The sequence below is a fragment of the Nelusetta ayraudi genome, unplaced genomic scaffold (genome assembly GCF_046127955.1).
Source record: "Nelusetta ayraudi isolate G7.1 ecotype Tasmania unplaced genomic scaffold, CSIRO-AGI_Nayr_v1 ptg000142l, whole genome shotgun sequence".
Classification (NCBI taxonomy): domain Eukaryota; kingdom Metazoa; phylum Chordata; class Actinopteri; order Tetraodontiformes; family Monacanthidae; genus Nelusetta; species Nelusetta ayraudi.
The window spans coordinates 231,654-371,840 of NW_027466192.1; the positions used below are offsets into that span (position 1 = coordinate 231,654).

A 140,187-nucleotide genomic window follows, 5' to 3' on the forward strand; every position below is an offset into this window, starting at 1 on the left:
GTATCGGCTTCGGCACTATTCAGATCAAATAAAGACCAGACAGGGACAGGAAAAAGAGTTTCGCTGTTGTTTTACACGCAAAACTACCGGGGTTGTCGCGTGAGCTTGCAATCCTGGCGTAAACTGATGGAGACGCCTCGCTCGGAAAATGCGCTTCAAAGTGCACACGCACTACAGACGCGCCGAAGATGCTGGGAGATGCTGCTGGCAAAACGTCTGCATCACACACACACACACACACACACACACACACACACACACACACACACCAATTATCCCTAACCTATGCGCTGGAAAACACAAAACTATACAGCAAAACATCTTAACTTAAACACACTTTTATTGATAAAATCAAACATAGGCAGATATAACCTAAACAATTTTAAACCATGAGTTTTCTGTGCAATGATGAGCATAAATGCACATGGGAACATGTTGACCCATTTAATCCTCTTTCTTTCTTTATCATTGGACTACAAATATATTTCTGAATGAATATGTTTTCCTGTTTTATCGGAAGTGGATCTTTTTGACTTGCTCATTTTAAAAGTAGCTTGCATGTTGAAAAAGTGTGAGCACCCCTGATCTATGCCCTTTTCCAAGTCCCACAATCACTTTCACTGTCATCTGCCTGATTACACCCATGCCATTTTCAGAAAAAAATTGCACAAACAGAATACATTCAAAAAATGTATCATACACATAGTTATCAAGTCAAGTTATTTATTTATTGTCATTGTTGAACAAAGTTTACAACAAAATTTGTTTGGAGCATCCCCATAACCACTGGCATCAGTACCGATAAAACAATCATAAATAAGTGAGAAAAAAAAACAAAAAATATAATTTATGTACAGAAATTATTTGGTCATTCATTTTTTGCAATTCATAGTCATTCCCAACAGACATAACAGACACAAAAATTCAATGCATCACACGTGGTTCAGACACAGCTTGCCTGTGATTGTACATTTGGCCAGTAGGTGGTTTCGTGTGCACATGAAGCTTCGAGAAATGAACCGTTTCTCGAACCAGTTGGCTCAAGTGGTTCAATGCCTCATGAGGCTTCACCTCACCATCACTACAGTCACTGCATCCTGAATCAGTCACACTCAAAGTCGCACACCACCTCTGCTTTGTTCTGGACTGTGGAATGGGCAATATTAATTTAATCTAATTAAATTCTGTTTTATTACTTTATGTCTATTTTAATGCTCTTTATTGGTGCTGAATGGAAGTGTGGTTGTTGTTTTATGAGCTAATGGATAGACAAGTGGCCTATAACATAAGACGCTTAAATGAAGTGAATAGGATATGTCCACAATGTCAAGAAAGGAAGCAGGGTGTCTTTAAAAATCGATAACATTTGAATAAGTATTAAAAGTTGAGTTGATGTTATACTTGTATTGACATTATGAGTAATTTATACAACTTTTCCCAGGAACTTTTCCCAATGATGAGGTTGAGGGCCCATCATCTGCAATTCAGCATTCTGCAGGTAGTCAACACCAAAACAAGCGTATTCAGCTGTCATAATCCTGTTTGTGAATAATACATATAAACTGTGTACTTGTAATATAAGTCAAACTTTGGTAACTTGAATATAATTCTCACAAAGGGATTTTTCATGTTTATGCACTTTGTACCTGTTACATTCTTAACTAAACTCAGTTGTTGGTTTCCATCTCTATAAGTTAACAAAGATACATAGATACCTATGAAACACTTGTTTATCTTGCTGAAACTAATACTAGGTTACTAGTACTAGATACACCAGTATACTCTCCCGGAGCACAGATCAACCCACTCAAACAAACAAAAAGCATTTTACTCAGTCAGATAAGATTACTAAATGCTGGATGATACACTGTTTTGTGCATTATTTGGGTAAATAAAATAGTTCTATTATTCATACCTCCGCCTACCATTTATTATTACCTAAGGCATAGGGCATTTAAAAAAACTAAACAAATGTCATTCCGGTGTGCCACCCGTCTGCTCGGTTGTTTATTGCAGCAGACAGATAAACAATTGAACGGCTAAAGCCATCTATTCCACCGTGAATAACAAATCTCCAGCTTTTGGTAAAAAAGGGAGAGAAGATGGAAAGAGAAATCTAAAATATATAAGGCATCAGATAGCTAATTGAAAAAGGTTCATGCACAGCTTATTTGACACAAAAAAGGTATGGTACAAAGATGAAATGATTTGGAGTGGGTAGAAAATCTCAATGTTTCATTTGTTCAAGTATTTAAAAACAGTTTTGAAAAATACCGTATTAATTTGTGGTTTCCATCTATGTGCCACATTGCATTTGGTGCAGGAACAGAATACTGCCTCCGTCTTAGTGTGCGATTGGCCAAGGCTCGCACTTCAGTCCCAATTGGGTCCACTCTTCTTAAGGAATCACGTACTCTTTGAACTACAACAACAGCAAAAAAAAAAGAAAGACAAACTACATAAAATATTAAAGGCACAAATCCGTGTTAACACAGATAATGCTGACAAAAGGTATGATTTCATTTATTAAATACCCCCCCTTTCTTTTTTTAAATATACCGCCATTCTTTTTTTAATCATCCATGTAAGCACTTTTAGCTACATTTTGTACGGAAAGCGTTATACAAATAAAGCTAATTATATTTGTTTGTTTCGGTTAAACTGATGCACAATACAGATTACTGAATACATTCATGTGGGGATCAACTTCATATCAAACTTACTTTGCACTCGTAATCCCCTGGCATGAAGGAATGCTCTCATCATTCTGTACCCTGTGTTTGGGTGACTGAGTTGGATTTCTGCAATGAGGGCATCCAGCTCTTCATCACAAAGCGCTGAATACATGTCCGACATTCTAAACAAACAAAGAATAATTCCTGAAATTTTACTTGGCAAGAGCCAAAACATATATGATTAAAAGCGTCCATTTTCACTGCAACCATTTTGACGTGTATTTGTTGTATCATTAGTGTTATTAGGTACAAGTGTTGCTGCGTTCATTGCAAGGTTAACGTCATTTGCGTCAATAGATATGGAAAACAACTACACTTAAGTTTAAAAGAAATGTGCACGTTTTGTAAATGGCAATTTCTTAATATTATTATTATTATTATTATTATTATTATTATTATTATTATTATTATTATTATTATTATTATTATTATTAGTGTTCTGTTAAGGTGAAACAACAAAGAAGCCTTTAAGTCTAAATTGTTTAATAAATAGGTTAAGAGCAGTTGGTGTAAGTATGAAAGTCATTTCATTTATTTGTTGCGTTAAGAGAAGCATTTATAGAGCGTCGTTGCCACCTACTGGCATCTTTCGGTAGTATTTCTGTTGTAATTTTGAAGCGAACTTTATACCGGAAGTAAGACACGGGAAACACACTGCCAGCGTTTCCTGATACGCACCCGTTCCTGTAAACCAGTGTTTGTGTGCCGCGAGATATTGTCAGGTGTGCCGTGGGAAATTATCCCATTTGTGTGCCTGTGCAGTCTAGCGCCTGGCAGCGTAATCATGTAGTACTCTTCCATACCAGTAGGTGGCAGCAGCAGGTAGCTAATTGCCTTGCGCTTGGAGACAAGCGAATGAACGCATGGATGCAGCGACAGGTGTGTGGATTGTGGATAGCGGGACGACGGTTGAAAGTGATGGATAAGTTTTTGAAGAGGAAAAATGCTGACTCTGAACTGGACCCTGGACAAAATCCGGACCCAGATGAAGGCCCTAGTATGAGTGGAGGCAAAGACGGTGACGTCGAGCAAAGTTTCTGGCGTGAGGCAATACAATGAAAGCTATCTTTCATTTGGATTTACTTTTACCGGAGATGCAACGGCACCGACTCCGTTGTGCTTGGTATGTGGTGAAAAGCTCTCCAACAGTGCTATGGTCCCAAGTAAGCTTAAACGCCATCTCCAAACGAAACAGCCCTCAGTTCAAAAGAAAAATGTGGAGTATTTTGTTCGCCTGCGTGAACACACGGAGAAACAGGCAACTTTCATGAGAAAAACCGCAAAAGTAAACGAGAGAGCCCTTAAAGCTAGCTACCACGTCGCTGAACTAGGGTTGCCACCTACCAGAGTTACAAATCCGGGACCTCTGGGGGGTGGGGGGGTGTCTCAAGTCTGTCGACGGAGGGGGGGGGTCACCGAAATATACGGGACACAAAGTGAAGTGCGTCCTGTATCAGTTCATTACGGGACAGGTTTTTTAGTTGCCAAGTACGGGACAATCGCATATTTTACGGGAGTAGACCACAGGCAGAAATCAAATGAGGTTTTGTCATTTTCCCTTAAAAACGGGACAAATTGTGTCCCGGGAGAGATTTTATTTTTCCTGGGACAGGTGGTGAAAAAAGAGAACAATTCTGGGAAAAACGGGACGGGTGGCAACACTACGCTGAACTTGTGGCTAAATCAAAAAAGTCCCACACTGTGGCAGAGCAATTAATACTTCCCGCCTGCAAAGCCATTGTAAATGAGACGCTCGGACCCGAAGCAGCTAAAGAAACAGCCAAAGTCCCTCTCTCAGATAACACAATCTCCAGACGTATTAATGAGATGTCTGCAGACATCGAAAGTGTGGTTTTGGACAAGATCCCTATCAGTAAGAAATTTGCCTTGCAACTTGATGAGTCTACTGATATAAGTGTTGTTGCAGATTCTGAAGTCGACATTTCACTTTGATTTTCAGAGTGATGACACCTGGAAAAACTCTCCATCATGATAAACTCTCCATCATTTATGCTCTATTCAGGTTGGAGTATTGCAGGTTGTCAAAGCTCAGCTGTGATTGGCTGCTCTCAGCTCCGAAGTCCAACCCCTCCCACCTCAGACACCTGAACCTGAGTGAGAACCTGCTGCAGGATTCATCAGTGAAGGAGCTGAGTGGTTTTCTGCAGAGTCCAGACTGTAAACTGGAGAGTGTGAGGTCAGTTCACCCTCTTCACTCTACAACTTCTATCACTCTTGTTGTTGTCGTCATGATTTGCACTTGACTGTTGTTGGAAATTCAATTTGCAGACACTGGTTTGTGTTTGAAATGAGTGAAACTGGGTTTGAAGCAGGGGTGCCCATTAGGTCGAGGGGGTGGGGGGGTGGGGTAGAGAGACGAACCGCTCTCTCAGTCATTAGAAAACATGGTGGTTGTGGTTGATCTTGGTCATAATGTACGATGTGCTGGAGTTTGTTTCTATATGTGCTGTGTTTTACAGTCAAAGGTAAATGAGACGAATCGGCTTCTGCACTGCTCAGATCAAATAAAGGAGACATAAAGCAGGTTTCATTTTAAATCTGCAACTATAATGAACAAAATCAAGGTATACTTCAGATACCTGCATTCTGTTTGAGAGCAGACAGGGACAGCAAAAAGAGTTTGGCTGTTGTTTTCTTTAACTACACGCCAAACTACCGGGGTTGTTGCGTGAGCTTGCAATCCTGGCGTAAACTGACGGAGACGCCTCGCTCGCAAAATACGCTTCAAAGTCACGCACAGCAGAAGCACCGGACATCCTGGGAGATGCTGCTAGCAAAACATCTGCGTTCCCCACACACACACACACACACACACACACACACACACACACACACACACACACACACACACCGATTGTATAGTAGGTAGATCTTTTTGACTTGGTCATTTTAAAAGTAGCTTGCATGTTGAAAAAGTGTGAGCACCCCTGGTTTAAAGGTACAGAGTGTAAAATCCTGCCATCTAGTGGTCAGATTGCAGATTGCAGCGCTCATTCACTCACCCTCTCTCCTTTGTTGAGTGTCAGATTCTAAAGTCGACATTTGACTTTGATTCTAAACTCTCCATCATTTCTTCTCTATTCAGGTTGGAGGGCTGCAGGATGTCAGAGCTCAGCTGTGATTGGCTGCTCTCAGCTCTGAAGTCCAACCCCTCCCAACTCAGACACCTGGAGCTGAGTTGGAACTGCCTTCTGGATTCAACAGTGAAGGTGCTGAGTGGTTTTCTGCAGAGTCCAGACTGTAAACTGGAGACTCTGAGGTCAGTTCACCCTCTTCACTCTACAACTTCTATCACTCTTGTTATTGTTGTCATGATTTTCACTTGACTGCTGTTGGAAATTCAATTTGCAGTCACTGGTTTGTGTTTGAAATGAATGAAACTGGGTTTAAAGGTACAGTGTGTAAAATCCTCCCATCTAGTGGTCAGCTTGCAGATTGCAGATTCTGAAGTGGACATTTCACTTTGATGTTCAGAGTGATGACACCCTGGAAAAACTCTCCATCATTATAAAATTATAAACTCTCCATCATTTATTCTCTATTCAGGTTGTGGTGCTGCAGTTTGTCAGAGCTCAGCTGTGATTGGCTGCTCTCAGCTCTGAAGTCCAACCCCTCCCACCTCAGACACCTGGACCTGGATGGGAACCAGCTGCAGGATTCAGGAGTGAAGCCACTAATGGATCTTGTCCACAGCAGAGACTATCAACTGGAGAGTGTGAGGTCAGTACAGGTGGAGGTGAGGGAGGATGAGGAGGAGAGTGAAGAGGAGCGCTCCATCTAGTGGTGGCTGACAGAACTACAACAAGTGGAGCCAAACAGCAAGCTGTGTGTCATGACTAGTGATGGTGAGGTGAAGCCTCATGAGGCATTGAACCACTTGAGCCAACTGGTTCTAGAAACGGTTCATTTCTCGAAGCTTCATGTGCACACGAAACCACCTACTGGCCAAATGTACAATCACAGGCAAGCTGTGTCTCAACCACGTGTGATGCATTGAATTTTTGTGTCTGTTATGTCTGTTGGGAATGACTATGAATTGCAAGAAATGAATGACCAAATAATTTCTGTACATAAATTATATATATATTTTTGGGGTTTTTTTCTCACTTATTTATGATTATTTTTATGGGTACTGATGCCAGTGGTTATGGGGATGCTCCAAACAAATTTTGTTGTTAACTTTGTTCAACAATGACAATAAATAAATAACTTGACTTGATAACTATGTGTATGATACATTTTTTTGAATGTATTCTGTTTGTGCAATTTTTTTCTGAAAATGGCATGGGTGTAATCAGGCAGATGATAGTGAAAGTGATTGTGGGACTTGGAAAAGGGCATAGATCAGGGGTGCTCACACTTTTTCAACATGCAAGCTACTTTTAAAATGAGCAAGTCAAAAAGATCCACCTCCTATAAAACAGGAAAACATATTCAGAAATATATTTGTAGTCCAATGATAAAGAAAGAAAGGATTAAATGGGTCAACATGTTCCCATGTGCATTTATGCTCATCATTGCACAGAAAACTCATGGTTTAAAATTGTTTAGGTTATATCTGCCTATGTTTGATTTTATCAATAAAAGTGTGTTTACGTTAAGATGTTTTGCTGTATATTTTTGTGTTTTCCAGCGCATAGGTTAGGGATAATTGGTGTGTGTGTGTGTGTGTGTGTGTGTGTGTGTGTGTGTGTGTGTGTGTGTGTGATGCAGACGTTTTGCCAGCAGCATCTCCCAGCATCTTCGGCGCGTCTGTAGTGCGTGTGCACTTTGAAGCGCATTTTCCGAGCGAGGCGTCTCCATCAGTTTACGCCAGGATTGCAAGCTCACGCGACAACCCCGGTAGTTTTGCGTGTAAAACAACAGCGAAACTCTTTTTCCTGTCCCTGTCTGGTCTTTATTTGATCTGAATAGTGCCGAAGCCGATACGTCACATTTACGTTTCACTGTAAAGCACAGCACATTTAAGAACAAAATCCAGCACATCGTACATTATGACCAAAATCAACCAGATCCACCGTGTTTTCTAATCCTGCCTGAACGATTCTACCTGCTGTAATTGACGCGGATCTCTCTCTCTCTCTCTCTCTCTCTCTCTCTCTCTCTCTCTCTCTCTCTCTCTCACTCACTCCCTCTCTCCCTCTCTCTCTCCATGCGATCACCCAAACTCCCTTCGCAATTGACCAGTAGATCGCGATGGACGTAATGGGCACCCCTGGCATAGATGCTTGTGTAACATGGACATTGATGGACAGGACAGGGGGCTCCATCCTATCACCTCTCCTCTCCTCACTCTCTCCCTAAGCTCTCAAAACTATCTCCAAACTAAACGCTATCTAGTCTCAAACACTCCAAACTATAAACACTATCCAAAATCTAGTAATCCAAACTCTCTCCAAATCTCAGTTGACTGCAACTCTCCTACAATAACCCCCATTTTGAATGGAGCCTGAGGGGTCTATATAAACCGTTAAAATATGAATTGCAGATATATACATATATACATATATATATATATATATACATATATATATATATATATATATATACATATATATATATATATGTATATATATATATATATATATATACACACACACATATATATATATATGGGTCCACTTTTCTGCTGCAGCTGGCCATTTTCATTTTACACCGTCCAAATTTACAGCTCAGGGCGCTGGGACGAATTGCAAATTGTGTGCAGATACAGGCCTACACTTCAAATAATTATGAGAAAAATCCAACGTAAAGAGAGCACTTCCATTAGGAAATAGTCAACATGAAATTTCGTCTTCTACTGACACCTGCTGGTCAAATTGAATAGTTGCAAATATTGTGAAGAAGTTGTCATCTAATTCTAATCCTAAACAATATGGCCATTCGAAGTGAAGTATTAAGACAATTAATCAGGTTTGTACTGCTTGATTGAACACATTCATCCCGTTCCAGTGCACTAAAACCCACTTCCCTTCAGGACCGTGTCAGCGAAGCCAAAACTTCCTTGAGTGACGCTTTTTCCCAGCATGCAATGCGAGCTAGCGATTCACAATACTATTCCATCACAAACATGGATGTAAAAAAAATAAAAAGGGACGAAAAATGAAACTTCAGGAACACCAACCAATACATTGCAATACAAGCAGAACTGGGCCGAAGTTTTATATTATGTACACCATAATACAGCCTTCTGGTGGACAAGCCATACTATTTAATCCGTGTCCTCCTATGGCACGTCCGTGGGAGGAAGCTCATCGTAGAGGTCACGTGCTGGTTGCTCGTCACTCCACCAATCACCTCGGGGAAGGTCTAAGCCAATCGGTTGAGTGAGTGAGTTAGTGGACGAAAAACGGGAAGGTTGCTGCCGGAAATAATGTGCTACAAGTGGATGTGACCTTCACTGAACCCAATTCAGACTCCTCACCCTCCACTTTTCTTGTTTTGGATGAGCATTTAAAAAAAACAACAACATAATAATAATATGGATTTTGACCATGTATGTTTTGGAGTTCATTGAAAGACATTAATAAAAAAAAATATATAATGCATATATATATACATATGTACATATATGTGCATGTGTGTGTGTGTTTTTGTGTGTGTAACTTTAACTAACTTATCTATTTCTATCCATCTATCAAACTTACTATCTAGGGATCTTGATATTGTGTTGGCAGATGCATTATCACGTGTACATGTGGACTAGCTGCGAAATTCTTATTTCGGGGGAACTGAGGGTTTTCTTGTTTAGTTTTGTTTGTCGGTATGTTAATCGGGTTTGGTTCTTAAGGGAGGGGGTGTTATGACCCACGGGTGGGTCTAGGTGCCTCTATGTTTGTGTCTGTGTGTGTGTGTGTGTGAGAGAGTGGATGACGCCTTGCAGGTGCGGTCCTGGATGTCGGCTGCTGATTGGACGCGCCACGGCTGAGAAGGAGAAGCAGTCGAGCCAGCCTGACGGTCATCCCTCCTCCGCTCCCAAGTCTGCAGTTAGTCACTTCTGAAATGGTGTTAGAGCACGCAGCCGTAGGGGTGGGCTGCCATTTTCTTTGTCCCCTCTTTTCTCCTGTTTATTAAGTATGTAGGGAGGTTAGCCTTTCTGTATTTGGCTTCTCTTTCTTTCTTTAGTTAGTTCTTAAGGCGAGCTAGTTGGAGTTTGGTTTATTATTTTGGCCTGGGCCCACCCTGAAGCCTTTGCTGCCCACCGGTTAAGTTGTTTTGTTTATTTTATTTACTGATCAATAAATGTTTTTGTTAAAAACCGCCAACTGCCGTGAGAAATTAATGAGCCTTGGGAGTGGGGGAAGGTGTCCCACACGTTGCGTCTCGGTCCCCCGAGACGGGACGTAACACGGAGTTTTCACCGTGACAGCAGGTTGAGCTCCTACCGTTTTACAAGTGACGTCGTCACGTTTAAATTATAATACACTCTACACTAATTGTAATTTCCTGCCCGTGGTTCTATATTGCAACAGTTGACGGCTCATATCAGCAGATAAGCAGCAACAATCTGGGCATTGCGGGTGATTCATAAATATGTCATTTCTTATTAATTAGCCCATAAGTGTTGTACACCAGTGTGACACCAAATGCTTGTTGCTGACAGCAGTGAAGAAATGACACTCTAGTGGTTCTGCACATTATTATAAATAGAGTGATTCTCTATCATTACATCACAGGACGACGGCACTCTGACAGATTCCATGAACCTGGACACTGATGATCCAGACTCCGGTCCAGATGACACAACAGGCCACAGTGGAAACGGGTCAGAGCATGGACTGGCTGCTGAAAGGATCCAGGTAGGTGGCGCTGTCATCCCAAGTTGTGTGGTGTGGAGGATCAGGGCCAAAGTTCCAGATGCTCACAGATGTGACTGTGGATTCAGGAGGAGTGTTTGAAGGCTGGACTCCCAACAGTGATTGGCTGCTGAGGACCTCTCAATCACAATCAGGTTTTTTAGTGGCTGTGAGATTGAAAGTGAGATTGCATTGTCCAGGTAGGAGGACAGCAGTCAGTCATGTTTCACCTCCAGTCAACACGCAGTGGTTCACATGAAGGTCCAAGAGGCCTACAGACCTACACTGAGTCTGGACGTGGTAGTACAGTTGGATCATTGTCTTTGTTGTGTTGTTTGGTCATTGTGATCCAATGTAATGTGAGAGAAGGACGAGTGCAGTTATATTGGAGTGAGTTATTTCGAGTGTAATAGAAGTTATAATGCAGAGTCTGTTTTTATGAAATGTTCTATCACCTGGCATCCATCCATCCATCCATCCATCCATCCATCCATCTTCTACTGCCGTATCTGGAGTCAGGTCTCGGGGGCAGCAGCCTCAGCAGAGACCCCTAGACTTCCCTGGACCCAGTCACCTCCTCCAGCTCCTCCAGTGGGACCCCAAGGCTTCCCAGTCCAGCCCAGAGACCTGGTCCCTCCAGCAGGGTCTCCTCCTGGTGGGACATGCCTGGAACACCTCCCCAGGGAGGCGTCCTAAACAAGACCCCGAGATGCTGGAACTCCTCCCCCTGAGGCAGGGCCTCCCCACCGACCCAGAGAGGGCAAACCACCTCATATCCAGCATTGATTTATCTGTTGGTGATTAATTATAATGTAACATTTATTTTATTTAAATTATATTTGAACTGAATTGGATTTGTTTGTAAAAGTGAGATTTATTTTCATTGATTCATGTGGTTTATGTTGAGACCTAGTGGAGAAGTGGGTATGGCCTACAGAAGGTTTGAGTACACAAGTTATTCAGATATGGAGAATCCCCATGGCAGGACTTCAGGAGATATATAATCAAAGTGTTAAAGCAGCAGAAATGAAACGTCAGTTGAGGTCAAGGTTACACAGGTCAGAGGTTGTGATGGCTTTTATTGTCAGAATATTGAATCATTGAAATATAATTATAGTTTGAGCTTGTAACAAAGTTTGGATGATATAACATAATCACATAAAATAAATGATCTGGTTTCCTTCTGATTCATTGACGTCCTTCTGAAATCTCCACACAAACATCTGGCAAGCATGAAAACCATGAATTATTTTGAGGGAAACTTCTTTTGTCTTACTTATAATTCAATAATGATTTGAGTTCCCATCACAGGTGTTGTGAATCACTTTATCTTTTCCACATGATTTCCTTATTTAAGATCATGAAGCAGAAATAAAGTCTCTTGAAAAGTATTTTTCACCTCCAAAATGAAGATGTTATAGAACTCTGAAGTGAGAGCAGAGCAGTGTGTTGTTGATGTGTGGAACCTTCATGCTGAGATGTTCCAGCCGTGGATGATGAGAGCAGAAGCAGTGGTTGTGTTGTGTGTGCTGCCTTCACTGAGCAGCTGCTCCAAGTCCTGCTTCTTCCACTGAGGATTCAGCTCCACCAGTGGCTTCTGGGACGTCTCTCCCAGTAACCACAGCAGCTTGTAGGGAGAAGCAGTCCGCCAGCCACCAGGCTGCACTGGGGTCAAAGGTCGTGACACACCCACACAGTGTTGGTGCATGCAGCTTGCTGTTTGGCTCCACTGGTTGTAGTTCTGTCAGCCACCAGTAGATGGAGCGCTCCTCTTCACTCTCCTCATCCTCACCACCACCTGCAAAGATAAGAAGAGACAGCAGGAGTCAGGACTCACGGTCCTTGAACGCATCATCACAGAGACGTTGACTGTTGATGAAGATGATGGAGTGACTGGTGAGAAGAAGCAGACTCTCAGTCACATGTCAAGTGTGGAACATATGAAGGTCATGTGACCATGGAGTGTTGGACTGATACTGAGGCCTGATGAAGATGAACTGATCAATAATTGAGTGGTGAACTGAGAGAAGAAGCAGTTTGGCAGCAGATGTTGGATGAATGAGGAGCAGCTGGACGTCACCATCCTCCTCTCACACTGTGACTGGGAACACTGGACCTCTGCTGTGGGATCAACTGGCTTTGGTGCTGGAACCATCATCCAATGGTTCCAAACCAGTACTAACCTCACACTCTCCAGTTGATGGTCACTGCTGTAGACAAGATCCATCAGTGGCTTCACTGATGACTCCTTCAGGGGGTTCATATTCAGGTCCAGCTCTCTGAGGTGGGAGGGGTTGGACTTCAGAGCTGAGAGCAGCCAATCACAGCTGAGCTCTGACAAACTGCAGTCAATCAACCTGAATAGAGAATAAATGATGGAGAGTTTATAATGATGGAGAGTTTTTCCAGGGTGTCATCACTCTGAAAATCAAAGTGAAACGTCGACTTCAGAATCTGACACTACAGAATAAAATGGGAGAGGGAGGGCGAGCGAACGAGTGCTGCACTGTGTAGTCCATTACTGGCTCTTGATGATGTTGCTGTCTGGGCCCCCTTGCACCTAAGTAGGATTGCGTCATCCAAGATGAGTCACTAAGCCTTCAGCGTTCAACCAATCCACAACACGTGTGTCCAGGCTTCATGGGTCGCACTAAAAGCCATCCAGGATGAGAAGACACGGATCCATCAAGCCAGGTGAAAGCTCTCCTGGATCAGTGCGCAATGCTCGCGGCTTCCTTCCATAGACCCCCGTTATGGAGCTGGGATTGACGGATTGGCCATCTTTGACCTCCTCAGAAGCCTCCATGAGGATTTGCGCCTGGGACGGGGATTCAGACTCTCTACCGTCCAGTGTCACAACAACAACCTCATGTTACTCTTTGATGTGTCTTCATGTTTCTATAATAATAATAATAACAATAAACTTTATTTATATAGCACTGCTCATACACAACATGTGCAACCCACAGTGCTTAACAAAATAAAACAAAACAAAACAAAGAAAGGTAATAATAATAATAATAAGAACAACAATCATAATAATAACAATGAGAAAAAATAAAAAGCTCCACTGCCCCTCCCCCCACCCCATACGGACCCACCCCTCCCCACCAACGCACACAGACAAACGCCCACCCCCATATTCACACAGACATTAGATAACACGGCTTGGCACTGAAGAATCTGATGAGGAAAGGCCACTATGGGGAGCCGTCCACACAAGGGGGCACCATGGCCTGCAGCGCCCCTATGGGCAGACCAGGCGTAGCTCCCACCGTGAAGGGCCCCCCATGAGGAAACACTGGCACTAAAAGTATAAAAGGGAGAATAATCATAATGAGAAATAAACCAAATACATAAGAATAAAGTGTGAAACAGTGGCATAAAAATGGGTAACCATTATAAAAGTATAAAAATCAATTGAAGGTAATAAAAGGCATAAAAATAGTAAAACGGCATAAAATTAGTGGAGTAAGAGAGAGAAGAGTAAAAGAAGTCAGTTAAACGGCAGGTTAAAAAGGTACGTCTTGAGCCTCCCCTTAAAAATATCAACAGTCTCTGCGGCCCTGAGGCTCTCTGGCAGGCTGTTCCACCGAGTAGGGCCGTAATGGCTGAAAGCAGCCTCACCATGGGTTTTTTTTTTGACTCGGGGAACAGTTAACAGGCCAGTGCCAGAAGACCTAGGATATGATGAAAGCAGGTCAGTTAGATAAGATGGGCCAAGACCGTTGAGACATTTAAAAACTAATAAGAGAACCTTAAAATCAATCCTGAAGCGGACGGGGAGCCAAAGCAGCGACTTTAAAAGCGGTGTAATGTGTTCCCTTCCTCTGGTCCTAGTCAGCACACGTGCGACTGAGTTTTGTAGTATTTGTAGACTGTAAACACTCTTTTTGGGAAGACCAGAGAGCAGGGCATTGCAATAATCTAGTCTACAAGAAATAAAAGCATGCATTAGCACCTCCGTGTTGGCCTGAGAGAGGAACGGGCGGATTCTGGCTATTTTCTTTAGATGATAAAAACCTATCTTTGTAATATTTTTTATATGTGGAACAAAGGTGAGCTCAGAATCAAAAACAACGCCCAGATTCTTTACAAATTGCGAGGGTTTAAAATCCCAACGTTTTGGTAAAAGTTCCTCTCTCCGGCCTTCAGGACCAATAACTAAAACCTCAGTTTTGTCCTGGTTAAGCTGTAGGAAATTCTCTGCCATCCATGATTTGATATCTAAAATACAGTTTAAAAGGGCATCAACTGGCGCTGTGTCATCAGGAGACACGGCAATGTACATTTGTGTATCATCAGCATAGCTGTGGAAGCTGATGCCGTGTTTCCTTATGACGTCCCCCAAGGGAAGCATGTACAGATTAAAAAGAACTGGACCTAAAATTGACCCTTGGGGCACCCCACATCTAATTTCATGCATTCTGGAGGAGCACGTATCCATACTTACAAAGAAACATTGATCTGTGAGATAAGAACGAAACCAGTTAAAAACAGTACCTGACAGGCCCACCAGGTTTCTGAGTCTATTTAATAAAATATGGTGATCTACTGTATCAAAAGCAGCGCTTTGATCCAGTAGCACCAAGACTGTCAGCTTCTGAGAGTCTGCGTTACACCTGAAATCATTGACGATCTTTAAAGGGCTGTCTCAGGACTGTGGTTCTTTCTAAAACCAGATTGATAATTCTCTAAAATATTGTTTGTATTTAAAAAGTAATTTACTTGGTTAAAAAACAGTTTTTCTAAAATCTTACTTAAAAATGGTAAGTTGGATACAGGTCGGTAGTTATTAAAAATGTTTGGATCCAAGTTGCTCCTCTTCAAAAGGGGCCTCACCACCGCCGTTCTAGAGGCAGCAGGGAAAACACCCGTCTGAAGAGAGCAAATGACAATATATAAAATCTGCTCCTCAAAGAACCCATAAAGTGACTTTAAGAGTGACGTGGGAATTGGGTCTAAAAGGCAGGCTGTGGGCTTTACTTGGGAGAAAACTCGACCAAGTGTCCTTGCATCAACTAGAGCAAAACTCTCCAGTGTTTCCTCAGATAAAAGTGGTTGTCCAGATGTGTAGAAAAATTGATTTTGATTAATTAAAATACTGGACCTAATGACATCAATTTTACTTACAAAGTGGTCTGCAAAATCCTCACAGAGGGCATCTGTTGGTGTCTGTACGTCCTGATTAAAATTTGTATTGGTTAAAAGATTGAAGGTAGAGAAAAGAAATCAAGGGTTTTTGCTATTGTTTGTGATGAGGTTGGAGAAATGGGTTATTCTTGCCTGTTTGACAGTTTTATTGTAAGATTTGAGTAGATGACGAAATGTTTCATAATGGACAGTGTTACGAGAGTTAACCACTAGATGGCAGCCAAGTTCCATGCAATATGCAGAGACATCGAGTGCGAGTTGATGACGTTGGCTTCCGGGTGTTTTACCTGATGAGCACTGTTCTAACCATAGATATATACAGAAGGCGAGATGTCTTATCCGCGCTGCTGGCCAATGGAATGGAACGTCCGCACTGGCGGCCATCTTGCCACAGTCACCTCGCTCCGCCCCTCTCACTCATAACTATGTATTCTTATTGTGCATGTTCTTTTAAATAGCCCTAAATTGCTCTATTTTCAACCGAATTTCGAGCGGTTTGGTTTGTTACAAAGGTTATAAGCATAGTTATGATACTGCATACTTATTAATGATTTATAACCATAGGCTTTCATGTGAAAATAGCAAAAACACGCACACACCCCATTAATCAAACAGCTCCAACAATAGCTTACAGATGAAATGTGATCCTACAAGCTTTTGTTTGTGGACAGCGACGATTGCTGCAACCATAAGCGGCACAGAAGTTCGGCATTTTTTCAGTCACCGATTTCCTGTAGAAACCATAATGCATGATGCTGTAGCAAAGCAATCCAATTGTAAATCATTTGCGAATTAAGTTAAATGATATAGAAAAAAAGCTATTCTGTCTCTCCATATGTCAAATTGCTTGTTTTATTTACACTTACCAATCCTAATCCCTTTTATCACAACAAGAAAAAAGACGGCCTGTAATCTCAGGTTGTCACCGTTCGACTCTGAATCAAACAGGTGGGGGATGAGATATCAGCAGCTCTAGTTCATTGATCACCGTGTCTCTGCTGCATGAACTGATGAGACTGCGTTCATGCAGCAGAAACGTTATCGGAAACGCACCTCAGCGAATAACTACAACCGACACCACAAATATTGTATGTGAACAAAATACTAGTTTGTCCTGAAATAGCTGTTGGCTAAACTTAACTTAAGAAATGAAAATCGTAGTGGTCTCAGTCGTATTAACTTGTGCAGATAGGCTGCCATAGCACCATTGTGTTTTTTTTCTAATAGAAAGCTGCACTCTCAACATGTTCAACCATCCAGAATTATTGCTACGTTATGAACGTTTGTAAGAAAGCAAACCGTGTGCAAAGCCGTCAAGTTTTCAGCGAGATCAGAGTGTTAATGTTTGTTCAGATCACTCACGTTCCCTCACATTCACTACATCAGACAGTGACTGCCTGACTGTGGAAAGATGGCGGCCAGTGCGGACGTTGGATTCTGCGCCGTGAGACATCTAGCCTTCTGTATATATCTATGGTTATAACTAGCGGCCATACAATAAAAGTAGCGTATCTACAAAGATTGCGTGACTGTATAAAAGAAAGAACGAAACATGGTGTCAGAAGCGGAAACTTGCAATGGAGCTAAACTGCTAAGCTAATACCTGACGAACCATGGCTTTTTCGATTCCTGTACCAGACGCAATGGACATGAAGGGCGACGTATATAACAACTGGACATTCTTTAGAGCACAATGGGAAAACTATGAGATAACAACGGAACTGGACAAAAAAGAAGCAAACGTAAGAGTAGCCACCCTGCTTACAGTAATGGGCAAAGAATGTCACATAATACAAAGACATCTTCACATGTCAGCGGAGGACAGAGACAATCCACAGAAGAATCTGGATGCACTACAAAAACACTTTGAACCTTCCAGAAATGTAATCTACGAGTGCTACGTATTTAACACTGCACAGCAGAGTCAACATGAGTCAACAGAGCAATATGTTGCAAACCTGAGAAAGCTAGCAGACAAATGTGAATTTGGTCCCCTGCGAGATGAATTGATCCGTGACAGATTAGTGCTTGTGACTAAAAATGCAAGTACACAAGCACTCATGTTACGTGAATCAGAACTCACACTTGCCAAAGCAATAGACATGTTTAGAGTCAGCGAACTAGCACAAATTCAAAATAAGATAATAACTGGTGTGGAACAGGATTTCAGATTTCAGATTTCAGATTTCTTTATTTGCCATTGTGTAAACACGCAGGAATTTGTTTTGGCAATGCATGTGTGCATTTCAGTTCTTTTCACATATATATCAACTAACAAACATACAACACAGTGCAATGCGGAAGTAAACAAAGACCATATATATATATATATATATATATATATATATATATATATATATATATATATATATATATATAGATAAAGTGCATGTTGGGATTAGTTAGTGCAAGGTATTTATGTACTGCTGGTGGTGAGTGCTGGTGTCACTGGTGTCACTGGAGGGGCAGAGGGAGGGAAGCCAGAGTCATTGAGCAGCCTGACGGCTGAGGGGAAGAAGCTCAGTTTATGGCGAGTTGTAGTGGCCTTCAGCAGCCGCATCCTTCTCCCACAGGGGAGCAAGGTGAGGAGTCCGTGACCAGGGTGGGAGGGGTCGGCCATGATCTTCCTCGCCCTCCTTAGTGCCCTGGAGTCGTGCAGGGACTTTCGGGAGGGCAGGGGACGGCCAATCACCCTCTCTGTAGAGCGAATCACCCGCTGCAGCTTGACAAGATCCTTAGCAGCTGCAGCGGGGAACCAGGTGATGATGGAGTGGGTGATGATGGACTCGATGATGGCCGTGTAGAACTGGGTCATCATATCCCTAGACAGTCTGAATTTCCTCAGCTGCCGAAGGAAGAACAGCCTCTGCTGGGCCTTTTTCAGGAGGGCCGTGATGTTACGTTCCCACTTTAGGTCCTGGGAGATGGTTATACCCAGGAACCTGTAGGACTCTACGGCCTTCACCTGGATGCCTTCCAGCATGATGGGAGGGGGTGGGGCTGCGCTCCTTCGGAAGTCCACCACCATCTCCACTGTCTTTCGTGTATTTAGCTCCAAGTTGTTGTGGTTGCACCACCTCCGCAGCCGCTCGATCTCCCTCCTGTAGTCTGACTCGTCCCCCTTGGAGATGAGGCCGACCAGGGTGGTGTCGTCAGCAAACTTCAGGAGCTTGACCGAGGGGTGGATGGAAACACAGGTGTTGGTATACAGGGAGAACAGGAGGGGGGACAGGACGCAGCCCTGTGGGGAACCGGTGCTGGTGGACCTGGAGCTGGAGATGCTCTTCCCTAGCTTCACACGCTGAGACCTGTTGGTCAGAAAGTCCGTAATCCACCTGCAGGTGGAGGCAGGTACTTGCAGCAGGGACAGCTGGTGCTCCAGGGTGGATGGTAGGATGGTGTTGAAGGCCGAACTGAAGTCGACAAACAAGATCCTGGCATAGTTGCCGGCAGTGTCCAGATGGTATAGGGTGTGGTGCAGAGCCATGTTCACGGCGTCCTCCGTGGATCTATTTGCTCTGTACGCAAACTGCAACGGGTCCAGCTCAGGATCAGTGATGCGCTTCAGGTGAGCCAGGACAAGGCGCTCCAGGACCTTCATGACCACCGAGGTCAGGGCAACGGGTCTGTAGTCATTCAGGCCTGTGACCTTGGCCTTCTTGGGGACGGGGATGATGGTTGAAGCCTTGAAGCATGCTGGGACACGACACAGCTCCAGTGAGGTGTTGAAGATGTTGGTAAACACCGGGGCGAGCTGTTCAGCGCAGTGCTTCAAGACAGAGGGGGAGACAGAATCCAGGCCAGACGCCTTCCGGGGGTTCTGACTCCTGAGCAGCAGTTTCACCTCTCTCTCCGTAACAGAGAGGGAGGATGTGGGGTGGGAGGAGAGGGACAGGGAGAATGTACACTTTGCACATGACAAACGGTCAGAGATGCGCCCCTCATTTGCACCTCAGCATAATTACAAAGAGCATATGGGACATGCAAACAAAGATAAACGCCCAAATAATAACCTCTGTCGTTACTGTGGAGCAGTGCATGACAGAATGAAATGCCCTGCATTTGGCGTCATCTGCAAAGCCTGTGGAAAGAAAAACCACTTGCCACTGCAAGAGTGTGCAAACAAGCCCAGCGCAAGACACGGGTGAACTTTCTTGGAGAAGACAGAGTAGAGGAGGAAGAAGAAATGGAAGAGGTGTGGTTCCTATCAAACATAAACGCTATGGAACAGGGAAACGAGAAATGGCTTGTCAACCTCAAAGTAACACCGTACATGACTGAACCAGTATCATCTGACCCTAGCCATACAATCACATGTCAATTGGACACAGGAGCCACAACCAACGCCATAAGCTTCAGAGATCTCCAGCTCATCACACAAGATGGTAATCCAGACATACCAGCCAGCAAAGCCACCATTAAACTGTATGATGGGTCACAAGTGAAACTAGCTGGGTTGTGTCACCTCAAAGCTGACCATGATGGACAAACACACGACCTGAAGTTTCAAGTTATACACACGTCACAAATGCCTCTGCTTTCTGCAAAAACATGCAAAAGACTCAACTTGCTATTTCATACACCACACAGATATGTCATCTACAGCGGTCTCACGCAGCACAACAGGGACAGATATGCATTTCACAACCACCACAGAGGACATCATCTCAAAATACAACAACGTGTTTGAAGGCCTTGGCTGTCTTCCTGGTGAACTACACCTCGAGGTGGACCCCGACATTAGGCCTGTGCATCAGGTGCCACGACAAATTCCCATTCCGCTCAAACACAAAGTCACTGAAGCCATGCGATCCATGGAGAAGAATGGCATCATCAAAAGAGTCACAGAGCCAACACAATGGATCAGCAACATGGTTGTCATAGAAAAGCCAGGAAAGCTGCGCACCTGCATTGATCCCAGCGCACTCAATAAAGCTCTACGGCGGTCACACTACCAGATGCCAACAATAGAGGAGATACTCCCAGACATTGCAAAAGCAAAAGTATTCTCCGTGCTTGATGCCAAAGATGGCTACTGGCAAGTCAAACTTGAAGAAGAGAGCAGTTATCTGACCACCTTTTGGACCCCGCTTGGCAGATTCGGGTGGCTAAGGATGCCTTTCGGCATAAAACCAGCTGCAGAAGAATATCAACGCAGGCAACATGAGGTGTTGCAAGGCCTGACCGGTGTAAGTGTCATTGCAGACGACATTCTTCTCTACGGCTGTGGAGACACTTCAGAAGAGGCACTAACTGACCATGACAGAAACCTGACTGCCTTGCTGCAGAGGGCCAGGGAGGTCAATCTAAAGCTCAATAAAAAGAAGCTGAAACTAAAACTATCCAGTGTCCAATACATGGGACATCTTCTCACCACAGAGGGCCTTCGCCCTGACCCAGAGAAGGTGGCAGCGTTTCAACACATGCAAACACCCACTGATGTTAAATCGCTACAGAGATTCCTGGGGTTTGTAAATTATCTTGCCAAATTTCTTCCTCATCTCTCAGATGTGTGCGAGCCTCTCCAACGCCTGACAGATAAGGACGTGGAGTGGACATGGCTATCACAACATGAATCTGCCGTTGACACTGTGAAGCAATTAATCACATGACACCCAGTACTCAAGTACTACAACCTGCAGGAAGAAGTCACACTACAGTGTGACGCCAGCGAGACAGGCCTAGGTGCAGCTCTTCTTCAGAATGGGCAACCTGTTGCATTCACCTACTGAACAGAGATATGCGCAAAGGTGGTGTACAAGCAAGGGAAGGATCTTCATGTGGCAGATTTTCTGTCGAGGACTTAACAGCCAAACACACAGCATGCCCACATGCAAACACCTGCCACCATCTATGCCATGGGCCTCACCACCGAAGACCTACAACAAGTCGACCACCTCGCAGACACGAATATTTCAACAGCTACACTGGAGTCCATTAGAACTGCCACAATCAAAGATCCACTATGTTGTGCACTCCAGACTTACATATTGAAAGGGTGGCCCACAGCTACACAAGCAGTAGCTCCAGAACTGCGACCTTTCTACTACTCTGACTACTGGGAACTAGATGAACTTTCAGACACAACTAGTGATGTTCTCTCTGACACGGGGCTTCGAACCACGCCCCACAACTCGGTAGGGTTTTTTTCTGAAGCACTGCTCCGGAGCTTGCTTCAAATCACGTGACTGATGACGTTTGAACCACTTCACTGCTTCATTCAGACTGAATCAGCTGGCTGGTTTGGTTCAGTGGGCGAGGCTTTGAAAGACTGGCAGGTCTCAGTTGAGTTTAAAATGGATGAAACGGCGCAATGCGTTGCCTATCTGGTCGTTACCTTTTGGATTGATTTGATCAGCTTTCGTATTGCTTTCGGTTTGCTTTCTTATTGCTCTGCAACGGAACCAACCAGGAAGAGATCTCAAGTCTGGGAGCATTTTGAAATCGTGCCGCCGAACAAGGTCATTTGTTACAAGCGTATTACTCAACTTATTCATACAATAACAAATAAAAGCCCTGAAAATGCTGAGTCAGCTGTGCGCCGGTTAAAATCTGAGTGTGCGGCATTGTTGCGGAATGTACCGCATGAAGAGGAGCCGCCATCTACTTCGAGAGCAAAGCCAGAACCAGCTGCATCTTCCCAAGGTACAAAAATGATAGAATTTGGATCAATAGACTTTATTTGTATTTTTTCATGTACAGACTAAACTTTATCTAATGTTTCATTTTCAGCCATTGACCTGTGGAAGCTGTTGGACCGGGACGCTGAAGAAGCGAGGGCATCCAGCAATGCTACTGCTGATGCCATAGTGGAGGTGCAGTGTTATCACAGGACCCTCTGGTGTACTGGATGACACACAAAGCTGTATACCCAAACCTATACAAGCTAGCAAATGAGTACCTGCCTGGCAACACCAGCATCCTCTGTGCCGTGCGAGAGGGTGTTTTCGAAAGCTGGGGAAATAGTTTCCGAAAAGAGAAACACCCAAGCACCTTAAGCCCATACACCCCATCTGTACATAAAATATATAGAAAAAAGAAAAAGGAAAAAATGTATGTATATATATATATATATACATATATATATATATATGTATATATATATATATATACATATATATATATGTATATATATACATATATATATACAAGGACTCCTGTCCTTGTTTCGTTCTTTCTTTTATACAGTCAGGCAATCTTTGTAGATACGCTACTTTTATTGTATGGCCGCAAGTTATAACAGTGCTCATCAGGTAAAACACCCGGAAGCCAACGTCATCAACTCGCACCAGATGTCTCTGCATATTGCATGGAACTTGGCTGCCATCTAGTGGTTAACTTTCGTAACATCTCCTTTAACATATGGAAAGAAAGCAGTTGAAAATGGACAATAGTGACCGGATGAGAGTTACGTGGCCAGCAACAACAATAGCTGGCTACAGGTTAAACAGAAATGACTAGTTCACTCTCCTAAACATTAGAAAAAAAATGAACAGTCCACATGAACAAAGTGGCACAGAAATAAACAAGAGATGACATTCCTTCTTCAGAAAGTTTAAACAACAAAGTCTTTGCGGTACCTCTCAGGAGGTTTTATGTTGGATCTGGTTCTGGTCTGCTTGAGGCCTAAATGTCCAGATTGGGGGACACTTGGCACATCAGTCAACACTGGAGCCCGTTCTAGTTCTGAAGCCCCTTCCCTCCTGTCACCAACTATGTGCTCGAGTCTGCTGTCTGTTTGACTGTTGTCCCAGTCATCTTCCACCAGGGAATACATATATATATATATATATATATATATATAGATATAGATATAGATATAGATATAGATATATATATATAGATATATATATATAGATATATATATATATTCCCTGGTGGAAGATGACTGGGACAACAGTCAAACAGACAGCAGACTCGAGCACATAGTTGGTGACAGGAGGGAAGGGGCTTCAGAACTAGAACGGGCTCCAGTGTTGACTGATGTGCCAACTTGACTGTTGTCTGTTGACTGTTGTCCCAGTCATCTTCCACCAGGGAATACATATATATATATATATATATATATATATATATATATATATATATATATATATATATATATATATATATACATATATATATATATATATATATATACATATATATATATATATATATATATATATACATATATATATATATGTATATATATACATATATCTATATATATATATATATCTATATATATATAGATATATATATACATATATATATATATCTATATATATACATATATCTATATATATATATATATATATATATATATATATATATATATATATATATATATATATATATATATGTATATATGTATATATATATATATATATATATATATATATATATATATATATATATACATATATATATATATATATATATGTATCGTGTGCAGAGTGTTCCTGTATTGGAGCAGGAAGGCATCAAGACGTTTTTGCACAGTTGAGGTCCCCTTCGATGATTTAAGGGAATGTTTGAAAGTCTGCACAAAACGTTCCGCTAAGCCGTTTGTAGCTGGGTGGAAAGGAGCTGAGCGCACATGTTTCACGCCATTTGATGTTAAAAAGTTCGCAAATTCCACCGATGTGAACTGTGGTCCATTGTCACTCACGAGCACTTCAGGCACACCATAGTGACTAAACAGACCCCTAAGTACCTGAATAGTTTTCTCAGATGTGGTTGAGTTCAACACCATGACTTCTGGCCACTTTGAGTGCGCATCCACCACGACCAGGAACATGCGTCCCTCAAAAGGGCCAGCGAAATCAATGTGGATTCGCTGCCACGGAGCTGTGGGCCAGGGCCACGGATGTAATGGTGTTAAACTAGGTGTTTTCTGGATGCGTTGACAGGACACACACATTTTGCACTTTTCGTCAATTTGAGCATCAAGACCCGGCCACCATACATAGCTTTGTGCCATGGCTTTCATCTTGACCATTCCCAGGTGTCCTGTGTGCAGCTCCTCCAGCACCTGGTGACGCAGCTTTGGTGGGACAATCACTCTGTTACCCCACATTATACAGCCTTGCATCAGAGTCAGTTCATTTCTCCGTACTAAATACGGCGAAAGACTCTGGTCAGACGTCTTGGTGGTAGGAAAACGGCCAGTGGAAACCATCTCCATAACTTGAGACAGTATATAGTCAGATCGGGTTTCTCGCCTCACATCCGCACAGCATATTGGCAAACAGTCCAGGTGGTTGATAAGAAACATGTCAATTGTCCCCTGTTTGTCCTTATGTTGTTCAGGTAAAGGCAAACGGGACAAACCATCAGCATTGCCATGGTCAGCAGCAGGCCGGTACTTGATGGTGTAGTTGTGTGCTGCAAGCAGTAGTGCCCATCGCTGTAGCCTCGCAGCTGCCATGGAGGGAATCGCCTTGCTGGGACTGAGTATGGTTGTTAGGGGGCGATGATCAGTCAACAAAGTGAAGTGGCGACCATACAGGTAAGAGTGGAAGCGCCTAACTCCAAAGATGATTCCCAGTGCTTCTCGCTCTATCTGAGCATAGTTTTGCAATGGGTTTCTCTTCACCACTTGGCAGTTTGTAGGAAATAACAGCTCCCACCCCATATGGTGAAGCGTCGCAGGCAAGGATAACTGGCAATGTGGAATCATAATGGGTTAGAACACTTTTGCTTGCAAGTTGTTCTTTTGCTTTACAAAAGGCATTGTTGCATTCTTTTGACCACTCCCACTTCACCTCCTTATGCAGCAAGGCATTCAATGGATGGAGAACGGTAGACATGTTTGGGACAAAACGTGCGTAGTAGTTAATGAGTCCCAAAAAGGAGCGCAACTGACTTGTGTCGGCTGGCTCAGGAGCGTCCAGTATGGCGCGAATCTTGTCAGGTGACTTATGAAGTCCTTTCGAGTCAATCACGTGTCCAAGATACTCCAGGGAACTCTTGAAAAACTCACACTTTTCTCTTTTTACTCTCAGACCAAACTGGTCCAATCGCTTGAGAACTGCTTTCAGGTTCTCTAAATGGTGAGCGTCATCTCTGCCGGTCACAAGGCTGTCGTCCAAAAAGCAATGGACATTGGGGAGTCCCTGCAACACTTGGTCCATGATTTTCTGAAAAATTGCAGGTGCAGACGTTATTCCGAAAGGTAATCGGTTAAAACGTTGTGATGGTGAGATATTTACGCGACTCCTCGCATACGGGCACCTGGAGATAAGCCTGTGAAAGATCCAGCTTGCTGAACCGATGTCCTCCGGAGAGAGAAGCAAAAAGATCCTCAATCCGGGGTATTGGGTAGTGTTCAACACATAGAGCCGGATTGATGGTAACCTTGAAATCTCCGCACATTCTCACACTACCACTCTTTTTAATTACTGGAACAATTGGGGTCGCCCAGTCGCTAAATTGCACTGGAGAGATCACTTCCTGTTGAAGGAATCGATCAATTTCAGCTTCCACCTTGGGCCTCAATGCGTATGGGACCACATGCGCCTGACAGAACTTCGGGTGTTGGCCTGGTTTTAATGTCAGGGACGTTTCAAACCCCTTCAATGTTCCAAGTGTTTCACTGAAAACTTGTACATGACACTTCAAGACATTTTCAAGTGTCTCGTCTGGTTTTGATCCTGTTCTTATTGTTTTTATTTCACGCCAGTTCAATTTAATTTTTCTTAGCCACTCACGGCCAAGGAGTGAGGGTGAATTTCCTTTCACAACATATAATGGCAATCTGATATTCTGCTTATTTAACTCCATCCAAACTTTCAACATGCCTTCAGGTAACAACACTTCTCCTGTGTATGTTTTCAACACCACGTCAGTTTTTTGCAATTGAACATGGGCAAATTTGGTTTTGTACAGTTCCATTGATATCAGGGATACAGCTGCACCAGTGTCGAGTTCCATATCTATGAGATGATCTTCAATTCTGGGTCTGACCATCATCAAAGATGATGCTGCATTTTGCTTTTTAACAGCCATCCCTTTTTCCGTTTCTTCAACCATGGCTGTCACCATATGCAACGTCAATTCAGTGTCTGAATCAGATGTAGAATCCCTTTCACTTTCAGTAGTCTTGGCATCAACTTTATGAATTTTCCCTCTTTTAGATTTGTCAAACTGTTTCCTCAGTTTCATTTTAGCTTCATGTTTCTCTTTTGAGTACTTTTGGTCTTTTGTTTTATTTCTGCACATACGAGCGATGTGCCCTTTTCTTTTGCAGCTATGGCAGGGCTGCTCTCTGTAGTAACAGTCACTTTCTTTATGATTGACTTGCCACAGCGAAAGCATTTATCTCCCCCTTGTGGTGAAGAGGCGAACATTGCGTGCACTTTTAGGGAGGTTTTAAGATGTTCAGCTTCTCTAGCCACCGTTTCCATTGACATCGAAATGTCCACAGCACGTTGAAAAGTTAATGTTTCCTCAGTTAACATTTTCCTCTGAATACTTTCATTGCTGAGGCCACACACGAATCTATCACGCAAGGCGTCATGCAAATGGATGCCAAAATCGCAATGTTCAGACAGTTTCTTTAAGACCGCCACGTACTGCGCAACGCTCTCTCCCTCTTCCTGATTCCTCTTGTGGAAACGGAATCTCTCGGCGATTATAATCGGCTTCGGTGAGAAGTGGTCATGTAGAACTTTTACGGGGTCCGTGTACTGCTTACTTCCGGGTTTATCCGGAGCCAGTAAACTACGGAGTAGTCCATAGGTTGTAGCTCCGATTACACTTAAAAACACGGCAACCTTCTTCTCTGCTGGGACATCATTTGCTTGGGCAAAATGTTCAAACCTCTCGACGTAGGATGACCATTGCTCCGCGGACTCGTCAAAGGCGTCAATACGTCCGATGATCGCCGCCATTCTCGTAGTCTCTCTCCCGCGCCGATAACAGCTTGGTCACCAATAGCAGCTTCCGCGACGTGGTTCTCCTCCGACTCAAACAGCACCAGTAGGTTCTTTAGACTCGTCGCCAGTTTGTAATGTCTTCCTATTACTCAAGTTAGTATCAATATACTAAATCACATTAAATGAAAAGACAGCCGACCAACACCGATGTAGTTACGTACTCCATGCTTTATTCTTGTTGTAGAGAGAGAGGGTGTACCTGAACCCTGCACGTAGTTGTGCGTTTACCGCGCCCCCCCCGCCCCCCTGGTGGTATGGCTGACTAATTACACCAATACATCACACTGTGTGTGCGTGATGGTTGTGCGTTCACCGCTTGGCTGTTAAAGCCTGGAAACTTTCTCTGCCTTTTGGACTCATACGGTGCAGCTGGAAGAAAAAAAAAAATCATCATTCTGAAGGCGTAGCGGTGCGCCGCCTAATAAAAGCTCTAAAATTATTAATTAATACGTTTCTGTTGAATTTTATTTTATGTGCTACATAGATTTCCTTGTGCGCTGAGAATGTGCAAGTAGTGCGCGATTGCGCAAGCAAGCAGCTTAGAGGGAACATTGGTTATGATGCAATAAAGTAAATACACTATGAGTCAGTAAAGTACCCGTTCTCTACTTGTTCTGTAAAATAGTGGTGTGTGTGCGTGTGTGTGTGTGTGTGTGTGTGCCAGATAAATATCAGCTGTTTCCCACATTGACTGATGTGCTTTTGAAACTTTGATCTTGTCTTCATGGTGTTGACTTTCTAAATGTCTGTGGTGAATACATGGAGAACAAGCAGAGACTTTATCTGGATTGTCTTGTTGCTTTATTGCTTCAATTCAACAGTTGATCATTGACTTGACATTGTTATGCAGTATAGACTGATGGTATATTTCATGACTTATTGATTGACTGTTGTCACATTGAGCCAACAAGCAGAATCAAAAGACAAAATTCTCTCACAATATTTACATGCATTCATCTGATTGTTGACAAACGGATCAACAGTCAGAAGGTTGATCAGATGGATGAGTTGTTGAAAGGTCAAAGGTCAGGGCGGAAAGGTCCAGAGTGGAAACAGACCTCAGCTGTGTTTCCACAGTAATAAAGTTGTCATGTGGACTAATGACACATTATTAATCTGCGGGATGAATGGGCTGCAGAGGAAGAGAAACAACATGGCACAAACATCCAGCAGGTGGACAACAGTCACCAGGAGCACCAACAGGAAGTGGCGTCCAGGCCACGCCCACCCTGTGATTGACAGCCGGAGACACTGGGCAACAAACGTGAAGACAGAAGAAGAATCAAAGGTGAGAATTCAGCTCAGAGTCTCTCTGACGACTTCAGTCACACTTTCATCAACTCAGCTGAAGAACCTGAAGGAACATAAAGTCCAACATGTAGCGGCTGAGTGAAGGAGGTCTGGACTCTGTGGAGGAGCTCCATGGTTCCAGAGACGCTGTAGAAGGACAGAAGACCTGCTCTGTGGTCCAGGTGCACTCGCACTCTGGAGGACCGAGGACCTGAGACACGAGTACTCATGTTGTTGTGACGAAACCAATATTCACCTGGGTAACAATATAAACTCCAGGATTTGTCATTTGCTGTGTCTCAATTCAGGTTCTGCACCCTTGAGGCCGAGTGTCCTCCGTCTGAAGGAAGCGTTCTTAGAGTTCCCAGCCTAGAAGGACGGACCAAACCCCGCCTCCCCGGTAACCACTCGGGACGGTCTAGCCTTCGGCGTATTTCCTCGTTTCGTCACCGCCGTTCCCTCTGGCTGGCCAACCCCGGAAGTGACGTTTCTATAGTATCACGCTAACCATTGGTTTGCCATCTAACGATGCCGTTGAATGTTCAAATAAATAAAATCCTACCTTAAAAACTGGATACTTTATGTGAAACGTCAATATTTAGATTTATATGTCGTGTCTTAACCAGTACATGCCGCTAATTTCAGCTGACTTCCCAGGATCCCACGATGCTTTGCAGCAGCACGCAAAGCATCATGGGATACCCAAGTACGCAAAGGATAGTAGCGGTGTATTCTTGGAATCGGCTAAAACGAGTGCGTATTTACGAGTGCGCATTTTGAGCGTCCTAAACACCCTCGGGAATTGGGACAAACCTTCGCGCAGTGCGATGACGCAACTTCCTTTCAAAATGCGCACTTCAAGGATGCCGAGGAACCTGAATTGAGACACAGCAATTGAATCCAAATCTACTTTCCTCTGACCTTCCTGCTCTGCCAATGTTCCTGTAGGCCACTGCTACACCAACCCCCTAAAATAAACCACAGAAGTCCCTCCCCCTTCTCCACTCAACCTCCCAGTAACATCGTCCAGTCAGACCTTCTCTACTCAGGACCTGCTTCTTGTCAGTGAATCTGTCTGGATGATCACAATAAGACTGAACTTCCTCCATGAATGTCACTTTTCTGTTCTCCTCAGATAATAACAGACGTTTGTGCACTGTGCAGAACTTGCTGTATTTCATCTCTCAGCTTGGTCCAGCTGCTGCCACGTCCTCAAAGTATCTCAGAGGACGGATCTCCAGGCTGGAGGAGTCTGGAGACGCACTGAGTGCTGGCAGTGAGGAGAACCTGTGGAGAAACTGGCTGTGGTCCATTGTGTGTGAGATCTTCTCCAGCTCAGCGTCTCTCCTCTTCAGCTCCATCATCTCCTGCTCCAGCTTCTTCTCAAGCTCTTTGACTCCACTCACTGCTGCCCCCTGTGTGGATCTGACCTGCTGCTGCACCTCAGAGCGTCTTTTCTCCAGCAGACGGATCATCTGGGTGAGGATCTTCTCGCTGTCCTTCACTGCTTTATCAGCAGAGCCGTTGATGGACTCCACCCCCTTCAGGTCTTCCTCTGTGTGCTGGATCTTCTGCTGGATCTTCTGCCTGGTCTCCTCCAGCTCTCTCTGCCTCCCAGGCCTCTGTACTGCTGCTGACACTGTCTGATGACCTTTATGTTCATCCATACAGCATAAAGCACAGATGATCTTCTGATCAGTGCGGCAGAACATCTTCATCACCTCATCATGACGAGGGCAGATGTTCTCCTGGAGCTGCTGGCTGGGTTCCACCAGCTTGTGTCTCTGTAGGGGAGCAGCATCACGATGAGGCTGGAGGTGAGAGTCACAGTAGGAGGCCCGACAGACCAGACAGGACTTGAGGGCCTTCAGTTTCCTCCCAGTGCAGACATCACAGGCCACATCTCCAGCTCCAGCATAGCAGTGATCAGTAGGAGCATCTTGGAGTCCAGTCCCCCCACCCCCTGCAACGAAACTTGGCACGTTAACTTTACCGACACGTTAGCGTAGCGCGACAGCGATAGCGTGCTTCCCCCCCCGTCAACGTTAGCGCAATTTCCAACCAGCACTGCAGAGAGAAAGGCAATATCCAGGTGGAGTGAAAATACATCCCAGTGCCCACCATCACAGGCATATAGACGTAGATAAGATACATTTACATAAAATACCAGAATGTTTGTCAATTTTTCATTAAAACATATTTTATTTATTTAGTTAGATAAAAATGTTTCCTCCCAGCACAATATGTATTTGTTAATTTAACTCACATTCCTGCCATCATCTTAACACAATTCAGTGTCACTTTTAAGTTGGAAAAGCTTAATAATTAAATTACTTAAATGGCACATTTCAAGTAAAACTGTTGCTATTTAGTCTATTTGTGGTGGTATGTGAGTTATACTTCCCATAAAAAGACTTCCTTTTACATCAAGAATATTTAAATTTTTCATCGATGACTCCCAAAGAGACAGACATATTCTGTCAAGTTCTAACCTGAAGACCACTCTGTCTGGTCCAAAAAGAATTATATTGAATTGAGAGCAGCTGTTCTTATTTTCTCTTTTTTGAGAGAGATTTGCTCAGATTTTCAGTTGACCTGTTGATTTGATTTCTCTGATTAAAATTAAAACAAAGTCTGATATTTGGCAGCTTGTTTAATTCTTATACATTGGTATAAAATACATTTTTTATAATAACATTCACGAGTTTTCGTTGTAAAAGTCATCATTTTCATATACACAAGTTGGACATCTAAAAGTATCGGTATCTGTATTGGTATCGGGATACTAGCCTTGGTATCACCTGGTATCGTATCGAAAGGAAAAATAGTGGTATCGCACATCCCTACTTCCACACACACACACACACACACACACTATACTGTAAATGGCTGCAGTGTCCTTTACAAAAGTGCTACAGACGTCATTCAAACATCCATGTGTTTGTCTCATCAAGACCTATATTTTACATTTGACAGCCACTTAAAAAAAAATGCAGGTCAAAAATATGCATCATTTGCATACACAGGCATATGATGATTAGACCTCTTCTCCCTCTTTGTCAACACACAAATGCCTGCAGTTTCCTTTAGAAAAGTGCTACAGACGTCATTCAAATACCTACGTGTTTGTCTCATCAAGGCCAATATTTTACATTTGACAGCATCCTCCAAAAAAAAAAAATGGAGGTGAGAAATCTGCATCATTTGCATAGACTTCTTTCAGCAGATGTCGCCGGGCGTCGGCAGAGGACGGGGGTCAATTGCGGGCGTCGACAGGGGTCAGGCGTCATCGGGGGTCATCGGGCATCGCGTCGGCCACGGCGGCTCAGTCCCGCAAACGCTGCTTGCAGCTTTAATTTATGAGTTTATGATTATTTTTTTTACCCTGTGCATCTTTTGTTTTGTTCGTAGTACTTGTCATTGCTCCAACACGAGTAAACATGTTGCGTCCCACTAGATGGCGCATTTGCCTTATTTACAAGCACCACGGTCATCGGAGCTGATCGCTGCCACTCTCAGCAGCGTGCGTCTACTAAGGTCTACTAAGATTCCACAATCTATTACACCTCGTGAGCAAAACAGGCTACAGGTAAAATTAAACATCTTCAGTTGAGCAACTCAGGCAAGTTAAACTGATTTAAAAACAAACAAACACTATAATACTAGGAAAAGAATCGTCTATATGTCAATAAATACAACAGATTGAGTATTCATAAAAAAAAAAAAAAATGCTTACTTTAAATAAGAAAATCCAACAAACCAACAAGTGCAACACTAAAAAGCAAACCAACAATTAAAATAATGCTTAATTGCCTTAGCTTCGTCCCACACTTATCAGCTTAGCTACTAAGAATAACACACATTATTCACCTGGACAGAAGGAGGTTCTGAGGAACGTGTTGGTCCTGGAGCTTCCTGGTCAGGATGTTCGGGAGATCCCTCGGGCTCAATGTCTGCAGCGCCAACATATTTTAGAATTGCTCCTGCAGAGACAAAGCTCACTAGATCATCAAGCAAAACAGATCAGAAGCACATTTCCCTATTTTATTATTACAGTGATGTTGCAGTAATATAGGAAAATTAAAAATTTATTTGTTTTTAAATTAAACATTATGATTGCAGTGTCCCTTTAAAGCTTTTACCCAATTACAAAACTGTCACTTTTAAGAGTTTTTGGCATTACTTTACACACTGTACTAGTTAAAGTAATAAAACTAAGATAAATTACCCACTACCACAATAGTCTAAAATAGTCAACACCATGCCAAAAAAAGTATTTCCATAAAATATTTCTTTGAATTATAAAACAGTAGCACATTTCTAATGAAGGGCCTACAAAATACAAACTAAGCTTAGTAAATTCATCCTAAGTTAAGGCTAAAATAACATTAAGAGTCAAATATGTGAGAGACAACTTCCACTGAACAATAACAGGGGACTGACTACAACAACAACTACAACATGCCCTCCCTCCCTCCCTCCCTGTTAGAATGTGAATGAACGGGTGTGGAGTCAATCAGTCATTCCCATGGCAGGATAGGCCAACTTGACAGGATATGGTCAACTTTCATAAAACAAACAAAAACGCTGATTCATGACAAACAAATATTAGCCAGCCAGCTAACATTTATCCGACGCTAGCTAGCTGGCTAGCAGGACAAATAAACAAACTTGGGGGGGGGGACAACAGCGTTTCACCTCCACCTCTCCAGCCCACATCACAAACAAATAACTTACCTTTCCCCTTTGCAAGTTTTTCTTGATCAGTTTTCTTTTCCTTCCGGATAAGTCCTTTTTGATGCCATTATGGTGTCTGTTTGTTTTTAATCCTCTCGCTAACGGGAACGAATGGTAGCTATCAATCATTCACATCATACCTGTGCGTTGCCGGCCCGCTACGTCACAACCTGCGTGACAGTGCGGCAAGCCCCCAGAGTCCAAGATGGCGTCCCATTCCTTTCAATGAAGTTGCTCACCCAGCGCATGGCTCCCAAAAACCTTTTGACTTTCGCATTGATGGGATAATAGAGCATGCGCAGTTGTGTCAGTGTGGAGATCGTCACTGACAGACGTGCGCGCTCACGAACCATATAAAATTCAACATGGAAATCAATGTATTTTTTACGGAACAACTGACGATTGTTGTTTGGAAATTTTATAAATAATAATGATTATTATTATTATTATTATTATTATTATTATTATTATTATATTAATAAAATAGTATTATTATAATAATATACTATTATTTGTGTATTAAACAAGTGAGCAATGTGCCACTGAATAATAAATGATAATTCTTTGAAGCAACTCTCTATGGACCATAACAGCACTGCCACACATATTTTTTTAATTAATAACCTCTTTGGAAAGCAGACAAAGTAATAAAATGATTGGTCTATTTATTTCATCAGAACTAAAAAAATAAAAAATAAAAACTCAACGATCTTGAAAGTTCCTCCCTTTCTCTTGCACCTGTCGATGTGTGTAGCTAACACAAATTTGCAAATATTTTGTCGTCCTCATGGAATTAAACAGTATACCATGTTAATTTATCAGTGAGTGCTCTCTCTTTTCATGCAATTCATCACTCTTAACATGTAATGCTGAATCATGAAAGCTATGGAGCAAAACATAATAATTACATAAACGACGAGTGAAATAAAACGTGTCATTCATTCAATAAAGATTTCATTCATTCATTCATTCATCTTCTATACCCGCTTATTCCTATTCAGGGTCACGGGGGTCTGCTGGAGCCTATCCCAGCTGTCTTAGGGCGAAGGCAGGGTGACACCCTGGACAAGTCGCCAGTTCATCGCAGGGCCACATAGAGACAAACAACCATTCACACTCACATGCACACCTACGGACAATTTAGAACGTTCAATTGACCTCACATGCATGTTTTTGGAGTGTGGGAGGAAGCCGGAGAACCCAGAGAGAACCCACGCAGACACAGGGAGAACATGCAAACTCCACACAGAAAGGTCCCAGGTCCGGGCCCCGGAATCGAACCCACGACCTTCTTGCTGTGAGGCGGCAGCGCTTTTATTTCATTTAACAAAGCATATCATTATTTCATCATGCATTTAATTGTTTTGTGGTCCTGTGTTTTAGTGCTTCATAATTGTATTCTGTTGTCAAATTTGCCCATCAAAGTCAGATTAGTAATCCTGTACATCAGTTTAAGGAAAACCAATTCTAGGTAATGGATTGCAGATCTGGTAGTGACCTGTTACAATGCAAAGAAATGTATACATAATAAGTACGTCTGTGTGCCCGATATTTTAGCTAACACTAAACTTTCTGCACAACTGTCTGCATTGTGTTTAAGTTTAAATTAGTTAAATATGTTTGCATACCCAATTTTAAGTAAAATTACACAAAAAAAAATATTGTACATTTATTTTTGGAATGTTTTGCTTTTTACAGCTTTCCTTTTGGGGACAGAAAAAGGTTGCACAAATGGGTGGAAAATGTGAGAAGAAAAAACTGGACACCCAATGACAACTCCAGGCTGTGTGCTCTTCACTTTGAGGAGAAATCTTTCATTTTGCGTGGTGAGAGAAAGTGCCTAACTTCAACAGCTGTCCCAACCATTTTTAGTTTCTTCAAATCAGGTAAGAGCATGGCTACCAAACAAAAGGTAAGTGAGTCACACACACACCCACACACACACCCGTGATTTTGATCAAATCTTTGACCACACATATTCTAAAAAATGTAAAGAGGTGTCAGAGATCTTGGAAGAAGACAGTTTTCTCGTGATTCAGGAACCATGTGACAGCCATACTGTGTCTGATGTAGATGTAGAGGTCACAAATGATGTACAGATCACCAATGATGAAGAGGTCACAAATGATGAAGAGGTCAGAGCAACAATGAAGGGATTTTACATTGACTGTTCAGTTAACATGTTCAATGTTAAAATATTCACATGAAAAAAACTTGAAAATCATTACGGCAGACGTAAAAAAAAATTTGTAAGAAAGTGTTGAAAGTTATCTTGAAATCATTTATGAGGATACTCATTATAATATTGATGAAGTGTTATTTCATGTTTTGTTGGCTGTTTCAAGGGTTTATTTAGTTTGTTGTGACACAATCTAAGGTTCAATTTGTAAAGAAATAAAAGTTCTTGTGAAAAAAGATAGTGGTCAAAGTGATATTAGTGTTATTTGTGTTTGTGTTTTTTGTAGTCTTGTCTGGATTTGTCCTGTTTGTTTCTGGTCTGTGTTTGTGTTCCCACTCTTGGCCTGCACCTTGTCGTGGTGAGTGGGCTTTTAACTAAGACAGGCCAATTATATATATTGTGTGAAGCCAGCAAAACAGTCATTATTATGAGAATTATAACTGAAGCACACTAAATAATACACCATCAGTCACATTTAGCTTTTCTGTTAGTAATCTAATGTGTGTTATGTCAAGCCTCCACAGTGGCGTGCTGCAGTCAGGATGAGACGACCAAGGTGAATGGATGGACGGATTGATGAGCCCAGCGAGCCTCCACCATCCACAGACAAGCCAGTCCCATTTTCCACCCAGAAGGATGTCTCTTCCATCTGTCTTTGCCTGCCAGGGAAATGCAACCAAACATAGTAATTACAGATGGTGTTGTCTCTGTTAAAGTGACACATGAAAAAAAAAAAAAAAAATATATATATATATATATATATATATATATATATATATATACATATATATATATATGTATATATATATATATATATATATATATATATATATATATATATATATATATGTTTTGTGATTCATGTTCATGACAATAACAATCGAACAGATTTTCTTCATTCTTCCAATGAGTTTCGCAAACAAACATGGAATTTTCCATGGATCATACTAATACGTTTGTAGATTATATAAAGAAAATTATAAAACACATTTTTTGCGGTTTTATATTAAAGCAGATAGTCAAACGTAAATGTAGCGTGGTAATGTTGCGAAGACACATTTATTTTTGTTTTTCTTTGTTTCTTTAGAAGCTTTTATTTTGGTTTTCAGTGGAAGCACAACAGACAACACACATGTTAACGTCCGCTACTACGGTTCGCTCCATATAGGTCTCACGAGCCACTTGAGAGACTTCCTCTCGAGCGTTATCTACTTTTTACATTTCAAAACACAGATCCATACCCGACTTCGACTTGAACTTATTAATCATGTCGTTTCCCACATTCAATCTTACTCATATACATTTAAATATTCACATTTCTCCTGAATAAACATCCCATAACGTTAAACGAACACTAACGTAACCGAGCGTCAACCCCGCCTCCTGGTAACCTAGCAACGTTCTAGCCGTTGTTTCCTCTTCGCTAGGTAATCACTCGGAGACGATACATTCAAAACATAAATTTAACTCACATACCCTCGATCTCAGACTTCAATTACGAAACAGCCACACATACATTTGCTCTTATTTTCAACCATTTCCCCTTCTCACCTGTGGAAGCACAACAGATAACACACACGTTAACGTCCGCTACGACGGTTCGCTCCACATAGGTCTCACGAGCCACTTGAGAGACCTCTCTAGCGTTATTCCCCGGGGCGAACACGACCTCCACTGGTAGAAGTGGGTAACTGCACCCTGCTCACTGATCACTCTCACACACGCCACAAACCACAACAAAAGCAGGAACAGTGCTTTGCCACAATTATGCGACATAAACACGTCCTGGTCCCCTCTGGATCCTCTTTTCCGGTCCTCGCGATCACTCTCTTGGCTGCGGTGGGCATGGTTCTGCCCGCGGTGTCTTCCTTTGTCAGGGCATTCTCTGGCCCAGTGACCCATGCGGCCGCAGATGTGGCACTGTGTCCTCTGCATCGCTGGCCTCCTGCAGAAGCCTCTCAGCGTGCACTGCATGACGTCGGACCTCTGTCAGCCGGGCATCTTCAATACCCACGCAGCAGCTTCTGTTAACTGCTTTGGCGATCTGGGGGAGCAGCCCTTGTCTGAAAGCAGTGATGAGGCTGGCCGTTTGGTTGACGGCAGTCCTGATGAACGTGGCGACGCTGCGGCGTCGGTGCTGGAGTGCGCAGGGTTGTACGGTGGTAGCGTTGGATAAGGGCAGGCGGGAGGAGGGAAGACAGGCATGTCCAGGAGAGGGTCCCTCAGGCCTGTAAGAGAAGGATACAGACGATTTGGTGCATTTGAATGCTCGTGTGTGAGTGGCTCCTTTTCTCCCTCCTCTGGGGAGTGTGCGTGAGTGTGTGCACCCTCTGCCGTTATCTCTGTCACCCCTGTGCTCCAGCGCCCAGCGCTGTTCACACCTTTCTTTACTTGTTTCCTGTCCCTGACCTCTGCTTCAGGTTTCCAGAATGAAAAACACCTTTCATGATCTTTGATGATTTGAATCTCCCACCTGTTTGGGTTTTTCTTTTTTGTAACCTTTCCCTCGGCTATATTCAGTTTATCCCGGAGGTTTCTCAATTCCTCCATACTCAGTGATCCCCCCTCTGGGAAACCATACTTTTCAACCCAAACATCCGACATATCAAGACAATCTGGACCGTATTTTTTCCGAATGTCGTCCACAATTTGTCCCCCCTGGGGAACTGCAGCAGCCACTTTGCTCTGGTTCTTCCCCATCCCTGTCTAGACTTATTACTTGTAGCTGCACAGGCGTCCCTGTGCCCCCTTTTTTTAATCAGGCGCAAAAAGGTTGAGAAAAAATTCACCCCTTCGGTACTTAGTCACCAAAGGTTTTGCCCGCTCAGCCCTCACCAACCTTCTTGGATATCTGGTGAGCGGGACAGGCCCGCGATATGACCTTGACTGGCGCGATATTATGATTTAGCGTACGTTACGCTCAACGTCATTCCGTGCGGCAGGTAAAAAAAAAGGTGGTGTTGTCCTGGGTGTCCCAATTCCATCGCAAGCCGATCGGAGCCGATTATCACCCGGGTCGTTTGTCGGGTTGGTTGACCCGTTTTGTCGTGCAACAGCTGCAACTGCAAACTGCAGGCTTCAATTTACCGACGCCTTACACATGTGATGGCATGGAGACTGTGCATTGTAGCAACATCAGTCCCCTCAGAGAGAATCTTCTCCAAAACAGGGCAGATATTTACAGAGAGAAGAAACAGGATCAGCCGCACAAAGATGAGGCTCTTGGTTTTTCTCATTGTCAATCTTCACTAAAGGACAAAACTGTTATCTGAATGCTGATTTTTTTTTCTTTTTGTTTTACACATTTTAATTTATATTTTGTTGTGTGAGTTTCTGTAAGCGTATGTTGTTTGACTTTACATTTGTGTAGTAGTAAAAAACTAAACGTTTAAAATTGGTAATAGTTATTTAGATAGAGGCACCTAGACCCACCTGTGGGTCATAACACCCCCTCTCTTAAGAACTAAACCCTATTAACATACCTACAAACAAAACTAAACAAGAAAAACCTCAGTTCCCCTGAAATAAGAATTCCGCAGCTAGTCCACATGTACACGTGATAACGCATCTGCCAACACATTATCAACCCCCCTTCCTGTGGCAAATCTGGAGATTGAAGTCTTGCAGGAGCAGAGACCACCGCATCTACGGCTGGTTTGATTGCGCATCCTATCCAGGACCACGAGGGCATTATAGTCTGTAAAAACCTGACCCCAAATTAACATCAAGATGGGCACTGTCAGAAGGAGAGCCAAAGCTTCTTTCTTAACTTCCCAGAATTGACTCTGTGTGCGTGCTGCTTAGTTGTGGCATGTCCCTCTACTTCTATGTCATGGTGCAAAACTGACGTACGGCGGGGGTGGTCAGAAAACAATAGTGGGTGGCTCTCAATTAATTTAACAATATCATGACGGGCTGATGCAGGCAAATGGGACAAAAACAAGCTTAAGTTATTCATAATTTCAGAGTTTCCCAGGCGCGCCGAATGAACACCGATTTTTTTTTTTTTTCTTTTTTTTTCATGAGCCCTCCCTCCGCCAATGGGCACGGAGGGGGCGGAGGCTCAGGCGACACATTTTTCCGAGCGACGTAACGCCCGGTTCACACTGGACGCGGAAGCGCCACAAAGCGCCGCAAAGTGCCGAGCGCTTCCATTCGGCGCCCATGTTAAGCAATGTAGTAGTTCACACCAGACGCGAACAGGCGCGCGGCTCCCCTCGCGGATCGCGCCATGCATTTAACGTCAGTTCACTTGACGTGGAAGCGAAGCGCCGCCGAGCGCTTCCATTCGGCGCCCACGTTAATCAATGTGGTGGTTGCGCGGCTCGCGGCATGCATTTGTTGTTTCGGCGTCTGCTCTATTTCGTGCGCGAGCCGCGAGCGGTCCTCGTCAATAGTACAGGAAGTCGCTCAATAAAAACGAGAAAATCCGGTGAATTTTCAAAATAAACTAATTTCAAAATAAAAACCCAATGACAAATTCGATCATATATCATATTTGTATGTTATATTTGTCAGTACATTGTATCAGAGTGCGAGAGAGATTAAACACACACACACACACACACACACACACACAGAGGAAGACTTGATCAAAATACGTCTGTTTGATCCTAGAGATGCCGGTCAATGATCATTGTGAAAGAGGTCTTGTCTTGAGATGGACACCTGAGTGCGTGTTTCTATTTATTTACACACACACGCACAGAAGTAAGCTATGGAGCGGGCTGGCTACGGGGCGAGGGGGGGCGATGACGAAAATGATTTATTTTTTTTTATTTTTTTTAAAGAAAAAAAAAAGAAGTGAAAAAGTGGGAGTGAAAAAAAGAGTGCAGCTGAGCAGAAGCGCTTGTCGACCGTCGCGGAGCTTTTCGCGTCTGGTGTGAACCAGTTGGAGCCTCGCTCGCGAAATTCGTTGGCGCGGCTCTTCCGCTTCCATTGAAATGAATGGCACGAGCCGCGCGCCTGTTCGCGTCTGGTCTGAACCACTACATTCAGTGCGTTTACATGGCACTGGAGAAAATCGAATTATTGCCTTAGTCCGATTATGATCGGAGAACTCACGTGCGTGTAAACATGTTCCTCCGATTATGATTGGAGTTTGAGAACTCCGATTGGAATCGGAGAACTCCGATTGAGACACCCAGATAATGCGATTGGAATTCGAATTTCTCTGCCATGTATACGCCTTAATCGGACTATTAACTGGACAATGCGAGTGCGCATGCGCCACGCCTCGCTCTTGCGACTCATGACCGCACAACTACGTCGTCTAACAAAACAGACGGCGCGAAAAACAACCTGGCAAACGCGAATAAGAATGTTGACATTTGGAGAGAGGATGAGACCGGGGCGATGCTTTCTCTTCTAAAAGAGATGGACATATTAAAATAACGCGCAACGGAGACCTTTTTAAAAAGGGTAGCGCAGCAAATGCAGGGCTCCGGCTTTGCGCACCCCTGAACAAATACGTATTCCTTCGTATTTATATTTCTACCTTTTCGTTCACATTTTTTGTAAGTTAGAAGAATTTCAACTTTGTAAATAAAAGCACAGCAAAGAGATGTTTTCCTGATTTGTTTTTATTTGGGTAATTTCGCTGTTATTCTGCTGGAAACGGCGTGCAGCGGCACCAGCTTCCTCCACGGTCGGCACTTTAATGAGCGTGTGTATAACTGAAGACACCGTTCCTTTGCAAAACCTGTACACAAACTCTCCCACCAGTCTGCTCCGAACCCGAATCCAACAAGAACGAGAGTTTGGGGTCCGTAGCGACGGCACAAAGCGTAGCATCGAAGTGTTGTTGTAGCCCTCCAACAGCAAACAACGTTCTTGTCTGCCTTTTAAAATAACCAGGAGCACAAGAAATAGGGTACACCTTATCTGCAAAGCAAGTAACACGTACATTATGAACTATCGTTCCATATCATAATAGATTTAATATGTCAACCGAAAGCAGCTGACCGGCTGAAAAGACTCACTCCACCCCCTAGTGTTGGGAGGAGGATCCGTCAATAATTTGAATTTCTCAGTTGCATGTATATGGGGACCAAGGTGAGAACTCCGATTGGACGAGAAAACCGAATGATTGCTTAGTCCGATTAAGCTCTGCATGTAAACGCACTGATTGATTAACATGGGCGCTGAATGGAAGCGCTTGGCGACTCGCAGCGCTTCACTTCGCGGCGCTTCCGCGTCCTGTGTGAACCGGGCGTAACTTTTCAACATTTTGACGTGGCAGACGCGGGATGATCGTTTTCTATCAGGAGTGTGCACTACTATTTAATTTTATCTTTTTTTTTAATTATTTATCTTCTTCTTTTACAGGACACAGGGGGAACCAGGGGGGACTCTCGCTCGGGGGCCCGCTTTGCCGGCGTTGGGGGCGGGGGTACGGCTGTGGCCCCGGGGGCCGGGGGGGGGCTGTCCCCTGGTGCCGGGGGGTCCCGGGGCGGTGGGGGTGGCTGGGGGGTGTGGGGGGTGGAGGGGGCCGGTTGATGCGCCATACTGGGTCCGTAGGGGGGGGGCCTCTGGGTGCCCGGGCCTGCCCTGGGTACCGATCCTCCCGGTGGGTGAAGGGGCTGGGTCCTGTCATGGGGATGAGTCTGGTCTCGCTTGCCCTGGGGGGCCCCCGTCCGGGGGCCGGGCTCTGCTGCCTGTCCGCCCTGGGTGGTGTCCCTTCTCCTTGGGGTATCTGCCTCCCTGTCATCCTGCCCTGGCTCCTCGTGGGGCGGGTGCCCTCCGGCCCGGGGGCCTGCTGCTCCGGGCCTCTTCCTGGCCGGCTTTGCGGCGGGTATGCCGTGTCCGGGGCCCCCCCCCCGGCTCGTCGCTGGCGTGGGGTGGTTGCGGCCTCGGAGACCGCACTAATTGGCAGCCTACTTCCAGTGACGTACTTAAACACACCCACCCCCACATTCAGGTACACACACCACCACATCCATACACACACTACCACATCCATACACACACACACACACACACACACACACACACACACACACACACACACACACGTATACACAGATGCAAACATGCACATACACACAAGTATACACACATGCAAATATACACACACACCCGCACACACGCACACACACACACAAATATTCACAAGCGCGGGTACACTGTTGTACACTATTGCATAGCTTATTGTCTTATTGATCCATGAGTAGATTATTATCATCGTTATTATTACTATCAACATTATTATTATTATTATTATTATTATTATTATTATTATTACTATTATTATTATTATTATTATTACTATTAACGTTGCTATTATTATCATCGCTATTATTATTAACATCACTGAATGAACTCGCATGTATGTTTGTATGGGTATATATGCACTATCTGACAATTAGCTATGCATATTTACGATCTGTTTTGTTCTCTTTTAACACAATTGTATATTGTTGCCAGTTGCCTCCTCTACTCCTCTCTCTCTATCCCTCTCATCATCTCATCATCCCCCCCCCCCCCCCCCCCCCCCCACACACACACACACACACACACACACACACTCATTTCCCCTCTCTACTCACCTCCCTATCTATCCCCCTCAGTCCGGTCATGGCCAGAATGTCACCAAGAACATTATAATAAAACCACTGAAGAGGTAGCTCCTGAAACCACCCACGTGGCTCACACTCTCAAGATCTACCTCTGAGAATAAAATCTGTCAGCCATCATAGACATTCAGAGACACTTCTGCTTGTCATTATGGCCGGACCGGACAAGGGAAAAAAAAAAAAAAAAAAAAAAAAAAGGAGTGTGCACTACATAATCTGTATCGGAAAGTTTGCGCTCCACGACATACGGACCAGAAAAACCAGCCTGCAAACCGGAACCGGGTAACGGCAAAAATACCAACACTCGGTCGCCTGTCTCAAAAACTCGAGCCACAGCTTTCTTGTCAAACTGCCGCTTCATTTTAGACTGGCTGGCGACAAGAGTTTGGTGAGCAGTTTCACAAGCACGATGCAAGCGTTCACGGAAAAAAATTACGTAATCTAACACATTATTCTCTACTCGCTTAACATCGGAAAGCCACTTACCCCTTAACAGACGCGAGGGTCCTCTCACCGAACACTAAATCAGCTGGGCTGAACCTGAGGGACTCCCATACATACAATCGACGACTGAAGATACACTTTATGCTGCGGAACCATCACTGTGCTCATTACTAAAATATACGAATTGCAGTAGGTTGGTTTTGTTGCTCTTGGTTGTCCGTTAGTTTTTTGAGAGTTAGTAGTAGATAGATCCCTAGATAGTAAGTTTGATAGATGGATAGAAATAGATAAGTTAGTTAAAGTTACACACACGCACATATATATATATATATATATATACATATATATATATATATATATATATATATATATATATATATATGTATATATACATATGTATATATATATATATATATATATATATATATATATATATATATATACATATATATATATATATATATATATATATATATATATATATATATATATATATATATATATATATATACATTAACCTCTTTCAATGAACTCCAAAACATACATGGTCAAAATCCATATTATTATTATGTTGTTGTTTTTTTTAAATGCTCATACAAAACAAAAAAAAAGTGTGACATCCACTTGTAGTGCATTATTTTTGCCAGCAAGCTTCTCTTGTTACAACTGACCACATTGACCCATATTTTCCATATACTCACCTGAATCAGGTACCCTGCAAGGGCAACGACCTTCCCCGAGGTGATCGGTGGAGTGACGCGCAACCAGCACGTGACCTCTACGACGAACTTCCACCCACGGAAGTGCCATAGGAGGACACGGATTAAATAGTATGGCTTGTCCACTAGAAGGCTGTATTATGGTGTACATAATATAAAACTTCTGCCCAGTTCTGCTTGTATTGCAATGGTTGGTGTTCCTGAAGTTTCATTTTTCGTCCCTTTTTATTTTTTACATCCATGTTTGTGATGAAATAGTATTGTGAATGGCTAGCTCGCATTGCATGCTGGGAAACAGCGTCACTCAAGGAAGTTTTGGCTTCGCTGACACGGTCCTGAAGGGAAGTGGGTTTTATTGCACTGGAACGGGATGAATGTGTTTAATCAAGCAGTACAAACCTGATTAATTGTCTTAATACTTCACTTCGAATGGCCATATTTTTCCTAATGGAAGTGCTCTCTTTACGTTGGATTTTTCTCATAATTATTTGAAGTGTAGGCCTGTAGTTGATGAGGAATCACGGTGTGCTAACGCTACTCAAACAGCTTCGATGAAAAAAGGGAGTGTGATTTGGGTTTGTGGTACATTATGACAATCTTGGACTTGCAAGACTGAGGCGACGGTTCAATTCCCATCAACGTGTATTATATATGTGTTATTTAGCTCATCTATTCTACATTTTAAATAGATCACATTTGACATCTGACCCACTGAACACTTACTATTGAACATATTTTTAAACTATGGGCTATTTAGTCTTGTTTTAGGATATAATATAATTCATTGCACAAACTGTCAGGCTAAGTATAAGAGCTATAGTCTACTACAATCAGTCGTGCCAAAAAAGAGACATTGTCTTTATTTTTCATTTTTATTTTATTGTGTCAGCATTGAACCGTACAACCATGTAGTGTTGTCCAACAAGAATGCATGGCGAATCAAATCCCAAACAACCTATGAAACAATGAACACGTTTCTATTGCACTTCATTTTATTGAGCACTAGATGACCTCCTCGAGCACTGTGTCATTGAAGCCTCGAGTAATGAACCATTTTTTGAAACAAGTGTCGAAGCTTCAACAAAGCCTCCATCGGCCATCACTACCTACGGCTGCGTGCTCTAACACCATTTCAGAAGTGACTAACTGCAGACTTGGGAGCGGAGGAGGGATGACAGTCAGGCTGGCTCGACTGCTCCTCCTTCTCAGCCGTGGCGCGTCCAATCAGCAGCCGACATCCAGGACCGCACCTGCAAGGCGTCATCCACTCTCTCTCTCTCTCTCTCTCTCTCTCTCTCTCTCTCTCTCTCTCTCTCTCACACACACACACACACAAAATAAATTGTGTTCAATCATGTTAAACTTGGTTGGGGCACAGCCATGGCTCTTTATATTTTATTTTTATTTTATTTTGTATTTTATTTTGAAGTTAGCGCTTTGCATTCTGGGCGATCCTCAGTACAGAGGAAGCCCATGAAGCAGGTGAGACGGTCTCCTCCCTGCTGAGACAGAAATTAATGCAATAAGTTGAGCTATGCTTCATCTAACTGTGTTTCAGTGTTTAAATGTGTGCTGGTGTCTTTCATTTATTTTTTAATTTTTTTTTTTTTTTTTTTTTTTAGCAAAGTTCGGTTTTTTTTATTGCTATTAAAAACGATTAGCATGCTAGCATGTCCATTAGCAGCACACAGCTCTCATACGGAGCACGTTGTCTCTGCAGGAGGTGACCAAGTTTCACGGAGCAAGTTATGGTTGTGTCCCATTCTGTTTCAGGTATGTGTGTGTAACTGGAAGAATGTTACAGTGTATAAAAATGGAGCTTTAGGGAGCGAATTATTGAAATTGCGAATGTCATTTTTTTGTATTTTGTAGAAAAATGTATTTTATTTTTTAATATTATTTGTATTGTAGAAACAACAACTATACGATCACTACTTCAGTACAGAGGAAGCCCATGAAGCAGGAGGTGACCAAGTTTCACGGAGCAAGTTATGGTTGTGTCCCATTCTGTTTCAGAGAATAAACTGCTGCTCCACACCTGACTTCTGCAAGTCTTCATTATACAGCAAGCAGGACAGAATAGGAGAGGTCACATTGGTGCCGTGACTCGAGACTCTTTTGTTGTGCTACCGATGCTGCAGAGCGACCCGGGGACTGTTCTGCTGCTGCTGTTCATCTGCGGTCACTGAAGTCAGATGTGTTGCTTTTGTGCAGTGTTAGACATCAGATAGGGGGTTTATGTACTTTTATTTGATCTTTTTTTTTTTTTTTTTTCAGTTTCCAGTCTAGGCCTTTTGTGGTTTCATCCTTTTGTTTTGTGGTATTGTGTTTTGTTAACTTTTTGGAAAGATGAGTAATCCTCAGGGTAATGTTTTTGTAACTCCTTTTGGTGCTGGCAGAGGGAGGGGTTTTATGCATCCTTCAAGTTTACTGTTTGAGAGTCCTGTTCAGGGGGGGGGGGGGTGTAGTGTTGGGTAATCAGTGTACACCTGGGCGCCCCTTGCTCAGTACTGGTGTTATCCCTCCCCCCAACTCAGATGCAAACCCTCATGCCCTTGCTAGCCAGGGCACGCATTCCCCTGTCCCGGACAGGCACAGCATGTGTTCCCCTGCACCTACCCCTGATGTTATTGCTGCTAGTATTGTAGGTCAGATGGGTGATGCATTGATTCAACAGGTCAGCCAGCGGGTGGCACAGGACATTATCTCTCACCTCAGTGCATCTGTCACTACCCCTTTACTCAGTGCTGCCCCTTCACCTGCCCATGCTGATATGCTAGCCAGTTCCCCTTTACATAGTGCTACCCCTCGACCTAGCCATGCCAATGTGTCTGCCACAAATGCTTTTGACGTGTCCCATTTGCAATATGTCCCTCATCGAAAGCTGAAGGAGCCCCCCTGCTTCAGAGGAGACAACTCAGACTCTGTTTCCGTCCAGGAGTGGGAGGAGCTCATGAGGAGTTTCATTAAGAGGGGGAATCTGTAACCTGAGGAACAAGCGGAGGAGATCCTTGTTCATCTTGGTGGCAAAGCAAAGGATGTTGTCAGGTTTGGGACCAGGAACAGTGGTATTAACATCACCTGTAACCCCGATGCCATTTATGGTCTCTTGCGGAAGCACTTTGATTCTGTTCCGTGTTCACCACTCCCATTAGCAGACTTTTACACCACTCTTCCTGGGAAGGGTGAGGATGCCTTTGACTACTGGCTTAGACTGAACCGCGCTGTTGACTTGGCCATTGAACGTCTGAAGGAGCAAGGAAAGTCACTGAATGACTCAGTGATCCCAACAGCTGCACATCTGGATCATCAACAGGGAGAAATGACTCTGAATATGACATTTACACCATGGAAGAAATCAAATATTGATTCTTTATTCAGGCTGGAGAACTGCTGGTTGACAAAGCTCAGCTGTGATTGGCTGCTCTCAGCTCTGAAGTCCAACCCCTCCCACCTCAGAGAGCTGAACCTGAGTTGGAACCACCTTAAAGATTCATCAGTGAAGGAGCTGAGTGGTTTTCTGCAGAGTCCAGACTGTAAACTGGAGACTCTGAGGTCAGTTCACCCTCTTCACTCTACAACTTCTATCACTCTTGTTGTTGTTGTCATGATTTTCACTTCACTGCTGTTGGAAATTCAATTTGCAGACACTTTTTTTTTGATAATGAATGAAAGGGCGTGTTTTCATTGCCTCACCTCGCCTCGCCATGGTATGGTGTTAGGGTGTTTGCACTGGCCGCTGCACAGTTGTAGGGGGCGCTGTTTTGGTACCTCAATCCCCCAGGGTCCGAGCAAGACGAAGCGAGTTTAGTGGTGACGTAGCGACGAGCAGGGCACTGGATTGGCTCCGTGTCCGCGTCGATGTTCCCTGTCAGAGCGGACATCCACGCCAACTCCTTTGACACAGAACTTCCGTGTCAGGTACATTTTACCGTGAATACAAGTAGCTACTATTGGTGTTGTACAAATACATTTATGTGTATACAGTTTTTGAAAACAGCTTTTTCAATACATGTTTACTTTCGTCTTTTGGGGAGAGGCAGGCGAACCGGGAATGCCCTCGACGTCGCGAGTGTGTTCAACCATATTCGCGAAAACGACAAACGGCAAATGGCGAAGCGCTCGGTAAAGAAAACAAACAATCGAGTTGCTCCTGCGTGAGGCGCGGTAAGCTAGGGAACCCCAGGAGTCTTGAGGAGAGAAGAAATACTGATTCGTCGAGAGGACGTGGCTCTTGGCCGCGAGGAAGCCTCAAACACCGCGGCATATAACAAAGTCGTCCTTGGCTCGCTAGGGCAGCTATTTCAAATAAGGAGGCGTGTTTACTGTCTGTTTTTCTGTTTGTTTGTTTTTAAATAAACGCTATTTCCCGTTGTATCCGTCTCGTGTTTACTTTTGGTGAAAATATGAAGGTTGAACTACACATTTGCTCGCATGGAAAACGAAACAATAAATTATAAATGTTGCTGCATAAATGATCAACTGTGACTTCAGTGAGGGAAAGTGTTCTTTCTTGAACAGAAAAGCAACCACAGACCGAGCAGCAGGTATGAAACAACTTCTACTTTGTCCATCGCTGCGCTGTTGTGTATCGCACAGAAGTGATGCTGGGGAAAACATTGTCCCGCTTTACCGTGTCGACTCCGCCCACGGTCTCGTAATCACAGAGCCAATGAAAACGCAATCGTACCGAGGCGAACCGTGGTGAGGCAAGGCAATGAAAACACGCCCTAAACTGGGCTTGAAGGTACAGTGGGTAAAATCCTCCCATCTAGTGGTCAGATTGCAGACTGCTTTTGTTGCAGATTCTGAAGTCGACGTTTCACTTTGATGTTCAGAGTGATGACACCCTGGTAAAATTCCATCGTTATAAACTCTCCATCATTTCTTCTCTATTCAGGTTGGAGTACTGCTGGTTGTCAAAGCTCAGCTGTGATTGGCTGCTCTCAGCTCTGAAATCCAACCCCTCCCACCTCAGACACCTGGACCTGAGTCAGAACCAGCTGCAGGATTCATTAGTGAAGGTTCTCAGTGGTTTTCTGCAGAGTCCAGATTGTAAACTGGAGACTCTGAGGTCAGTTCACCCTCTTCACTCTCCAACTTCTATCACTCTTGTTGTTGTCGTCATGATTTTCACTTCACTGCTGTTGGAAATTCAATTTGCAGACACTGGTTTGTGTTTGAAATGAGTGGAACTGGGTTTGAAGCAGGGGTGTCCATTAGGTCAATCGTGTGGAGTCCTCGTCACTTCCAGCAGGTAGAATGGTTCAGGCAGGAACTCAGTGATCTTGGTCATAATGTACGATGTGCTGGATTTTGTTTTTATATGTGCTGGATTTTACAGTCAAAGGTAAATGAGACGAATCGGCTTCTGCACTGCTCAGATCAAATAAAGGAGACATAAAGCAGATTTCATTTTAAATCTGAAACTATAATAATTGTTAAAATCAATGTATACTTCAGATACCTGCATTCTGTTTGTGAGCAGACAGGGACAGCAAAAAGAGTTTGGCTGTTGTTTTCTTTAAATACACGCCAAACTACCGTGCTTGTCACGTGAGCCTGCAATCCTGGCGTAAACTGACGGAGACGCCTCACTCACAAAATACGCTTCAAAGTCACGCACAGCAGAAGCACCGGAGATCCTGGGAGATGCTGCTAGCAAAACATCTGCGTTCCACACACACACACACACACACACACACACACACACACACACACACACACACACACACACACACACACACCGATTGTATAGTAGGTAGATCTTTTTGACTTGGTAATTTTAAAAGTAGCTCGCATGTTGAAAAAGTGTGAGCACCCCTGGTTTAAAGGTACAGAGTGTAAAATCCTGCCATCTGGTGGTCAGATTTCAGATTGCAGCGCTCATTCACTCACCCTCTCTCCTTTGTTGAGTGTCAGATTCTAAAGTCGACATTTGACTTTGATTCTAAACTCTCCATCATTTCTTCTCTATTCAGGTTGGAGGGCTGCAGGTTGTCAGAGCTCAGCTGTGATTGGCTGCTCTCAGCTCTGAAGTCCAACGACTCCCACCTCAGACACCTGGACCTGGGTCAGAACCAACTGCAGGATTCATCAGTGAAGGAGCTGAGTGGTTTTCTGCAGAGTCCAGACTGTAAACTGGAGACTCTGAGGTCAGTTCACCCTCTTCACTCTACAACTTCTATCACTCGTGTTATTGTTGTCATGATTTTCACTTCACTGCTGTTAGAAATTCAGTTTGCAGTCACTGGTTTGTGTTTGAAATGAGTGAAACTGGGTTTGAAACAGGGGTGCCCATTAGGTCGGAGAGAGAGAGAGAGAGAGAGAGAGAGAGAGAGAGAGGGAGAGGGAGAGGGAGAGGGAGAGAGAGAGAGAGAGAGAGAGCTTTAAGAGTGGAGTCCTCGTCACTTACAGCAGGTAGAATGGTTCAGGCAGGAAGTCAATGATTAGAAAACACGGTGGTTGTGGTTGATCTTGGGGTGAATTCCAATTCCTCCCTTAACCCTCAATCTCAACCCTCAATCTCAAAAATGCGCGCTCTCTGCTAGGTGCAAATGCTGTCCCGATTCTAAGAACGTCCAGTTGAGGGAGGAGATTAAGGGCTGTATTGCCCTCAATATTGAGATTCTCCGGGACCACCCTTGGCAGTGAGGGCTACCCAGAAGGCATTGTGTATTTTCGCCAAGACATCTTCGAAAAAGATGGCGACGAAAAAGCGAGCTACAAATGGAAGTATTTTCTTAGTTAATAAAGATATAAATATTACAAAACCATTTTATTGTCTTAGTTTAAGAGTTTTTTATGGATTATTGACATCGTTGTTGAGTAACATTTTTATTTTTTTTACTTTACGATGTTTGTCAGCCGGACCGGCGGTCCCGGCTTCACGTTACTTGTGTACCTCGTTGTGTAGCGACAGAGGACTTCTTCTTTTTCATCGTCTTTTTCTTCTTCTCCTTCTTCTTCGTCGTTGTCGTCTTCTTGACAGACTGGACTTAGCTTTGGCGTACGGCAGCCCCCCACAGTCTGAAGACGTAACTGCACTAAAGGGGTGTCCCATTTCTAAGCCCTTACACTTATTTTTGAGGGCCAAGATTGAGGGCCAAAGATTGAGGGTTAAGGGCGAGGGTTGAGATTGAGGAGTTAAGGGAGGAATTGGAATTGGCCCTTGGTCATAATGTCCGATGTACTGAATTTTTTTTTTGACGCCTCGCTCGGAAAATACGCTTCAAAGTCACGCACAGCAGAAGCACCGGAGATCCTGGGAGATGCTGCTAGCAAAACATGTGCGTTACACACACACACACACACACACACACACACACACTCACACACACACACCGATTGTATAGTAGGTAGATCTTTTTGACTTGGTCATTTTAAAAGTAGCTTGCATGTTGAAAAAGTGTGAGCACCCCTGGTTTAAAGGTACAGAGTGTAAAATCCTGCCATCTGGTGGTCAGATTTCAGCGCTCATTCACTCACCCTCTCTCCTTTGTTGAGTGTCAGATTCTAAAGTCGACTTTTGACTTTGATTCTCAGAGTGAAGACACCCTGGAAAAACTCTCCATCATTTCTTCTCTATTCAGGTTGTGGAGATGTAGTTTGTTAGAGCTCAGCTGTGATTGGCTGCTCTCAGCTCTGAAGTCCTACCCCTCCCAACTCAGAGAGCTGGACCTGGCTGAGAACTATCTTCAGGATTCATCAGTTAAGGGGCTGAGTGGTTTTCTGCAGAGTCCAGACTGTAAACTGGAGACTCTGAGGTCAGTTCACCCTCTTCACTCTACAACTGCTGCAGTTGTTGTTGTCATGACTTTGAATTGAGTTTGTTGGAATTCACTTTGATTCCATTAGAAATGTGTAAAACTGGTTTTAAATTACACACACACACACACACACACACACACACACACGTATGCGCACATACGCACTCACGCACACACATACACACACACACACGCGCGCATGCGCGCTCACACCCAACTGTGAATGACACTCTCCATCATTTATTCCGTATTCAGGTTGGAGAGGTGCAGGTTGTCAAAGATCAGCTGTGGTTGGCTGCTCTCAGCTCTGAAGTCCAACCCCTCCCACCTCAGAGAGCTGGACCTGGCTGAGAACTATCTTCAGGATTCATCAGTTAAGGAGCTGAGTGGTTTTCTGCAGAGTCCAGACTGTAAACTGGAGACTCTGAGGTCAGTTCACCCTCTTCACTCTACAACTTCTATCACTCTTGTTGTTGTCGTCATGATTTTCACTTCACTGCTGTTGGAAATTCAATTTGCAGACACTGGTTTGTGATAGTAATGAATGAAACTGTGCTTGAAGGTACAGTGGGTAAAATCCTCCCATCTAGTGGTCAGATTGCAGATTGCAGATGCTGAAGTGGACATTTCACTTTGATTTTCAGAGTGATGACACCCAGGAAAAACTCTGTATCATTATAAACTCCATCATTTATTCTCTATTCAGGTTGTGGGGCTGCAATTTGTCAGAGCTCAGCTGTGATTGGCTGCTCTCAGCTCTGAAGTCCAACCCCTCCCACCTCAGAGAGCTGGACCTGAATATGAACCCCCTGAAGGAGTCATCAGTGAAGGAGCCACTAATGGATCTTGTCTACAGCAGTGACCATCAACTGGAGAGTGTGAGGTTAGTACTGGTTTGGAACCATTGGATGATGGTTCCAGCACCAAAGCCAGTTGATCCCACAGCAGAGGTCCAGTGTTCCCAGTCACAGTGTGAGAGGAGGATGGTGACGTCCAGCTGCTCCTCATTCATCCAACATCTGCTGCCAAACTGCTTCTTCTCTCAGTTCACCACCCAATTATTGATCAGTTCATCTTCATCAGGCCTCAGTATCAGTCCAACACTCCATGGTCACATGACCTTCTGATGTTCCACACTTGACATGTGACTGAGAGTCTGCTTCTTCTCACCAGTCACTCCATCATCTCCATCAACAGTCAACGTCTCTGTGATGATGCGTTCAAGGACCGTGAGTCCTGACTCCTGCTGTCTCTTCTTATCTTTGCAGGTGGTGGTGAGGATGAGGAGAGTGAAGAGGAGAGCTCCATCTACTGGTGGCTGACAGAACTACAACCAGTGGAGCCAAACAGCAAGCTGCACGCACCAACACTGTGTGGGTGTGTCACGACCTTTGACCCCAGTGCAGCCTGGTGGCTGGCGGACTGCTTCTCCCTACAAGCTGCTGTGGTTACTGGGAGAGACGTCCCAGAAGCCACTGGTGGAGCTGAATCCTCAGTGGAAGAAGCAGGACTTGGAGCAGCTGCTCAGTGAAGGCAGCAGCAACACAACCACTGCTTCTGCTCTCATCATCCACGGCTGGAACATCTCAGCATGAAGGTTCCACACATCAACAACACACTGCTCTGCTCTCACTTCAGAGTTGTATAACATCTTCATTTTGGAGGTGAAAAATACTTTTCAAGAGACTTTATTTCTGCTTCATGATCTTAAATAAGGAAATCATGTGGAAAAGATAAAGTGATTCACAACACCTGTGATGGGAACTCAAATCATTATTGAATCATAATTAAGACAAAAGAAGTTTCCCTCAAAATAATTCATGGTTTTGATGCTTGCCAGATGTTTGTGTGGAGATTTCAGAAGGACGTCAATGAATCAGAAGGAAACCAGATCATTTATTTTATGTGATTATGTTATATCATCCTAACTTTGTTACTAGCTCAAACATTATATTTCAATGATTCAATATTCTGACAATAAAAGCCATCACAACCTGTGTAACCTTGACCTCAACTGACGTTTCATTTCTGCTGCTTTAACACTTTGATTATATATCTCCTGAAGTCCTGCCATGGGGATTCTCCATATCTGAATAACTTGTGTACTCAAACCTTCTGTAGGCCATACCCACTTCTCCACTAGGTCTCAACATAAACCACATGAATCAATGAAAATAAATCTCACTTTTACAAACAAATCCAATTCAGTTCAAATATAATTTAAATAAAATAAATGATACATTATAATTAATCACCAACAGATAAATCAATGCTGGATATGAGGTGGTTTCCCCTCTCTGGGTCGGCGGGGAGGCCCTGCCTCAGGGGGAGGAGTTCCAGCATCTCGGGGTCTTGTTTGGGACGCCTCCCTGGGGAAGTGTTCCAGGCATGTCCCACCAGGAGGAGACCCTGCTGGAGGGACCAGGTCTCTGGGCTGGACTGGGAAGCCTTGGGGTCCCACTGGAGGAGCTGGAGGAGGTGACTGGGTCCAGGGAAGTCTGGGGGTCTCTGCTGAGGCTGCTGCCCCCGAGACCTGACTCCGGATACGGCAGTAGAAGATGGATGGATGGATGGATGGTTGCCAGGTGATAGAACATTTCATAAAAACAGACTCTGCATTATAACTTCTATTCCACTCTAAATAACTCACTCCAATATAAATGCACTCGTCCTTCTCTCACATTACATTGGATCACAATGACCAAACAACACAACAAAGACAATGATCCAACTGTACTGCCACTTCCAGACTCAGTGTAGGTCTGTAGGCCTCTTGGACCTTCATGTGAACCACTGCGTGTTGACTGGAGGTGAAACATGGCTGACTGCAGTCCTCCTACCTGGACAATGCAATCTCACTTTCAATCTCACAGCCACTAAAAAACCTGATTGTGATTGAGAGGTCCTCAGCAGCCAATCACTGTTGGGAGTCCAGCCTTCAAACACTCCTCCTGAATCCACAGTCACATCTGTGAGCATCTGGAACTTTGGCCCTGATCCTCCACACCACACAACTTGGGATGACAGCGCCACCTACCTGGATCCTTTCAGCAGCCAGTCCATGCTCTGACCCGTTTCCACTGTGGCCTGTTGTGTCATCTGGACCGGAGTCTGGATCATCAGTGTCCAGGTTCATGGAATCTGTCAGAGTGCCGCCGTCCTGTGATGTAATGATAGAGAATCACTCTATTTATACTAATGTGCAGAACCACTAGAGTGTCATTTCTTCACTGCTGTCAGCAACAAGCATTTGGTGTCACACTGGTGTACAACACTTATGGGCTAATTAATAAGAAATGACATATTTATGAATCACCCGCAATGCCCAGATTGTTGCTGCTTATCTGCTGATATGAGCCGTCAACTGTTGCAATATAGAACCACGGGCAGGAAATTACAATTAGTGTAGCGTGTATTATAATTTAAAACTTTACTAACGGTAGTTCTTTAAAGAATTTAGCAGGGATGGGACAGGCTAACGTGACGACGTCACTTGTAAAACAGTAGGAGCTCAACCTGCTGTCACAGTGAAAACTCTGTGTTACGTCCCGTCTCGGGGGACCGAGACGCAACGTGTGGGACACCTTCCCCCACTCCCAAGGCTCATTAATTTTTCACTGCAGTTGGCGGTTTTCAACAAAAACATTTATTGATCAGTAAATAAAATAAACAAAACAACTTAACCGGTGGGCAGCAAAGGCTTCAGGGTGGGCCCAGGCCAAAATAATAAACCAAACTCCAACTAGCTCGCCTTAAGAACTGACTAAAGAAAGAAAGAGAAGCCAAACCTCCCTACATACTTAATAAACAGGAGAAAAGAGGGGACAAAGAAAATGGCTGCCCACCCCTACGGCAGCGTGCTCTAACACCATTTCAGAAGTGACTAACTGCAGACTTGGGAGCGGAGGAGGGATGACCGTCAGGCTGGCTCGACTGCTCCTCCTTCTCAGCCGTGGCGCGTCCAATCAGCAGCCGACATCCAGGACCGCACCTGCAAGGCGTCATCCACTCTCACACACACACACAGACACAAACATAGAGGCACCTAGACCCACCCGTGGGTCATAACACCCCCTCCCTTAAGAACCAAACCCTATTAACATACCGACAAACAAAACTAAACAAGAAAACCCTCAGTTCCCCCGAAATAAGAATTTCGCAGCGAGTCCACATGTACACGTGATAATGCATCTGCCAACACAATATCAAGATCCCTAGATAGTAAGTTTGATAGATGGATAGAAATAGATAAGTTAGTTAAAGTTACACACACACACACACGCACATATATGTATATATATATATATACATATATATATACGCATTATATATTTTTTTTATTAACCTCTTTCAATGAACTCCAAAACATACATGGTCAAAATCCATATTATTATTATGTTGTTGTTTTTAAATGCTCATACAAAACAAAAAAAGTGGAGGGTGAGGAGTCTGAATTGGGTTCAGTGAAATTCACTCACTCAACCGATTGTCTTAAACCTTCCCCGAGGTGATTGGTGGAGTGACGCGCAACCAGCACGTGACCTCTACGATGAGCTTCCTGCCACGGAAGTGCCATAGGAGGACACGGATTAAATAGTATGGCTTGTCCACCTGAAGGCTGTATTATGGTGTACATAATATAAAACTTCTGCCCAGTTCTGCTTGTATTGCATTGTATTGGTTGGTGTTCCTGAAGTTTCATTTTTCGTCCCTTTTTATTTTTTACATCCATGTTTGTGATGAAATAGTATTGTGAATCGCTAGCTCGCATTGCATGCTGGGAAACAGCGTCACTCAAGGAAGTTTTCGCTTCGCTGACACGGTCCTGAAGGGAAGTGGGTTTTAGTGCACTGGAACGGGATGATGTGTTCAATCAAGCAGTACAAACCTGATTAATTGTCTTCATACTTCACTTCGAATGGCCATATTGTTTAGGATTAGAATTAGATGACAACTTCTTCACAATATTTGCAACTATTCAATTTGACCAGCAGGTGTCAGTAGAAGACGAAATTTCATGTTGACTATTTCCTAATGGAAGTGCTCTCTACGTTGGATTTTTCTCATAATTATTTGAAGTGTAGGCCTGTATCTGCACACAATTTGCAATTCGTCCCAGCGCCCTGAGCTGTAAATTTGGACGGTGTAAAAGGAAAATGGCCAGCTGCAGCAGAAAAGTGGACCCATATATATATATATGTATATATATATATATATATATATATATACATATATGTGTGTGTGTGTATATATATATATATATAAATATATATATATATATATATATATATATGTATATCTGCAATTCATATTTTAACGGTTTATATAGACCCCTCAGGCTCCATTCAAAATGGGGGTTATTGTAGGAGAGTTGCAGTCAACTGAGATTTGGAGAGAGTTTGGATTACTAGATTTTGGATAGTGTTTATAGTTTGGAGTGTTTGAGACTAGATAGCGTTTAGTTTGGAGATAGTTTTGAGAGCTTAGGGAGAGAGTGAGGAGAGGAGAGGTGATAGGATGGAGCCCCCTGTCCTGTACATCAATGTCCATGTTACACAAGCATCTATGCCAGGGGTGCCCATTACGTCCATCGCGATCTACTGGTCAATTGCAAAGGGAGTTTGGGTCGATCGCATGAGAGAGAGAGAGAGAGAGAGAGGGAGTGAGTGTGTGAGAGAGAGAGATAGAGTGAGAGAGAGAGAGAGAGAGAGAGAGATCCGCGTCAATTACAGCAGGTAGAATCGTTCAGGCAGGATTAGAAAACACGGTGGATCTGGTTGATTTTGGTCATAATGTACGATGTGCTGGATTTTGTTCTTATATGTGCTGTGCTTTACAGTGAAACGTAAATGTGACGTATCGGCTTCGGCACTATTCAGATCAAATAAAGACCAGACAGGGACAGGAAAAAGAGTTTCGCTGTTGTTTTACACGCAAAACTACCGGGGTTGTCGCGTGAGTTTGCAATCCTGGCGTAAACTGATGGAGACGCCTCGCTCGGAAAATGCGCTTCAAAGTGCGCACGCACTGCAGACGCGCCGGAGATCCTGGGAGATGCTGCTGGCAAAACGTCTGCATCACACACACACACACACACACACACACACACACACACCAATTATCCCTAACCTATGCGCTGGAAAACACAAAAATATACAGCAAAACATCTTAACGTAAGCACACTTTTATTGATAAAATCAAACATAAGCCGATATAACCTAAACAATTTTAAACCATGAGTTTTCTGTGCAATGATGAGCATAAATGCACATGGGAACATGTTGACCCATTTAATCCTTTCTTTCTTTGTCATTGGACTACAAATATATTTCTGAAGGACTTTTCCTGTTTTATAGTAGGTGGATCTTTTTGACTTGCTCATTTTAAAAGTAGCTTGCATGTTGAAAAAGTGTGAACACCCCTGATCTATGCCCTTTTCCAAGTCCCACAATCACTTTCACTGTCATCTGCCTGATTACACCCATGCCATTTTCAGAAAAAAATTGCACAAACAGAATACATTCAAAAAATGTATCATACACATAGTTATCAAGTCAAGTTATTTATTTATTGTCATTGTTGAACAAAGTTAACAACAAAATTTGTTTGGAGCATCCCCATAACCACTGGCATCAGTACCCATAAAAATAATCATAAATAAGTGAGAAAAAAAAACAAAAATATATATATAATTTATGTACAGAAATTATTTGGTCATTCATTTTTTGCAATTCATAGTCATTCCCAACAGACATAACAGACACAAAAATTCAATGCATCACACGTGGTTCAGACACAGCTTGCCTGTGATTGTACATTTGGCCAGTAGGTGGTTTCGTGTGCACATGAAGCTTCGAGAAATGAACCGTTTCTCGAACCAGTTGGCTCAAGTGGTTCAATGCCTCATGAGGCTTCACCTCACCATCACTGCAGTCACTGCATCCTGAATCAGTCACACTCAAAGTCGCACACCACCTCTGCTTTGTTCTGGACTGTGGAATGGGCAATATTAATTTAATCTAATTACATTCTGTTTTATTACTTTATGTCTATTTTAATGCTCTTTATTGGTGCTGAATGGAAGTGTGGTTGTTGTTTTATGAGCTAATGGATAGACAAGTGGCCTATAACATAAGACGCTTAAATGAAGTGAATAGGATATGTCCACAATGTCAAGAAAGGAAGCAGGGTGTCTTTAAAATCGATAACATTTGAATAAGTATTAAAAGTTGAGTTGATGTTATACTTGTATTGACATTATGAGTAATTTATACAACTTTTCCCAGGAACTTTTCCCAATGATGAGGTTGCCACCACTAGATGGAGCTCTCCTCTTCACTCTCCTCATCCTCACCACCACCTGCAAAGATAAGAAGAGACAGCAGGAGTCAGGACTCACGGTCCTTGAACGCATCATCACAGAGACGTTGACTGTTGATGGAGATGATGGAGTGACTGGTGAGAAGAAGCAGACTCTCAGTCACATGTCAAGTGTGGAACATCAGAAGGTCATGTGACCATGGAGTGTTGGACTGATACTGAGGCCTGATGAAGATGAACTGATCAATAATTGAGTGGTGAACTGAGAGAAGAAGCAGTTTGGCAGCAGATGTTGGCTGAATGAGGAGCAGCTGGATGACACCATCCTCCTCTCACACTGTGACTGGGAACACTGGACCTCTGCTGTGGGATCAACTGGCTTTGGTGCTGGAACCATCATCCAATGGTTCCAAACCAGTACTAACCTCACACTCTCCAGTTGATGGTCACTGCTGTAGACAAGATCCATCAGTGGCTTCACTGATGACTCCTTCAGGGGGTTCATATTCAGGTCCAGCTCTCTGAGGTGGGAGGGGTTGGACTTCAGAGCTGAGAGCAGCCAATCACAACTGACCTCTGACAAACTGCAGTCAATCAACCTGAATAGAGAATAAATGATGGAGAGTTTATAATGATGGAGTGTTTTTCCAGGGTGCCATCACTCTGAAAATCAAAGTGAAAAGTCGACTTCAGAATCTGACACGACAGAAAATGTCACCTTGAAATTAAATCCTCTGTCCAAAACGAATGTGTGTTGAAATGATGTTTGGTCACATGACCACTGATGACCTGTTTTTCCTTTTCCTTTTTCTTTTTTTTTTTTTTTTTTTTTTACTTCAAACATGAACAGAATGAAGTTTTCATATTCTGGATGTCATTTTGAGATGAATCAACCTTCAGTTCAATGTTTATTCAACATGTGTGATGAACTGTGTTTGGTGCTGAAACCATCATCCACTGGTTCCAAACCAGTACTGACCTCAGAGTTTACAGTTTACAGTCTGGACTCTGCAGAAAACCACTCAGCTCCTTCACTGATGAATCCTGCAGCTGGTTCCAACTCAGGTCCAGGAGTCTGAGGTGGGAGGGGTTGGACTTCAGAGCTGAGAGCAGCCAATCACAGCTGAGCTTTGACAACCTGCAATACTCCAACCTGAATAGAGAATAAATGATGGAGAGTTTATAATGATGGATGAGTTTTTCCAGGGTGTCATCACTCTGAAAATCAAAGTGAAATCGACTTCAGAATCTGACACTACAGAATAAAATGGGAGAGGGAGGGCGAGTGAACGAGTGCTGCACTGTGGAGTCCACTACTGGCTCTTGATGATGTTGCTGTCTGGGCCCCCTTGCACCAAAGTAGGATTGCGTCATCCAAGATGAGTCACTAAGCCTTCAGCGTTCAACCAATCCACAACACGTGTGTCCAGGCTTCATGGGTCGCACTAAAAGCCATCCAGGATGAGAAGACATGGATCCATCAAGCCAGGTGAAAGCTGTCCTGGATCAGTGCGCAATGCTCGCGGCTTCCTTCCATAGACCCCCGTTATGGAGCTGGGATTGACGGATTGGCCATCTTTGACCTCCTCAGAAGCCTCCATGAGGATTTGCGCCTGGGACGGGGATTCAGACTCTCTACCGTCCAGTGTCACAACAACAACCTCATGTTACTCTTTGATGTGTCTTCATGTTTCTATAATAATAATAATAACAATAAACTTTATTTATATAGCACTGCTCATACACAACATGTGCAACCCACAGTGCTTAACAAAACAAAACAAAACAAAACAAAGAAAGGTAATAATAATAATAATAATAATAATGAGAAGAACAATCATAATAATAACAATGAGAAAAAATAAAAAGCTCCACTGCCCCTCCCCCCACCCCATACGGACCCACCCCTCCCCACCAACGCACACAGACAAACGCCCACCCCCATATTCACACAGACATTAGATAACACGGCTTGGCACTGAAGAATCTGATGAGGAAAGGCCACTATGGGGAGCCGTCCACACAAGGGGGCACCCTGGCCTGCAGCGCTCCTATGGGCAGACCAGGCGTAGCTCCCACCGTGAAGGGCCCCCCATGAGGAAACACTGGCACTAAAAGTATAAAAGGGAGAATAATCATAATGAGAAATAAACCAAATACATAAAAATAAAGTGTGAAACAGTGGCATAAAAATGGGTAACCATTATAAAAGTATAAAAATCAATTGAAGGTAATAAAAGCCATAAAAATAGTAAAACGGCATAAAATTAGTGGAGTAAGAGAGAGAAGAGTAAAAGAAGTCAGTTAAACGGCAGGTTAAAAAGGTACGTCTTGAGCCTCCCCTTAAAAATATCAACAGTCGCTGCGGCCCTGAGGCTCTCTGGCAGGCTGTTCCACCGAGTAGGGCCGTAATGGCTGAAAGCAGCCTCACCATGGGTTTTTTTTTGACTCGGGGAACAGTTAACAGGCCAGTGCCAGAAGACCTAGGATATGATGAAAGCAGGTCAGTTAGATAAGATGGGCCATGACCGTTGAGACATTTAAAAACTAATAAGAGAACCTTAAAATCAATCCTGAAGCGGACGGGGAGCCAAAGCAGCGACTTTAAAAGCGGTGTAATGTGTTCCCTTCCTCTGGTCCTAGTCAGCACACGTGCGACTGAGTTTTGTAGTATTTGTAGACTGTAAACACTCTTTTTGGGAAGACCAGAGAGCAGGGCATTGCAATAATCTAGTCTACAAGAAATAAAAGCATGCATTAGCACCTCCATGTTGGCCTGAGAGAGGAACGGGCGGATTCTGGCTATTTTCTTTAGATGATAAAAACCTATCTTTGTAATATTTTTTATATGTGGAACAAAGGTGAGCTCAGAATCAAAAACAACGCCCAGATTCTTTACAAATTGCGAGGGTTTAAAATCCCGACGTTTTGGTAAAAGTTCCTCTCTCCGGCCTTCAGGACCAATAACTAAAACCTCAGTTTTGTCCTGGTTAAGCTGTAGGAAATTCTCTGCCATCCATGATTTGATATCTAAAATACAGTTTAAAAGGGCATCAACTGGCGCTGTGTCATCAGGAGACACGGCAATGTACATTTGTGTATCATCAGCATAGCTGTGGAAGCTGATGCCGTGTTTCCTTACGACGTCCCCCAAGGGAAGCATGTACAGATTAAAAAGAACCGGACCTAAAATTGACCCTTGGGGGACCCCACATCTAATTTCATGCATTCTGGAGGAGCACGTATCCATACTTACAAAGAAACATCGATCTGTGAGATAAGAACGAAACCAGTTAAAAACAGTACCTGACAGGCCCACCAGGTTTCTGAGTCTATTCTAACCATAGATATATACAGAAGGCGAGATGTCTTATCCGCGCTGCTGGCCAATGGAATCGAACGTCCGCACTGGCGGCCATCTTGCCACAGTCACCTCGCTCCGCCTCTCTCACTCATAACTATGTATTCTTATTGTGCATGTTCTTTTAAATAGCCCTAAATTGCTCTATTTTCAACCGAATTTCGAGCGGTTTGGTTTGTTACAAAGGTTATAAGCATAGTTATGATACTGCATACTTATTAATGATTTATAACCATAGGCTTTCATGTGAAAATAGCAAAAACACGCACACACCCATATTTAATAAAAACATATATGCTAAACGCTAAACTAAACAAACCAGCACTAAATCGTAACATTAATCAAACAGCTCCAACAATAGCTTACAGATGAAATGTGATCCTACAAGCTTTTGTTTGTGGACAGCGACGATTGCTGCAACCATAAGCGGCACAGAAGTTCGGCATTTTTTCAGTCACCGATTTCCTGTAGAAACCATAATGCATGATGCTGTAGCAAAGCAATCCAATTGTAAATCATTTGCGAATTAAGTTAAATGATATAGAAAAAAAGCTATTCTGTCTCTCCATATGTCAAATTGCTTGTTTTATTTACACCTACCAATCCTAATCCCTTTTATCACAACAAGAAAAAAGACGGCCTGTAATCTCAGGTTGTCACCGTTCGACTCTGAATCAAACAGGTGGGGGATGAGATATCAGCAGCTCTAATTCATGCATGCATGAACTGATGAGACTGCGTTCATGCAGCAGCAACGTTATAGGAAACGCACCTCAGCAAATAACTACAACCGACACCACAAATATTGTATGTGAACAAAATACTAGTTTGTCCTGAAATAGCTGTTGGCTAAACTTAACTTAAGCAATGAAAATCGTAGTGGTCTCAGTCGTATTAACTTGTGCAGATAGGCTGCCATAGCACCATTGTGTTTTTTTTTCTAATAGAAAGCTGCACTCTCAACATGTTCAACCATCCAGAATTATTGCTACGTTATGAACGTTTGTAAGAAAGCAAACCGTGTGCAAAGCCGTCAAGTTTTCAGCGAGATCAGAGTGTTAATGTTTGTTCAGATCACTCACGTTCCCTCACGTTCACTACATCAGACCGTGACTGCCTGACTGTGGAAAGATGGCGGCCAGTGCGGACGTTGGATTCTGCGCCGTGAGACATCTAGCCTTCTGTATATATCTATGGTTATAACTAGCGGCCATACAATAAAAGTAGCGTATCTACAAAGATTGCGTGACTGTATAAAAGAAAGAACGAAACATGGTGTCAGAAGCGGAAACTTAACGCCGCGGCTGAAGACAGAACAACAAGGCGCTATAAAGCCTGGACGTTTTTTCAATGGAGCTAAACTGCTAAGCTAATACCTGACGAACCATGGCTTTTTCGATTCCTGTACCAGACGCAATGGACATGAAGGGCGACGTATATAACAACTGGACATTCTTTAGAGCACAATGGGAAAACTATGAGATAACAACGGAACTGGACAAAAAAGAAGCAAAAGTAAGAGTAGCCACCCTGCTTACAGTAATGGGCAAAGAATGTCACATAATACAAAGACATCTTCACATGTCAGCGGAGGACAGAGACAATCCACAGAAGAATCTGGATGCACTACAAAAACACTTTGAACCTTCCAGAAATGTAATCTACGAGTGCTACGTATTTAACACTGCACAGCAGAGTCAACATGAGTCAACAGAGCAATATGTTGCAAACCTGAGAAAGCTAGCAGACAAATGTGAATTTGGTCCCCTGCGAGATGAATTGATCCGTGACAGATTAGTGCTTGTGACTAAAAATGCAAGTACACAAGCACTCAAGTTACGTGAATCAGAACTCACACTTGCCAAAGCAATAGACATGTTTAGAGTCAGCGAACTAGCACAAATTCAAAATAAGATAATAACTGGTGTGGAACAGGAGAATGTACACTTTGCACATGACAAACGCTCAGAGATGCACCCCTCATTTGCACCTCAGCATAATTACAAAGAGCATATGGGACATGCAAACAAAGATAAACGCCCAAATAATAACCTCTGTCGTTACTGTGGAGCAGTGCATGACAGAATGAAATGCCCTGCATTTGGCGTCATCTGCAAAGCCTGTGGAAAGAAAAACCACTTGCCACTGCAAGAGTGTGCAAACAAGCCCAGCGCAAGACACGGGTGAACTTTCTTGGAGAAGACAGAGTAGAGGAGGAAGAAGAAATGGAAGAGGTGTGGTTCCTATCAAACATAAACGCTATTGAACAGGGAAACCAGAAATGGCTTGTCAACCTCAAAGTAACACCGTACATGACTGAACCAGTATCATATGACCCTAGTCATACAATCACATGTCAATTGGAAACAGGAGCCACAACCAACGCCATAAGCTTCAGAGATCTACAGCTCATCACACAAGATGGTAATCCAGACATACCAGCCAGCAAAGCCACCATTAAACTGTATGATGGGTCACAAGTGAAACTAGCTGGGTTGTGTCACCTCAAAGCTGACCATGATGGACAAACACACGACCTGAAGTTTCAAGTTATACACACGTCACAAATGCCTCTGCTTTCTGCAAAAACATGCAAAAGACTCAACTTGCTATTTCATACACCACACAGATATGTCATCTACAACGGTCTCACGCAGCACAACAGGGACAGATATGCATTTCACAACCACCACAGAGGACATCATCTCAAAATACAACAACGTGTTTGAAGGCCTTGGCTGTCTTCCTGGTGAACTACACCTCGATGTGGACCCCGACATTAGGCCTGTGCATCAGGTGCCACGACGAATTCCCATTCCGCTCAAACACAAAGTCACTGAAGCCATACGATCCATGGAGAAGAATGGCATCATCAAAAGAGTCACAGAGCCAACACAATGGATCAGCAACATGGTTGTCATAGAAAAGCCAGGAAAGCTGCACACCTGCATTGATCCCAGCGCACTCAATAAAGCTCTACGGCGGTCACACTACCAGATGCCAACAATAGAGGAGATACTTCCAGACTTTGCAAAAGCAAAAGTATTCTCCGTGCTTGATGCCAAAGATGGCTACTGGCAAGTCAAACTTGAAGAAGAGAGCAGTTATCTGACCACCTTTTGGACCCCGCTTGGCAGATTCGGGTGGCTAAGGATGCCTTTTGGCATAAAACCAGCTGCAGAAGAATATCAACGCAGGCAACATGAGGTGTTGCAAGGCCTGACCGGTGTAAGTGTCATTGCAGACGACATTCTTCTCTACGGCTGTGGAGACACTTCAGAAGAGGCACTAACTGACCATGACAGAAACCTGACTGCCTTGCTGCAGAGGGCCAGGGAGGTCAATCTAAAGCTCAATAAAAAGAAGCTGAAACTAAAACTATCCAGTGTCCAATACATGGGACATCTTCTCGCCACAGAGGGCCTTCGCCCTGACCCAGAGAAGGTGGCAGCGTTTCAACATATGCAAACACCCACTGATGTTAAATCGCTACAGAGATTCCTGGGGTTTGTAAATTATCTTGCCAAATTTCTTCCTCATCTCTCAGATGTGTGCGAGCCTCTCCAACGCCTGACAGATAAGGACGTGGAGTGGACATGGCTATCACAACATGAATCTGCCGTTGACACTGTGAAGCAATTAATCACATGACACCCAGTACTCAAGTACTACAACCTGCAGGAAGAAGTCACACTACAGTGTGACGCCAGCGAGACAGGCCTAGGTGCAGCTCTTCTCCAGAATGGGCAACATGTTGCATTCGCCTACTGAACAGAGATATGCGCAAAGGTGGTGTACAAGCAAGGGAAGGATCTTCATGTGGCAGATTTTCTGTCGAGGACTTAACAGCCAAACACACAGCATGCCCACATGCAAACACCTGCCACCATCTATGCCATGGGCCTCACCACCGAAGACCTACAACGAGTCGACCACCTCGCAGACACGAATATTTCAACAGCTACACTGGAGTCCATTAGAACTGCCACAATCAAAGATCCACTATGTTGTGCACTGCAGACTTACATATTGAAAGGGTGGCCCACAGCTACACAAGCAGTAGCTCCAGAACTGCGACCTTTCTACTACTCTGACGACTGGGAACTAGATGAACTTTCAGACACAACTAGTGATGTTCTCTCTGACACGGGGCTTCGAACCACGCCCCACAACTCGGTAGGGTTTTTTTCTGAAGCACTGCTCCGGAGCTTGCTTCAAATCACGTGACTGATGACGTTTGAACCACTTCACTGCTTCATTCAGACTGAATCAGCTGGCTGGTTTGGTTCAGTGGGCGAGGCTTTGAAAGACTGGCAGGTCTCAGTTGAGATGGATGAAACGGCGCAATGCGTTGCCTATCTGGTCGATACCTTTTGGATTGATTTGATCAGCTTTCGTATTGCTTTCGGTTTGCTTTCTTATTGCTCTGCAACGGAACCAACCAGGAAGAGATCTCAAGTCTGGGAGCATTTTGAAATCGTGCCGCCGAACAAGGTCATTTGTTACAAGCGTATTACTCAACTTATTCATACAATAACAAATAAAAGCCCTGAAAATGCTGAGTCAGCTGTGCGCCGGTTAAAATCTGAGTGTGCGGCATTGTTGCGGAATGTACCGCATGAAGAGGAGCCGCCATCTACTTCGAGAGCACAGCCAGAACCAGCTGCATCTTCCCAAGGTCCAAAAATTATAGAATTTGGATCAATAGACTTTATTTGTATTTTTTCATGTACAGACTAAACTTTATCTAATGTTTCATTTTCAGCCATTGACCTGTGGAAGCTGTTGGAGCGGGACGCTGAAGAAGCGAGGGCATCCAGCAATGCTACTGCTGATGCCATAGTGGAGGTGCAGTGTTATCACAGGACCCTCTGGTGTACTGGATGACACACAAAGCTGTATACCCAAACCTATACAAGCTAGCAAATGAGTACCTGCCTGGCAACACCAGCATCCTCTTTGGGTGTTTTCGAAAGCTGGGGAAATAGTTTCCGAAAAGAGAAACACCCAAGCACCTTAAGCCCATACACCCCATCTGTACATAAAATATATAGAAAAAAGAAAAAGGAAAAAATGTAGGGACAACAGTCAAACAGACAGCAGACTCGAGCACATAGTTGGTGACAGGAGGGAAGGGGCTTCAGAACTAGAACGGGCTCCAGTGTTGACTGATGTGCCAAGTGTCCCCCAATCTGGACATTTAGGCCTCAAGCAGACCAGAACCAGATCCAACATAAAACCTCCTGAGAGGTACCGCAAAGACTTTGTTGTTTAAACTTTCTGAAGAAGGAATGTCATCTCTTGTTTATTTCTGTGCCACTTTGTTCATGTGGACTGTTCATTTTTTCCTAATGTTTAGGAGAGTGAACTAGTCATTTCTGTTTAACCTGTAGCCAGCTATTGTTGTTGCTGGCCACGTAACTCTCATCCGGTCACTATTGTCCATTTTCAACTGCTTTCTTTCCATATGTTAAAGGAGATGTTACGAAAGTTAACCACTAGATGGCAGCCAAGTTCCATGCAATATGCAGAGACATCTGGTGCGAGTTGATGACGTTGGCTTCCGGGTGTTTTACCTGATGAGCACTGTTATAACTTGCGGCCATACAATAAAAGTAGCGTATCTACAAAGATTGCCTGACTGTATAAAAGAAAGAACGAAACAAGGACAGGAGTTGGGGAAAGAACACCTCACCCCATCAACAACCACAGAATCAACGAGGCAAACGTCCCTGTCACTGTCCCGCCACAAGGGGCGAAACGTCAATGAATGGTAGTTCATGGTTGATGACCCTGCAGCTGACCCGTGGGCACCGAAAGAAGTGCGACAGGCAGCAATGCCAAGCAGGAAATGTCTCCTACCTGTACATTTACAGTAAGTCATAAAATAGCTATATTGCATTTATTTTTCAGTGTTTTAAGAGTCCTTTCATTAAAAAGCTAAATACCATGAAGACACATATTTTGTGGAAACACACCCACTCCCACATTCAGGTGGAGGTCCTCCACCCCCGCGAGATGTCCCGGTGTTGAAACTGTAGGAGGCGGCGACTCTCACTGGAAGTGTCGGGACTGTTCTTCGCTGTAGGGGAGCGCTCCTCGTGGAGCAACTCTACTTCCGGTGTAGGGAATGCGTTATGCAGCGTTTTCTTGCTTTGCATCGCTCCTCTGATGAAGTGAATGTTTTTATGTCCTGCAGCGTGTTGTTTTTTTGCGTTTGCACCACAATCCTTTTTTTGTACCGTTTTAAACTTGTATTTGTGTTTGTGACTTTGCGTCGTTTCCGTGCTCAAATACGCGATTGTCCCGTATTTGGCAACTAAAAAAGCTGTCCCGTAATGAACTGAGACGTGACGCACTTGACTTTGTCTCCACTCCGCCGCTCCGGCAACCCCAGTGTCCACGCTGAGAACTCTGTCCTCCGCAGTTCTTGGCATTTTGGCTCGCATTCCCAGAGGTGGGCAATGGGCATTCATTGCTGAATGTTTTAAAAAGCTTCTGGCGCGTGGTGGTGGGGTTTAAAGCGGGTGCACTGGGCTTGGACATTAGCGCAGCCGGAGGAAGAACCCTGGTTGCGGGTGCCCGTTCATCGGCAGGTGGTGCTGTGTGTAATGTCTTCCTATTACTCAAGTTAGTATCAATATACTAAATCACATTAAATGAAAAGACAGCCGACCAACACCGATGTAGTTACGTACTCCATGCTTTATTCTTGTTGTAGAGAGAGAGGGTGTACCTGAACCCTGCACGTAGTTGTGCGTTTACCGCCCCCCCCCCCCTCTGGTGGTATGGCTGACTAATTACACCAATACATCACAATTCCTCCCCTCTTATTCAAACGCAGGCAATCGAACAGCTGCCAATACGGGGCATCATTGAATCAACCCGATATTTCCATCATCTGAACCTGGCCATGTACATTATTTAACGTTAACTTTTTTTTTTTATTATTTATTTTTTATAGATGTCAACAACCAAAGCAAGCTAACTTAGGCTAGGGGGTAGACTGCCCCATTGCTAGAGTGTGTCAAGGGATTATTGTGCCCTTATCTTCAGACAACACTCACTAACTTAACACAGGAACCCAAACATTCACTTGTTCACAAAGTCAGTTTATCCGGTGGTTTACGGTCCTGCCGAGGGTACCGACTCACAGTCTGTTGGGGTATTTCTGGAGTGACACTGCCGGTTGAATCTGACTGACCCGCTGATGCAGTGAGACACTCGCTGATTGGGTTGTGTATCTCTGGCTTTCCACCTGCATCAGGCAGAGCAGGCAAACTGTCCATGCTGGGTGTCGCTTGCACGTCAGCTGCAGCTTGGATGATGTTAGGGTGACATGCCATCATCTGGTCTGCATGCCGCCTCCACAGGTGTGATGACCCCACATTGACCTGGTAGGATACCGGGCCAGCTTGCGATGTCACTGTTCCAGCCGTCCACTTTTCCTCCCCCTTCCGATAATCTCGGACCAGAACTGGATCGCCCACGCTGAATGTTCTGGCCTTGGAGTGCGCTGCCCTGTAAGCACACTGAACATCTTGAGCTTGCTCAACGACCGCTGCCACACTTGGTTTCAACAGGTCTAGGCGAGTACGGAGCTTGCGGTGAAGAAACAGCATCGCAGGTGTCTCGTGAGTAGTTGTGTGCAGAGTGTTCCTGTATTGGAGCAGGAAGGCATCAAGACGTTTTTGCACAGTTGAGGTCCCCTTCGATGATTTAAGGGAATGTTTGAAAGTCTGCACAAAACGTTCCGCTAAGCCGTTTGTAGCCGGGTGGAAAGGAGCTGAGCGCACGTTTCACGCCATTTGATGTTAAAAAGTTCGCAAATTCCACCGATGTGAACTGTGGTCCATTGTCACTCACGAGCACTTCAGGCACACCATAGTGACTAAACAGACCCCTAAGTACCTGAATAGTTTTCTCAGATGTGGTTGAGTTCAACACCATGACTTCTGGCCACTTTGAGTGCGCATCCACCACGACCAGGAACATGCGTCCCTCAAAAGGGCCAGCGAAATCAATGTGGATTCGCTGCCACGGAGCTGTGGGCCAGGGCCACGGATGTAATGGTGTTAAACTAGGTGTTTTCTGGATGCGTTGACAGGACACACACATTTTGCACTTTTCTTCAATTTGAGCATCAAGACCCGGCCACCATACATAGCTTCGTGCCATGGCTTTCATCTTGACCATTCCCAGGTGTCCTGTGTGCAGCTCCTCCAGCACCTGGTGACGCAGCTTTGGTGGGACAATCACTCTGTTACCCCACATTATACAGCCTTGCATCAGAGTCAGTTCATTTCTCCGTACTAAATACGGCGAAAGACTCTGGTCAGACGTCTTGGTGGTAGGAAAACGGCCAGTGGAAACCATCTCCATAACTTGAGACAGTATATAGTCAGATCGGGTTTCTCGCCTCACATCCGCACAGCATATTGGCAAACAGTCCAGGTGGTTGATAAGAAACATGTCAATTGTCCCCTGTTTGTCCTTATGTTGTTCAGGTAAAGGCAAACGGGACAAACCATCAGCATTGCCATGGTCAGCAGCAGGCCGGTACTTGATGGTGTAGTTGTGTGCTGCAAGCAGTAGTGCCCATCGCTGTAGCCTCGCAGCTGCCATGGAGGGAATCGCCTTGCTGGGACTGAGTATGGTTGTTAGGGGGCGATGATCAGTCAACAAAGTGAAGTGGCGACCATACAGGTAAGAGTGGAAGCGCCTAACTCCAAAGATGATTCCCAGTGCTTCTCGCTCTATCTGAGCATAGTTTTGCTCAGCTTTGCTCAATGTTCTTGATGCAAATGCAATGGGTTTCTCTTCACCACTCGGCAGTTTGTGGGAAATAACAGCTCCCACCCCATATGGTGAAACGTGCGTAGTAGTTAATGAGTCCCAAAAAGGAGCGCAACTGACTTGTGTCGGCTGGCTCAGGAGCGTCCAGTATGGCGCGAATCTTGTCAGGTGACTTATGAAGTCCTTTCGAGTCAATCACGTGTCCAAGATACTCCAGGGAACTCTTGAAAAACTCACACTTTTCTCTTTTTACTCTCAGACCAAACTGGTCCAATCGCTTGAGAACTGCTTTCAGGTTCTCTAAATGGTGAGCGTCATCTCTGCCGGTCACAAGGGTGTCGTCCAAAAAGCAATGGACATTGGGGAGTCCCTGCAACACTTGGTCCATGATTTTCTGAAAAATTGCAGGTGCAGACGTTATTCCGAAAGGTAATCGGTTAAAACGGAACAGGCCTTTGTGCGTCGTGATGGTGAGATATTTACGCGACTCCTCGCATACGGGCACCTGGAGATAAGCCTGTGAAAGATCCAGCTTGCTGAACCAATGTCCTCCGGAGAGAGAAGCAAAAAGATCCTCAATCCGGGGTATTGGGTAGTGTTCAACACATAGGGCCGGATTGATGGTAACCTTGAAATCTCCGCACATTCTCACACTACCACTCTTTTTAATTACTGGAACAATTGGGGTCGCCCAGTCGCTAAATTGCACTGGAGAGATCACTTCCTGTTGAAGTAATCGATCAATTTCAGCTTCCACCTTGGGCCTCAATGCGTATGGGACCACATGCGCCTGACAGAACTTCGGGTGTTGGCCTGGTTTTAATGTCAGGGACGTTTCAAACCCCTTCAATGTTCCAAGTGTTTCACTGAAAACTTGTACATGACACTTCAAGACATTTTCAAGTGTCTCGTCTGGTTTTGATCCTGTTCTTATTGTTTTTATTTCACGCTAGTTCAATGTAATTTTTCTTAGCCACTCACGGCCAAGGAGTGAGGGTGAATTTCCTTTCACAACATATAATGGCAATCTGATATTCTGCTTATTTAACTCCACCCAAACTTTCAACATGCCTTCAGGTAACAACACTTCTCCTGTGTATGTTTTCAACACCACGTCAGTTTTTTGCAATTGAACATGGGCAAATTTGGTTTTGTACAGTTCCATTGATATCAGGGATACAGCTGCACCAGTGTCGAGTTCCATATCTATGAGATGATCTTCAATTCTGGGTCTGACCATCATCAAAGATGATGCTGCATTTTGCTTTTTAACAGCCATCCCTTTTTCCGTTTCTTCAACCATGGCTGTCACCATATGCAACGTCAATTCAGTGTCTGAATCAGATGTAGAATCCCTTTCACTTTCAGTAGTCTTGGCATCAACTTTATGAATTTTCCCTCTTTTAGATTTGTCAAACTGTTTCCTCAGTTTCATTTTAGCTTCATGTTTCTCTTTTGAGTACTTTTGGTCTTTCGTTTTATTTCTGCACATACGAGCGATGTGCCCTTTTCTTTTGCAGCTATGGCAGGGCTGCTCTCTGTAGTAACGGTCACTTTCTTTATGATTTGACTTGCCACAGCGAAAGCATTTATCTCCCCCTTGTGGTGAAGAGGCGAACATTGCGTGCACTTTTAGGGAGGTTTTAAGATGTTCAGCTTCTCTAGCCACCGTTTCCATTGACATCGAAATGTCCACAGCACGTTGAAAAGTTAATGTTTCCTCAGTTAACATTTTCCTCTGAATACTTTCATTGCTGAGGCCACACACGAATCTATCACGCAAGGCGTCATGCAAATGGATGCCAAAATCGCAATGTTCAGACAGTTTCTTTAAGACCGCCACGTACTGCGCAATGCTCTCTCCCTCTTCCTGATTCCTCTTGTGGAAACGGAATCTCTCGGCGATTATAATCGGCTTCGGTGAGAAGTGGTCATGTAGAACTTTTACGGGGTCCGCGTACTGCTTACTTCCGGGTTTATCCGGGAGCCAGTAAACTACGGAGTAGTCCATAGGTTGTAGCTCCGATTACACTTAAAAACACGGCAACCTTCTTCTCTGCTGGGACATCATTTGCTTGGGCAAAATGTTCAAACCTCTCGACGTAGGATGACCATTGCTCCGCGGACTCGTCAAAGGCGTCAATACGTCCGATGATCGCCGCCATTCTCGTAGTCTCTCTCCCGCGCCGATAACAGCTTGGTCACCAATAGCAGCTTCCGCGACGTGGTTCTCCTCCGACTCAAACAGCACCAGTAGGTTCTTTAGACTCGTCGCCAGTTTGTAATGTCTTCCTATTACTCAAGTTAGTATCAATATACTAAATCACATTAAATGAAAAGACAGCCGACCAACACCGATGTAGTTACGTACTCCATGCTTTATTCTTGTTATAGAGAGAGAGGGTGTACCTGAACCCTGCACGTAGTTGTGCGTTTACCGCGCGCCCCCCCCTGGTGGTATGGCTGACTAATTACACCAATACATCACACTGTGTGTGCGTGATGGTTGTGCGTTCACCGCTTGGCTGTTAAAGCCTGGAAACTTTCTCTGCCTTTTGGACTCATACGGTGCAGCTGGAAGAAAAAAAAAAATCATCATTCTGAAGGCGTAGCGGTGCGCCGCCTAATAAAAGCTCTAAAATTATTAATTAATACGTTTCTGTTGAATTTTATTTTATGTGCTACATAGATTTCCTTGTGCGCTGAGAATGTGCAAGTAGTGCGCGATTGCGCAAGCAAGCAGCTTAGAGGGAACATTGGTTATGATGCAATAAAGTAAATACACTATGAGTCAGTAAAGTACCCGTTCTCTACTTGTTCTGTAAAATAGTGGTGTGTGTGCGTGTGTGTGTGTGTGTGTGTGTGTGCCAGATAAATATCAGCTGTTTCCCACATTGACTGATGTGCTTTTGAAACTTTGATCTTGTCTTCATGGTGTTGACTTTCTAAATGTCTGTGGTGAATACATGGAGAACAAGCAGAGACTTTATCTGGATTGTCTTGTTGCTTTATTGCTTCAATTCAACAGTTGATCATTGACTTGACATTGTTATGCAGTATAGACTGATGGTATATTTCATGACTTATTGATTGACTGTTGTCACATTGAGCCAACAAGCAGAATCAAAAGACAAAATTCTCTCACAATATTTACATGCATTCATCTGATTGTTGACAAACGGATCAACAGTCAGAAGGTTGATCAGATGGATGAGTTGTTGAAAGGTCAAAGGTCAGGGCGGAAAGGTCCAGAGTGGAAACAGACCTCAGCTGTGTTTCCACAGTAATAAAGTTGTCATGTGGACTAATGACACATTATTAATCTGCGGGATGAATGGGCTGCAGAGGAAGAGAAACAACGTGGCACAAACATCCAGCAGGTGGACAACAGTCACCAGGAGCACCAACAGAAAGTGGCGTCCAGGCCCCGCCCACCCTGTGATTGACAGCCGGAGACACTGGGCAACAAACGTGAAGACAGAAGAAGAATCAAAGGTGAGAATTCAGCTCAGAGTCTCTCTGACGACTTCAGTCACACTTTCATCAACTCAGCTGAAGAACCTGAAGGAACATAAAGTCCAACATGTAGCGGCTGAGTGAAGGAGGTCTGGACTCTGTGGAGGAGCTCCATGGTTCCAGAGACGCTGTAGAAGGACAGAAGACCTGCTCTGTGGTCCAGGTGCACTCGCACTCTGGAGGACCGAGGACCTGAGACACGAGTACTCATGTTGTTGTGACGAAACCAATATTCACCTGGGTAACAATATAAACCCCAGGATTTGTCATTTGCTGTGTCTCAATTCAGGTTCTGCACCCTTGAGGCCGAGTGTCCTCCGTCTGAAGGAAGCGTTCTTAGAGTTCCCAGCCTAGAAGGACGGACCAAACCCCGCCTCCCCGGTAACCACTCGGGACGGTCTAGCCTTCGGCGTATTTCCTCGTTTCGTCACCGCCGTTCCCTCTGGCTGGCCAACCCCGGAAGTGACGTTTCTATAGTATCACGCTAACCATTGGTTTGCCATCTAACGATGCCGTTGAATGTTCAAATAAATAAAATCCTACCTTAAAAACTGGATACTTTATGTGAAACGTCAATATTTAGATTTATATGTCGTGTCTTAACCAGTACATGCCGCTAATTTCAGCTGACTTCCCAGGATCCCACGATGCTTTGCAGCAGCACGCAAAGCATCATGGGATACCCAAGTACGCAAAGGATAGTAGCGGTGTATTCTTGGAATCGGCTAAAACGAGTGCGTATTTACGAGTGCGCATTTTGAGCGTCCTAAACGCCCTCGGGAATTGGGACAAGCCTTCGCGCAGTGCGATGACGCAACTTCCTTTCAAAATGCGCACTTCAAGGATGCCGAGGAACCTGAATTGAGACACAGCAATTAAATCCAAATCTACTTTCCTCTGACCTTCCTGCTCTGCCAATGTTCCTGTAGGCCACTGCTACACCAACCCCCTAAAATAAACCACAGAAGTCCCTCCCCCTTCTACACTCAACCTCCCAGTAACATCGTCCAGTCAGACCTTCTCTACTCAGGACCTGCTTCTTGTCAGTGAATCTGTCTGGATGATCACAATAAGACTGAACTTCCTCCATGAATGTCACTTTTCTGTTCTCCTCAGATAATAACAGACGTTTGTGCACTGTGCAGAACTTGCTGTATTTCATCTCTCAGCTTGGTCCAGCTGCTGCCACGTCCTCAAAGTATCTCAGAGGACGGATCTCCAGGCTGGAGGAGTCTGGAGACGCACTGAGTGCTGGCAGTGAGGAGAACCTGTGGAGAAACTGGCTGTGGTCCAGTGTGTGTGAGATCTTCTCCAGCTCAGCGTCTCTCCTCTTCAGCTCCATCATCTCCTGCTCCAGCTTCTTCTCAAGCTCTTTGACTCCACTCACTGCTGCCCCCTGTGTGGATCTGACCTGCTGCTGCACCTCAGAGCGTCTTTTCTCCAGCAGACGGATCATCTGGGTGAGGATCTTCTCGCTGTCCTTCACTGCTTTATCAGCAGAGCCGTTGATGGACTCCACCCCCTTCAGGTCTTCCTCTGTGTGCTGGATCTTCTGCTGGATCTTCTGCCTGGTCTCCTCCAGCTCTCTCTGCCTCCCAGGCCTCTGTACTGCTGCTGACACTGTCTGATGACCTTTATGTTCATCCATACAGCATAAAGCACAGATGATCTTCTGATCAGTGCAGCAGAACATCTTCATCACCTCATCATGACGAGGGCAGATGTTCTCCTGGAGCTGCTGGCTGGGTTCCACCAGCTTGTGTCTCTGTAGGGGAGCAGCATCACGATGAGGCTGGAGGTGAGAGTCACAGTAGGAGGCCCGACAGACCAGACAGGACTTGAGGGCCTTCAGTTTCCTCCCAGTGCAGACATCACAGGCCACATCTCCAGCTCCAGCATAGCAGTGATCAGCAGGAGCATCTTGGAGTCCAGTCCCCCCACCCCCTGCAACGAAACTTGGCACGTTAACTTTACCGACACGTTAGCGTAGCGCGACAGCGATAGCGTGCTTCTCCCCCCCCCCCGTCAACGTTAGCGCAATTTCCAACCAGCACTGCAGAGAGAAAGGCAATATCCAGGTGGAGTGAAAATACATCCCAGTGCCCACCATCACAGGCATATAGACGTAGATAAGATAAATTTACATAAAATACCAGAATGTTCGTCAATTTTTCATTAAAACATATTTTATTTATTTAGTTAGATAAAAATGTTTCCTCCCAGCACAATATGTATTTGTTCATTTAACTCACATTCCTGCCATCATCTTAACACAATTCAGTGTCACTTTTAAGTTGGAAAAGCTTAATAATTAAATTACTTAAATGGCACATTTCAAGTAAAACTGTTGCTATTTAGTCTATTTGTGGTGGTATGTGAGTTATACTTCCCATAAAAAGACTTCCTTTTACATCAAGAATATTTAAATTTTTCATCGATGACTCCCAAAGAGACAGACATATTCTGTCAAGTTCTAACCTGAAGACCACTCTGTCTGGTCCAAAAAGAATTATATTGAATTGAGAGCAGCTGTTCTTATTCTCTCTTTTTTGAGAGAGATTTGCTCAGATTTTCAGTTGACCTGTTGATTTGATTTCTCTGATTAAAATTAAAACAAAGTCTGATATTTGGCAGCTTGTTTAATTCTTATACATAGGTATAAAATACATTTTTTATAATAACATTCACGAGTTTTCGTTGTAAAAGTCATCATTTTCATATACACAAGTTGGACATCTAAAAGTATCGGTATCTGTATTGGTATCGGGATACTAGCCTTGGTATCACCTGGTATCGTATCGAAAGGAAAAATAGTGGTATCGCACATCCCTACTTCCACACACACACACACACACACACACTATACTGTAAATGGCTGCAGTGTCCTTTACAAAAGTGCTACAGACGTCATTCAAACATCCATGTGTTTGTCTCATCAAGACCTATATTTTACATTTGACAGCCACTTAAAAAAAAATGCAGGTCAAAAATATGCATCATTTGCATACACAGGCATATGATGATTAGACCTCTTCTCCCTCTTTGTCAACACACAAATGCCTGCAGTTTTCTTTAGAAAAGTGCTACAGACGTCATTCAAATACCTACGTGTTTGTCTCATCAAGGCCAATATTTTACATTTGACAGCATCCTCCAAAAAAAAAAAATGGAGGTGAGAAATCTGCATCATTTGCATAGACTTCTTTCAGCAGATGTCGCCGGGCGTCGGCAGAGGACAGGGGTCAATTGCGGGCGTCGACAGGGGTCAGGCGTCATCGGGGGTCATCGGGCATCGCGTCGGCCACGGCGGCTCAGTCCCGCAAACGCTGCTTGCAGCTTTAATTTATGAGTTTATGATTATTTTCTTTACCCTGTACATCTTTTGTTTTGTTCGTAGTACTTGTCATTGCTCCAACACGAGTAAACATGTTGCGTCCCACTAGATGGCGCATTTGCCTTATTTACAAGCACCACGGTCATCGGAGCTGATCGCTGCCACTCTCAGCAGTGTGCGTCTACTAAGGTCTAGTAAGATTCCACAATCTATTACACCTCGTGAGCAAAACAGGCTACAGGTAAAATTAAACATCTTCAGTTGAGCAACTCAGGCAAGTTAAACTGATTTAAAAACAAACAAACACTATAATACTAGGAAAAGAATCGTCTATATGTCAATAAATACAACAGATTGAGTATTCATAAAAAAAAAAAAATGCTTACTTTAAATAAGAAAATCCAACAAACCAACAAGTGCAACACTAAAAAGCAAACCAACAATTAAAATAATGCTTAATTGCCTTAGCTTCGTCCCACACTTATCAGCTTAGCTACTAAGAATAACACACATTATTCACCTGGACAGAAGGAGGTTCTGAGGAACGTGTTGGTCCTGGAGCTTCCTGGTCAGGATGTTCGGGAGATCCCTCGGGCTCAATGTCTGCAGCGCCAACATTTTTTAGAATTGCTCCTGCAGAAACAAAGCTCACTAGATCATCAAGCAAAACAGATCAGAAGCACATTTTCCTATTTTATTATTACAGTGATGTTGCAGTAATATAGGAAAATTAAAAATGTATTTGTTTTTAAATTAAACATTATGATTGCAGTGTCCCTTTAAAGCTTTTACCCAATTACAAAACTGTCACTTTTAAGAGTTTTTGGCATTACTTTACACACTGTACTAGTTAAAGTAATAAAACTAAGATAAATGACCCACTACCACAATAGTCTAAAATAGTCAACACCATGCCAAAAAAAAGTATTTCCATAAAATATTTCTTTGAATTATAAAACAGTAGCACATTTCTAATGAAGGGCCTACAAAATACAAACTAAGCTTAGTAAATTCATCCTAAGTTAAGGCTAAAATAACATTAAGAGTCAAATATGTGAGAGACAACTTCCACTGAAAAATAACAGGGGACTGACTACAACAACAACTACAACATGCCCTCCCTCCCTCCCTCCCTGTTAGAATGTGAATGAACGGGTGTGGAGTCAATCAGTCATTCCCATGGCAGGATAGGCCAACTTGACAGGATATGGTCAACTTTCATAAAACAAACAAAAACGCTGATTCATGACGAACAAATATTAGCCAGCCAGCTAACATTTATCCGACGCTAGCTAGCTGGCTAGCAGGACAAATAAACAAACTTTGGGGGGGGGGGGGACAACAGCGTTTCACCTCCACCTCTCCAGCCCACATCACAAACAAATAACTTACCTTTCCCCTTTGCAAGTTTTTCTTGATCAGTTTTCTTTTCCTTCCGTTTTTCCGCACCGCTGGGATAAGTCCATTTTGATGCCATTATGGTGTCTGTTTGTTTTTAATCCTCTCGCTAACGGGAATGAATGGTAGCTATCAATCATTCACATCATACCTGTCGGCGTCGCCGGCCCGCTACGTCACAACCTGCGTGACAGTGCGGCAAGCCCCCAGAGTCCAAGATGGCGTCCCATTCCTTTCAATGAAGTTGCTCACCCAGCGCATTGCTCCCAAAAACCTTTTGACTTTCGCATTGATGGGATAATAGAGCATGCGCAGTTGTGTCAGTGTGGAGATCGTCACTGACAGACGTGCGCGCTCACGAACCGTACAAAATTCAACATGGAAATGAATGTATTTTTTACGGAACAACTGACGATTGTTGTTTCAAAATTTTATCAAGAATAATGATTATTATTATTATTATTATTATTATTATTATTATTATTATTATTATTATTATTATATTAATAAAATAGTATTATTATAATAATATACTATTATTTGTGTATTAAACAAGTGAGCAATGTGCCACTGAATAATAAATGATAATTCTTTGAAGCAACTCTCTATGGACCATAACAGCACTGCCACACATATTTTTTTAATTAATAACCTCTTTGGAAAGCAGACAAAGTAATAAAATGATTGGTCTATTTATTTCATCAGAACTAAAAAAATAAAAAATAAAAACTCAACGATCTTGAAAGTTCCTCCCTTTCTCTTGCACCTGTCGATGTGTGTAGCTAACACAAATTTGCAAATATTTTGTCGTCCTCATGGAATTAAACAGTATACCATGTTAATTTATCAGCGAGTGCTCTCTCTTTTCATGCAATTCATCACTCTTAACATGTAATGCTGAATCATGAAAGCTATGGAGCAAAAAATAATAATTACATAAACGACGAGTGAAATAAAATGTGTCATTCATTCAGTAAAGATTTCATTCATTCATTCATTCATCTTCTATACCCGCTTATTCCTATTCAGGGTCACGGGGGTCTGCTGGAGCCTATCCCAGCTGTCTTAGGGCGAAGGCAGGGTGACACCCTGGACAAGTCGCCAGTTCATCGCAGGGCCACATAGAGACAAACAACCATTCACACTCACATGCACACCTATGGACAATTTAGAACGTTCAATTGACCTCACATGCATGTTTTTGGAGTGTGGGAGGAAGCCGGAGAACCCGGAGAGAACCCACGCAGACACAGGGAGAACATGCAAACTCCACACAGAAAGGTCCCAGGTCCGGGCCCCGGAATCGAACCCACGACCTTCTTGCTGTGAGGCGGCAGCGCTTTTATTTCATTTAACAAAGCATATCATTATTTCATCATGCATTTAATTGTTTTGTGGTCCTGTGTTTTAGTGCTTCATAATTGTATTCTGTTGTCAAATTTGCCCATCAAAGTCAGATTAGTAATCCTGTACATCAGTTTAAGGAAAACCAATTCTAGGTAATGGATTGCAGATCTGGTAGTGACCTGTTACAATGCAAAGAAATGTATACATAATAAGTACGTCTGTGTGCCCGATATTTTAGCTAACACTAAACTTTCTGCACAACTGTCTGCATTGTGTTTAAGTTTAAATTAGTTAAATATGTTTGCATACCCAATTTTAAGTAAAATTACACAAAAAAAAATATTGTACATTTATTTTTGGAATGTTTTGCTTTTTACAGCTTTCCTTTTGGGGACAGAAAAAGGTTGCACAAATGGGTGGAAAATGTGAGAAGAAAAAACTGGACACCCAATGACAACTCCAGGCTGTGTGCTCTTCACTTTGAGGAGAAATCTTTCATTTTGCGTGGTGAGAGAAAGTGCCTAACTTCAACAGCTGTCCCAACCATTTTTAGTTTCCTCAAATCAGGTAAGAGCATGTCTACCAAACAAAAGGTAAGTGAGTCACACACACACACCCACACACACACACGTGATTTTGATCAAATCTTTGACCACACATATTCTAAAAAATGTAAAGAGGTGTCAGAGATCTTGGAAGAAGACAGTTTTCTCGTGATTCAGGAACCATGTGACAGCCATACTGTGTCTGATGTAGATGTAGAGGTCACAAATGATGTACAGATCACCAATGATGAAGAGGTCACAAATGATGAAGAGGTCAGAGCAACAATGAAGGGATTTTACATTGACTGTTCAGTTAACATGTTCAATGTTAAAATATTCACATGAAAAAAACTTGAAAATCATTACGGCAGACGTAAAAAAAAATTTGTAAGAAAGTGTTGAAAGTTATCTTGAAATCATTTATGAGGATACTCATTATAATATTGATGAAGTGTTATTTCATGTTTTGTTGGCTGTTTCAAGGGTTTATTTCGTTTGTTGTGACACAATCTAAGGTTCAATTTGTAAAGAAATAAAAGTTCTTGTGAAAAAAGATAGTGGTCAAAGTGATATTAGTGTTATTTGTGTTTGTGTTTTTTGTAGTCTTGTCTGAATTTGTCCTGTTCGTTTCTGGTCTGTGTTTGTGTTCCCACTCTTGGCCTGCACCTTGTCGTGGTGAGTGGGCTTTTAACTAAGACAGGCCAATTATATATATTGTGTGAAGCCAGCAAAACAGTCATTATTATGAGAATTATAACTGAAGCACACTAAATAATACACCATCAGTCACATTTAGCTTTTCTGTTATTAATCTAATGTGTGTTATGTCAAGCCTCCACAGTGGCGTGCTGCAGTCAGGATGAGACGACCAAGGTGAATGGATGGACGGATTGATGAGCCCAGCGAGCCTCCACCATCCACAGACAAGCCAGTCCCATTTTCCACCCAGAAGGATGTCTCTTCCATCTATCTTTGCCTGCCAGGGAAATGCAACCAAACATAGTAATTACAGATGGTGTTGTCTCTGTTAAAGTGACACATGAAAAAAAAAAAATATATATATATATATATATATATATATTTTTATATTTATGTTTTGTGATTCATGTTCATGACAATAACAATCGAACAGATTTTCTTCATTCTTCCAATGAGTTTCGCAAACAAACATGGAATTTTCCATGGATCATACAAATACGTTTGTAGATTATATAAAGAAAATTATAAAACACATTTTTTGCGGTTTTATATTAAAGCAGATAGTCAAACGTAAATGTAGCGTGGTAATGTTGCGAAGACACATTTATTTTTGTTTTTCTTTGTTTCTTTAGAAGCTTTTATTTTGGTTTTCTGTGGAAGCACAACAGACAATACACATGTTAACGTCCGCTACTACGGTCATAGGTCTCACGAGCCACTTGAGAGACTTCCTCTCGAGCGTTATCTACTTTTTACATTTCAAAACACAGATCCATACCCGACTTCGACTTGAACTTATTAATCATGTCATTTCCCACATTCAATCTTACTCATATACATTTAAATATTCACATTTCTACTGAATAAACATCCCATAACGTTAAACGAACACTAACGTAACCGAGCGTCAACACCGCCTCCTGGTAACCTAGCAACGTTCTAGCCGTTGTTTCCTCTTCGCTAGGTAATCACTTGGAGACGATACATTCAAAACGTAAATTTAACTCACATACCCTCGATCTCAGACTTCAATTACGAAACAGCCACACATACATTTGCTCTTATTTTCAACCATTTCCCCTTCTCACCTGTGGAAGCACAACAGATAACACACACGTTAACGTCCGCTACGACGGTTCGCTCCACATAGGTCTCACGAGCCACTTGAGAGACCTCTCTAGCGTTATTCCCCGGGGCGAACACGACCTCCACTGGTAGAAGTGGGTAACTGCACCCTGCTCACTGATCACTCTCACTCTCACACACGCCACAAACCACAACAAAAGCAGGAACAGTGCTTTGCCACAATTATGCTACATAAACACGTCCTGGTCCCCTCTGGATCCTCTTTTCCGGTCCTCGCGATCACTCTCTTGGCTGCGGTGGGCATGGTTCTGCCCGCGGTGTCTTCCTTTGTCAGGGCATTCTCTGGCCCAGTGACCCATGCGGCCGCAGATGTGGCACGCCCCCTTTTCGCCTCTGTCTCCGCTAGTCGCCCTTCGTCGGTTGTCGTTGTTCCTGTAGGGCCGTCTCGCCGTGTCACTGAGGTGCTTCATCATGGTGAGGGAGGCACGCTTTATCTTCTTGTCCTCTGCATCGCTGGCCTCCTGCAGAAGCCTCTCAGCGTGCACTGCATGACGTCGGACCTCTGTCAGCCGGGCATCTTCAATCCCCACGCAGCAGCTTCTGTTAACTGCTTTGGCGATCTGGGGGAGCAGCCCTTGTCTGAAAGCAGTGATGAGGCTGGCCGTTTGGTTGACGGCAGTCCTGATGAACGTGGCGACGCTGCGGCGTCGGTGCTGGAGTGCGCAGGGTTGTACGGTGGTAGCGTTGGATGAGGGCAGGCGGGAGGAGGGAAGACAGGCATGTCCAGGAGAGGGTCCCTCGGGCCTGTAAGAGAAGGATACAGACGATTTGGTGCATTTGAATGCTCGTGTGTGAGTGGCTCCTTTTCTCCCTCCTCTGGGCAGTGTGTGTGAGCGTGTGCACCCTCTGCCGTTATCTCTGTCACCCCTGTGCTCCAGCGCCCAGCGCTGTTCACACCTTTCTTTATTTGTTTCCTGTCCCTGACCTCTGCTTCAGGTTTCCAAAATGAAAAACACCTTTCATGATCTTTGATGATTTGAATCTCCCACCTGTTTGGGTTTTTCTTTTTTGTAACCTTTCCCCGGCTATATTCAGTTTATCCTGGAGGTTTCTCAATTCCTCCATACTCAGTGATCCCCCCTCTGGGAAACCATACTTTTCAACCCAAACATCCGACATATCAAGACAATCTGGACCGTATTTTTTCCGAATGTCGTCCACAATTTGTCCCCTGTTGTGGAAAAGAGCGAAGATGCCGATGCAGGAATACTGGGATAATAAGTAATTTAATGAACAAACAATAAAAAGGGGATCGGAGCTCCGAGGCACAAAACACAGTAAAATGGGAGTGCGAGTGCGAGGAGGAAAGGAGGAAGAAGGTCTCTTATACACTGGACTGGGAGGGGAAGAGATAAGGAAGGGAAGAAGAGGAAAACAAAGCACAGAGAATCAGCACAAGCTGACACATTTACAGCCTCCTCTGGTGGACCACGAGGAGAATGTCTCGAGAAGGTTATACTATGAAACGAACAGATTACACGTGCTACTAGTGATCATATGACACAGAATACAACATAATAAAGAATAACCCAAGAATACATATTTCCCATTACATTCCCCCCTTTTGATCATTCTTGATCACAGGACACAAGAGTGAAAACATCCACACAGACATCAATTCATGTCCACCATTGGCTTTAGACACAAACATCATAACTTGGACGGTTACACTTCCCGTGATCACAAAGGCAGGAATCTGCAAGGCACATGGTAATACGAACTTACAGTTGTACTAAAAATAACTCTCTTTAAACATTAACCTATAAGCTATTGTTATGTATGCTAAAAACCACTACTAAAACTCTGACATTGCGTCTGTGCTGTATTTTACACAGAGTCAATGTCATCGACATCGTCATCCTCAATGATGAGATCTGGAAGTTCTGGGTACTCTGCAAACACATCGTTGTAGGTGTTGTTGAAATCACAACCAGGATAAGGGCAGCTGAAGCCCCACGCATCTGGGAATCCGTTAACATTCACAAACATCCTTTCTGACATGTCAAACTGATTGTGCGTGTTGGCTGTCTATCAGCCAGTCAGATCAGAAGTGAGCACCTTGTTGACACAACGCTTGATCAGAGGAACAAAACAGCAGGTGATAACCAAAATGACAATGAGAATAGCGATTACGGGAACGAGCAGCTTTATTAACCACACTTTCCATTGACCTAGAGAGAGCCATGACCACCAATCCCCGTCTGGGGCGCCTTGGTCAGACATCTCGGCAGCAGAAAGTTTCTTGAGGCTATCTAAAGCCTTGGAGATTGCTCCGCCATCTGCAGCATTATCTGGAATGTACGTACAGCAAGACGTGCCTACAATGTGACAAACACCACCCTGGGGTGCAGTGAGTAGGTCTAGCACCATACAATTCTGAAGGACCATTAGACGAATAGCATTTAGCTCCTGGCTAATGGACGAGGTAGCATTCAGTGTCAAGTTTGTCAACTGCAATAAACGGTAGTGAAGTGTATCGGCGAATAAAATAAGTTTTCCCACCCCTGTCCAGGGGAACAGTGAAAGAGCAACTTTGGCAGATTCTGGAAACACTTTGAAATCGTCAGGAACATTACTTCCCTACATCGCGTCATGCGGGAACAAACAAAACAGTTCACATGTCCTTGAGCTCGTGCTGCAGAGTTTGCGTAACGCCACCAGAGATTGGTTGCGTACGGGTGTGCAGGAGTCTTCAGGGAATGAGTGAGCATGTCAGTTGTGGCCCATCTTTTGGGTCGGTCAGCCCGTCCTGGCTGCCCAACACTGATGTTCATGTGAGGTGTACTGTAAGGTGTGGTGCGAGGTGAAAAGGCAGGTGAAACAGCAGGGTGTGCTGGAACAGGAGTGCCGGAGGCAGTGATGGTGGCGTTGCCACCTTCTCCTCGGAAACTCTCCGTGCGTTCGAAGCACCAGATTGTGAAAACAATGATCCAGCTGATGAGGGCCAGGCAGGCCAGCGTGCCCCGTAGGCCGCAAAAGCCTGGCCGACGGAAAAGGTGCCATGACACTGGACGTTCCATCTTGCTGCTTTCGTTGGAGTGAAACGTTTTGATTCACCTTTCACTCGTCAGCTCCCGGCGTCCTCGGCGTCCTACAGCGACAGGTGATGATCCGGCACGTGGCTCTCCTCCTCCCTCTGAAGTGCCCTCGTCCGCTCCCCGGCGACGACTCGCTTGCCTCGGCTCGCGTGGATCCAGGTGGCCCTCTCGGCAACCTTGACGGCGGTTTGCGTCACCAGGAGCACTTGGAACGGCCCCAGCCAGCGACTTGCTCTCCAGCTCTTTCTCCGGAGGTCCTTCAACCGGACGTAGTCGCCAGGCTTCAGGCAGTGCAGCGGTCCCGTCGCAGCCTGAGGCAAAACAGCGGACACTTGGCGCCTTACGTCTGCTAGAGCGGATGCAAGGTTGGAACAATAGGTTAGTATTGTGTCTTCACACAAGGCCGTGGAGGGGAGTGCCTTTCCTCCGGTAGTCATCCCAATCTGGGGAGGAGCTGCAAACAAAACTTCAAAAGGAGTGAGATTAACGCGTGCGCGTCTCCTCATTCTCATGTACATCAGGACAATGGGAAGAGCTTTTGGCCACGGCAGGCCAGTGTCAGCACAACATTTGGCTAATTTGCTTTTTAACGTCCCGTTCTCACGCTCTACCGCCCCACCACTGGCAGGGTGATAAGCACAATGTTTCCTGAGGTCAATGCCAAACAGTTTCCTGATTTAATTAAGCGCCTCGTTTGTGAGATGTGTCCCATTATCACTGGATATTTTGTTTGGAATTCCCCATCTGGGAATTATCTCAGTCAGCAAGGCCTTGGCCACGTCGTTGGCTGATTATGTGGTGCTGGGAAACGTTTCGACCCATTTCGACCACATATCAACCATGACCAGACAATACTTTTTCCCTGCTGACGGTGTCAATTCGATAAAGTCCATCATGACATGTTCAAACAGTCTGGTTGGAGCCGGGTGTGCTGCTATTGCTGCCATCTTGACTGGTCGTCCTGCATTTTGTGAGAGGCAGATTAAACACGCTTCACAATGCTTTTGTGCTACGACTGAAAACCCTCTAGTAAACCAAAATTGATTAATTAATTCCAACATCCCCCCTTTTGACACATGGTCTAACCCATGCGTCAATTTAGCGAAATGTGAAAATAAATGTTTTGGCAGACACGGGTTACCGTTCTACCGGTCCTACCCAAATGTCAGTAACGTGGTCCCAGCATGCACCGGCGGAGCGCCAAGCGGCCTTCTCCTTCGCTGTGGCGAGGGACTGCATTTCAGCCAGTGATGCATCAGCCTCCTCAAATGAGGCTGTCATCATCGGGGCTGACGAGGGTGCAGGCTGCCTTGCAGCGGACTTTGCTGCCGCGTCAGCTCTGGCGTTGCCTTGGGAAACAGGGTCACGAAGGTTAGTGTGAGCAGAACATTTACACACTGCTATTTGGGAGGGCAAAAGTATGGCCTGCAAGAGGTCAGCAATAAGCACATGATTTAAACACCGGCTTCCCGTCTGACTTGAGGAAGTTCCTGCATTTCCACAGTGCCCCAAAGTCATGAACGACACCAAACACATAACGGGAGTCTGTGTAGATTGTGACAGACTTGCCCGCAGCACATTTGCATGCTTCAGTTAGCGCAACCAGCTCTGCCCCTTGTGCTGAGAGGTGACATGGAAGGGAGTCAGAGCAGATGACCTCCGAGTCGGAGACAACTGCGTAACCAACTCTGTTGGCGCCTTTGTCGTCCCGGAACGCTGAACCATCTGCGTAGAAAACAAAATCAGCATTAGCAAGGGGTTCGTCAGGTCAGGTCAGGTCGGGGGGAGAAAATTGTGTCTAGCTCTGCTATGCAGTCGTGTGTGAGTGGGGCACGTTCGGTGCCCTGGCGTGGACAGCAGCGTTAACTGCTCTCAAATCTTGAACAAACCTCCAGTCATCACGTTGAGGAGGAACTCTGGCCTTTTTTACAGGGAACATGGGCGTGCGCACTGGCGAGTCGGGGCATGGGACAATGACACCTGCTTCGAGAAGAGAATCAAAAACAGGAGTGATCCCTTCAACAGCTTCTGGCTTCAGAGGATATTGCGGCTGGTTGGGCCGAATATCACTTTTGGGTGTGATCTTCACCGGTTCGGCACCTTTGATCAGACCCACATCGTATTTGTGAGCAGCCCACAGTGAGGAGGGAACCTCACTCAGTTCCTCGGGCAGCTGCGATGTGTCAGTGAAACATGCAAAACTCGTGTTGTGGCGCTCGCTGTCACGTGTCTCTGTCAGGTGCAGACAGTGAAGAGCCTGTGTTTCCAGTGGAAAATCAGTCTTATGCACATTCAGGGTGGGGGAGTAAAAATGTCCCCGCTCCTTTCGGTGCCAGTCTTTGGTCGACAGGCATTTTGTCAAAAACGGACCTAGGTCCTTCCACTCATCGCCTGGACCCTTGGAAAGTGAAATGTGTGGGGTAGACCCACGGACAGAAAAAAAAGAAATGCACTCTGCTCTGGTGTGAGTGAAACAGAGGCAACGCATCGTTGGGGGCCCCAAAACAACGTAGAAACAAAAAGGCCATCATTCACGCTTGAAAAAATAAATAAATAAATAAATAAATAAAAATTGACTCTCAAACACACTGTTTCTTTCACGTGTTGCACTGGCTGTGCAGTGCAAATTAGGAGCTTTCATGAAGCATCACCCAGCACCTTATCGTTAGCCGCCACTATCAATTCTTCTGAGGCCTCGAGGGGAAGCAACCACTGGTAGACATGCAAGAGAGGCTTAGGAATTTGAGCCAAGGTCGAGGAAGATAACGACCTGGCAACAATCAACCCATCGGGGTTGGAGATGAGATTCATGCCCATGGCTAGAAGCAAATCTCTTCCCAACAAATTCATCTGACACACTTCTGACAATACAAAGCTGTGTTTAATTTATTTTTGTGATGTGCATGTCTCGTCGCCGTAGTCAATACAAGTAAGTGGAGTGGTGAGAGGCTCTCTCTTCTTCGTTCCAGCTGCCCCAACAGAATAAACATATATTACATATAATTCTAAAAGTGACCCGCGGCAGTTTCTCAAAAGCAGCTTCTTTATACAACGTGTATGTGGGAGGAGGCGGCACGTGACGACGCTCTAAACCTGTCAATGGTGCTCAAAATTTGGTCACATAAATCAACCTCGAACTCTGTGTCAGTGTCAATGCATGTCTCACCGTCAGGCTGAGAGCAATCAGTCGAACCTAAATCATTGTCAGAAGAAAAATCATCATCAACATGTAAATCAGTATACGTTTCCGAATAATCAACATCAGAATATGAATCAGTGTACGTGTCTGCAGGGGAAAGGGAAGTTAGAGGGGACAGCAAGCATTTCTTCATTGCAAGAAGCGTGTTGCATGTGTGTGTGTGCATCACTTCCCTGCAAAGACGCTGTAGGCCGGGGGTCCGTCTCGCCGGGTCCTTGCCGTGTCCCGCACTCCACTCTCCCCCCTCAGCTGCTCTGAGTTGGATCCTCTTTTCCGGCCCTCGCGATCACTCTCTTGGCTGCGGTGGGCATGGTTCTGCCCGCGGTGTCTTCCTTTGTCAGGGCATTCTCTGGCCCAGTGACCCATGCGGCCGCAGATGTGGCACGCCCCCTTTTCGCCTCTGTCTCCGCTAGTCGCCCTTCGTCGGTTGTCGTTGTTCCTGTAGGGCCGTCTCGCCGTGTCACTGAGGTGCTTCATCATGGTGAGGGAGGCACGCTTTATCTTCTTGTCCTCTGCATCGCGGGCCTCCTGCAGAAGCCTCTCAGCGTGCACTGCATGACGTCGGACCTCTGTCAGCCGGGCATCTTCAATCCCCACGCAGCAGCTTCTGTTAACTGCTTTGGCGATCTGGGGGAGCAGCCCTTGTCTGAAAGCAGTGATGAGGCTGGCCGTTTGGTTGACGGCAGTCCTGATGAACGTGGCGACGCTGCGGCGTCGGTGCTGGAGTGCGCAGGGTTGTACGGTGGTAGCTTTGTTGGATGAGGGCAGGCGGGAGGAGGGAAGACAGGCATGTCCAGGAGAGGGTCCCTCGGGCCTGTAAGAGAAGGATACAGACGATTTGGTGCATTTGAATGCTCATGTGTGAGCGGCTCCTTTTCTCCCTCCTCTGGGGAGTGTGTGTGAGTGTGTGCACCCTCTGCCGTTATCTCTGTCACCCCTGTGCTCCAGCGCCCAGCGCTGTTCACACGTTTGTTTTTGTTTTTTTTACTTGTTTCCTGTCCCTGACTTCTGCTTCAGTTTTCCAAAATGAAAAACACCCTTCATGATCTTTGATGATCTGAATAGCATATTTCTTTGTTTTTTCTTTTTTGTAACCTTTCCCTCTGCTATCTTCAATTTATCCCGGAGGTTTCTCAATTCCTCCAAACTCAGTGATCCCCCTGCTGGGAAATCATACTTTTCAACCCAAATTCCCAACATGTCAAGACAATCTGGACCATATTTTTTTCTCATGTCGTCCACAATTGGTCCCCGCTGGGGAACAGCAGCAGCCACTTTGCTCTGGTTCTTCCCCATGTCTAGCTAGACTTACCCCTCCCGACTTTTCACAAAATTTTCACAAAATTTCAAGTCGGAAAGTTACACAGGCGTCCCCGTGCACCCCTTTTTCTTACTAAGGCGCAAAAAGGTAGAGAAAAAACTCACCCCACTGGTAGTTACCCACCAAAGGCGTCCGGCTCACTTGTGGAGCGGGAATTCAGTGTTGATTCAGAATCAACACCTACCTGACAGGCACGGTTAACATATGCGCTCCGTCCTGCCCCGGGACCGTTCGTAAACGACAAGGAAAACAACCCACTGGTCACTGATATGTCTGAGACAAGAACAATTACTTCTCACCCGATCTCTGAATCAGCACTTCCCTTCCAGGTTCGCTTGGATAGACGTGAAGCCGATCAGATCCACTCTTAGACGCCGATCCTCTCATCTCTGAATGCTTGGTTCGAGGTAGAGGGGGAACGAGGAGTTTCCTCCGTTCCTGGTCCCGGGCCCTCGACGTCCCAGAGTTTCACTGACGGGTCTTCAGCTATCCTGTTCGTGACGCCAAATTGTTGTGGAAAAGAGCGAAGATGCCGATGCAGGAATACTGGGATAATAAGTAATTTAATGAACAAACAATAAAAAGGGGATCGGAGCTCCGAGGCACAAAACACAGTAAAATGGGAGTGCAAGTGCGAGGAGGAAAGGAGGAAGAAGGTCTCTTATACACTGGACTGGGAGGGGAAGAGATAAGGAAGGGAAGAAGAGGAAAACAAAGCACAGAGAATCAGCACAAGCTGACACATTTACAGCCTCCTCTGGTGGACCACGAGGAGAATGTCTCGAGAAGGTTATACTATGAAACGAACAGATTACACGTGCTACTAGTGATCATATGACACAGAATACAACATAATAAAGAATAACCCAAGAATACATGTTTCCCATTACACAACCCACTGGCACAATGACTCCTTTGAGGGAATGACTCAGTGATCCCAACAGCTGCACATCTGGATCATCAACAGGGAGAAATGACTCTGAATATGACATTTACACCATGGAAGAAATCAAATATTGATTCTTTATTCAGGCTGGAGAACTGCTGGTTGACAAAGCTCAGCTGTGATTGGCTGCTCTCAGCTCTGAAGTCCAACCCCTCCCACCTCAGAGAGCTGAACCTGAGTTGGAACCACCTTAAGGATTCATCAGTGAAGGAGCTGAGTGGTTTTCTGCAGAGTCCAGACTGTAAACTGGAGACTCTGAGGTCAGTTCACCCTCTTCACTCTACAACTTCTATCACTCTTGTTATTGTTGTCATGATTTTCACTTCACTGCTGTTTGAAGCAGGGGTGTCCATTAGGTCAATCGTGTGGAGTCCTCGTCACTTCCAGCAGGTAGAATGGTTCAGGCAGGAACTCAGTGATCTTGGTCATAATGTACGATGTGCTGGATTTTGTTTTTATATGTGCTGGATTTTACAGTCAAAGGTAAATGAGACGAATCGGCTTCTGCACCGCTCAGATCAAATAAAGGAGACATAAAGCAGATTTCATTTTAAATCTGAAACTATAATAATTGTTAAAATCAATGTATACTTCAGATACCTGCATTCTGTATGAGAGCAGACAGGGACAGCAAAAAGAGTTTGGCTGTTGTTTTCTTTAAATACACGCCAAACTACCGTGCTTGTCACGTGAGCCTGCAATCCTGGTGTAAACTGACGGAGACGCCTCACTCACAAAATACGCTTCAAAGTCACGCACAGCAGAAGCACCGGAGATCCTGGGAGATGCTGCTAGCAAAACATCTGCGTTACACACACACACACACACACACACACACACACACACACACACACACCGATTGTATAGTAGGTAGATCTTTTTGACTTGGTCATTTTAAAAGTAGCTTGCATGTTGAAAAAGTGTGAGCACCCCTGGTTTAAAGGTACAGAGTGTAAAATCCTGCCATCTGGTGGTCAGATTTCAGATTGCAGCGCTCATTCACTCACCCTCTCTCCTTTGTTGAGTGTCAGATTCTAAAGTCGACATTTGACTTTGATTCTAAACTCTCCATCATTTCTTCTCTATTCAGGTTGGAGGGCTGCAGGTTGTCAGAGCTCAGCTGTGATTGGCTGCTCTCAGCTCTGAAGTCCAACGACTCCCACCTCAGACACCTGGACCTGAGTTGGAAACAGCTGCAGGATTCATCAGTGAAGGAGCTGAGTGGTTTTCTGCAGAGTCCAGACTGTAAACTGGAGACTCTGAGGTCAGTTCACCCTCTTCACTCTACAACTTCTATCACTCTTGTTATTGTTGTCATGATTTTCACTTCACTGCTGTTAGAAATTCAATTTGCAGTCACTGCTTTGTGTTTGAAGCGTATGAAATTGGGTGGAAAGCTACAGTGTGTAAAATCCTACCATCTAGTGGTCAGATTTCAGATTGCTTTAGTGTCAGATTCTGAAGTCAACATTTCACTTCGATTTTCAGAGTGATGACACCCTGGAAAAACTCTCCATCATTTCTTCTCTATTCAGGTTGTGGAGATGTAGTTTGTTAGAGCTCAGCTGTGATTGGCTGCTCTCAGCTCTGAAGTCCAACCCCTCCCAACTCAAACACCTGGAGCTGAGTTGGAACTGCCTTCTGGATTCAACAGTGAAGGTGCTGAGTGGTTTTCTGCAGAGTCCAGACTGTAAACTGGAGGCTCTGTGGTCAGTTCACCCTCTTCACTCTACAACTTCTATAACTCTTGTTGTTGTCGTCATGATTTTCACTTTACTGCTGTTGGAAATTCAATTTGCAGACACTGGTTTGTGTTTGAAGCATATGAAATTGGGTGGAAAGGTACAGTGTGTAAAATCCTACCATCTAGTGGTCAGATTGCAGATTGCAGATGCTGAAGTGGACATTTCACTTTGATTTTCAGAGTGATGACACCCAGGAAAAACTCTCTATCATTATAAACTCCATCATTTATTCTCTGTTCAGGTTGTGGGGCTGCAATTTGTCAGAGCTCAGCTGTGATTGGCTGCTCTCAGCTCTGAAGTCCAACCCCTCCCACCTCAGAGAGCTGGACCTGAATATGAACCCCCTGAAGGAGTCATCAGTGAAGGAGCCACTGATGGATCTTGTCTACAGCAGTGACCATCAACTGCAGAGTGTGAGGTCAGTACTGGTTTGGAACCATTGGATGATGGTTCCAGCACCAAAGCCAGTTGATCCCACAGCAGAGGTCCAGTGTTCCCAGTCACAGTGTGAGAGGAGGATGGTGACGTCCAGCTGCTCCTCATTCAGCCAACATCTGCTGCCAAACTGCTTCTTCTCTCAGTTCACCACCCAATTATTGATCAGTTCATCTTCATCAGGCCTCAGTATCAGTCCAACACTCCATGGTCACATGACCTTCACATGTTCCACACTAGACATGTGACTGAGAGTCTGCTTCTTCTCACCAGTCACTCCACCATCTCCATCAACAGTCAGCGTCTCTGTGATGATGCGTTCAAGGACCCTGAGTCCTGAATCCTGCTGTCTCTTCTTCTCTCTACAGGTGGAGGTGAGGGAGGATGAGGAGGAGAGTGAAGAGGAGCGCTCCATCTAGTGGTGGCTGACAGAACTACAACAAGTGGAGCTAACCAGCAAGCTGGCACGACCTTTGACCCCAGTGCAGCCTGGTGGCTGGCGGACTGCTTCTCCCTACAAGCTGCTGTGGTTACTGGGAGAGACGTCCCAGAAGCCACTGGTGGAGCTGAATCCTCAGTGGAAGAAGCAGGACTTGGAGCAGCTGCTCAGTGAAGGCAGCAGCAACACAACCACTGCTTCTGCTCTCATCATCCACGGCTGGAACATCTCAGCATGAAGGTTCCACACATCAACAACACACTGCTCTGCTCTCACTTCAGAGTTCTATAACATCTTCATTTTGGAGGTGAAAAATACTTTTCAAGAGACTTTATTTCTGCTTCATGATCTTAAATAAGGAAATCATGTGGAAAAGATAAAGTGATTCACAACACCTGTGATGGGAACTCAAATCATTATTGAATCATAAGTAAGACAAAAGAAGTTTCCCTCAAAATAATTCATGGTTTTGATGCTTGCCAGATGTTTGTGTGGAGATTTCAGAAGGACATCAATGAATCAGAAGGAAACAAGATCATTTATTTTATGTGATTATGTTATACCATCCTAACTTTGTTACGAGCTCAAACATTATATTTCAATGATTCAATATTCTGACAATAAAAGCCATCACAACCTGTGTAACCTTGACCTCAACTGACGTTTCATTTCTGCTGCTTTAACACTTTGATTATATATCTCCTGAAGTCCTGCCATGGGGATTCTCCGTATCTGAATAACTTGTGTACTCAAACCTTCTGTAGGCCATACCCACTTCTCCACTAGGTCTCAACATAAACCACATGAATCAATGAAAATAAATCTCACTTTTACAAACAAATCCAATTCAGTTCAAATATAATTTAAATAAAATAAATGATACATTATAATTAATCACCAACAGATAAATCAATGCTGGATATGAGGTGGTTTGCCCTCTCTGGGTCGGCGGGGAGGCCCTGCCTCAGAGGGAGGAGTTCCAGCATCTCGGGGTCTTGTTTGGGACGCCTCCCTGGGGAGGTGTTCCAGGCATGTCCCACCATGAGGAGACCCTGCTGGAGGGACCAGGTCTCTGGGCTGGACTGGGAAGCCTTGGGGTCCCACTGGAGGAGCTGGAGGAGGTGACTGGGTCCAGGGAAGTCTGGGGGTCTCTGCTGAGGCTGCTGCCCCCGAGACCTGACTCCAGATACGGCAGTAGAAGATGGATGGATGGATGGATGGATGGATGGATGCCAGGTGATAGAACATTTCATAAAAACAGACTCTGCATTATAACTTCTATTCCACTCTAAATAACTCACTCCAATATAACTGCACTCGTCCTTCTCTCACATTACATTGGATCACAATGACCAAACAACACAACAAAGACAATGATCCAACTGTACTGCCACTTCCAGACTCAGTGTAGGTCTGTAGGCCTCTTGGACCTTCATGTGAACCACTGCGTGTTGACTGGAGGTGAAACACGGCTGACTGCTGTCCTCCTACCTGGACAATGCAATCTCACTTTCAATCTCACAGCCACTAAAAAACCTGATTGTGATTGAGAGGTCCTCAGCAGCCAATCACTGTTGGGAGTCCAGCCTTCAAACACTCCTCCTGAATCCACAGTCACATCTGTGAGCATCTGGAACTTTGGCCCTGATCCTCCACACCACACACCTTGGGATGACAGCGCCACCTACCTGTATCCTTTCAGCAGCCAGTCCATGCTCTGACCCGTTTCCACTGTGGCCTGTTGTGTCATCTGGACCGGAGTCTGGATCATCAGTGTCCAGGTTCATGGAATCTGTCAGAGTGCCGCCGTCCTGTCATGTAATGATAGAGAATCACTCTATTTATACTAATGTGCAGAACCACTAGAGTGTCATTTCTTCACTGCTGTCAGCAACAAGCATTTGGTGTCACACTGGTGTACAACACTTATGGGCTAATTAATAAGAAATGACATATTTATGAATCACCCGCAATGCCCAGATTGTTGCTGCTTATCTGCTGATATGAGCCGTCAACTGTTGCAATATAGAACCACGGGCAGGAAATTACAATTAGTGTAGAGTGTATTATAATTTAAAAGTTTACTAACGGTAGTTCTTTAAAGAATTTAGCAGGGATCGAACAGGCTAACGTGACGACGTCACTTGTAACACGGTAGGAGCTCAACCTGCTGTCACGGTGAAAACTCGGTGTTACGTCCCGTCGAGGGGGACCGAGACGCAACGTGTGGGACACCTTCCCCCACTCCCAAGCCTCATTAATTTCTCACGGCAGTTGGCGGTTTTCAACAAAAACATTTATGAATCAGTAAATGAAAGAAACAAAACAACTTAACCGGTGGGCAGCAAAGGCTTCAGGGTGGGCCCAGGCCAAAATAATAAACCAAACTCCAACTAGCTCGCCTTAAGAACTAACTAAAGAAAGAAAGAGAAGCCAAATACAGAAAGGCTAACCTCCCTACATACTTAATAAACAGGAGAAAAGAGGGGACAAAGAAAATGGCAGCCCACCCCTACGGCTGCGTGCTCTAACACCATTTCAGAAGTGACTAACTGCAGACTTGGGAGCGGAGGAGGGATGACCGTCAGGCTGGCTCGACTGCTCCTCCTTCTCAGCCATGGCGCGTCCAATCAGCAGCCGACATCCAGGACCGCACCTGCAAGGCATCATCCACTCTCACACACACACACAGACACAAACATAGAGGCAACTAGACCCACCCGTGGGTCATAACACCCCCTCCCTTAAGAACCAAACCCTATTAACATACCGACAAACAAAACTAAACAAGAAAACCCTCAGTTCCCCCGAAATAAGAATTTTGCAGCTAGTCCACATGTACACGTGATAATGCATCTGCCAACACAATATCAAGATCCCTAGATAGTAAGTTTGATAGATGGATAGAAATAGATAAGTTAGTTAAAGTTACACACACACTATATATATATATAACTCCAAAACATACATGGTCATAATCCATATTATTATTATGTTGTTGTTTTTTTTTAAATGCTCATACAAAACAAGAAAAGTGGAGGGAGAGTCGTCTGAATTGGGTACAGTGAGCATCACATCCACTTGTAGCGCATTATGTCCAGCAGCAAGCTTCTGTTACGACTGTTCACTTTCCCACTCAACCACAACGTTTGGTGGAGCGACGGAGCATCCAGCACGTGACCTCTACGATGAGGTTCCTCCCATGGAAGTACCATAGGAGGACACGGATTAAATAGTATGGCTTGTCCACCAGAAGGCTGTATTATGGTGTACATGATATAAAACTTCGGCCCAGTTCTGCTTGTATTGCATTGTATTGGTTGGTGTTCCTGAAGTTTCATTTTTCGTCCCTTTTTATTTTTTACATCCATGTTTGTGATGGAATAGTATTGTGAATCGCTAGCTCGCATTGCATGCTGGGAAACAGCGTCACTCAAGGAAGTTTTCGCTTCGCTGACACGGTCCTAAAGGGAAGTGGGTTTTAGTGCACTGGAACGGGATGAATGTGTTCAATCAAGCAGTACAAACCTGATTAATTGTCTTAATACTTCACTTCGAATGGCCATATTTTTTAGGATTAGAATTAGATGACAACTTCTTCACAATATTTGCAACTATTCAATTTGACCAGCAGGTGTCAGTAGAAGACGAAATTTCATGTTGACTATTTCCTAATGGAAGTGCTCTCTTGACGTTGGATTTTTCTCTTAATTATTTGAAGTGTAGGCCTGTATCTGCACACAATTTGGAATTCGTCCCAGCGCCCTGAGCTGTAAATTTGGACGGTGTAAAATGAAAATGGCCAGCTGCAGCAGAAAAGTGGACCCATAAATATATATGTATATATATATATATATATATATGTATATATATATCTGCAATTCATATTTTAACGGTTTATATAGACCCCTCAGGCTCCATTCAAAATGGGGGTTATTGTAGGAGAGTTGCAGTCAACTGAGATTTGGAGAGAGTTTGGATTACTAGATTTTGGATAGTGTTTATAGTTTGGAGTGTTTGAGACTAGATAGCGTTTAGTTTGGAGATAGTTTTGAGAGCTTAGGGAGAGAGTGAGGAGAGGAGAGGTGATAGGATGGAGCCCCCTGTCCTGTACATCAATGTCCATGTTACACAAGCATCTATGCCAGGGGTGCCCATTACGTCCATCGCGATCTACTGGTCAATTGCGAAGGGAGTTTGGGTCTATCGCATGGAGAGAGAGAGAGAGCGAGGGGGAGTGAGTGTGTGAGAGAGAGAGAGAGAGAGAGTGAGTGTGAGAGATCCGCGTCAATTACAGCAGGTAGAATCGTTCAGGCAGGATTAGAAAACACGGTGGATCTGGTTGATTTTGGTCATAATGTACGATGTGCTGGATTTTGTTCTTATATGTGCTGTGCTTTACATTCATTCATTCATTCATTTTCCATACCCGCTTAGTCCCGAACTCAGGGTCACGGGGGTCTGCTGGAGCCTCTCCCAGCTGTCTTAGGGCGAAGGCAGGGGACACCCTGGACAAGGGTGTCCAGGGTAAATGTGACGTATCGGCTTCGGCACTATTCAGATCAAATAAAGACCAGACAGGGACAGGAAAAAGAGTTTCGCTGTTGTTTTACACGCAAAACTACCGGGGTTGTCGCGTGAGCTTGCAATCCTGGCGTAAACTGATGGAGACGCCTCGCTCGGAAAATGCGCTTCAAAGTGCACACGCACTGCAGACGCGCCGAAGATGCTGGGAGATGCTGCTAGCAAAACGTCTGCATCACACACCCACACACACACACACACACACACACACACACACACACACACACACACACACACCAATTATCCCTAACCTATGCGCTGGAAAACACAAAACTATACAGCAAAACATCTTAACGTAAACACACTTTTATTGATAAAATCAAACATAGGCAGATATAACCTAAACAATTTTAAACCATGAGTTTTCTGTGCAATGATGAGCATAAATGCACATGGGAACATGTTGACCCATTTAATCCTCTTTCTTTCTTTATCATTGGACTACAAATATATTTCTGAATGAATATGTTTTCCTGTTTTATAGGAGGTGGATCTTTTTGACTTGCTCATTTTAAAAGTAGCTTGCATGTTGAAAAAGTGTGAGCACCCCTGATCTATGCCCTTTTCCAAGTCCCACAATCACTTTCACTGTCATCTGCCTGATTACACCCATGCCATTTTCAGAAGAAAATTGCTCAAACAGAATACATTCAAAAAATGTATCATACACATAGTTATCAAGTCAAGTTATTTATTTATTGTCATTGTTGAACAAAGTTAACAACAAAATTTGTTTGGAGCATCCCCATAACCACTGGCATCAGTACCCATAAAAATAATCATAAATAAGTGAGAAAAAAAAAACAAAAATATATATATAATTTATGTACAGAAATTATTTGGTCATTCATTTCTTGCAATTCATGATGCGTTCAAGGACCGTGAGTCCTGACTCCTGCTGTCTCTTCTTCTCTCTACAGGTGGAGGTGAGGGAGGATGAGGAGGAGACTGAAGTGGAGCGCTCCATCTAGTGGTGGCTGACAGAACTACAACAAGTGGAGCCAAACAGCAAGCTGTGTGTCACGACTAGTGATGGTGAGGTGAAGCCTCATGAGGCATTGAACCACTTGAGCCAACTGGTTCGAAGCTTCATGTGCACACGAAACCACCTACTGGCCAAATGTACAATCACAGGCAAGCTGTGTCTGAACCACGTGTGATGCATTGAATTTTTGTGTCTGTTATGTCTGTTGGGAATGACTATGAATTGCAAAAAATGAATGACCAAATAATTACTGTACATAAATTATGTATATATATATATGTATATATATATGTATATGTATACATATATATATATATATATATATATATATATATATGTATATATATATATATATATATATATATATATATATATATATATATATATATGTATATATATATATATATATATATATATATATATATATATATATATATATATGTATATATATATATATATATATATGTATATATATATATATGTATATATATATACATATATATATATATATATATATATATATATATATATATATATATATATATATATATATATATGTATATATACATATATATATATATTTTTTTTTCTCACTTATTTATGATTATTTTTATGGGTACTGATGCCAGTGGTTATGGGGATGCTCCAAACAAATTTTGTTGTTAACTTTGTTCAACAATGAAAATAAATAAATAACTTGACTTGATAACTATGTGTATGATACATTTTTTGAATGTATTCTGTTTGTGCAATTTTTTTCTGAAAATGGCATGGGTGTAATCAGGCAGATGATAGTGAAAGTGATTGTGGGACTTGGAAAAGGGCATAGATCAGGGGTGCTCACACTTTTTCAACATGCAAGCTACTTTTAAAATGAGCAAGTCAAAAAGATCCACCTCCTATAAAACAGGAAAAGTCATTCAGAAATATATTTGTAGTCCAATGATAAAGAAAGAAAGGATTAAATGGGTCAACATGTTCCCATGTGGTTATATCTGCCTATGTTTTATTTTATCAATAAAAGTGTGTTTAAGTTAAGATGTTTTGCTGTATATTTTTGTGTTTTCCAGCGCATAGGTTAGGGATAATTGGTGTGCGTGTGTGTGTGACGCAGACGTTTTGCTAGCAGCATCTCCCAGGATCTCCGGCGCGTCTGCAGTGCGTGCGCACTTTGAAGCGCATTTTCCGAGCGAGGCGTCTCCATCAGTTTACGACAGGATTGCAAGCTCACGCGACAACCCTGGTAGTTTTGCGTGTAAAACAACAGCAAAACTCTTTTTCCTGTCCCTGTCTGGTCTTTATTTGATCTGAATAGTGCCAAAGCCGATACGTCACATTTACGTTTCACTGTAAAGCACAGCACATATAAGAACAAAATCCAGCACATCGTACATTATGACCAAAATCAACCAGATCCACCGTGTTTTCTAATCCTGCCTGAACGATTCTACCTGCTGTAATTGACGCGGATCTCTCTCTCTCTCTCTCTCTCTCACACTCACTCTCTCTCTCCCTCTGCTCTCCTTCATATATATATGTATATACATATATATATATACATATATATACATATATAACATATATATATATATATATAACATATATATATGTATATATATGTATATATATACATATATATATATATACATATATATATATGAAGGAGAGCAGAGAGAGAAGTTGTGGTCGACATGTGAGATTCTAAAGACAGTGAAAGTGAATCAAGACTCATTAATGTCTGATCATCATCATCATCATCATCACCATCACCATCACCATCATCATGTAAATGGAGGGAAGTCCCGCGGTGGTGCAGCATGTGTTTACATCTGTGGTGCGTGGTGCCGGGACACTGCAGTGGTATGCAAACACTGTTCACCACAGTGTTTGCCAGATGTTGAATGAATGAGGAGCAGCTGGACGTCACCATCCTCCTCTCACACTGTGACTGGGAACACTGGACCTCTGCTGTGGGATCAACTGGCTTTGGTGCTGGAACCATCAACAACTGGTTCCAAACCAGTACTGACCTCACACTCTCCAGTTGATGGTCACTGCTGTAGACAAGATCCATCAGTGGCTCCTTCACTGATGACTCCTTCAGGGGGTTCATATTCAGGTCCAGCTCTCTGAGGTGGGAGGGGTTGGACTTCAGAGCTGAGAGCAGCCAATCACAGCTGAGCTTTGTCAACCAGCAGTTCTCCAGCCTGAATAAAGAATCAATATTTGATTCCTTCCATGGTGTAAATGTCATATTAAGAGTCATTTCTCCCTGTTGATGATCCAGATGTGCAGCTGTTGGGATCACTGAGTCATTCCCTCAAAGGAGTCATTGTGCCAGTGGGTTGTCAACACAATAACAACAGCAGTGTGTCAGTCAGTGTGCAGCCAATCAGCAGTGAAGATGGAAAATAATCAGTGAGTCCTTTGTGTGCTTGTGGCTGTTTTCAGTCATCAGAGTCTCGTTACAAGTCAAACACATTCAAAGGACAAGATGAAGAAATACTGCTGCACTATTAATCTGCCTCTAATATTTCTTCACAGGATCTTCTGCTCAGTCATGTGACCTTCATCTCCAATCAACAACTTCCATTGAGCTCCAAAGTGACTGGAGACATTCTCCACACTTTCTTCCACCATCCAAAGTCTTTTCTGGCTGCAGATTGTTGACATGAAAATATCAACAAAGTCTTTTCTGGCTGCAGATTGTTGACATGAAAATATCAACAACATCCACTTTGTCTAGATGAGTCTTTAATATCTGCTTCAAAGTCTTCACACTGAGCAGCATTACACACCAGTTGTCATCTGCTGACACACACTGTCCACCAGTAGAAAGCAGGAACTGACCTGAGAACTTCCAGTCTGCAGTTTGGACTCTGCAGTCCAGCACAGAGCAGCTTCACTCCAGGATCCCTCAGGAAGTTCTCACTCAGGTCCAGCAGTGTGAGGTGGGAGGGGCTGGACTGCAGAGCTGAAGACACCACTGCACACTGAAGCTCTGAGAGTTCACTGGATGAAGGAGAGCAGAGAGAGAAGTTGTGGTCGACATGTGAGATTCTAAAGACAGTGAAAGTGAATCAAGACTCATTAATGTCTGATCATCATCATCATCATCATCATCATCACCATCACCATCACCATGTAAATGGAGGGAAGTCCCGCGGTGGTGCAGCATGTGTTTACATCTGTGGTGCGTGGTGCCGGGACACTGCAGTGGTATGCAAACACTGTTCACCACTGGCACAGTTGATGATCATCATCATGTCTTCAATGTCCGTCCGTCATACCAGCACCACTACATCATTCATAAATTGATGAGACGTGGGTTCCATTTAACTCGTTTATTTTCCTTCTTGAGTTTTTGGTTCGAGGCAACACAGACAACGTGAGGTCAAAAGAATTTTTGGCTCACCAACCACTCCGGCTTGACCCGCTTTCCATCAAACAAACATTTCGGCCATTTTTTTTTCTCGACCTAAAATAGCTGCGGGTCACCTTTCAAAATAAAATAACGGCTTCAGCATCAGAATCGGATGGTCTTGGTTCCCTTTCTTGAAGAACTTGGCAGTTGTCAGCCGGAAGGCATCTTGCACTGTACCCCTGACGACGCCATTAACTTCGTCCAGCAGTGCAACGTAGGGCTCTTTCATCAGACGTTGACTGATACATGACTGAACGAATGGCTCGCGGCTTAGCGCATCAGCGACAACGTTCTTAACGCCAGGGACATACTTCAGATCGAAATCGAATGCGGCAAGCTTAGCAACCCATCTTTGTTCACATGCGTCCAAACATGGCTTTGTTAAGATGTAGGACAATGGGCAAGGACAATGACCAAACTTGTCACAAATGGCCCATTTTAACGCCAGGAATTCCAACCTGTGCGCTGGATAGTTAATTTGTGATCGGGACAGTGTCTTGCTGGCGAAAGCGACAGGTCGAGCAACAGTCTCACCTGGTGGCACTTGAGACAGGACTGCGCCAATGCCATCAAACGACGCATCAACAGCGAGAACGAAGGGCTCACTGAAGTTGGGGTGGGATAAGGTGACATTGCAAGCTAATTCATTCTTCAGGGTCTGGAACGATTCTTTGCATGCAGCAGTCCAGTCGCTTGCCATAAGCGCTGGTGGAGCAGATGATCGCTTTTTCACCTTCCTGCCTCTCATGGCCTTATGCTGCACCTGCCTTCCAGAGGAGTCTGAACAAGGGTTTTGCTTTAGCAGAGCAGTCAGCTATGAAGTGCTGATAGTAGAAGATTAGGCCCAGGAAAGAATTAATCTTCCTCCAGGAAGGGGTCACACCATCACTCTCCATCAGGTCAGCCTCTCCCACATCCATGATGGCTTTCATCTTGTCAGGGTCCTTCATCACCCCGTCCCCACAAATGACATGTCCCAGGGACCTTACTGACCTCCGCAAGAGATGACACTTCTTGGGGGCCAGTTTGAGTTTGTGACTTTTCAGACGGGAGAACACCATCTCTAGACGCTCAAGCGCCTGCTGTTCAGTTGGGGCAAAGACCATCAGGTCATCAAGATAGCAGAGCAGACTAGTGAAGTTTTCATCCCCGAAGATTGACATCATCATTCGCATGAATGTTGCAGGACTGTTGGACAGACCTTGTGGCATTCTGTTGTACTAGTGGAGGCCAAAAGGTGAAGAGAAAGCTGTGTATTTTTTGTGCTCTTCATGGAGTGGCACATTGTAGAAGCCAGACGTCAAGTCCATGGTGGAGAAGAAGACATTTCCTCCAAGTGCAACCCACTGATCCTGGGGTGCCTTGGGCCAGGCCGTCGAGTCGGACCATGAACAGGACTGTTTGAAGCTGGGGAAGATCTTTGCAGGAGCACCTTCTCCAGCATGTTAATAAGGCGGTTCAGGGCATCAGGGTCAGTGGCCTGTGGCTGCAGTGGGCTCTGTTCTTCAGCAGGTGGTGCAGGTGGCGAGACAGCAGCAAGAGCATTCACTGACACCCTTTCTCTGGAAGTTCTGTTCACTGACATCATTTCAGAATGATATTCGTTCAGAATGTCTTGGACTTCACGAGCAGTCCACTTGTCTATCGTCTTCGACCTGAAGGTCATGGCGAGCTCAGTAGACGGGCAGTTCTTTATGAACATTCGAGTCACCTCAGTGCTGGGGCTGTCCAGTGACTTTCCTTGCTCCTTCAGACGTTCAATGGCCAAGTCAACAGCGCGGTTCAGTCTAAGCCAGTAGTCAAAGGCATCCTCACCCTTCCCAGGAAGAGTGGTGTAAAAGTCTGCTAATGGGAGTGGTGAACACGGAACAGAATCAAAGTGCTTCCGCAAGAGACCATAAATGGCATCGGGGTTACAGGTGATGTTAATACCACTGTTCCTGGTCCCAAACCTGACAACATCCTTTGCTTTGCCACCAAGATGAACAAGGATCTCCTCCACTTGTTCCTCAGGTTGCAGATTCCCCCTCTTAATGAAACTCCTCATGAGCTCCTCCCACTCCTGGACGGAAACAGAGTCTGAGTTGTCTCCTCTGAAGCAGGGGGGCTCCTTCAGCTTTCGATGAGGGACATATTGCAAATGGGACACGTCAAAAGCATTTGTGGCAGACACATTGGCATGGCTAGGTCGAGGGGTAGCACTATGTAAAGGGGAACTGGCTAGCATATCAGCATGGGCAGGTGAAGGGGCAGCACTGAGTAAAGGGGTAGTGACAGATGCACTGAGGTGAGAGATAATGTCCTGTGCCACCCGCTGGCTGACCTGTTGAATCAATGCATCACCCATCTGACCTACAATACTAGCAGCAATAACACCAAAAGGAGTTACAAAAACATTACCCTGAGGATTACTCATCTTTCCAAAAAGTTAACAAAACACAATACCACAAAACAAAAGGATGAAACCATAAAAGGCCTAGACTGGAAACTGAAAAAAAAAAAAAAAAAAAAAAAAAATCAAATAAAAGTACATAAACCCTCTATCTGATGTCTAACACTGCACAAAAGCAACACATCTGACCGACTTCAGTGACCGCAGATGAACAGCAGCAGCAGAACAGTCCCCGGGTCGCTCTGCAGCATCGGTAGCACAACAAAAGAGTCTCGAGTCACGGCACCAATGTGACCTCTCCTATTCTGTCCTGCTTGCTGTATAATGAAGACTTGCAGAAGTCAGGTGTGGAGCAGCAGTTTATTCTCTGAAACAGAATGGGACACAACCATAACTTGCTCCGTGAAACTTGGTCACCTCCTGCTTCATGGGCTTCCTCTGTACTGAAGTAGTGATCGTATAGTTGTTGTTTCTACAATACAAATAATATTAAAAATAAAATACATTTTTCTACAAAATACAAAAAAATGACATTCGCAATTTCAATAATTCGCTCCCTAAAGCTCCATTTTTATACACTGTAACATTCTTCCAGTTACACACACATACCTGAAACAGAATGGGACACAACCATAACTTGCTCCGTGAAACTTGGTCACCTCCTGCAGAGACAACGTGCTCCGTATGAGAGCTGTGTGCTGCTAATGGACATGCTAGCATGCTAATCGTTTTTAATAGCAATAAAAAAAAACCGAACTTTGCTAAAAAATAAAATTAAATTAAATTAAATAAAATAAAAAAATTAAATGAAAGACACCAGCACACATTTAAACACTGAAACACAGTTAGATGAAGCATAGCTCAACTTATTGCATTAATTTCTGTCTCAGCAGGGAGGAGACTGTCTCACGTGCTTCATGGGCTTCCTCTGTACTGAGGATCGCCCAGAATGCAAAGCGCTAACTTCAAAATAAAATACAAAATAAAATAAAAATAAAATATAAAGAGCCATGGCTGTGCCCCAACCAAGTTTAACATGATTGAACACAATTTATTTTGTGTGTGTGTGAGAGAGAGAGTGGATGACGGCTTGCAGGTGCGGTCCTGGATGTCGGCTGCTGATTGGACGCGCCACGGCTGAGAAGGAGGAGCAGTCGAGCCAGCCTGACTGTCATCCCTCCTCCGCTCCCAAGTCTGCTGTTAGTCACTTCTGAAATGGTGTTAGAGCACGCAGCCGTAGGTAGTGATGGCCGATGGAGGCTTTGTTGAAGCTTCGACACTTGTTTCAAAAAATGGTTCATTACTCGAGGCTTCAATGACACAGTGCTCGAGGAGGTCATCTAGTGCTCAATAAAATGAAGTGCAATAGAAACGTGTTCATTGTTTCATAGGTTGTTTGGGATTTGATTCGCCATGCATTCTTGTTGGACAACACTACATGGTTGTACGGTTCAATGCTGACACAATAAAATAAAAATGACAAATAAAGACAATGTCTCTTTTTTGGCACGACTGATTGTAGTAGACTATAGCTCTATACTTAGCCTGACAGTTTGTGCAATGAATTATATTCTATCCTAAAACAAGACTAAATAGCCCATAGTTTAAAAATATGTTCAATAGTAAGTGTTCAGTGGGTCAGATGTCAAATGTGATCTATTTAAAATGTAGAATAGATGAGCTAAATAACACATATATAATACACGTTGATGGGAATTGAACCGTCGCCTCAGTCTTGCAAGTCCAAGATTGTCATAATGTACCACAAACCCAAATCACACTCCCTTTTTTCAACGAAGCTGTTTGAGTAGCGTTAGCACACCGTGATTCCTCATCAACTACAGGCCTACACTTCAAATAATTATGAGAAAAACCCAACGTAAAGAGAGCACTTCCATTAGGAAATAGTCAACATGAAATTTCGTCTTCTACTGACACCTGCTGGTCAAATTGAATAGTTGCAAATATTGTGAAGAAGTTGTCATCTAATTCTAATCCTAAACAATATGGCCATTCGAAGTGAAGTATTAAGACAATTAATCAGGTTTGTACTGCTTGATTAAACACATTCATCCCGTTCCAGTGCACTAAAACCCACTTCCCTTCAGGACCGTGTCAGCGAAGCCAAAACTTCCTTGAGTGACGCTGTTTCCCAGCATGCAATGCGAGCTAGCGATTCACAATACTATTTCATCACAAACATGGATGTAAAAAATAAAAAGGGACGAAAAATGAAACATCAGGAACACCAACAACCATTGCAATACAAGCAGAACTGGGCCGAAGTTTTATATTATGTACACCATAATACAGCCTTCTGGTGGACAAGCCATACTATTTAATCCGTGTCCTCCTATCGCACTTCCGTGGGAGGAAGCTCGTCGTAGAGGTCACGTGCTGGTTGCTCGTCACTCCACAGATCACCTCGGGAAGGTCGTTGCCCTTGCAGGGTACCTGGTTCAGGTGAGTATATGGAAAATATGGGTCAATGTGGTCAGTCGTAACAAGAGAAGCTTGCTGGCAAAAGTAATGCACTACAAGTGGATGTGACACTATTTTCTTGTTTTGTATGAGCATTTAAAAAAAACAACAACATAATAATATGGATTTTGACCATGTATGTTTTGGAGTTCATTGAAAGAGGTTAATATATATATGTATATATATATATATATATATATATATATATATATATATATATGTGTGTGTGCGTGTGTGTGTGTGTAACTTTAACTAAATTATCTATTTCTATCCATCTATCAAACTTACTATCTAGGGATCTATCTACTACTAACTCTCAAAAAACTAACGGACAACCAAGAGCAACAAAACCAACCTACTGCAATTCGTATATTTTAGTGTGTGTGTGTGTGTGTGGGGGGGGGCGGGGGGGAGGGTTAAAATGAGCACAGTGATGGTTCCGCAGCATAAAGTGTATCTTCAGTCGTCAATTGTATGTGTGGGAGTCCCTCAGGTTCAGCCCAGCTGATTTAGTGTTCGGTGAGAGGACCCTTGCGTCTGTTAAGGGGTAAGTGGCTTTCCGATGTTAAATGAGTAGAGAATAATGTGTTAGATTACGTCATTTTTTTTCCGTGAACGCTTGCATCGTGCTTGTGAAACTGCTCACCAAACTCTTGTCGCCAGCCAGTCTAAAATGAAGCGGCAGTTTGACAAGAAAGCTGTGGCTCGAGTTTTTGAGACAGGCGACCGAGTGTTGGTATTGTTGCCGTTACCCGGTTCCGGTTTGCAGGCTGGTTTTTCTGGTCCGTATGTCGTGGAGCGCAAACTTTCCGATACAGATTATGTAGTGCACACTCCTGATAGAAAACGATCGTCCCGCGTCTGCCACGTCAAAATGTTGAATAGTTACGCCCGGTTCACACAGGATGCGGAAGCGCCGCGAAGTGAAGCGCCGCGAAGTGAAGCGCCGCGAAGTGAAGCGCTGCGAAGTGAAACGCTGCGAATCGCTGAGCGCTTCCATTCAGCGCCCATGTTAATCAATCAGTGCGTTTACATGCAGAGCTTAATCGGACTAAGCAATCATTCGGTTTTCTCGTCCAATCGGAGTTCTCACCTTGGTCCCCGTATACATGCAGCTGAGAAATTCAAATTATTGACGGGTCCTCCTCCCAACACTAGGGGGTGGAGTGAGTCTTTTCAGCCGGTCAGCTGCTTTCGGTTGACATATTAAATCTATTATGATATGGAACGATAGTTCATAATGTACGTGTTACTTGCTTTGCAGATAAGGTGTACCCTATTTCTTGTGCTCCTGGTTATTTTAAAAGGCAGACAAGAACGTTGTTTGCTGTTGGAGGGCTACAACAACACTTCGATGCTACGCTTTGTGCCGTCGCTACGGACCCCAAACTCTCGTTCTTGTTGGATTCGGGTTCGGAGCAGACTGGTGGGAGAGTTTGTGTACAGGTTTTGCAAAGGAACGGTGTCTTCAGTTATACACACGCTCATTAAAGTGCCGACCGTGGAGGAAGCTGGTGCCGCTGCACGCCGTTTCCAGCAGAATAACAGCGAAATTACCCAAATAAAAACAAATCAGGAAAACATCTCTTTGCTGTGCTTTTATTTACAAAGTTAAAATTCTTCTAACTTACAAAAAATGTGAACGAAAAGGTAGAAATATAAATACGAAGGAATACGTATTTGTTCAGGGCTGCGCAAAGCCGGAGCCCTGCATTTGCTGCGCTACCCTTTTTAAAAAGGTCTCCGTTGCGCGTTATTTTAATATGTCCATCTCTTTTAGAAGAGAAAGCATCGCCCCGGTCTCATCCTCTCTCCAAATGTCAACATTCTTATTCGCGTTTGCCAGGTTGTTTCGCGCCGTCTGTTTTGTTAGACGACGTAGTTGCGGTCATGAGTCGCGAGAGCGAGGCGTGGCACATGCGCACTCGCATTGTCCAGTTAATAGTCCGATTAAGGCGTATACATGGCAGAGAAATTCGAATTCCAATCGCATTATCTGGGTGTCTCAATCGGAGTTCTCCGATTCCAATCGGAGTTCTCAAACTCCAATCATAATCGGAGTCAGGTGTTTACACGCACGTGAGTTCTCCGATCATAATCGGACTAAGGCAATAATTCGATTTTCTCTAGTGCCATGTAAACGCACTGAATGTAGTGGTTCAGACCAGACGCGAACAGGCGCGCGGCTCGTGCCATTCATTTCAATGGAAGCGGAAGCGCCGCGCCAACGAATTTCGCGAGCGAGGCTCCAAATGGTTCACACCAGACGCGAAAAGCTCCGCGACGGTCGACAAGCGCTTCTGCTCAGCTGCACTCTTTTTTTCACTCCCACTTTTTCACTTCTTTTTTTTTTCTTTAAAAAAAATAAAATAAAATAAATCATTTTCGTCATCGCCCCCCCTCGCCCCGTAGCCAGCCCGCTCCATAGCTCACTTTTGTGTGTGTGTGTGTAAATAAATAGAAACACGCACTCAGGTGTCCATCTCAAGACAAGACCTCTTTCTTAATGATCATTGACCGGCATCTCTAGGATCAAACAGACGTATTTTGATCAAGTCTTCCTCTGTGTGTGTGTGTGTGTGTGTGTTTAATCTCTCTCGCACTCTGATACAATGTACTGACAAATATAACATACAAATATGATATATGATCGAATTTGTCATTGGGTTTTTATTTTGAAATTAGTTTATTTTGAAAATTCACCGGATTTTCTCGTTTTTATTGAGCGAATAGAGCAGACGCCGAAACAACAAATGCATATGCCGCGAGCCGCGCAACCACCACATTGGTTGTGGGCGCCGAATGGAAGCGCTCGGCGGCGCTTCGCTTCCACGTCCAGTGAACTGACGTTAAATGCATGGCGCGATCCGCGAGGGGAGCCGCGCGCCTGTTCGCGTCTGGTGTGAACTACTACATTGCTTAACATGGGCGCCGAATGGAAGCGCTCGGCACTTTGCGGCGCTTTGTGGCGCTTCCGCGTCCAGTGTGAACCGGGCGTTACGTCGCTAGGAAAAATGTGTCGCCTGAGCCTCCGCCCCCTCCGTGCCCATTGGCGGAGGGAGGGCTCATGAAAAAAAAAAAAAAAAAATCGGTGTTCATTCGGCGCGCCTGGGAAACTCTGAAATTATGAATAACTTAAGCTTATTTTTGTCCCATTTGCCTGCATTAGCCCGTCATGATATTGTTAAATTAATTGAGAGCCACCCACTATTGTTTTCTGACCACCCCCGTCGTACGTCAGTTTTGCACCATGACATAGAAGTAGAGGGACATGCCACAAGTAAGCAGCACGCACATCCATTCTGGGAAGTTAAGAAAGAAGCTTTGGCTCTCCTTCTGACAATGCCCATCTTGATGTTAATTTGGGGTCAGGTTTTTACAGACTATGATGCCCTTGTGGTCCTGGATAGGATGCGCAATCAAACCAGCCGTAGATGCGGTGGTCTCTGCTCCTGCAAGACTTCAATCTCCAGATTTGCCACAGGAAGGGGGGTTGATAAATTGTGTTGGCAGATGCGTTATCACGTATACATGTGGACTAGCTGCGGAATTCTTATTTCAGGGGAACTGAGGTTTTCCTTGTTTAGTTTTGTTTGTAGGTATGTTAATAGGGTTTAGTTCTTAAGAGAGGGGGTGTTATGACCCACAGGTGGGTCTAGGTGCCTCTATCTAAATAACTATTACCAATTTTAAACGTTTAGTTTTTTACTATTACACAAATGTAAAGTCAAACAACATACGCTTACAGAAACTCACACAACAAAATATGAATTAAAATGTGTAAAACAAAAAGAAAAAAAAATCAGCATTCAGATAACAGTTTTGTCCTTTAGTGAAGATTGACAATGAGAAAAACCAAGAGCCTCATCTTTGTGCGGCTGATCCTGTTTCTTCTCTCTGTAAATATCTGCCCTGTTTTGGAGAAGATTCTCTCTGAGGGGACTGATGTTGCTACAATGCACAGTCTCCATGCCATCACATGTGTAAGGCGTCGGTAAATTGAAGCCTGCAGTTTGCAGTTGCAGCTGTTGCACGACAAAACGGGTCAACCAACCCGACAAACGAGCCGGGTGATAATCGGCTCCGAACGGCTTGCGATGGAATTGGGACACCCGGGACAACACCACCTTTTTTTTTACCTGCCGCACGGAATGACGTTGAGCGTAACGTACGCTAAATCATAATATCGCGCCAGTCAAGGTCATATCGCGGGCCTGTCCTGCTCACCAGATATCCAAGAAGGTTGGTGAGGGCTGAGCGGGCAAAACCTTTGGTGACTAAGTACCGAAGGGGTGAATTTTTTCTCGACCTTTTTGCGCCTGAGTAAAAAAAGGGGGCACAGGGACGCCTGTGCAGCTACAAGTAATAAGTCTAGACAGGGATGGGGAAGAACCAGAGCAAAGTGGCTGCTGCAGTTCCCCAGGGGGGACAAATTGTGGACGACATGCGGAAAAAATACGGTCCAGATTGTCTTGATATGTCGGATGTTTGGGTTGAAAAGTAGGGTTTCCCAGAGGGGGGATCACTGAGTATGGAGGAATTGAGAAACCTCCGGGATAAACTGAATATAGCCGAGGGAAAGGTTACAAAAAAGAAAAACCCAAACAGGTGGGAGATTCAAATCATCAAAGATCATGAAAGGTGTTTTTCATTCTGGAAACCTGAAGCAGAGGTCAGGGACAGGAAACAAGTAAAGAAAGGTGTGAACAGCGCTGGGCGCTGGAGCACAGGGGTGACAGAGATAACGGCAGAGGGTGCACACACTCACACACACTCCCCAGAGGAGGGAGAAAAGGAGCCACTCACACACGAGCATTCAAATGCACCAAATCGTCTGTATCCTTCTCTTACAGGCCCGAGGGACCCTCTCCTGGACATGCCTGTCTTCCCTCCTCCCGCCTGCCCTCATCCAACGCTACCACCGTACAACCCTGCGCACTCCAGCACCGACGCCGCAGCGTCGCCACGTTCATCAGGACTGCCGTCAACCAAACGGCCAGCCTCATCACTGCTTTCAGACAAGGGCTGCTCCCCCAGATCGCCAAAGCAGTTAACAGAAGCTGCTGCGTGGGGATTGAAGATGCCCGGCTGACAGAGGTCCGACGTCATGCAGTGCACGCTGAGAGGCTTCTGCAGGAGGCCAGCGATGCAGAGGACAAGAAGATAAAGCGTGCCTCCCTCACCATGATGAAGCACCTCAGTGACACGGCGAGACGGCCCTACAGGAACAACGACAACCGACGAAGGGCGACTAGCGGAGACAGAGGCGAAAAGGGGGCGTGCCACATCTGCGGCCGCATGGGTCACTGGGCCAGAGAATGCCCTGACAAAGGAAGACACCGCGGGCAGAACCATGCCCACCGCAGCCAAGAGAGTGATTGCGAGGACCGGAAAAGAGGATCCAGAGGGGACCAGGACGTGTTTATGTAGCATAATTGTGGCAAAGCACTGTTCCTGCTTTTGTTGTGGTTTGTGGCGTGTGTGAGAGTGATCAGTGAGCAGGGTGCAGTTACCCACTTCTACCAGTGGAGGTCGTGTTCGCCCCGGGGAATAACGCTAGAGAGGTCTCTCAAGTGGCTCGTGAGACCTATGTGGAGCGAACCGCAGTAGCGGACGTTAACGTGTGTGTTGTCTGTTGTGCTTCCACAGAAAACCAAAATAAAAGCTTCTAAAGAAACAAAGAAAAACAAAAATAAATGTGTCTTCGCAACATTACCACGCTACATTTACGTTTGACTATCTGCTTTAATATAAAACCACAAAAAATGTGTTTTATAATTTTCTTTATATAATCTACAAACGTATTAGTATGATCCAGGGAAAATTCCATGTTTGTTTGCGAAACTCATTGGAAGAATGAAGAAAATCTGTTTGATTGTTATTGTCATGAACATGAATCACAAAACATATATTAATGTATATATATATATATATATATATATACATATATATATATATGTATATATATATATATATATGTTTGTTTTTTTTTGTTTTTTTTTTCATGTGTCACTTTAACAGAGACAACACCATCTGTAATTACTATGTTTGGTTGCATTTCCCTGGCAGGCAAAGATAGATGGAAGAGACATCCTTCTGGGTGGAAAATGGGACTGGCTTGTCTGTGGATGGTGGAGGCTCGCTGGGCTCATCAATCCGTTCATCCATTCACCTTGTTCGTCTCATCCTGACTGCAGCACGCCTCTGTGGAGGCTTGACATAACACACATTAGATTAATAACAGAAAAGCAAAATGTGACTGATGGTGTATTATTTAGTGTGCTTCAGTTATAATTCTCATAATAATGACTGTTTTGCTGGCTTCACACAATATATATAATTGGCCTGTCTTAGTTAAAAGCCCACTCACCACGACAAGGTGCAGGCCAAGAGTGGGAACACAAACACAGACCAGAAACGAACAGGACAAATCCAGACACGACTACAAAAAACACAAACACAAATAACACTAATATCACTTTGACCACTATCTTTTTTCACAAGAACTTTTATTTCTTTACAAATTGAACCTTAGATTGTGTCACAACAAACTAAATAAACCCTTGAAACAGCCAACAAAACATGAAATAACACTTCATCAATATTATAATGAGTATCCTCATAAATGATTTCAAGATAACTTTCAACACTTTCTTACAAATTTTTTTTTACATCTGCCGTTATGATTTTCAAGTTTTTTTCATGTGAATATTTTAACATTGAACATGTTAACTGAACAGTCAATGTAAAATCCCTTCATTGTTGCTCTGACCTCTTCATCATTTGTGACCTCTTCATCATTGGTGATCTGTACATCATTTGTGACCTCTACATCTACATCAGACACAGTATGGCTGTCACATGGTTCCTGAATCACGAGAAAACTGTCTTCCAAGATCTCTGACACCTCTTTACATTTTTTAGAATATGTGTGGTCAAAGATTTGATCAAAATCACGTGTGTGTGTGGGTGTGTGTGTGACTCACTTACCTTTTGTTTGGTAGACATGCGCTTACCTGATTTGAAGAAACTAAAAATGGTTGGGACAGCTGTTGAAGTTAGGCACTTTCTCTCACCACGCAAAATGAAAGATTTCTCCTCAAAGTGAAGAGCACACAGCCTGGAGTTGTCATTGGGTGTCCAGTTTTTTCTTCTCACATTTTCCACCCATTTGTGCAACCTTTTTCTGTCCCCAAAAGGAAAGCTGTAAAAAGCAAAAAATTCCAAAAATAAATGTACAATATTTTTTATGTGTAATTTTACTTAAAATTGGGTATGCAAACATATTTAACTAATTTAAACTTAAACACAATGCAGACAGTTGTGCAGAAAATTTAGTGTTAGCTAAAATATCGGGCACACAGACAGTACTTATTATGTATACATTTCTTTCCATTGTAACAGGTCACTACCAGATCTGCAATCCATTACCTAGAATTGGTTTTCCTTAAACTGATGTACAGGATTACTAATCTGACTTTGATGGGCAAATTTGACAACAGAATACAATTATGAAGCACTAAAACACAGGACCACAAAACAATTAAATGCATGATGAAATAATGATATGCTTTGTTAAATGAAATAAAAGCGCTGCCGCCTCACAGCAAGAAGGTCGTGGGTTCGATTCCGGGGCCCGGACCTGGGACCTTTCTGTGTGGAGTTTGCATGTTCTCCCTGTGTCTGCGTGGGTTCTCTCCGGGTTCTCCGGCTTCCTCCCACACTCCAAAAACATGCATGTGAGGTCAATTGAACGTTCTAAATTGTCCGTAGGTGTGCATGTGAGTGTGAATGGTTGTTTGTCTCTATGTGGCCCTGCCATGAACTGGCGACTTGTCCAGGGTGTCACCCTGCCTTCGCCCTAAGACAGCTGGGATAGGCTCCAGCAGACCCCCGTGACCCTGAATAGGAATAAGCGGGTATAGAAGATGAATGAATGAATGAATGAAATCTTTATTGAATGAATGACACATTTTATTTCACTCGTCGTTTATGTAATTATTATTTTTTGCTCCATAGCTTTCATGATTCAGCATTACATGTTAAGAGTGATGAATTGCATGAAAAGAGAGAGCACTCACTGATAAATTAACATGGTATACTGTTTAATTCCATGAGGACGACAAAATATTTGCAAATTTGTGTTAGCTACACACATCGACAGGTGCAAGAGAAAGGGAGGAACTTTCAAGATCGTTGAGTTTTTATTTTTTATTTTTTTAGTTCTGATGAAATAAATAGACCAATCATTTTATTACTTTGTCTGCTTTCCAAAGAGGTTATTAATTAAAAAAATATGTGTGGCAGTGCTGTTATGGTCCATAGAGAGTTGCTTCAAAGAATTATCATTTATTATTCAGTGGCACATTGCTCACTTGTTTAATACACAAATAATAGTATATTATTATAATAATACTATTTTATTAATATAATAATAATAATAATAATAATAATAATAATAATAATAATAATAATAATAATGATAATAATAATCATTATTATTTCTAAAATTTCCAAACAACAATCGTCAGTTGTTCCGTAAAAAATACATTGATTTCCATGTTGAATTTTATATGGTTCGTGAGCGCGCACGTCTGTCAGTGACGATCTCCACACTGACACAACTGCGCATGCTCTATTATCCCATCAATGCGGAAGTCAAAAGGTTTTTGGGAGCCATGCGCTGGGTGAGCAACTTCATTGAAAGGAATGGGACGCCATCTTGGACTCTGGGGGCTTGCCGCACTGTCACGCAGGTTGTGACGTAGCGGGCCAGCGATGCACAGGTATGATGTGAATGATTGATAGCTACCATTCGTTCCCGTTAGCGAGAGGATTAAAAACAAACAGACACCATAATGGCATCAAAATGGACTTATCCGGAAGGAAAAGAAAACTGATCAAGAAAAACTTGCAAAGGAGAAAGGTAAGTTATTTGTTTGTGATGTGGGCTGGAGAGGTGGAGGTGAAACGCTGTTGTCCCCGTCCCCCCCCCCCCAAGTTTGTTTATTTGTCCTACTAGCCAGCTAGCTAGCGTCGGATAAATGTTAGCTGGCTGGCTAATATTTGTTCGTCATGAATCAGCGTTTTTGTTTGTTTTATGAAAGTTGACCATATCCTGTCAAGTTGGCCTATCCTGCCATGGGAATGAGTGATTGACTCCACACCCGTTCATTCACATTCTAACAGGGAGGGAGGGAGGGAGGGCATGTTGTAGTTGTTGTTGTAGTCAGTCCCCTGTTATTGTTCAGTGGAAGTTGTCTCTCACATATTTGACTCTTAATGTTATTTTAGCCTTAACTTAGGATGAATTTACTAAGCTTAGTTTGTATTTTGTAGGCCCTTCATTAGAAATGTGCTACTGTTTTATAATTCAAAGAAATATTTTATGGAAATACTTTTTTTGGCATGGTGTTGACTATTTTAGACTATTGTGGTAGTGGGTCATTTATCTTAGTTTTATTACTTTAACTAGTACAGTGTGTAAAGTAATGCCAAAAACTCTTAAAAGTGACAGTTTTGTAATTGGGTAAAAGCTTTAAAGGGACACTGCAATCATAATGTTTAATTTAAAAACAAATAAATTTTTAATTTTCCTATATTACTGCAACATCACTGTAATAATAAAATAGGGAAATGTGCTTCTGATCTGTTTTGCTTGATGATCTAGTGAGCTTTGTCTCTGCAGGAGCAATTCTAAAATATGTTGGCGCTGCAGACATTGAGCCCGAGGGATCTCCCGAACATCCTGACCAGGAAGCTCCAGGACCAACACGTTCCTCAGAACCTCCTTCTGTCCAGGTGAATAATGTGTGTTATTCTTAGTAGCTAAGCTGATAAGTGTGGGACGAAGCTAAGGTAATTAAGCATTATTTTAATTGTTGGTTTGCTTTTTAGTGTTGCACTTGTTGGTTTGTTGGATTTTCTTATTTAAAGTAAGCATTTTTTTTTTTTTAATGAATACTCAATCTGTTGTATTTATTGACATATAGAGGATTCTTTTCCTAGTATTATAGTGTTTGTTTGTTTTTAAATCACTTTAAATTGCCTGAGTTGCTCAACTGAAGATGTTTAATTTTACCTGTAGCCTGTTTTGCTCACGAGGTGTAATAGATTGTGGAATCTTAGTAGACCTTAGTAGACGCACGCTGCTGAGAGTGGCAGCGATCAGCTCCGATGACCGTGGTGCTTGTAAATAAGGCAAATGCGCCATCTAGTGGGACGCAACATGTTTACTCGTGTTGGAGCAATGACAAGTACTACTAACAAAAAAAAAGATGCACAGGGTAAAAAAAATAATCATAAACTCAAGCCCAACAAAGATAACAGATGGGCATAACTGTACTTAGTAATGATTACTAGTACTACCAACATTTGTATATTTTACTTTCAACTCGAATTTGAACTATTCATCCCCTTTTTTCAGCAGCCATTAACACTAATAAATTAAATTAAATCAAAACAATAAATTCAAGCTGCAAGCAGCGTTTGCGGGACTGAGCCGCCGTGGCCGACGCGATGCCCGATGACCCCCGATGACGCCTGACCCCTGTCGACGCCCGCAATTGACCCCCGTCCTCTGCTGACGACCGGCGACATCTGCTGAAGGAAGTCTATGCAAATGATGTAGATTTTTTGGAGGATGCTGTCAAATGTAAAATATTGGCCTTGATGAGACAAACACGTAGGTATTTGAATGACGTCTGTAGCACTTTTCTAAAGGAAACTGCAGGCATTTGTGTGTTGACAAAGAGGGAGAAGAGGTCTAATCATCATATGCCTGTGTATGCAAATGATGCATATTTTTGACCTGCATTTTTTTTTAAGTGGCTGTCAAATGTAAAATATAGGTCTTGATGAGACAAACACATGGATGTTTGAATGACGTCTGTAGCACTTTTGTAAAGGAAACTGCAGCCATTTACAGTATAGTGTGTGTGTGTGTGTGTGTGGAAGTAGGGATGTGCGATACCACTATTTTTCCTTTCGATACGATACCAGGTGATACCAAGGCTAGTATCCCGATACCAATACAGATACCGATACTTTTAGATGTCCAACTTGTGTATATGAAAATGATGACTTTTACAACGAAAACTCGTGAATGTTATTATAAAAAATGTATTTTATACCTATGTATAAGAATTAAACAAGCTGCCAAATATCAGACTTTGTTTTAATTTTAATCAGAGAAATCAAATCAACAGGTCAACTGAAAATCTGAGCAAATCTCTCTCAAAAAAGAGAGAATAAGAACAGCTGCTCTCAATTCAATATAATTCTTTTTGGACCAGACAGTGGTCTTCAGGTTAGACCTTGACAGAATATGTCTCTCTTTGGGAGTCATCTATGAAAAATTTAAATATTCTTGATGTAAAAGGAAGTCTTTTTATGGGAAGTATAACTCACATACCACCACAAATAGACTAAATCGCAACTGTTTTACTTGAAATGTGCCATTTAAGTAATTTAATTATTATGCTATTCCAACTTAAAAGTGACACTGAATTGTGTTAAGATGATGGCAGGAATGTGAGTTAAATTAACAAATACATATTGTGCTGGGAGGAAACATTTTTATCTAACTAAATAAATAAAATATGTTTTAATGAAAAATTGACAAACATTCTGGTATTTTATGTAAATTTATCTTATCTACGTCTATATGCCTGTGATGGTGGGCACTGGGATGTATTTTCACTCCACCTGGATATTGCCTTTCTCTCTGCAGTGCTGGTTGGAAATTGCGCTAACGTTGACGGGGGGGGTGAAGCACGCTATCGCTGTCGCGCTACGCTAATGTGTCGGTAAAGTTAACGTGCCAAGTTTCGTTGCAGTGGGTGGGGGGACTGGACTCCAAGATGCTCCTGCTGATCACTGCTATGCTGGAGCTGGAGATGTGGCCTGTGATGTCTGCACTGGGAGGAAACTGAAGGCCCTCAAGTCCTGTCTGGTCTGTCGGGCCTCCTACTGTGACTCTCACCTCCAGCCTCATCGTGATGCTGCTCCCCTACAGAGACACAAGCTGGTGGAACCCAGCCAGCAGCTCCAGGAGAACATCTGCCCTCGTCATGATGAGGTGATGAAGATGTTCTGCCGCACTGATCAGAAGATCATCTGTGCTTTATGCTGTATGGATGAACATAAAGGTCATCAGACAGTGTCAGCAGCAGTACAGAGGCCTGGGAGGCAGAGAGAGCTGGAGGAGACCAGGCAGAAGATCCAGCAGAAGATCCAGCACACAGAGGAAGACCTGAAGGGGGTGGAGTCCATCAACGGCTCTGCTGATAAAGCAGTGAAGGACAGCGAGAAGATCCTCACCCAGATGATCCGTCTGCTGGAGAAAAGACGCTCTGAGGTGCAGCAGCAGGTCAGATCCACACAGGGGGCAGCAGTGAGTGGAGTCAAAGAGCTTGAGAAGAAGCTGGAGCAGGAGATGATGGAGCTGAAGAGGAGAGACGCTGAGCTGGAGAAGATCTCACACACACTGGACCACAGCCAGTTTCTCCACAGGTTCTCCTCACTGCCAGCACTCAGTGCGTCTCCAGACTCCTCCAGCCTGGAGATCCGTCCTCTGAGATACTTTGAGGACGTGGCAGCAGCTGGACCAAGCTGAGAGATGAAATACAGCAAGTTCTGCACAGTGCACAAACGTCTGTTATTATCTGAGGAGAACAGAAAAGTGACATTCATGGAGGAAGTTCAGTCTTATTGTGATCATCCAGACAGATTCACTGACAAGAAGCAGGTCCTGAGTAGAGAAGGTCTGACTGGACGATGTTACTGGGAGGTTGAGTGGAGAAGGGGGAGGGACTTCTGTGGTTTATTTTAGGGGGTTGGTGTAGCAGTGGCCTACAGGAACATTGGCAGAGCAGGAAGGTCAGAGGAAAGTAGATTTGGATTCAATTGCTGTGTCTCAATTCAGGTTCTGCATCCTTGAAGTGCGCATTTTGAAAGGAAGTTGCGTCATCGCACTGCGCGAAGGCTTGTCCCAATTCCCGAGGGTGTTTAGGACGCTCAAAATGCGCACTCGTAAATACGCACTCGTTTTAGCCGATTCCAAGGATACACCGCTACTATCCTTTGCGTACTTGGGTATCCCATGATGCTTTGCGTGCCGCTGCAAAGCATCGTGGGATCCTGGGAAGTCAGCTGAAATTAGCGGCATGTACTGGTTAAGACACGACATATAAATCTAAATATTGACATTTCACATAAAGTATCCAGTTTTTAAGGTAGGATTTTATTTATTTGAACATTCAACGGCATCGTTAGATGGCAAACCAATGGTTAGTGTGATACTATAGAAACGTCACTTCCGGGGTTGGCCAGCCGGAGGGAACGGCGGTGACGAAACGAGGAAATACGCCGAAGGCTAGACCGTCCCGAGTGGTTACCGGGGAGGCGGGGTTTGGTCCGTCCTTCTAGGCTGGGAACTCTAAGAACGCTTCCTTCAGACGGAGGACACTCGGCCTCAAGGGTGCAGAACCTGAATTGAGACACAGCAAATGACAAATCCTGGAGTTTATATTGTTACCCAGGTGAATATTGGTTTCGTCACAACAACATGAGTACTCGTGTCTCAGGTCCTTGGTCCTCCAGAGTGCGAGTGTACCTGGACCACAGAGCAGGTCTTCTGTCCTTCTACAGCGTCTCTGGAACCATGGAGCTCCTCCACAGAGTCCAGACCTCCTTCACTCAGCCGCTACATGTTGGACTTTATGTTCCTTCAGGTTCTTCAGCTGAGTTGATGAAAGTGTGACTGAAGTCGTCAGAGAGACTCTGAGCTGAATTCTCACCTTTGATTCTTCTTCTGTCTTCACGTTTGTTACCCAGTGTCTCCGGCTGTCAATCACAGGGTGGGCGGGGCCTGGACGCCACTTCCTGTTGGTGCTCCTGGTGACTGTTGTCCACCTGCTGGATGTTTGTGCCACGTTGTTTCTCTTCCTCTGCAGCCCATTCATCCCGCAGATTAATAATGTGTCATTAGTCCACATGACAACTTTATTACTGTGGAAACACAGCTGAGGTCTGTTTCCACTCTGGACCTTTCCGCCCTGACCTTTGACCTTTCAACAACTCATCCATCTGATCAACCTTCTGACTGTTGATCCGTTTGTCAACAATCAGATGAATGCATGTAAATATTGTGAGAGAATTTTGTCTTTTGATTCTGCTTGTTGGCTCAATGTGACAACAGTCAATCAATAAGTCATGAAATATACCATCAGTCTATACTGCATAACAATGTCAAGTCAATGATCAACTGTTGAATTGAAGCAATAAAGCAACAAGACAATCCAGATAAAGTCTCTGCTTGTTAGTAGATTTCTCTTCTGTCAAGATCTCCATGTATTCACCACAGACATTTAGAAAGTCAACACCATGAAGACAAGATCAAAGTTTCAAAAGCACATCAGTCAATGTGGGAAACAGCTGATATTTATCTGGCACACACACACACACACACACACACACCACTATTTTACAGAACAAGTAGAGAACGGGTACTTTACTGACTCATAGTGTATTTACTTTATTGCATCATAACCAATGTTCCCTCTAAGCTGCTTGCTTGCGCAATCGCGCACTACTTGCACATTCTCAGCGCACAAGGAAATCTATGTAGCACATAAAATAAAATTAATCAGAAACGTATTAATTAATAATTTTAGAGCTTTTATTAGGCGGCGCACCGCTACGCCTTCAGAATGATGATTTTTTTTTTTTTTCTTCCAGCTGCACCGTATGAGTCCAAAAGGCAGAGAAAGTTTCCAGGCTTTAACAGCCAAGCGGTGAACGCACAACCATCACGCACACACAGCACCACCTGCCGATGAACGGGCACCCGCAACCAGGGTTCTTCCTCCGGCTGCGCTAATGTCCAAGCCCAGTGCACCCGCTTTAAACCCCACCACCACGCGCCAGAAGCTTTTTAAAACATTCAGCAATCAATCAATCAATCAATCAAATTTTATTTATATAGCACCTTTCATACAAAGGCTTGCAACTCAAGGTGCTTAACAGAAATTAAAATCAAATATTAGTGAAGATAAAAGAAAAATAGAGCAAATACCATCCACCCATGTCCTCCCAAATCACATACAGGTTACCACCCCCCCACACACACACACACGCGCACATACAAACACACACAAAACATCCCAGAGAACAGTTTAAAAATAAGTAAGTAAATACATAAAAAATGTCAGTCAATCAGCACAATAAAAATTGAAATGGCAAGGCACTGAGAGACCTGTAGTAGGAAACAGCCACCCACGGGGATCATCCATCCCGAGAGGGTCCCGAGAACGATGAGACCCCTCCCAGTGAGCAGGCCCCCTACAAGGAAACACTGGAGCTAAAAACAATACAGGAAAAGGAAGTTAAAAGAATAATAATAGTAACAATAATGAAAATAAAAAAAAAATAAAATAAATAATATAAACTAAACTAAATTAAAAAACTATAAGATTGTAAAAAGTAAAAAGATATACAGGAAATAAGATAGTAAAGATAAAAATAAGATAAAATATTCAATAATCCTAAAAGCTTTAAAGCTAAAAAGCAAGACAAGTAAAATACAAATTAAATAAATCACTTAAAAGCCAAACTAAAAAGGTGAGTCTTAAGCCTCCCCTTAAAAACATCAACAGTCTCTGCAGTCCTGATTCCCTCTGGCAGGCTGTTCCAAAGTTTTGGACCGTAGTGGCTGAACGCAGCCTCTCCATGGGTTCTGGTCCGAACACTTGGAACAATTAATAGGCCGGTTCCAGAGGACCTCAAGATCCGCGAGGGCTGATAAGATAAAAGCATATCTGATAAATAAGATGGTCCAAGACCGTTAAGACACTTGAAAACTAATAAAAGCACTTTAAAGTCGATCCTGAATCGCACAGGGAGCCAATGCAGTGATTTTAAAACTGGAGTAATGTGATCCCGCCCCCTGGTCCTAGTAAGCACACGAGCGGCTGAGTTCTGAAGTACCTGTAAGTTACAGATAGTTTTTTTCGGTAGACCAGAGAGCAGGGAATTGCAGTAGTCTATCCGACAAGAAATAAAAGCATGCATCAGCACCTCTGTGTCTGCCTGGGAGAGAAACGGGCGGACTCTAGCTATGTTCTTAAGATGATAAAAACCCGTCCTTGTGACGTTTTTAATATGCGCAATAAAACTAAGCTCAGAGTCAAAAATGACGCCCAGGTTCTTTACAGATTGTGTTGGTTTAAAATGATGAAGTTTTGGTAAAAGTTTCTCTCTCTTGCCTTCAGGACCAATAACTAAAACCTCTGTTTTGTCCTGGTTGAGCTGTAGGAAGTTCGCTGCCACCCATGACTTAATATCTAAAATACATTTTAAAAGGGTATCAATAGGCCCTGTGTCATCAGGAGACACAGCAATGTAAAGCTGTGTATCATCAGCATAAGAGTGGAAGGTGACGCTGTGTCTCCTGATGACATCCCCAAGGGGAAGCATGTAAAGATTAAAAAGTACTGGACCTAAAATTGACCCTTGGGGAACCCCACACTTAATTTTATGTTTTCCGGAGGAACACGCATCCAAACTTACGAAGAAATAGCGATCTGTGAGATAAGAACAAAACCAGTTAAGAACAGCACCAGAGAGGCCCACCAGGTTTCTGAGTCTGTTTAATAAAATGTGGTGATCTACTGTATCGAAGGCAGCGCTTAGATCCAGTAGCACCAGGACTGTGAGTTTATTTGAGTCCGCATTACACCTCATATCATTTAAAATCTTTACAAGGGCTGTCTCGGTGCTGTGGTTCATCCTAAATCCAGACTGATATTTCTCTAAGATGTTGTTTGTACTTAAAAAATAATTTAATTGGTTAAAAACAAATTTTTCTAAAATCTTACTTAAAAATGGCAAGTTGGATACAGGTCTGTAATTGTCAAGAATAGTTTGGTCTAAATTGCTCTTCTTCAGAAGGGGCCTCACCACTGCCGTTTTAAAGGCAGCAGGGAAGACACCCGTCTGAAGAGAGCAATTTACGATGTATAAAATCTGTTCCTCAAAGAATCCATAAAATGTCTTTAAAAGTGATGTGGGAATTGGATCTAAAAGGCAGGTTGTTGGGTTTACCTGGGAGAAAACTCGACCAAGTGTCCTTGCATCAACCAGGGCAAAACTCTCCAGTGTTTCCTTGGATAAAAATGACAGTCCAGATGTATTAAAAGATACATTTTGATGCGCTAAAAGACTGGACCTGATGCCATCGATTTTACCTCTGAAGTGGCCTGCAAAGTTCTCGCAGAGAGCGTCAGACGGCATCTCAGGGTTTTTTTTTTAAGATTATTATTAGTTAAAAGGTTGAAGGTGGAGAAAAGATACTTTGAATTATTTTTGTTTTCTATGATAAGTTTTGAAAAATGGGAGATTCTTGCCTGTTTGATTGTATTATTGTGACATTTTAGTTGTTCATGAAGAACTTCATAATGAACGGTGAGTTTGCTTTTTCTCCACCTTCTCTCTGCACTCCTGCATTGTCTTTTTGATTTTAAAATCTCTGGTTTATGTCTCCACGGGGATAAAAGCTGCTTTGGTTTAACAGTTTTTGTTAAAAGTGGAGCCACAGAGTCTAATGTGGATTTAAGTTTGCTATTAAAATTTTCAACAATAAAATCACAGGGTGCAGGTAAAATTTCAGCAGGAGTGCATTTTAAAACCTCAATAAAATTTGCATCCACCTCAGAGGTAAGGCAGCGTTTCCTCACTGTTCTCACCGGGGCTTCCTGTTGGTTAAAACTGGCAATGTTAAAATACACACAATAATGGTCGGACACGGCCAGATCAACAACAGAGGACACACCAGTGGACAAGCCATAGGTTATGACTAGGTCCAGGGTGTGTCCCCTGTTGTGAGTAGGCCGTGTGACGTGCTAGTTAAAATTCATGCAGTTTAAAAGGTGTAAAAACTCTTTTGACAGTGGGTCAAAGTTGTTGTCGATGTGCAAGTTAAAATCGCCAGTTATTAAAATTCTATCATAAGTTGTCAGTGTGATTGATAAAAGGTCGGAGAGCTCACTGATAAAAGCAGTTGAGTAATGCGGGGGTCTGTATACATTAATGCAAATAATTGGTGGACTGCTAAAAACAAAAGCGTGGTACTCAAATGATGAGTAACTGTTAAAAGAAACTTCCTTTGACATTAAATTGTTTTTAAAAATTGATGCATTCCACCTCCTCTCTTACATCCCCTGATAGAAAATAAAAAGCTAAAATTTGGTGGGCAAGCCTCGGTGAGGACAGCTGGAGCCTCTGTGCCAAGCCATGTCTCTGTTAAAAGCATACCATCTAACTTATTATCTAAAATCAATTCATTTATGATAAAAGATTTGTTTAAAAGGGAGCGCACGTTCAGCACGGCCAGGTTAATATAAAAGATTGCTTCTGTTAAAACCAAATTGTCTGTATGTCTCGGGGGAAAGTCTGCCTGTAGCGTGGGTTGTGCGGTTGTGGGTTATGTGTTTGTTGCGTTTATATGGTCGATGATTCATTATTACAGGTATGGGAGCTGTTGGTGGAACAGCAGTAGCAAGCTCAGTCCTATCAGCACTAGGGAAGCGTGCCCTGTGGGAGGCGCTGCAGGAGGCAATGTCCACAGGGTGCTCCGTAGAGGAAGTGGTCGGCACTGAGCAGGGGGTGTGACATGAAGACAGTCACGCAGGTGTGAGAGACGCTGATTGTATGGTGTAGTGGATGTTTGAGGTTAACGTGCGGCTACCTAATTTGTTTGGGTGAAGTCCATCATGACGGTAAAACGACGGGCGATTCCAGAATAAATTAAAATTGTCAATGAAGTTAAAACCAATGGTGGTGCAGGCGGCGCGGAGCCAGGAATGAAGTTGCAGGAGTCGACTGAACCGCTCTGCTCCGAGGCCAAGTGTCGGGAGAGGACCGCTGATGAAGATTGACATCCCGCAATTCTTCAGGGCCACAAACAGATCGTTAAAGTGACACTTTAGCAGCTCGGATTCCCGACGACGCACATCATTGGCTCCAACGTGCAGGACCAAACGTTTAATGGAGTGTGGGAACGACTGCAACAAGTCCGGGAGTTTGTTTTTAATGTCATTGACGGTGGCTCCTGGAAAACAATGAGTGGTGGCATTGAAGAAACGGACGTTTCTAATTATGGAGCTACCAATGATGGCGGTGGTTGGGGCAAACAGTGGCTGAGGACGAGGGGCCGAGCGCTGGTGCCACAGTGTCACATCATCGGCGGAGGCTGGGGTCCCGCACGACTCTACAAGACCCAGAGCGCCACCAGAACGTCGTCGCGCCCTGAGAGCAGCCTCCTTCACCAACCTGCGCCGAGAGGTGGAGGTTGCGGACCTGACTGGAGGTTCCAGCGCAGACGACCCAACAGCCCGGGCCGCTGGCAGTGGACCAGTCAGAGAGGAGGCGAGATGGTCATTTTGGAGGGGAGGGAAGTCCTCAACACTCAAGATGTCATATTTGTTGTCCATCTGAAGCTCACAAGGCGGAGCAGGTAACGGACTGGGTCGCGTCCCCCGCCCTCCCAGCACTGTGGACCAGTGCTGTTGGTTGGGAGTGGAGCTGTTAGCTCGGAGCCTTGGATTGGGGCTAAAAGTGAAAGCTGCCCTCGCACTGCCGCTCAGCCATTTAGGCTTAGCCCCCTGCACCAGCCACGTATCCTCCCGGATGGAATTAAGTGGTGGAATTGAAGACACTAGCCCAGGTGTCGTTGCGGCAGGCGGTTCGTTGGCGCGGAGCTGGGGAGCTAGGGCCGATCTCTCAGCCGGAGCTGAGCCAGTGAGCCCGGGATCTGTGTCCGTGGAACCGGGACCGAGCATCGGGATGGTTGAATCCAGATCCGCGAGTCCGACTGAATCGGGACCAGTAGGACCCAGGCTAACAACAGAATCCAGCCTCATCTCTTCATCCCTGATCCAGTAGAGGTTGGAGATACGCTGCTCCAGCTCCGCGATCTTCTGCGATTTGTGGATACAGCTGTCACACTCGTGTGGGGAGGTAAGTGGAGCCATGCGGGGGGCAGGCGGGACAATCTGGAAACCAGAAAAGGAACTCCGGCAGCAACAGTGTAGTGCAAAACGGCGTAGCTCGTAGCTCTTTTACTGGTGGTTATGGCTGTGGGCCGCAGTGGAAAACTTACACGCGAGGACTCCAAAGAGGAGTCCGCTGCGTTTTGTTGTCTTAGATCAGAGTGGGTTTAGGTCCGGCAAACAGCGAAACTTACCAGCGCGGGCCCATTTCTGGGCCCGTTGAGGTGAAAACGTATCCTGGATAAAACTTTGCCAGGTATCTGCAGATACTCCGGTGTCCAGGAGTGGAACAGAATGTGAGCAACTGTTGGTGCTCTGTTATATTAGTCTCTGGTAAAAACTCTGGATGGTATTTGTGCTCAGGGTGGAGGTACAAACCGGCGTAGCAATATAGGTCAGAGCCGAGTGTGCTGAGTGTGCCTCACGGCGGCCATCTTGTCAACGTAGTCCTGATCCAATGAATGCCCATTGCCCACCTCTGGGAATGCGAGCCGAAATGCCAAGAACTGCGGAGGACAGAGTTCTCAGCGTGGACACTGGGGTTGCCGGAGCGGCGGAGTGGAGACAAAGTCAAGTGCGTCACGTCTCAGTTCATTACGGGACAGCTTTTTTAGTTGCCAAATACGGGACAATCGCGTATTTGAGCACGGAAACGACGCAAAGTCACAAACACAAATACAAGTTTAAAACGGTACAAAAAAAGGATCGTGGTGCAAACGCAAAAAAACAACACGCTGCAGGACATAAAAACATTCACTTCATCAGAGGAGCGATGCAAAGCAAGAAAACGCTGCATAACGCATTCCCTACACCGGAAGTGGAGTTGCTCCACGAGGAGCGCTCCCCTACAGCGAAGAACAGTCCCGACACTTCCAGTGAGAGTCGCCGCCTCCTACAGTTTCAACACCGGGACATCTCGCGGGGGTGGAGGACCTCCACCTGAATGTGGGAGTGGGTGTGTTTCCACAAAATATGTGTCTTCATGGTATTTAGCTTTTTAATGAAAGGACTCTTAAAACACTGAAAAATAAATGCAATATAGCTATTTTATGACTTACTGTAAATGTACAGGTAGGAGACATTTCCTGCTTGGCATTGCTGCCTGTCGCACTTCTTTCGGTGCCCACGGGTCAGCTGCAGGGTCATCAACCATGAACTACCATTCCTTGACGTTTCGCCCTTGTGGCGGGACAGTGACAGGGACGTTTGCCTCGTTGATTCTGTGGTTGTTGATGGGGTGAGGTGTTCTTTCCCCAACTCCTGTCCTTGTTTCGTTCTTTCTTTTATACAGTCAGGCAATCTTTGTAGATACGCTACTTTTATTGTATGGCCGCACGTTATAACAGTGCTCATCAGGTAAAACACCCGGAAGCCAACGTCATCAACTCGCACCAGATGTCTCTGCATATTGCATGGAACTTGGCTGCCATCTAGTGGTTAACTTTCGTAACATCTGCTTTAACATATGGAAAGAAAGCAGTTGAAAATGGACAACAGTGACCGGATGAGAGTTACGTGGCCAGCAACAACAATAGCTGGCTACAGGTTAAACAGAAATGACTAGTTCACTCTCCTAAACATTAGAAAAAAATGAACAGTCCACATGAACAAAGTGGCACAGAAATAAACAAGAGATGACATTCCTTCTTCAGAAAGTTTAAACAACAAATTCTTTGCGGTACCTCTCAGGAGGTTTTATGTTGGATCTGGTTCTGGTCTGCTTGAGGCCTAAATGTCCACATTGGGGGACACCTGGCACATCAGTCAACACTGGAGCCCGTTCTAGTTCTGAAGCCCCTTCCCTCCTGTCACCAACTATGTGCTCGAGTCTGCTGTCTGTTTGACTGTTGTCCCAGTCATCTTCCACCAGGGAATATATATATATATATATATATATACATATATGTATATATATATATATATATATATATATATATATATATATATATATATATATATATATATATATATATATATATATATATATATACATATATATATATATATATATATATATATACATATATGTATATATATATATATATATACATACATTTTTTCCTTTTTCTTTTTTCTATATATTTTATGTACAGATGGGGTGTATGGGCTTAAGGTGCTTGGGTGTTTCTCTTTTCGGAAACTATTTCCCCAGCTTTCGACAACACCCTCTCGCAGGGCACAGAGGATGCTGGTGTTGCCAGGCAGGTACTCATTTGCTAGCTTGTATAGGTTTGGGTATACAGCTTTGTGTGTCATCCAGTACACCAGAGGGTCCTGTGATAACACTGCACCTCCACTATGGCATCAGCAGTAGCATTGCTGGATGCCCTCGCTTCTTCAGCGTCCCGGTCCAACAGCTTCCACAGGTCAATGGCTGAAAATGAAACATTAGATAAAGTTTAGTCTGTACATGAAAAAATACAAATAAAGTCTATTGATCCAAATTCTATAATTTTTGTCCCTTGGGAAGATGCAGCTGGTTCTGGCTGTGCTCTCGAAGTAGATGGCGGCTCCTATTCATGCGGTACATTCCGCAACAATGCCGCACACTCAGATTTTAACCGGCGCACAGTTGACTCAGCATTTTCAGGGCTTTTATTTGTTATTGTATGAATAAGTTGAGTAATACGCTTGTAACAAATGACCTTGTTCGGCGGCACGATTTCAAAATGCTCCCAGACTTGAGATCTCTTCCTGGTTGGTTCCGTTGCAGAGCAATAAGAAAGCAAACCGAAAGCAATACGAAAGCTGATCAAATCAATCCAAAAGGTATCGACCAGATAGGCAACGCATTGCGCCGTTTCATCCATTTTAAACTCAACTGAGACCTGCCAGTCTTTCAAAGCCTCGCCCACTGAACCAAACCAGCCAGCTGATTCAGTCTGGATGAAGCAGTGAAGTGGTTCAAACGTCATCAGTCACGTGATTTGAAGCAAGCTCCGGAGCAGTGCTTCAGAAAAAAACCCTACCGAGTTGTGGGGCGTGGTTCGAAGCCCCGTGTCAGAGAGAACATCACTAGTTGTGTCTGAAAGTTCATCTAGTTCCCAGTCGTCAGAGTAGTAGAAAGGTCGCAGTTCTGGAACTACTGCTTGTGTAGCTGTGGGCCACCCTTTCAATATGTAAGTCTGCAGTGCACAACATAGTGGATCTTTGATTGTGGCAGTTCTAATGGACTCCAGTGTAGCTGTTGAAATATTCGTGTCTGCGAGGTGGTCGACTCGTTGTAGGTCTTCGGTGGTGAGGCCCATGGCATAGATGGTGGCAGGTGTTTGCATGTGGGCATGCTGTGTGTTTGGCTGTTAAGTCCTCGACAGAAAATCTGCCACATGAAGATCCTTCCCTTGCTTGTACACCACCTTTGCGCATATCTCTGTTCAGTAGGCGAATGCAACAGGTTGCCCATTCTGGAGAAGAGCTGCACCTAGGCCTGTCTCGCTGGCGTCACACTGTAGTGTGACTTCTTCCTGCAGGTTGTAGTACTTGAGTACTGGGTGGCATGTGATTAATTGCTTCACAGTGTCAACGGCAGATTCATGTTGTGATAGCCATGTCCACTCCACGTCCTTATCTGTCAGGCGTTGGAGAGGCTCGCACACATCTGGGAGATGAGGAAGAAATTTGGCAAGATAATTTACAAACCCCAGGAATCTCTGTAGCGATTTAACATCAGTGGGTGTTTGCATGTGTTGAAACGCTGCCACCTTCTCTGGGTCAGGGCGAAGGTCCTCTGTGGTGAGAAGATGTCCCATGTATTGGACACTGGATAGTTTTAGTTTCAGCTTCTTTTTATTGAGCTTTAGATTAACCTCCCTGGCCCTCTGCAGCAAGGCAGTCAGGTTTCTGTCATGGTCAGTTAGTGCCTCTTCTGAAGTGTCTCCACAGCCGTAGAGAAGAATGTCGTCTGCAATGACACTTACACCGGTCAGGCCTTGCAACACCTCATGTTGCCTGCGTTGATATTCTTCTGCAGCTGGTTTTATGCCGAAAGGCATCCTTAGCCACCCGAATCTGCCAAGCGGGGTCCAAAAGGTGGTCAGATAACTGCTCTCTTCTTCAAGTTTGACTTGCCAGTAGCCATCTTTGGCATCAAGCACGGAGAATACTTTTGCTTTTGCAATGTCTGGGAGTATCTCCTCTATTGTTGGCATCTGGTAGTGTGACCGCTGTAGAGCTTTATTGAGTGCGCTGGGATCAATGCAGGTGCGCAGCTTTCCTGGCTTTTCTATGACAACCATGTTGCTGATCCATTGTGTTGGCTCTGTGACTCTTTTGATGATGCCATTCTTCTCCATGCATCGTATGGCTTCAGTGACTTTGTGTTTGAGCGGAATGGGAATTCGTCGTGGCACCTGATGCACAGGCCTAATGTCGGGGTCCACCTCGAGGTGTAGTTCACCAGGAAGACAGCCAAGGCCTACAAACACGTTGTTGTATTTTGAGATGATGTCCTCTGTGGTGGTTGTGAAATGCATATCTGTCCCTGTTGTGCTGCGTGAGACCGCTGTAGATGACATATCTGTGTGGTGTATGAAATAGCAAGTTGAGTCTTTTGCATGTTTTTGCAGAAAGCAGAGGCATTTGTGACGTGTGTATAACTTGAAACTTCAGGTTGTGTGTTTGTCCATCATGGTCAGCTTTGAGGTGACACAACCCAGCTAGTTTCACTTGTGACCCATCATACAGTTTAATGGTGGCTTTGCTGGCTGGTATGTCTGGATTACCATCTTGTGTGATGAGCTGTAGATCTCTGAAGCTTATGGTGTTGGTTGTGGCTCCTGTGTCCAATTGACATGTGATTGTATGGCTAGGGTCATATGATACTGGTTCAGTCATGTACGGTGTTACTTTGAGGTTGACAAACCATTTCTCGTTTTCCTGTTCCATAGCGTTTATGTTTGATAGGAACCACACCTCTTCCATTTCTTCTTCCTCCTCTACTCTGTCTTCTCCAAGAAAGTTCACCCGTGTCTTGCGCTGGGCTTGTTTGCACACTCTTGCAGTGGCAAGTGGTTTTTCTTTCCACAGGCTTTGCAGATGACGCCAAATGCAGGGCATTTCATTCTGTCATGCACTGCTCCACAGTAACGACAGAGGTTATTATTTGGGCGTTTATCTTTGTTTGCATGTCCCATATGCTCTTTGTAATTATGCTGAGGTGCAAATGAGGGGCGCATCTCTCAGCGTTTGTCATGTGCAAAGTGTACATTCTCCTGTTCCACACCAGTTATTATCTTATTTTGAATTTGTGCTAGTTCGCTGACTCTAAACATGTCTATTGCTTTGGCAAGTGTGAGTTCTGATTCACGTAACATGAGTGCTTGTGTACTTGCATTTTTAGTCACAAGCACTAATCTGTCACGGATCAATTCATCTCGCAGGGGACCAAATTCACATTTGTCTGCTAGCTTTCTCAGGTTTGCAACATATTGCTCTGTTGACTCATGTTGACTCTGCTGTGCAGTGTTAAATACGTAGCACTTGTAGATTACATTTCTGGAAGGTTCAAAGTGTTTTTGTAGTGCATCCAGATTCTTCTGTGGATTGTCTCTGTCCTCCGCTGACATGTGAAGATGTCTTTGTATTATGTGACATTCTTTGCCCATTACTGTAAGCAGGGTGGCTACTCTTACTTTTGCTTCTTTTTTGTCCAGTTCCGTTGTTATCTCATAGTTTTCCCATTGTGCTCTAAAGAATGTCCAGTTGTTATATACGTCGCCCTTCATGTCCATTGCGTCTGGTACAGGAATCGAAAAAGCCATGGTTCGTCAGGTATTAGCTTAGCAGTTTAGCTCCATTGCAAGTTTCCGCTTCTGACACCACGTTTCGTTCTTTCTTTTATACAGTCATGCAATCTTTGTAGATACGCTACTTTTATTGTATGGCCGCTAGTTATAACCATAGATATATACAGAAGGCTAGATGTCTCACGGCGCAGAATCCAACGTCCACACTGGCCGCCATCTTTCCACAGTCAGGCAGTCACTGTCTGATGTAGTGAATGTGAGGGAACGTGAGTGATCTGAACAAACATTAACACTCTGATCTCGCTGAAAACTTGACGGCTTTGCACACGGTTTGCTTTCTTACAAACGTTCATAACGTAGCAATAATTCTGGATGGTTGAACATGTTGAGAGTGCAGCTTTCTATTAGAAAAAAAACACAATGGTGCTATGGCAGCCTATCTGCACAAGTTAATACGACTGAGACCACTAAGATTTTCATTTCTTAAGTTAAGTTTAGCCAACAGCTATTTCAGGACAAACTAGTATTTTGTTCACATACAATATTTGTGGTGTCGGTTGTAGTTATTCGCTGAGGTGCGTTTCCTATAACGTTGCTGCTGCATGAACGCAGTCTCATCAGTTCATGCAGCAGAGACACGGTGATCAATGAACTAGAGCTGCTGATATCTCATCCCCCACCTGTTTGATTCAGAGTCGAACGGTGACAACCTGAGATTACAGGCCGTCTTTTTTCTTGTTGTGATAAAAGGGATTAGGATTGGTAGGTGTAAATAAAACAAGCAATTTGACATATGGAGAGACAGAATAGCTTTTTTTCTATATCATTTAACTTAATTCGCAAATGATTCACAATTGGATTGCTTTGCTACAGCATCATGCATTATGGTTTCTACAGGAAATCGGTGACTGAAAAAATGCCGAACTTCTGTGCCGCTTATGGATGCAGCAATCGTCGCTGTCCACAAACAAAAGCTTGTAGGATCACATTTCATCTGTAAGCTATTGTTGGAGCTGTTTGATTAATGTTATGATTTAGTGCTGGTTTGTTTAGTTTAGCGTTTAGCATATATGTTTTTATTAAATACGGGTGTGTGCGTGTTTTTGCTATTTTCACATGAAAGCCTATGGTTATAAATCATTAATAAGTATGCAGTATCATAACTATGCTTATAACCTTTGGAACAAACCAAACCGCTCGAAATTCGGTTGAAAATAGAGCAATTTAGGGCTATTTAAAAGAACATGCACAATAAGAATACATAGTTATGAGTGAGAGGGGCGGAGCGAGGTGACTGTGGCAAGATGGCCGCCAGTGCGGACGTTCCATTCCATTGGCCAGCAGCGCGGATAAGACATCTCGCCTTCTGTATATATCTATGGTTAGAACAGTGCTCATCAGGTAAAACACCCGGAAGCCAACGTCATCAACTCGCACTAGATGTCTCTGCATATTGCATGGAACTTGGCTGCCATCTAGTGGTTAACTCTCGTAACACTGTCCATTATGAAACATTTCGTCATCTACTCAAATCTTACAATAAAACTGTCAAACAGGCAAGAATAACCCATTTCTCCAACCTCATCACAAACAATAGCAAAAACCCTTGATTTCTTTTCTCTACCTTCAATCTTTTAACCAATACAAATTTTAATCAGGACGTACAGACACCAACAGATGCCCTCTGTGAGGATTTTGCAGACCACTTTGTAAGTAAAATTGATGTCATTAGGTCCAGTATTTTAATTAATCAAAATCAATTTTTCGACACATCTGGACAACCACTTTTATCTGAGGAAACACTGGAGAGTTTTGCTCTAGTTGATGCAAGGACACTTGGTCGAGTTTTCTCCCAAGTAAAGCCCACAGCCTGCCTTTTAGACCCAATTCCCACGTCACTCTTAAAGTCACTTTATGGGTTCTTTGAGGAGCAGATTTTATATATTGTCAATTGCTCTCTTCAGACGGGTGTTTTCCCTGCTGCCTCTAGAACGGCGGTGGTGAGGCCCCTTTTGAAGAGGAGCAACTTGGATCCAAACATTTTTAATAACTACCGACCTGTATCCAACTTACCTTTTTTAAGTAAGATTTTAGAAAAACTGTTTTTTAACCAAGTAAATTACTTTTTAAATACAAACAATATTTTAGAGAGTTATCAATCTGGTTTTAGAAAGAACCACAGTCCTGAGACAGCCCTTTTAAAGATCGTCAATGATTTCAGGTGTAACGCAGACTCTCAGAAGCTGACAGTCTTGGTGCTACTGGATCAAAGCGCTGCTTTTGATACAGTAGATCACCATATTTTATTAAATAGACTCAGAAACCTGGTGGGCCTGTCAGGTACTGTTTTTAACTGGTTTCGTTCTTATCTCACAGATCGATGTTTCTTTGTAAGTATGGATACGTGCTCCTCCAGAATGCATGAAATTAGATGTGGGGTCCCCCAAGGGTCAATTTTAGGTCCGGTTCTTTTTAATCTGTACATGCTTCCCTTGGGGGACGTCGTAAGGAAACACGGCATCAGCTTCCACAGCTATGCTGATGATACACAAATGTACATTGCCGTGTCTCCTGATGACACAGCGCCAGTTGATGCCCTTTTAAACTGTATTTTAGATATCAAATCATGGATGGCAGAGAATTTCCTACAGCTTAACCAGGACAAAACTGAGGTTTTAGTTATTGGTCCTGAAGGCCGGAGAGAGGAACTTTTACCAAAACGTTGGGATTTTAAACCCTCGCAATTTGTAAAGAATCTGGGCGTTGTTTTTGATTCTGAGCTCACCTTTGTTCCACATATAAAAAATATTACAAAGATAGGTTTTTATCATCTAAAGAAAATAGCCAGAATCCGCCCGTTCCTCTCTCAGGCCAACACGGAGGTGCTAATGCATGCTTTTATTTCTTGTAGACTAGATTATTGCAATGCCCTGCTCTCTGGTCTTCCCAAAAAGAGTGTTTACAGTCTACAAATACTACAAAACTCAGTCGCACGTGTGCTGACTAGGACCAGAGGAAGGGAACACACACACACACCGCTTTTAAAGTCGCTGCATTGGCTCCCCGTCCGCTTCAGGATTGATTTTAAGGTTCTCTTATTAGTTTTTAAATGTCTCAACGGTCTTGGCCCATCTTATCTAACTGACCTGCTTTCATCATATCCTAGGTCTTCTGGCACTGGCCTGTTAACTGTTCCCCGAGTCAAAAAAAAAACCCATGGTGAGGCTGCTTTCAGCCATTACGGCCCTACTCGGTGGAACAGCCTGCCAGAGAGCCTCAGGGCCGCAGAGACTGTTGATATTTTTAAGGGGAGGCTCAAGACGTACCTTTTTAACCTGCCGTTTAACTGACTTCTTTTACTCTTCTCTCTCTTACTCCACTAATTTTATGCCGTTTTACTATTTTTATGCCTTTTATTACCTTCAATTGATTTTTATACTTTTATAATGGTTACCCATTTTTATGCCACTGTTTCACACTTTATTTTTATGTATTTGGTTTATTTCTCATTATGATTATTCTCCCTTTTATACTTTTAGTGCCAGTGTTTCCTCATGGGGGGCCCTTCACGGTGGGAGCTACGCCTGGTCTGCCCATAGGGGCGCTGCAGGCCAGGGTGCCCCCTTGTGTGGACGGCTCCCCATAGTGGCCTTTCCTCATCAGATTCTTCAGTGCCAAGCCGTGTTATCTAATGTCTGTGTGAATATGGGGGTGGGCGTTTGTCTGTGTGCGTTGGTGGGGAGGGGTGGGTCCGTATGGGGTGGGGGGAGGGGTAGTGGAGCTTTTTATTTTTTCTCATTGTTATTGTTATGATTGTTGTTCTTCTTCTTATTATTATTACCTTTCTTTGTTTTGTTTTGTTTTATTTTGTTAAGCACTGTGGGTTGCACATGTTGTGTATGAGCAGTGCTATATAAATAAAGTTTATTGTTATTATTATTATTATAGAAACATGAAGACACATCAAAGAGTAACATGAGGTTGTTGTTGTGACACTGGACGGTAGAGAGTCTGAATCCCCGTCCCAGGCGCAAATCCTCATGGAGGCTTCTGAGGAGGTCAAAGATGGCCAATCCGTCAATCCCAGCTCCATAACCGGGGGTCTATGGAAGGAAGCCGCGAGCATTGCGCACTGATCCAGGATAGCTTTCACCTGGCTTGATGGATCCGTGTCTTCTCATCCTGGATGGCTTTTGGTGCGACCCATGAAGCCTGGACACACGTGTTGTGGATTGGTTGAACGCTGAAGGCTTAGTGACTCATCTTGGATGACGCAATCCTACTTAGGTGCAAGGGGGCCCAGGCAGCAACATCATCAAGAGCCAGTAATGGACTACACAGTGCAGCACTCGTTCGCTCGCCCTCCCTCTCCCATTTTATTCTGTAGTGTCAGATTCTGAAGTCGACGTTTCACTTTGATTTTCAGAGTGATGACACCCTGGAAAAACTCTCCATCATTATAAACTCTCCATCATTTATTCTCTATTCAGGTTGATTGACTGCAGTTTGTCAGAGCTCAGCTGTGATTGGCTGCTCTCAGCTCTGAAGTCCAACCCCTCCCACCTCAGAGAGCTGGACCTGAATATGAACCCCCTGAAGGAGTCATCAGTGAAGCCACTGATGGATCTTGTCTACAGCAGTGACCATCAACTGGAGAGTGTGAGGTTAGTACTGGTTTGGAACCATTGGATGATAGTTCCAGCACCAAAGCCAGTTGATCCCACAGCAGAGGTCCAGTGTTCCCAGTCACAGTGTGAGAGGAGGATGGTGACGTCCAGCTGCTCCTCATTCATCCAACATCTGCTGCCAAACTGCTTCTTCTCTCAGTTCACCACTCAATTATTGATCAGTACATCTTCATCAGGCCTCAGTATCAGTCCAACACTCCATGGTCACATGACCTTCTGATGTTCCACACTTGACATGTGACTGAGAGTCTGCTTCTTCTCACCAGTCACTCCATCATCTTCATCAACAGTCAACGTCTCTGTGATGATGCGTTCAAGGACCGTGAGTCCTGACTCCTGCTGTCTCTTCTTATCTTTGCAGGTGGTGGTGAGGATGAGGAGAGTGAAGAGGAGCGCTCCATCTACTGGTAGCTGACAGAACTACAACCAGTGGAGCCAAACAGCAAGCTGCATGCACCAACACTGTGTGGGTGTGTCACGACCTTTGACCCCAGTGCAGCCTGGTGGCTGGCGGACTGCTTCTCCCTACAAGCTGCTGTGGTTACTGGGAGAGACGTCCCAGAAGCCACTGGTGGAGCTGAATCCTCAGTGGAAGAAGCAGGACTTGGAGCAGCTGCTCAGTGAAGGCAGCAGCAACACAACCACTGCTTCTGCTCTCATCATCCACGGCTGGAACATCTCAGCATGAAGGTTCCACACATCAACAACACACTGCTCTGCTCTCACTTCAGAGTTCTATAACATCTTCATTTTGGAGGTGAAAAATACTTTTCAACAGACTTTATTTCTGTTTCATGATCTTAAATAAGGAAATCATGTGGAAAAGATAAAGTGATTCACAACACCTGTGATGGGAACTCAAATCATTATTGAATTATAAGTAAGACAAAAGAAGTTTCCCTCAAAATAATTCATGG

The 140,187-nt window shown here is 43.9% G+C and overlaps 1 protein-coding gene across 1 annotated transcript; it reads left to right on the forward strand.

Annotated features, from left to right (window-relative positions):
• Positions 1–4,699: 4,699 nt before the first annotated feature.
• Positions 4,700–95,205, forward strand: LOC142879704 (ribonuclease inhibitor-like). The gene is made up of 3 exons (XM_076013112.1): positions 4,700–4,932; positions 6,303–6,476; positions 94,854–95,205. The coding sequence occupies exons 1-3, from the start codon at positions 4,700–4,702 to the stop codon at positions 94,861–94,863; spliced, it is 417 nt and encodes a 138-aa protein (XP_075869227.1). The 3' UTR covers positions 94,864–95,205.
• Positions 95,206–140,187: the final 44,982 nt, after the last annotated feature.

Excerpts from the sequence above, each read along its gene's own strand:
- LOC142879704 (XM_076013112.1), top strand. The coding sequence starts at position 4,700 with ATGACACCTGGAAAAACTCTCCATCATGATAAACTCTCCATCATTTAT. Across the intron at positions 4,933-6,302 it reads TGTAAACTGGAGAGTGTGAG|GTTGTGGTGCTGCAGTTTGT; the intron begins GTCAGTTCACCC and ends TTCTCTATTCAG.